At 41.9% G+C, this 131,742-nt stretch overlaps 2 protein-coding genes across 14 annotated transcripts; one reads left to right on the top strand and one right to left on the bottom strand.

The window, feature by feature from the left end:
* Positions 1-11,260: 11,260 nt before the first annotated feature.
* Positions 11,261-106,193, bottom strand: PPIP5K2 (diphosphoinositol pentakisphosphate kinase 2). Of its 10 annotated transcripts, XM_029910885.1 has the most exons (32): positions 106,133-106,193; positions 92,388-92,779; positions 89,326-89,521; positions 88,474-88,564; positions 85,551-85,636; positions 80,014-80,168; positions 78,932-79,033; positions 76,146-76,307; positions 72,094-72,215; positions 66,263-66,364; positions 65,606-65,692; positions 59,308-59,383; positions 59,106-59,215; positions 57,019-57,104; positions 56,178-56,303; positions 55,943-56,064; positions 54,512-54,694; positions 50,534-50,675; positions 48,777-49,000; positions 45,631-45,758; positions 45,287-45,401; positions 33,542-33,649; positions 33,343-33,459; positions 32,324-32,497; positions 29,257-29,430; positions 27,920-27,989; positions 25,382-25,501; positions 24,446-24,508; positions 22,514-22,570; positions 20,467-20,613; positions 16,083-16,211; positions 11,261-13,095 (listed from the first exon to the last, which is right to left on the bottom strand). In XM_029910885.1, the coding sequence occupies exons 2-32, from the start codon at positions 92,529-92,531 to the stop codon at positions 13,028-13,030; spliced, it is 3,786 nt and encodes a 1,261-aa protein (XP_029766745.1). In that variant the 5' UTR covers positions 92,532-92,779; positions 106,133-106,193; the 3' UTR covers positions 11,261-13,027. The 10 variants fall into 10 exon arrangements, with proteins under 10 accessions (XP_029766745.1, XP_024052354.1, XP_024052355.1 ...); XM_024196586.2 differs by lacking the exons at positions 22,514-22,570; positions 25,382-25,501; XM_024196587.1 differs by lacking the exons at positions 22,514-22,570; positions 25,382-25,501; positions 106,133-106,193 and adding an exon at positions 101,794-101,836.
* A 91-nt stretch (positions 106,194-106,284) lies between these two features.
* GIN1 (gypsy retrotransposon integrase 1) lies at positions 106,285-126,540 on the top strand. 4 transcript variants are annotated; one of them, XM_029910929.1, is made up of 9 exons: positions 106,285-106,370; positions 107,173-107,720; positions 113,399-113,544; positions 114,349-114,542; positions 118,551-118,856; positions 119,968-120,156; positions 120,262-120,438; positions 120,658-120,946; positions 125,673-126,540. In XM_029910929.1, exons 3-9 carry the CDS (start codon positions 113,406-113,408, stop codon positions 125,954-125,956), a joined length of 1,578 nt encoding a protein of 525 aa, XP_029766789.1. In that variant the 5' UTR covers positions 106,285-106,370; positions 107,173-107,720; positions 113,399-113,405; the 3' UTR covers positions 125,957-126,540. The 4 variants fall into 4 exon arrangements, with proteins under 4 accessions (XP_029766789.1, XP_024052351.1, XP_029766790.1 ...); XM_029910930.1 differs by lacking the exon at positions 106,285-106,370 and adding an exon at positions 106,744-106,844; XM_024196583.2 differs by lacking the exons at positions 106,285-106,370; positions 107,173-107,720 and adding an exon at positions 106,690-106,827.
* The last annotated feature ends 5,202 nt before the right edge of the window (positions 126,541-131,742 follow it).

Genomic DNA, 131,742 nt, shown 5'->3' with positions numbered 1-131,742 from the left:
CACCCCCCCCAACGCCACGCCACACCACCAAAACAAAAACAACCCCGCCGCGCCACCCCGCCCCGAGCGCCACCATTAGGGATTTTTTTCCCGAGAACCCCCTGTAACATTTCGCGAACCCCCAGGGGTTCACAAACCCCAGTTTGGGAACCACTGGCATAGGGAAATGTCTAGAGAAATACTACATATTGGCTTTCTGCCTCCACCTATCTAGTATTACAATAATCCTCCAGTGCCTGTCATTTTATAAATTATTGTGAAACCAAAATGATAAAGTAATGGGGAAAATTACTTTTCCTAGGAACTACTGATATTTAGTTATCATATACTATTAATGTACAGATTTCTAAAGCTATTTATTTTCTTTTAATTTTGCTAAGCAAATAGTGCATAAATTAAAAAAATAGCACACGTACACCTCTGTACACTTGGGAAGACAGTCTAGCAGTAATGCTTTCTGTGGTTATGTGGTTTGATTTTTGCAACTCTAATAATGGGGTCAGAGGGCACTCATTTCTAGTGCCTGACTTCTCAGGCTTTGAAATGGAGTCCCATCTAGTGGTGACGGTTGAAAGTGAGAAAACAACAATAGTAAGTGATCTCAATAGTGGAAAGAAACCTTTGTGGAAAATTGTAATGCATTTTATTTTAGTCGTTGTTTAAAATATTCAGCTATTAGAAGGACATATTTTGTACATTTTTCTTTTCAGATTTGCTCCCACAACTCAAGTACTTGAATCTAAGTGACAATAATTGTACAACAAATTAATGTGGTGTAAAACTGCATCTGTAATTCGTCAATGCAAAAGAGGAGGCCGCTGCTGAAAACCTGTTCCTTTAAGATTACAATTATATTTGAAAGCAAATGTTTGAAAATCATCTCCTCCTGTGCCTCAGAATCAGGTGTTTGCCTTCTTCTTGCAACAGCTGAGGACATTTCAATAACCCCTATACCAATGTACAGAATTTTACAAAATTTTCCAGTGTTTGCAAAATCATCTAAAGTTTACACTGAGCCATGAACTCAAGCCTAGGAAGTTGAGCATTTTTTTCACTTTGAAAGTTTGGGTAGCAGGTTAGCAGCCCCACTTATCTCCCCAAATTCCAATTATTATTGATAATTAAATATATCCTTTTTAAAACTCTTGCCTCTGCTGACCACTTTTCTCCCAGTACTTTTAATTTAGCTCTCCAGAAGAACAGCTTGGTCTCCTGGCATGTATTCAAGAGGTCCTGTTAAAGGCAGGAAAAGAAGCAGACCTATATACATCAGCAGCTACTGTAGGACTTTTCTTATTGTCATTGTGCTGTACTTAAAAATAATCTGACAATCGACAAAGCAGAGATCAGCCGGAGCACACATTGGTAGACATCTGTAGAAGTTGATTTCACCCCTACTGCAGAATTGAAATAATTTTTATATACATTTATGGTGAGCTACAAAGGGATGTTTTTTCTTCATCTATAAAGAATGCCCGAAAAGTTTTTGTTAAAAGGTTTTCTTTTCCTTTTTTTTTTTTTTAACATTATACATTGCAGTCTTGTCTTCCCAGGAAACTGATATGGTGACTTTATTACATCACAAAAACTGAAAGATTGAAAGATGAGGAAATGACAATTAAGGTCCTTTTTTGTTAGCACGTAGTTAATTCCAATGCCTAACGAGCACTTGGGACAAAGGACATGTTTGTTTAAGATGCAATACTCCAGTCTCTTCAACAGATAACATCTGAACCCCCTGATTTTGCTGGAGATCAGAATGGTCATTCATGATATTTCCAGAGGTAAAACACAAACTTTTTTTAAAATAACACTTTATGTCTTCTTAATACAATCTGAGAAAATGAAAGAGGCATCCCCCTCAACTAACAAAAATGTTATTTGCAGATCAGCTATCAAAATAGATTTCGGCACAATTTAATTTTTATTTATTTTTTAATTCTAAAGCAAATTAAGCAAACAAAATGGGCAATATGTGTACAGGCATGCAGTAGTCAAACTGAATTGCAGATACATGGTCACCTACAGTACAGCTGACAGTACATAGAAATGACAGCAGTGTGGCAGCACTGAGATGCGAATGCTGCAGGTGGCTGAAGAACCAATGCAATTTTTATAACTGAAAACATAAAATAATCGGTGGGACCACTGAACATTGTTTATGTCAGTAAAAAAAATCAACATTAGGGGCATCACTATCTATTTAAATTTGGGGAAATGAGATCAATTTGAGCTAAACAATTAAAAGCTCAGCCATTATTTTCCAACAGGCCTTTATAAAAGGTCTGATAAAAACATGGTGATCATTTGTTTAAAATCTAAGTGCCATGCACCAAGCATGTGATTTACTGTAACTCCATTTTTGTGTGGATTAGAGATAATGACTTTTAAGGAGCTGTTAAAAGTGCTCCTTATTAAATTTATTCTTTGGGCCAAAATTCATCTTAGCATAATTGAGCTGACTACAGTGGGAATTATGCCTACTAATATAGGGATTGAATTTGGTCCTTCATATCCAGTTGGAATACAAAGAATAAAAAAGAAGAGATTATTCCCTCGGTGCAGTAACTGGGGTTCTTCGAGATATGTGTCCTGATGAGTGCGCCACTGCACATGCACCTCTTGAGCCCTGAGTCAGAGATTTTCTATTAGCAATGTCTGTTTGGTCCATGCACGCGGCCTATATATCCTCGTGCTGTGCTTAGGTGCTATATAGGGCTGTGTGGGCACCACCTTCAATTCCTTCTCCTCCCAAACATCCCACAGAGAACAGTCCAAAGCAGAGGGGAAATGGGTGGATAATAGAGCACGCATCAGGACACACATCTCAAAGAACCACAGTTACTGCACCGGGGGAATAACCTCTTCTTCTTCTTTGAGTAGTGTCCCTACAAGTGCTCCACTTCAAGTGACTCCCAACTAGTATTCCCATAAGGAAGAAGAAGCTTCAGAATTGAGTCCAGAACTGAATATAGGACTGCATTAACAAGTGCTGCATCTGAACTGGACGCCTAGATAAAGGCATAGTGCTCAGAAAATATATGTACTGAAACCCATGTAGCAGCCTTACATATCTCAGATACTGGAATGTTTTTGAGTAATGCTATGGACATTGCATGAGATCTGGTAGAATGTGCTATTGACCTTTGCAGGGGCTGAGCACCAGCTGCTTCATACCATGTGACAGTACACCTAGAGATCCACCTCAACAATCTCTGGGCAGAGATAATGGACCCCTTGGATCTGTATGTGACAAAAATGAACAGCTGATGCGGCTTCTGAAATTGCTTGGTCCTATCTAGATAGAAGACCAATGCCCATCTAACATATACATTATGAAAAGGTCTCCTGTTGCAACTTACATGGTTTTGGAAAAACACTGGTATGGATGGACTGGTTAAGATGAATGTTCGATAGTACCTTAGGTAAGAATTTAGAGTGTGGGTGTACACAGATCTTGTCCTTGAAGAACACCCTAAATGGGGATTGGGGGTCTGCCATCAAGGCCCCAGTTTCTCTGACTCTCTGGGCCAATGTGATAGCTACTAAAAAGACCATCTTCTGGATAAGTGAAGCAAAGAACAGGTTGCCATTGTTTCAAATGGAGGTCTTATGAGATATCTAAGTACCAGGTTGAGATTCTAAGTTGGAGTGGGGTCCCCAACTTGGGTATATTGGTTCCCCAAACCCTTAATAAGTCCAGCAGGTAACCCTGGATAGCTGAGAGTCACAAGAATTCAGACACGAATCAGTGGCGTTGACACCAATGGCTGAATCTCTTCCACTTTTGCAGGTAAGTAATTCAAAAGGAGTCACTGACTCCTTTCTGCTGTTCAATAACGTGTACTTCTGCAGAGCAGGTAGAGTCTAAGCCTGCGAACCATCGAGGAACCAGGTCCTGAGGCAGGGGATCCCTAGGTTGCTGTGAAGTAAACAACCTTTGTCTTGGGATAAGAGATGATGAATGATTGGAAGCTTGATTGTTGGATGCACAGATGAAGCAGTTAAGGATACTAAGCTTGTCTCAGTCAGGTTGATACTTTAAGGATAATCCTGGCTTTGTCCTGTCTGATCTTGTTCATCAGTCTATTAGCAGTGTTGGAGGAAATGCGTAGAACAGTCCCTTTGTCCAAGATAGGAGAAAGGCACCTTCCAAAGAGTGATGGCCTACACCACCTCCTGAACAAAACAGAGGACACTTCTTATTCCTGGAATATTGAGGAGGTTTACCTCTGGAAGTCCCCAATTTTGGAGAATATCATGGAGAATTTGAGAGCCCAGTTTGCATTCATAATCATGGGAGAAATGCCTGCTGAGAGTAGTGGCTGTGGTGTCCTGAATGCCAGGGAGATAGAGAGCTGAAATTTGGATCTGATGGGCTACACACCAGTTCTACAATTTAATTGCTTCAGTGCACTGGGAGGTGGATCTTGATCCTCCTTGTCTGTTGATATAGAACATGCAGGCCACATTGTCATGATCCTGATTGATTTGCCCCCGATAAGGGGTAGGAAATGAAAATAGGGCAATCCTGATTGTCCTGAGTTCCAACAGGTTAATGTGGAGACAGGTTTCCCGAGTTGCCAATCTGACCTGAGCCATGAAGCGAGGTACTGAGGTGAGCTCCCCATCCCAACATGGATGTATCTGTTCTCATGCTTATTATTGGAGTTGAGTGAACAAAAGGAATGCTGCACTGATGTTGAGTTGATTTTTCCCCCCACCAGTCTGGGGAGTTCTTTACATGAAGGGGAACTGCAGTTTGCTTGTCCAATCTGTTCAGTGAAAAGATTGTTCTGAGCCAGCCCTGGAAGCAACAGAGACATATCTTCCATGATTGGTCACCAAAGTGCAAGCTGCCGTATGACTCACAAGCTCTAGACAGTTCCTTACTGAGGTTCGAGGACTCCCTTGAATGGTCCTGACTAGATTTGATAAAATCATGAGTCTGTCTGTTGGAAGGTAGGCCATGGCTGCCAATGAATCCAAGTAGGCCCCTATTCTGTATTCTCTGTATAGGCATTAATGTGGATTTTCTTACATTGAGATGAAGACCCACTTCCTAGAAAAGCAGAGGAGTGGATGACGATACTGCTTTATAAACTCAACCCTGGAGCAGCCAGTCATCGAGGTATGGGAAGACTAAAATCGCCTCCTGACGAAGGTAAGCGGACACTACTGCTAGGACCTTTGAGGACACACTTGGAGCTGAGGAGAGGCCAAAGGGAAGTACTCAGTATTGAAAATATTCCTGGCATATAGTAAAGAATAGGTATTTTCTGTAAGATGGGTGTATTGTTATATGGCAATAGGTGTCTTGTAGATCAAGGGCAAAAACTAATCTGCCTCTAGTTAAGGGATTATAGCTGCCAGGGTCACCATTCTGAACTCCTGAGACTTTATGAATATGTTTAGTAGTCTCAGATTCAAAATTAGTCTCCACCCTCTGTCCTACTTTGGCACAGGGAAATAGAATAGAACCCTTTTCCTTTGTGAGGAGTTGGGACTCACTCTGTCACTGCTATCAAAGGAGAGTCTATTTCTTATCTCAGTGCAAACTTGTGAGAGGGGTCCCTGTAGGGGGATGGGAAAAGGGGGAGTGGAAAGGAGGCAGGGCTGCAAAGTGTATTGGGCCCAATGTTATGACCTCTATGACCCACTTGTCCGTAGTAATCCACCTCGAAGCATGCTGGAAAGGGAAAGGTGGTCTCCAAAAGGAGACAAGTGGGCAAAGGGTTGCAGCTGCTGAACTAGAGGTGTGGGAGGATTTGAACCCTTGACTGACCCATCAAAACTGTTGTTTCAATGATGACTAGGTACTCGTGGAAGGAGGATGAGCAGCCCTTTTTCTCTAGAACTTATGTCACTTTGTGGGGGGTTCGATGGATCTCAAACCCACAGAAACGAGGAGGGCGAGATCTCTGGGGGGTTTGAGAGCTACTAAATCTTCTTTTATTCTAGGTGTATATATACTCAGAGATCTTAATGTGGCCCTGAAGTTTTTCGGCATATGACAAGAGTGGTCTGTGGTTTCTGAGAACAACTTTTGACCATCAAAGGGGAGGTCCTCAACAATATTCTGAACTTTTCTTGGTAAATCCGAGACTTAGAGCCATGATGCCTTGTGAATAATTACTACCACGGAGATGGGCCTGGCAGCGGTGTCTGTGGCATCCAAGGACACTTAAAGAGATGTTCTGGCTAATAATTAATCAACTGCAATTGTAGCCTGAAATTGTTCCCTCTGTTCCTGTGGAAGATGATCAATAAAGGTTGTAAATGTATTATAGTTTGTGAAATTATATTTAGCCATGACTGCCTGATAGTTTACAATCCAAAATTGTAGGGTCACGGATGAATTGGACATCTGTTCCAAGAGGGCTAAGCACTTTTGTTCCTTGTCATATAGGGGAGACTTGGAGTAGTGTTGCTTACCCTATTCGTTTACCAGCAGAGAATTGGGTGGGGGATGGGAGAATAAAAGTTTGGAGTCCTTGGAAGAAACATATTTTTTATCCTGCTTTCCCTATGGCAGTTAAGTATCTTTAGGTGGGTCCCTATCATCCACCCCTCTCCCACTTCTCACGAAGTCCCACTGAGCTCTATCATGGGTGTGTGACGTTATGCAGTCTATATGGTTTTATAAAAACATGATAATAAGTGAATATAATGTAACTGGAATATGCTTCATGCAAAAGGTCTCTTGTAAGGTATCATTACAAAGCTTATAATCTACTGAGTGTGATCATCCTATTTGTATAAATGTACCACTCTTGTATCTGAAACTAGAAATTAAAAAATTAATGGAGATATCCTATCCTATCTCCTAGAACTGGAAGGGACCTTGAAAGGTCATTGAGTGCAGCCCCCTGCCTTCACTAGCACGACCAAGTACTGATTTTGCCCTAGATCCCTAAGTGGCCCCCTCAAGGATTGAACTCACAACCCTGGGTTTAGCAGGCCAATGCTCAAACCACTGAGCTATCCCTCCCCCCAATATGAACTATAACTCTGAGGGCCTATTGTAATTATGCAAAGTGTGGGCCATTAATGGTGGTTTGGAATCTTGATGACTCCCATTAACCAGGACCATTGTCTGCAGATGGTTGTGTTTACCTATGAGTCTTCCTGTATATGTGTGTGCTGGCAAGTGGGTAATGAAGTCTTGCAATGACATGTGATCAGAGGTGAAAGTAAGCCGGTACGGCGTACCGCCAAGAGCCAGTAGGCCGTGCTGGACCGCACCAGCTTCCGCGGCGGGGATTTAAAGGGCTCGGAACTCCCGCGGCTGCGGGGAGCCCAGAGCCCTTTAAATCTCCCCCGCAGCTCCGGCGGCCGGGCTGGGGCCGGGATTTAAAGGGCCTGGAGCTCCCTGCCGCTGCGGGGAGCCCAGGGCCCTTTAAATCCCACCCGCAGCTCGGCGCCCGGGCTGGGGCCGGGATTTAAAGGGCCTGGAGCTCCTTGCCGCTGCGGGGAGCCCAGAGCCCTTTAAATCCTGCCCGCAGCTCCGGCGGCCGGGCTGGGGCCCATGCGGCCAGGAGAGGGTGAGAACGTGGCAAGGGCTTGGGACAGTGCTCTGTGGGGAGCCGAGAACTGGGCAAGCGGGACTGGGCTGGGCAGCATGTCCGGGGAAGGGCTGCGTGGTCCCGGTCCATCAGCGCCCCAGGGAGCAGCAGCTAGCAGGGAGCTCAGGGAAAACGCAGTAAGAGAGCGGCTCTGCCCCCGGGCCGGCTCCCCCAGCCAGAGGCTTGTACCCCGAGGGGCTGGCCGAGCGCTAGCAGTCCTTGTGAGCTGGACACGGGACTCCCAGGGGCTCTGCCTTGGATTAGGTGGGGGTCAGGCTCAGTGACTGAATGGTCCCTTTGGGGTGGAACTGGCTCTTGGAACACCCTGCCTCCACCCTGTCCAGGGGCAGCCAGAGCCCCCCGATCAGGGCTGAGCAGCCCCTCTTTGCCCCGGCACATTTCCTCCCCAGATCCCTCCAGCGTGGGGGAGTCTGATTCACCCAAGGGAGGCAGCTGCCGTGGGGCAGCCTGGCTGGTGGCAGGGCCAGAGGCTGGCCCAGGACTGGAGCAATCACTGCTTGAGGTGCGCCAGGGCAGGACCCCAGAGTCCCAGCAGCGGGGCAGCCCCGGGCCCACACAGGAGCAGGGTCCAAAGCCCAAGAGCTTGTCCATTCCTGAGGGGGAACCAGGGGAGCTCTGGGCTGGGCCCTTCTGCTTCCAGCGCGAGGGCTTGGCCCTGCTTGTGCCGGCGTGAGCGGGGCCGGGCCTGGCATGGGGGTCAGGCTGCCTTGCCCAAGGACTGAGCTGCCCAAGCTGTGCCCACCAAGGGCAGCCTGCAGAGTCCCCACATCCCTGCAGGCAGCGTGAGCTGCTGGCCCTGGCCAGAGGCTGCATCGCTGCGGGGTGCCACCATGCTCACCCCTTCCAGGGAGGGGTCCCAGGCCTGCCAGAGGCCCAAATTGGTGCTGAGCAGGGTCCATGCACGGAGCAGCTCCGAGCAGGGATATTTACTGGGGCCCAGACCCAGCGTCCATTGCCCAAGGAGCTTGCCGCCCGGGCTAGGGCCAGGATTTAAGGGGTCGGAGCTCCCACAGCTGCGGGGAGCCCAGAGCCCTTTAAATCCCACCCGCAGCTCTGGCGGCTGGGCTGGGGCCGGGATTTAAAGGGCCCTTTAATTTGCTGCTGGGAGCCCTGGGTTGATTTAAAGGCCCTGGGGCTCCCAGCCACAGCCGGTGCCCCAGGGCCTTTAAATCTTGAGAGGCCCCACCTCTTATGGTTGAGGCCACGCCTCTTCCGGTGAGGCCACGCCCCCTCAGGACTCCGGCAGTACCGGTAAGTCCTGTAAGTTACTTTCACCCTTGCAAGTGATCATGTCACCTGACCTGGAATCCATTTTTAACCTGGTGCTTTTCCAGTGAGGTGGGGTGGAAACCCAGAGGGACAAAGGGTTCCCGCCTTATGCAAAAGATATATAAAGGGGTGGAAGAAAACAAGGAGAGAGAGGAGCCATCATGAAGAATCCCCTAGCTATCACCTGAGCTGAAACAAGAGCTGTACCAGGGGAAAGAATTGTGCCCAGGCCTGGAAGGTGTCCAGTCTAAGAAAAAACTTACTGAAGCATCTCTGAGGGTGAGATTATCTGTATTCAGTTTAATTAGACATAGATTTGCGCATTTTATTTTATTTTGCTTGGTGACTTACTTTGTTCTGTCTGTTACTACTTGGAACCACTTAAATCCTACTTTCTGTATTTAATAAAATCACTTTTTACTTAGTAATTAACTCAGAGTATGTATTAATGAGCAAACAACTGTGCATATCTCTATCAGTGTTATAGAGGACGAACAATTTATGAGTTTACCCTGTAATAAGCTTTATACAGGGTAAAACGGATTTATTTGGGTTTAGACCCCATTGGAAGTTGGGCATCTGGGTGCTAAAGACCAGCATCCTTCTGTGAACTGTTTTCAGGTAAACCTGCAGCTTTGGGGCAAGTAATTCAGACCCTGGGTCTGTGTTGGAGCAGACGGGAGTGTCTGGCTCAGCTAGACAGGGTGCTGGAGTCCTGAGCTGGCAGGGAAAACAGGAGCAGGGGTAGTCTTGGCACATCGGGTGGCAGCTCCCAAGTGGGTTTTTGTGATCCAACCCGTCACAAGGTGTCCTTCTGCTTTACGTCTTCGTGTGAACGTACCTATTCACTCGACTTTAAAACTACCATATCTACATTGGTAATTTATGAATTTGCCTCTTTGCTCCCACTTAACTGGGATTGGACAATGAAGTTTCTCTCTTTAGAGGTGGATTGCATTGTTAAATTCAGAAGGATTTTTGGATTTACCTCTGAGAAATCATTGCTTGGTGAGGATGGTCCATTCTGCTGAGTCCCAAGGGCTGAAAGGACTGACCCACTGTTGCACGCATCTCTGGAGATGTTCCGGGTGGCTGTAGAAGGGATGTGGAGGCCCCAAAAAAGCAGTCCAGCTGCCATTATCCCATTGATTGAATGAGGGTGCTCTCTATGGGCGGGGAGCAATCATGCCAGAGCTCCCCGTCTGTGGATCTTGAGAGTTCTCATCACGGTTGAAACACATCTTTGTGCTTTTGGCTTCCTTGGTCTATTCTATTCCACCAGGATGGGGCAAGAAACAGTGACAAGGAATAGTATTTGTCTTAAATAATAAAATTACAAGCAGCTGCCATCTTACACATGATACTGAGAAGGACTAAATTAGCATCACAATTTGGAAGCACCAGAAGATACTTAAAATTATGAAATCTTGTTTTTAAAAACTGGTAAAGTAATTATATAACTTCCTACAACTCTTAAGTTATTTCCAAAGCTTTTGAATTGTGAAGCTGATTCTTTAGGTCCTAACTCCACATCAAATTGTGTTGCTTCCTTTATGGTAGAGAGGAAAATCCCGAGTCACTGATCAAAGATAGTGACAGGGTGTGACTGGGATACATAAAACTGATTTTGAAAAATTCTTTACTTGTGGAATGACCAGTGCCTCTGCATAGTTAATGATTAAAAGTACTTTGTTATAAACCCGGATTTTAAGCTCATCTCTATCTTTAACAACAAAGCAATCCACCTCAATTTTTCACATAACACATCTCATGCCAGCATAGAATGTTTCTGGAGTATGTACATTTTAGTAAATTTAGCCATCAAATGTACTGTAACCTACTCTAGAATTTACTTTAAACGCAAATTTGAGTGTCGCCTATCCCAGGCAGAAGCTATCTACTCTAAGTAGTTTAAAATTTCAAAAGTAGGCTGTTTGAGTGTTTGGATAGGGTTTTTTTTTTTAATTCTCCTTAAATTGTACTGAATTTATGTTTCTCTGGAAGTTGTTTCCCTACTTTTGATTTGCCCAGATCTTGCTCTAATTATTTTTTCCATTTCATATTTGAGTGCTGATCCTTCAGTTTGTTGCATGAGGTCAGACTGCTGTGCCCATATGGACCCCCCAGAAGTCAATGGAGCTCTGCATGGGTGCAGCAGTGCACGCACATGCAATGAAATGCAGATGGGGGGGGGGGGGGCTAAGTGTTTTCCTATCCCCATTTCAGATGATTGCTTTTAATGATGATATACATGACTGCTTCCAATTCTTATACAAATTCATATTTCTAAACATGTTTTATTTCAGCTTTTTTGCACTGGGATGAGCAAAAAAGCTGGTAAATATACTGAAAGTCAGATACTCTCTATTAATGAAAAAGCAGAATAGACATTAAATTAGCCATTGACCTTGTTTTTATTTAGGAGCGCATCAAAATTTTTAAACCAGAGCTTTGGTTGACTGGAATGATATGCACACTTAATTTTAATAGTGTTTTTAAAAAACAGGAAACATGATGTGTACATTCAAATGTGTGCAAGACAAACATTGTCCATACTACATGGTTACATTATAGAAAATGAAATGTTTGAAATATACAACTGTGAACCCTTTATGTTTTTGGTATTAATTATTTAGTCAGCACTTAGTAGGACTATTTTCTAGAAGCCATTTCACATGTGCCATGTTTAAAGATTTGTACAGACTCTGTGGCAAGTTCATAGTGTAACTGTAGTTACACTGAGAATTGCTGGATAAGGAAAACAAGGCTCTGATGCTTAAATATTTCTTTGATGCTAAATCTCTTGTAATTTAAACTGGAAAAAAGTCTAACCTGCAGTTTATAAAGTCATTATTAATAATCAGCCACTTGAACTTTCAAAAGTGGACAGTGATGTTTTGAATACATTTTATAATTCTAAATGCCACAGATGAAAGCACAAAACTGCTGAACCTGGATGACTGCTCTACAAAATCTGACCACTTAAAAGCATAATCTGAGTTGCTAAAGCTTCTCATAGCTCTAATAAAGTCTTCAACAGTCTTAATGAGAGCTGTTGACAACAGCTGCGTTTAGAATGCCAATGGTATGAACATTACAGAAAATGCTGAAGCCTAAGTATTCAGATAAACTTTGAAACATTAAACATTCTGGTAACACTGCAGTTTCTCTTTCATATGAACGGGTGGTAGGACGCACCACTTACAGATGGGATATTTAGAGTTTCTAGGGTAATTTACTACCAGACCAACTGTAATTGCTTCTTAAAAACCTTGTTTTTTATTGTGGCCTTTTTTTAAGTGACTTTTTAAAAAACAAACCTATGTAGCAAATAAAGGCATCTTTTCAGTAAACAAAAGAATTTCTTAGAATAAGAAAATATATAAACAATTTTTTTCTGTAGGAGGATATACAGACATATTCCTTATATAACCATGTATATTAAACAACAAAATAAAAAGTATATTCAAATGTTAGGGGTCTGATGTAAACACACAAAAAACAAGGAGATTCAAAGTGAAAATACACCATCCTTAATTCACCCCATTGTGCCTAGTTACTGCAGCATATATGGTATTAAAAATTCAAATGCAAGAAGCACTTGTTTAACTCAAAGAGCCAAGTGATTTCTTTGGAAATGTATTCAAATAAAAAAATGCTCCTAGCCAAGATCATGCGCATCAAATTTCAGCCCAGGAAAAAAATTCACAGCCACATTATAAACCCCCTGAAAACAGGAGTTTATAATGACAACTACAGTGGCGCTTTGAGAGCCACTATAATACATACCGTTGGGTTGGGGTGTTTTTCTTTTTGCTTAGTATACATATATAGTAAACAGACACTGAAAAAACTGATGTGCAGCTTTTTCATTAAAGTTGTGCAATTCATTACACTACTGAGTAAACCTCTTTGCCTTAAATATTTTAGAAAATGAGACGAGACCTTTCAGCTGAATATATACAGTGTGCACTAGTTAAGAGTATTTAAATTTATATACAGGTAAGTGCACCAAGACAGACAGACATGAATGGCTTTGGAGAGTTGAGTCAAGATTTAGTCTGCTTTTCTACCATTAAAAATGCATACTGAAGATTGTTTTTGAAGGAAGATGCTTCCAATTTTGTCTGAAGTCCTTCATTTCTTCTCAGTAAGGGTTTCATCACCAAATTTTACATCAAGCTAGATTCTTTAGGAGATGGAGTAACATCAGAGATGCCATTGGAGGGTCCACTGGTAGCTGCAGAGAAGCAAAAAAACCCCACACTGGTAAGATTGTACAGCAAAAGAAAGGTCAATATTAAAACTTACATCAATCTTGCTGTAAACTGAACTCAAGTAACCCATTATAATCACTGAGGGTATGTCTATACTTACGCGGTAGTTCGACGGCTGGCAATCGAACTTCCGGGTTCGATTTATCGCGTCTGGTCTGGACGCGATAAATTGATCCTGGAAGTGCTCGCCGTCGACTGCGGTACTCCAGCTCGGCGAGGAGTACCGCGGAGTCGACGGGGGAGCCTGTCTGCCACGTGTGGACCGCGTCTGAACCGCGGTAAGTTCGAACTAAGGTATGTCGACTTCAGCTACGTTATTCACGTAGCTGAAGTTGCGTACCTTAGTTCGAATTGGGGGGTTAGTGTAGACCAGGCCTAAGTAACTCAAGTTATTTAATGAGGAGTCTGGTGGCGCCTTAAAGACTGACAGATTTATTTGGGCATAAGCTTTCGTGGGTAAAAAACCCACTTCTTCAGATGCATCAAGTTAATTAAGTCACTTTTGAGATGTTTGGACTTAAAGTTAGACCTACTTTGACATTGTTACACTGTGTTGAGCAATTCACTCTTGAAATTCAATAGTCTGCCACAGATGAAAAAATTAACGCACCAATAGCAACTGTTTGTGGAACCCTCTAACATCTGCTCTTATAGAAGTCAGACAGTCAGAAGAGGGAACACATTTTAACAAATTATATTGATCTGAATCGGCTTGAAAGCCACAGAAAAACAAACAATTATTTTTCTCTAATGAAGAGGCAGGAAGTTGGTAGGAAAAAATATTTTCAAGCTTCTCAGCTGTAGTACAAATAAAGGAAAGTTTTTACAAACTGTTCTTGACAGCGTTTTTAAACAGATTTTCGTATACACGTAGTGTTGAAGTCTTTCATATGGTTAGTTATAGTCAAATAAATAAAAATTCTTGGATTCATGTACCTGTGCATAGGCTTTATGGGAAATCTCAGCCAAAGGCTCTAAAACACTGGACCCAATAGGGGAGTTATATGGTATCCCTGCTGTGATAGTTAGACTGGCTCCAGTGCTCCAACAGTCAGTTTCTTTCAAGCAGGAAGCAACAATAGACCCCAAATAGCCAATTAAAAAGGACAGAAGACAAACTTCAATATCCCTTAAATCTCTGGAGAAGATAAATGGTTGACTGGGGGTGCGGGGGGGGGGGGGTGATTACATTGCAACGGGAAACAAAAAATTGAACAAGACATATCCTGAAGAACAAGCATAAGACATCTTGAAGGGATAAGATAGTTACCTCCCGAAAATATATATAACAGCCATCAAAATGATGTAACACCAAAGTATTAAATAGGGAGGGCCGAAAAGTCTGAGGACCCTTCAAATGGAAGATTTTGTAACAGGTAGGTCAAATCTAAAGAACAGCATTTTGTAAATGCACGTAGAGAAGATAATTCTGTTTTTCAAATCTCCTGGACAGACATAGGGTAAGAAGTTGGCAGACTCTCATAGAGTGAGCCTTGCTAGGCAAATCTAGAACTTGAAGGCTATGTTTATAGGACTCAGTATTTAGACATGGTTCTTTTGGAGACAGAACCTGTCAATACTGGATAGAATTAAAAGGTGGATGAACTTTACAAAGATTTCAGTCTGTGCTAGGAAAAAACCTAGGATCATTTTTGTTTCTTAAATAGACACTGGGCCTGTGGAGAATGGCTTCACTGGAATGGATCTATTGGCAAATGATTAAGGTGAAAGTCAGTCACTCTCTTTATGATTCATCTGTTGCACAATATATTTACAGAATTTAGCTGTAAACTGGATCAGTCACTAGAAACTGAACCTTACTGTACAAGGTTAAATTTATTGTTAGAAAAATGGCTTCACTCTGAAGAAACCCAAGAACATAGGAAAGGAGCAGTTGAAAAAGAGCTCTCAGTGTCATTTGGATCATATTAACATTGGATAGGACAAGAAGCAATGGGCTTAAATTGTAAGAAGGGAGGTTTAGGTTGGACATCAGGAAAAACCTCCTAACTGTCAGGGTGGTTAAGCACTGGAATACATTGCCTAGGGAAGTTGTGGAATCTCCATCATTGGAGAGTTTTAAGAGCAGGTTAGACAAACACCTGTCAGGAATGGTTTAGATAATACTTAGTCCTGTAATGAGTGCAAAGGACTGGACTAGATGACTTCTCCAGATCCCTTCCAGTCCTTTGAGTCTATGATCCTATAACAATGTAACAAGTGCCCCATGTATTTGATAAACAGCTGCAAAGAATTAGTCAGAATTCAAAATTTGTTTAATAGGTAGTTTTATTTATTTCTGTTTGTATGTGTCATTCCAAGGCTATTAGCGTATCTAAATTTCAGCTGTTTAAGAACACAGGGAGAAACACTGAATTTGATCAGTATCAACTGATAAAGCCTTCCCAAGTCTAGCTCATCAAAACTAAAATCTAAAGCCTATGGGGTTACGAGGAGCAGTGGGACACTACTCAGACCTTCACCAGCATGGGTGGAATGATCCTTTCCTCTCTGCTGATTTATTTAACACACAGTAGCTCGATTATTATTTTTTTACTGTGTCTAACTGCCTTGAGTCTAAGTCTGGAAGTCTAGTCCTAACTGCAGATTGACTGCCACCAAGTCACCTGAATACAATTTGAAAGTTTTTTTTGTAACCACCAGGGTACACTACATCTGTATTCTATGGAAGCCTCAGTTCAGCCATTACTGCTGAAGTGTTATTTTTAAAGTAGCTGTGCAATGCTATAATGAATCTATTTTGTGACTATCTGAATGATTCCAAATACAAGGATAAGGCAGCTATTTCATAACATTCGTGAAGAAATGATTCAACAGGTAGATGGCAGACTATCTTAATAAGTAATAAATCTTTGCATCTTGAATATCTATTGGGCATATTTAAGCAAAAAGAGTTTGCTGTTCTGCCTCTGTGACAGAAGTTACTTACATAAGGTTGGTTTCTCTATTGCTAGCCTCTCAGGCAAGGCTGCAAGTGGTGTTGGTTGGATTTTTGCAGGGGTGTATGTATTTAAAGAACTTTTTCTTCCAGACAGTGAACTTGAAGATGCTGAAGAAGCTGAAGGGGGGGAAAAAAAAAAAAGGTCTTTTTTTACCATCATGAACAAAATGTTTGTCAAGTATTTGCACATTACCAAAATGACAAAAACGTCAAATTCCAGACTTATGGAATCTGGAATCCGGCCATGGATTTTGGGTTTTTGGTCTTTATCATGGCTTCATAGTGTGGGGAAGGAGAGGAAAATCTGCCTGATCCATCTTAAGAAAGCAACGCAAAAGCTTCACACTGCCAGGAATAATAAGGTTAGTGAATAGTGATTGTTGCTTTGCCAGAAGTGCTCCTGACTTTTGACAGGGCATGGAATGCTGCTAGAACTGGCATTTTGTTTGTTCTACCTAGTCCGAGATGTCTAATTAACAAGCCTGTAACGGAGCAAATAGATATTTGGTAACTGCTAGAAGACATCATAGGAAGAGGACAAAAAAAAAAAAAGAAGAAGAAAAAGTCCACACACAAATGAATTCCCCCCAAAGGGAGATAGGATGGGAAAAAAATACTTCTTTCCACTGCCAAAAGCATTCATGCTCCATCCTGTCAGTAACAAGAGCACTGACCCTTCCTCCCAGGTACCAAAACTTGTTACCAATAAAAGCCAACTCCGCACCAACAGGGGAGCCCTTCCCCATAGCAGCTAACTAAGACTCCCTCCTCCTTCCAACTGCCAAACACTCCCTTAAAAAACAGGGCAACCTGACACACTTCTTTTCCAACAGTTAACCATTTAATTCTTTGAGGTCTCAAACTCTAGGTGGCAAGCCCTGTAGGTTTCCGCTCAACATCGCAAACTATAATTATTTTAGGCTGTCTACATTTCTCGTTTTTCTATTGCATCCTGAAAATTAAGATAGCATTTTAAAGTAACACTATCCACTTAAAAATCTCCTTTCCCCCCCTAAACATAGTATAACTGCTGGTGAGCCTCCCTGTACATTTTTGTCATTTTATAACCATTTTTTTATTTCAAAAAAATGTTTCTCCATCTGTTCATGTATAAAAGACACATAAAACAAGATGCGGAATTGACTACACTGGGTAAAAAATGAAACTGACTATTCATAAAGTGCTGTCAAAGTAAAAACACTAGAAAGAGGAAAGCATCTCTAATCTTGTTTGTTATACTATATCAAAGAATAGCAAGTACAATTTTTCCCACAAGAAGTATAATTTCTTTACATGCCCCTCACAAGTTTGCATTTCCCCTTTCACCCTATGCAAAAAGTACAAAAATCACAGTGAAAACCACACGTGTTGCAAGTCTAGCATTGCAGAAAACTGTTTCAAGAGAAGCAGCAACAGACACTAATTTGGAAGGCAATCATCCCCAGCACATTCACATCAACGAGATGCAAACTTGAAGTTCCATTCAGGACCATTTAAACATTAACATGTAGCATAAGGAATCTTTTATAGAAAGAAAATTAAATGAAAAGATATTGTGCATGTGGAACATTCAGATTCAATAATAAAAAAGAAACAGGAAATACAGATGTTATGGTTCCAGAAGCAACATTAGCTCAGCCAGGTTGAACATATCATATTTTCTATTCCTGTATTTCTGGTTAACTGTGTAGTTTAACATCTGTTTGCCATAATATACACACCACAAAGCATACACGATGCACAACATATTTGAGTTTGGTTTAGTTAACATTGGGATTAACAGATATCCTGTAACAAATTACAACCAACATGGAAATATAGTGTAAACCACAAACTACTGCATATTTGACAGTAGTAAAATTGATTTTCTCCTGCATTCCAGAGTTACAATAATGTGGGTGGGGAAGAGTGATCTCACTAAAATGAGAGAATGATTAATTGGTTCAAGTATGATAATATTTCCAAGTTTGCCATATTCCAGAGAAACCAATGACCACATAGTGAAAAAGTATTTCAAACACATTAAGAGTTGATTAACATTTTTGGTAAATTATAGAATCATAGAAATGTAGGACTGGAAGGGTCCTCAACAGGTCATCTAGTCCAGTCCCCTGCACTGAGGCAGGACTAAGTATTATCTAGCCCATCCCTGACAGCTTTGTCAACCTGTTCTTAAAATGCCCCCAATGATCGAGATTCCACAACACCCACCCCCCAGGTAATTTGTTCCAGTGCTTAACTACCCTTCCAGTTAAGAAGATTTTCTTAATGTCTAACCTAAACCTCCCTTGCTGCAATTTAGACCCATTACTTCTTGTCCTGTCCTCAGTGAATAAGAACAATGTATCACCCTCCTCTTTATAACAACCTTTTACATACTTGAAGACTGTTATGTCCAGAGGTGAAGGTAAGCTGGTCCGGTCCGGCGTACTGGCAAGAGCCAGTATGCTGTGCCGGACTGAACCGGCTTCTGCGGCGGTGATTTAAAGGGCCCAGGGCTCCAGCCGCTGCGGGGAGCCCCGGGCCATTTAAAGCGCTGCTGGAGCTCCGGCAGCCAGGCTCGGGCAGGGATTTAAAGGACACAGTGCTCCGGCTGCTGCGGGGAGCCCCGGGCCCTTTAAATCCCCGCCGGAGCTCCGGCAGCCGGGCTCAGGCGGTGATTTAAAGGGCCCGGAGCTCCGCGCCCTTTAATTCACCCCTGAGCCCTGGGGCTCCCAGCCGCCTCGTCAGCTGGTAGCTCTGGGGTGATTTAAAGGCCCTGCCTCGTCCGGTTGAGGCCACGCCTCTTCTGGTTGAGGCCACACCCCCGCTCAGGACTCCGGCATACCGGTAAGTCCTTTAAGTTACTTTCACCCCTGGTTTTGTCCCCCCTCGGTCTTCTCTTTTCCAGACTAAACAAACCCAGTTTTTTTCAATATTTCCTCTTAAGGTCATGATTTCTAGACCTTTAATCATTTTTGTTGCTCTCCTCTGAACTCTCTCCAATTTGACCACATCTTTCCAGGAGTGTGGTGCCCAGAACTGGACACACTACTCCAGTTAAGACTCCTGCTAATACATCCCAGAATGATGTTCACTTTTTTTACAACAGTATTACATTGTTGACTCATATTTAGTTTGTGATCTTCTATAAACCCCAGATCCTTTTCTACAGAACTCCTTCCTAGGCAGTCATTTCCCATTTGGTATTTGTGCAGTTGATTAGCCCTTCCTAAATGTAGTACTTCGCATTTGTCCTTACAGAATTTCACCCTATTTATTTCAGACCATTTTGTCAAGATCACTTTGAATTGTCCTCCACACTGCTTGCAATGCCTCCCAGGTTGGTATTGTCCACAAACTTTGTAAGTATACTCTCTATGCCATTATCCAAGTCATTTATGAAGATATTGACTAGAACTAGATCCAGGACAGATCTCTAAGCGGGACCCACTTAATATGCCTTTCCAGCTTGACTGTGAACCACTTAACTACTCTAAGTACGGTTTTCCAACCAGTTGTGCACTCTCCCTTACAGTAGTAGGTTTGTCTTGGTCAGGGATAGTCAATAGGTGGACCGCAGGCCAAATCCAGACCACCAGACACTTCTGAATGACCCCAAATCTTTTTATTTATTTATCTTTTTATATTATTATTATTATTATTATTATTATTTTCTCTGGAGTCAGGTTGACTATACCTTGACCAAGAAATTTGGACCTTGACAAAAAAATAATTGGCTACCCCTTGTCTAGGCTATATTTCACTAGTTTGTTTATAAGAAGATCATGGGAGACAGTAACAAAAGCCTTAAAGTCGAGATATAACACATGTACTGCTCTCCCCCATCCACAAGCTTTGTTACCCTGTTGGTTTGACATGATTTGTTCTTGACAAATCCATGTTGACTGTTACTTATCAGCTTATTTTCTTCTAGGTGCTTACAAAGTGATTGTTTGATTATTTGCTCCATTATCTTTCTGGGTACCAAAATTAAGCTGACTGGTTCATAATTCCCTGGGTTGTCCTTATTCCCATTTTTATAGACCAGTACTATGTTTGCCCTTTTCGGGTCCTCTGGGATCTCTCCTGTCCTCCATGAATTCTCAAAGAGAATCGTGTATGGCTCAGAGATCTCTTCAGCCAGTTCCTTAAGTATTCTAGGACATATTTCATCAGGACCTGCTGACTTGAAGACCTATGAACTGGCTAAGTAATTCTTAATTTGTTCTTTCCCTATTTTAGCCTCATATCCTACCCCATTTACACTGATGTTTGCTATGTTAGTCATCCAATCACTGATAATCTTTTTGGTCTGTTCATTTTGATAAATGGCCTATGGATCAACTATGACCAATAGTGTTTATGGTTTACAGTAAAAAAAATTAATTACAACATAAAGCAGTAGACATCTCCGGTAGGTTGTCACTTGAAGTAGCAGCAATGGAGGCAAGAAATTCATCCACCTGCTTTAAAGACAGGGAGTTGTGCAGGGTTTCTAGAGGGCAGATGGAAGGCACCATGGAATATAGTTCAAAACCTACAAAAATAAAGAGAGAGAGAGAGAATTTCCAGACATTAGAAATCAGACCAGAATGGAACTGTTGTACAGACAGGAAACACTGCATAAAAATGAACAAAGTACATGTCTGATATCAAAACATGCAAACATACAATATCCTCGAAGTCATGACATAAGACGCTATGCAATATGGAGTTAGAACAAGGTATGTCAGATTCCATCATATAGTAAGCTCAAGATAGTGTACTACATACTACAAAACCCATGTCCACATAAATCAGTGTACACAGATACAAAATATATCTTTGCTCTAGTCTTTGCTCAGTACATTAAGTTAACTACTGTTCCGGACAAACTTATTCAATCATTATAAAAGGCAGGGAATATCAGTATTTTCCCTACTTGTTCCCATACCAGTCATAATAATATATAGGTAGCTAATTCATTCAAGATGGAGTAGCAGCATGGTCATGCTGTGAACATTTTTAACTGAGTTGCTCTTACAGAGAACAGCTAATAACATTGGCATTCCTGACAGGCAACACCTTGTAGCATACACTCTCTATCCTCTCAGGTATTCTAGGAACAAGACTTGCTTTAGGTTTCCACCTTAAGGTCCACCAAGACCACTACCAGAATTTTTGTACCTTGAGACTATATTTTAATTTTATAACACACATTTATACCTATCTTTACTAAAACAATAATTTACATCACTAGAAATTTCACAACTTAAAACTGTAAACTATACCAAGACAAAACTGAAGTGATATTTAACTTTATTTTCCAATATTACTATAGACATATTGACATTTCATAAACCAGCCATGCACATTTTTATTCCTAATGAAATAAAACAAAGCATTTAAAATACATATCTATGATTAATAGTGCAGTTCTGTGAATTGATGTAAGCTTGATAGCACTCAATGAAACGTGCATCCTACAGCATTTCAAAAGAGGAGACACTTGTCCACATTAGCGTTCTCATATACAGCTGCAACATTAAATTTACAATATTGAACTGAAAAATTATAAATTGGTATATTTCTTCCAAGATGTTTATTTCAATGAAAAGACAATACTTAAAGAATATCTAGAATTTCAGTTCAAGGTACATTTTTTTTGGGTAAAGGTATCAATATCTGAACTCCCTCAAAAAACATTACTAAGCATTTATATAAAAAATAATTCTACAAAATTTCAACTCATGAGCTTTTGTATTCATATTTGGACCCAGCCTTGGATTCAAGTGAGAGCCAATCCTGCTATGCAAGCTGCTCATGGGTACTTAAGTCAGCTTCACTTACACTATAACAGTTATAATGTTGCATGTTTTTAGAAACTTAGTTGTCATATGCAAAACAAATACCACCACACAACTTCATGTATACTTTCTTTAATATGACAGCAACTAAGCTGCAGTATAAGCACTAAAATAAATGTGTTTGGCATAAGTATAAGATATAAAAATACTATGCATGCATGCAAAGCGCAAACCCTTTTTTTGCATTACTGTAAGTTCAACAAGATTTAATTTTAACCTAATGAAAGTGTTACCAGCACGAAAATGTTTTCCAAAATATTTACATTTTATTCTAACGAACAATTTAGTGGGACAGTGTCAGGGTAGGTCAGGACACATGCTTTACTAAAAAAAACAAAAACAACAACCCACCTATGTTTCAATGCCTATTGATGATGATGATGATTATTATTACTACTACTATGGTAACAGCTGTTATAGAAAATCCATAGGAATTTAAAAAGAAAATTTTAGAAAAATTAACTGTTTATGTTTACTTTTTGAAATTTCCTTTACCCAGACTACACAAAATGCAAGACACGAAAGGGTTAACACAGCAATTTAAAAAGCCATCCTGCTCTCCTACATTTAATAGCTAGACACACATATCACTGGAGCTTAGAAATTCCACAGAGGAAATGGACCAGCACCTAAAGAGGTGTGGATGTTCTGCATGAGGCCCAGAAAATAAGGTAAAGCACTGTCAGAAGATGACTTGTTTCAATGTATTCCTTGAACTAAAGATGAAGGGGGGCGGCGGGGGAGAATAAGGGGATGGAGAGTGTCTGTGAAATGGGTTAGAGGTTGTAAGGACATCACAAAGTTATGGAAATAAAAGAGCGAAAGGGAGAATCAAATGACAGTCCAGAAGACAAACAAACAACGATATGTTTAAAAAGTTGGTAGAGAACACTTGGGAACCTGAAACACCTCAGGGAATGCATTTAAGATTCACAGGAGCACATGTGGCATGCATTAACTTGTAAAAGGTATGTGGAAAGCATTTATATTAAATGAATCAGAATACACAATGTGCACAATAAAGTAATTGTGTTTAAATAGAGATTTTTATAAAGCATTATCCAGTTACAATAAGTATGTTGCTGTCTGTTCCCTTTAGCACTAACAAATTTTTTGAAACTGTTACATAACATAGATTCTACTTCGTGAATCTAGTCTCACTTTACAACTTTCAAATGTTTTGCCAACACTGAGTTTTTAAATACAGCATTTGCTCTTTTGTTTAGATTATCTGACTTGATTTTATATAGAGTAAGGCCCACCTTTCTCATTTTCAAGGAGGATGTTTAAGTCAGCCTTTTAAAACTTTTTATTAACTGCAGGTTTGGTGGTGATTCTAACAGTTTTATACTAAACACTTTCTTCGGGAAGCCACTGCAGTACAAATATTGACTAAAAATTCCAAATGGATACAATATTTCAAGTACTACTTCATGACTTAATTATTCAGAAGCAAAACAAAGTGAGAACTATGTGTTTTTTTTTTTAATCTAAACCATCTTCTAAGTAAAAGGTTTGTTGGAAGGCAATAGCACAGATCTTTACGGCTATTTTCACTTCAGTTTCAATGGGAAGACCTTATTACCCTGCCACTGTATTGTGTCAGTAAGTGGTGGTGCACAGTTTTAAAATGGTAATTAAGAAATCTGGAAAAAATCTACACTAAGATGTGATAAATGCTGAAGATTGAAGCCAACTTCTATGAAAAGGGCATGCTATAGGGCCTATGTAGTGAGCTAGAAAGTTATGAGTAACATATTTCATACTTTCAACTTGCATATGTTAAGATAGGTTTCATTAAAATATGGTAGACTGGAGATGAGTTAGCTTTCACCATAGAGTTCAAGAGGTCAACGCAAGACGAAGGCAACTCTAACTGATTATTAGTGAAGTATTTAAGTAACTAGCATACATGATGAACATATTGATAATTACGTATGGCAAGGTTAAGTAGCAGTTTTTCTGTTCAGTCATCAAAATTGCAGATTAACTGAAATGGACCCTAAATTTTACTTTACTTTTTAATCTAGTGAAACTTCAAGAAGATGGTAGCAAACGCCAGTTGTCAGTTACTGTGATTTCATCTAGATTCAGAAGGCTCAGGGAAACAGTGGAGCTCATCAGCAGGAAGAGGAAGAAGTGGAATGTTAAGTTATTGAGAAGTATATGCCATTCAAGATCAGAAAAGTTTGTTTTTATCATATACCATACACAGTCTGATCACCTGAGACATTGGAAAGAATGCAATTTGTCAAGGAATTCATGATTATAAGCAATATTTCCATTTTCACAAGATTTTCTGATGAGTGAATTTTGAAATCATATTTATATAAATGAATAATAAAGGACGTATTTAAGACTATATCAATGTATCTAGTGATTATGAATATGTTTGGAACTATGCTTGGTTGAAGTCAGGAAGGACAGATGATTGGACGAAACTGTACACCCCGTGTTTGAAATAAAATGAAATTAAGGGATGAAGCAAGGGAGTATTTTTTTTTAAATAAAAGCAAAACATACCATTGGTTGGGTGTCGAGCAAATGAGATAGAAAATCTTTTAACAGCAGAACCACGTGTGGTGTCTGAGAAAGAGAAAAACAGGTACCTGAAATTCGTAACAGCTACCAAAAGAGGGACACATTTCAAAAAAGGAAAGAAGAAAAAAGATGAACAAAAGGTTAGAATTAAGTGGCATGCAGAAAGGACCAGAGGAAAGGGCTAGAGGCCAAAAAGAGGTTAAAAGTAGAAAATGTGGCTTTATTGATAACTGCAAGGTGTTTAATGAAGTGTATGAAAGAAAAACAGGATGAACTGGTGATTTTGGCATACAAAGTTATATCTGGTTAGAGCTGAACATTGAGAAGAGTGAATTTGGGGAAAAATTGCATTAATACTGCTCGACCTCAGCGTTAAAAAAGTAAATTAGCACATTTTCTTTAAATGCTGAAACCTGCTGTGAAAGCTGTTCTACCCAAGATTACTGAAGCCTAAAACCTACACTCCTCTATCCACACCCACACACCCACCAAAGAGGAATCCTAAAATTTTCACTCAGTAATATGAAACTGGTCTTTTCCTTTTGGCTCCTTGTAAATACTCCATGCAATGTAATATGTTTCAATTCAATGTCAATACGTAATTATCAAAATCAGAGGCTTAAGCAATGAGCACTTCCAACTACATTTTCAGCTCTTCATTGTTCTTAAACTGTACATGCTGAAAATTTTTCAATGTATATTGTATTCAAGGTACATCAAATAGAGAAGCCAGGAACAAGGATTAACTGTGTCATTAAACTAATATAACCAAGCTATGGGCAGTAAAGAGGCAGTAAAAAGTCATACAATTAATGCTAAGGCAAAGGATTCTAGGATTCCACTGAATCAGTAGCCTAGGGTTCGTCTTTAGAACTTCAACATGGATTTGTGTGTGCATCTGAGAGAGTGTGCACATACCATCTATGCAGCCAGAAGAAGTCAGCTTTTTACGTTGAGTACGAGCATAATCCTGTAGGTTAGGTGCGCTCGAAGAACCCCCGAGTACTGAGGTGCTAAACAGGCCCGCACAGTGAGACCCTGATGGGAGTTAGAGAAAATACATACAACAACCAGGTGCTCTTCCATTCACATTGGGGATGCATGCAGCATGCAAGCACTTGGCTCTTACCACACAAAAGGCAGCCTTTGGCAGTGCCTTGAACAATTCACAATATGCTTGTAATGTCACAGTGGTACTTGTAGATTGTAACTACTATAATTTATTGTGCTTCTACACATATCAGACCACCCTCTGCTACATGTGACTAGAGAGGACTGGACTTTAACAAAGGGACTTAACTTCCTGTTGTCAGGTTCGGTAAAGAAAAATTACCAGTTAGCATCAACATAAATAAAAAGACATGAAAGTTACGTGTTTTAGAACCTGCAGTTCTGAAACAAATATAACCTGGAAAATGTATTGCTTTCATGGAAATTGACCCCCTTGAAATGGCAGTCTGTAACTTCAAGTACTCACACATTTTCCTCAGACTTTACATAGAAAAATGTCACTTTCCATCACTCATGATTTAACGTGAAACATGTTAACCAAATTGTCCATTCTTATATCTGTATTTCAGCTATTGTCACAGCCAACCATAGAAATTTAAAGCAGAAGTTTCACCAGGTTTAGCATCACTTCTTTCCTAAAGAAGACCCTTGTATTAAGTAGTCCTCCATGTAAAAACCTGTATACTTTTGTTGCCCAGTCATGAACAATCTTACCATTAGAAGTGGTTTACCAAGTAATTGATGAAATACCATTAATACACTTAAGTGTGAAGACATTTTCTGTTTACGTAGTCCACCATACTATGAAAATCACATCCAAATTAAGAGAATGGGAAGAAATTACTTTGTCTAGAATTTGTATTTTCCTTTAATCTTCTTTATTATTCTGCAATGTTATTACTTGATGGAGGCCCAGTTCAGATTTCATTGTTTGTATTTCATATACATGGCAGTATATTTAAAATCAGCCATATACCCAGTGATTTATTTCCTTCCAACAGTGGGAAACATTACTAGCACATGTGATGAATCACGGCCAATGTAAATTGGTGCCTGGTCTGTGGCAAAAGCCTTTTCACCAAAGTAATACCTTCAACTATGCACGCAAATGTAACAGCTTCTACGAACTATACTGTGTCACATCGAAGAAGGGTAGTATAATTTTAGCAAAAAGTTAGAAAGATTGGCTTCAGTAGTCAAGACCACCAGATGTATACATTTTACTAGGAAAATGTAACAGGAATAAGAGTATCACAACGATCAAACATACAAATAAGTACAAAGCCTTAAATGGAAAGATAGTGGAATTTTTACTTCTAACTCACAATGCAAGGTATTTATGTGTGTGTTTTGTTTAATGTGTTCCAAGTTAGTTATTTCTGAAAACAGACAATTTTTTGCATTTACAGAAAAAGATACAATTAACTTACAGCAGCACAAAATTTCCTATCTAATGCATAACAACTATACAAATAGATGCCTGTTTCATGGTAACAGCAGAAGAACATTTCCTGAATTAAAGCAAGTTAAGATGTTACAATCCACAGTTAAAATTAATTATTCAGTCCATTGATAGAAATATTTGAGGGCGGGAATGAGAGGGAAGTGCAAAAACCTCAGTCTCTCATTAGAAACTAAAGTTTCTTGGTGAAGGACAGGAGGCTAGGGTTTTTTTTTTTTTTTTTTGCACCCACTAGTACAGGGGTCCCCAACGCGGTGCCCGCGGGCGCCATGACCTACTGGCCGCCAGACAAGCAGCTGCTGAAATGCCGCCGAGAAGCGGCAATGCCAAGAAGCGCTACTGCCGAAATGCCGCTGAATTTCAGCGGCATTGCCTCTCGATGATGCCTCTTGACGTTGCCGCTTCACGAATTTCGGCGGCGACGCCTCTTGACGTTGCCGCTTCATGGCGGCATTTTGGTGGCTGCTTGTCCGGCAGCCACAGTCCTCGGTGGCTAGTCGTCCGGCGCTCGCCCCACGGAAAAGGTTGGGGACCACTGCACTAGCATCTCTTCAGTTGTCTCAATTGACCACAGCAGAAGACACTTATTTTTGCTTGAGGAAAAGTGTTTTTAATAGTTTGCATACTGGGACTTTTGCTTTCAAAGAATTCCACAAAAATATTAACACGTAAGTCATAATTTAAAATTTAAAATAACCCTGAGTACTTTCTTTGGTTAGAGTAAAGAATCAGTGAACAGTCTCAACTGTTTTGCTGTTCCCTAAGATCCAGTTTCCATTAAAATAACTTTTGCTGCTGAAATATTGCTGAACTCGGTGGGTTATACTGCCCCAATGAATTAGTAGATACTATTATATTCAAAATACTATTTGGAACTGTTTACACAAGAGTTTTAAAAATCCAAGATCATATATCTGTGTGCAAAACAAAAGGCATTGGAAAGTCTGCTTACTTGAAACAAAATTTCAATTGCATGTACATACCTAAACCACTCTGCTTTTGTTCCAGTATAGTTCTTGGTGTTCGTAAGTTACTATTGTTGTCTGAGAGGACCTGCATATGGAAAACAGAAAAATAAGAAAAAATAGAATAACAGCATGAAGTATCCGTTAAACTTGATATATTGGCCTGCTCCAGACCGACAAGTGTTAATAAGCTGTATGATAAATGTTAGTAGAAATACATAAAAGAAATATGAAAGATCATGCAATATCCCCTGGTGAAGGGAGTCCATTTCACATATGAAGTCCTTGCAATGAGGTGGTGCAAAGCGAGCATTCAGAATTAAAAAGAACACAGACCAAGACAGAGATGAAAACACAGACAGTTGAGATAGATTTTACTTTATTTTACCAAATGCACACTCCTAAACTGCTCCTGTATTGAAAGGGGAATGGGAGAGGGAAGGAAAGACAGACAGGCTGTTGAAGTCACCATACAGTCACTGATCCATGCACGGGCTCTATCAGCGTAGCCTTCAGACGCCTTTACTGCACTCTTTTACTATATACAAGTTCCTTAAATTTCCAAAAAGATCATGGAAATTACTGAAACTCTTAGAAAAGAAAGGGGCATGGTTAGAACACCATCCATTGTCCTATATACAGACAATATTTTGAAATGAGCAATCTTTAGATCTTCATTGATATTTTGACTATGTCTCATTTGTCCTGCTCTTTCCCAAATATTTAGACAAAAAGGCTTCAAAATATTGTACAATCCAATGGATGAAGTACTGTGTTTGGTTTTTTAATTAGATATCTCCAGATATAGGAGTGAAGGCAAGAATGGTTAGTGCTAGAGTTTGTTTCCTGCTCAATTAATACCAGGCCACTGAAAATATGATCTATACAAAACAAGTTTTGAATAGTAATATCAGACGCCACATCAATTATTTTAAGTAGCATCATCTGTCATTTATTTTTAAAAAAAGTTTCAATTTACCTACCACCAAATTAAGCAATGCTGTTTTTAAAGTCTTAAAGGACAACTAAGCCAAAGCTGAAGTCAGTTTCATTAGACAGGAGTCTCTGCCTTTTCTAGAGTGTTAATGTTTACAATTCCTGTAAAAAAAACCCCAATTCATTGTGGAAATATCTAATACATTCAGTGAAAATTCTGTGAAAAACATGCATTTGCTTTCTCCTCCTTCCTCCCCCAACATTCTTGGAAGTAACTAGTATTTTAAAAAGTACATTTTAACGACAAGTGTAAGAATTTACTTGGAATGTAATCCATAACAAGGGATTAGATGTCCTTAAAGACAGCTGGTTGCTGCTTGGAATGCATAATAATGTTTAATGAAGTAAAGTTTAAAAACCTGTTGCCATGAGCCAAAAATACTGGATGTGAAAGCCAATGATTTAGGGGAGACAGGGGAAGAAGTGATTTGTTCCCCTGATCTGCGTCTTCGACGCCCAGTACCCACACCACTGGTGTAATGCAGCCAGGTACCAATACACTCTGGGCTAGACACACTCAGGGGGCTCTCTTCCTGGAAGTGAGAAAGGGGGCAAAAAAACAGCAAAGCATGCAAAGTTAGATTCCACAGAGCCAGTGATCAGAAAAAAAAAATACAGTTTGTTTGCACTCTTTTATATACAGCTTTAAAACTATTAAACAGTTATTAGGAATGACTAACATTTCAAACTACATCTTTTAATCCACTACTTTCACCAAGTTTCTGGTAGACTAAAATTTTACCAATGGCAAGATAGAAGAACAATGGTAGTCAGTAACTGGTCCACAGCTTTAAAAAACACTGGTAACAGAACACATTTGTTACTCTGAACATACTGTTTAATAGTTTTCCCCCCTTCAAAGTATAGTAAGCTTTTCTATCTATTATTTAATAGATTTTTATTTTGCATTTAAAGTACTACCACTTATTTCAAAGAGCCAGAAGATTTTGGAATGGGACTGGAGATTAAATGACTGACTCCCCAGGGGCGGCAAGAAGGATTTCTTAACCTTAAAGCACTAAGGAACTTCTGGTGCCAAAGCGTAGAAAGAGATTTCAAGGGACAATGTCAGGCTAAAAAAAGCCCTATTCTTCTACCTGTGTTAATACCATCTAGATCAGTGGCTCTCAAACTTTTGTACTGGTGACCCCTTTCACATAGCAAGCCTCTGAGTGTGACCCCCTTTATAAATTAAAAACACTTTTAAATATATTTAACACCATTATAAATGCTGGAGGAAAAGCGGGATTTGGGGTGGAGGTTGACAGCTCGCAACCCCCCATGTAATAACCTCATGACCCCCTGAGGGGTCCCGACCCCCCAGTTTGAGATCCCATGATCTAGATTAAACAGCACTGAACCTTTTTAGAAATGTAAATTTGTTTCTCACAATTTATATTCTTTAGTTTTTCCATTTAATTGTAAGCTCAAGGAAATAAGACTAGTCAACTTCATTTCTGGTCTCCATCACTAGTACAGTGCTGCCAAGTTTGTATTAGACTCTGCTGAAGACTATAATCCAGATAAATTTAAAGTTTGAATTTTATTTTACCAGAGATTATAAAAAAAAAAAAAAAATAAAAAGACTTTTAGGTTGAGCCTAAACTACCTGACAGTGTCCCTTTAAATGAATGGACTGGAGTGGAAAGAGTTATCTTTAAAGAAATAATTCTAAGGCAATTTAAGATGAAGTCAAACTACACTTTCAAGATACCAACTGGTCAAAATTCTTCAAAGACTGTTTTGCAGATTTCAGTGTGGCAGACCCAAATATATTAGCTCTTCCAATTTACCTTTTTTGCACAGTTTCACAGCTATATGAGTAAAATCAAAGACTATTATTCAATAGGAAGTAAAAATTTAGAATTTCCATAAAAGCTGGATGCTGGAACAGATTCTACTTGAATGTTTTACCTGCTGAAAGTCAAAGTTTAGCAATGCATATCAATAATACCTCTTGAAAGCAGCTTCTGAAAATTTACAAAAATGAAAATGGTTAAAATTTTGAAATACTATAAAACTGCACGTGAACTTCTCTCTAGGAAGGGAGCTTGCATGATCAGAGTGAAAGCCACTTTCAAAAACATTGAAATTACTCCTCTCAAACATTGCTTATGGTAAAACAGGAAATGCAACCCTGCAATACATTGACAAGTATCACCTCTTAATTTTTTTATGTTATATACAGATCATAATAAAACAAAAGCATCCGTATTATTCTCCACACATTGACAGTAACCAAGTTACTTGGAATTCTTACTATTGTGGTACCCAGTCTATATAAGCACCTATTCCTGAGACAACATGCAGGGAAAAGAGTACACAGTTCTTTGAGGTTTTAAGCAACTGAGAATAAGGTAGTAAACTGTACATCTTATGTTCTAGTGTCAGGCCAGGTCTACAGTATAAACTTACATCAGTGTAACTATGTCGCTCAAAGGTGTGAAAAATCCACACCCCTGAGCAATGGAATTATACCAATCTACTCCCCGGTGTAAATGGCATTATGTCAACCGGAGAGCTTCTCCCATTGACATAGCTACTGCCTCTTGCAGGGGTGGATTAACTACACCAACAGGAGTAGCTCTCCCCTCAGTGTAGTAGCGTCTTCACTGAAGTGCTACAGCAGTGCAGCTACACCTGTGCAGCTATGCCACTGTGGTATTTTAAGTTTAGACCTACCCTCAGTGTCACTAAGGTACTAGTGTGCACCAACAGTGTCTTTACTGTTCAACCATATTAATGGCATACAGTGAATCATCACGGACTTGCTTCACTATTGTGATGTTAGAGCACCTTTTATGACAGTTTCTCAACTCCTTGGTGTCATGGCCTCTACACTGGGCACCCAAAAAGTCTTAGGGCACTTATCTGAAGACTCTGGAAAACACACATTCCCCGCCCCTCAAAGCATGCTGCCAATTTGCTCTCTTACCTTCAACCACTGTGCCACTGGAATCAGTTGCTCCCTATGAAAGTTAATTGTAGATGGCGAAATTTTCTTACAGCTACCTCTCCTTCCCCCACCCCAATCCCCACAAATGAAAAAATTCAATGTTTTGTTTCCATTAGCAGCAGTCTTGTGAGAATGCATATGCAAGCAATGCATGTTAGTCAGCTTGGAGAAGAAGGAGTTGAGACTAAAAAATGTGTATCTTCATTTTCATAGAATAAGAGTTATATAATAAGATTTAAAATACTAAAGGAAAGAAAAAGAATTTATATGGCCAAACAATATGATGTTTCTGAAATTCCTTTCAGACAACCATTGCCATGGAGAATTTCCCATGGAATAAAAGCAGTACTTTGAGAAGAATGACACCATTCTATTTTTGTGTAATCAAAAACAGAATAGTCTCTACTTTTTTGTTAGAAGTAAATGAAGAATTCATTTCAGTAGACATGCACCGTGACAGAAACACTTACTTCAACAGAACCAATCTTCCGGGATCTTGGAAGGGGCGACTTTCTGTGTATGTGAATTGGGTCTGACACCATTGGCTTGAATACCACTATTGATCGATCCGTTTCATCCCTTTTAGAAGTATGTGACTCCTCATCACTATCATTTTTATGGGAGGTTTTCTTTGAGCCTTCATTCTACAAGTAAAGGTATTACCTATTCAAGTTAGCTACATACTTTGTACTATATGGACATGGAAATCCATTAAGTAGATCAGTTACAAAAAATGCTTAAATTATTCTATACGTAGTAAAGTGTTAATGATATGCATGAAGTTTAGTGACACAAGGTTCTTAAACCATAAAAATACTGTTTTTTATACACCTAGAAAAAGCATTTGCTACTTTAACTCTCTTCTACCACATGTGACAATGTGACCATAATATCATTGCTCACACCACCATGTCTTCTTATAAGTTTCACTGAATATGTAAAGGATAAAATCCTGGTTCCATTTAAGTCAATGGCAAAACTCCCACTGACTTCAATGGGGGCAAAATTTCACCCACAGTGTCTTAACATGTGTAACACCAAATTGTTTAACTATATAGATGTACACATATACAAACTGAAAAATATCATCAATAGTCAATATTCCCTAAAATTCAAATTCATATTTTTTCTTAAATGTCATCTTGTGCATTTGTCAGAATATTGGAGAAACAGGACTATCTCCAACAACAAATTATGCAAAGCCATAAAAGGTTGCAATTACAAAGGCAGTAAAGGAACAAATGAGGCGAGTATACCTTTTATTGAAGAAAGTATCTATTTGAATCAGAGGGCCTGAATTATGACGTATAACTGTTACTCATAGTACACTAGTTTATTTTTATATGCACACAGTACACACACAGTTAATTCAAAACCAAGAGTCATTCTTTCTAACTAATTCTCCAGTGATTAAAACAAAAGTTATTGGAACATATTCATGAACAGAGAATCCTTGAACTTTTGTTCTAAAGTATGCCAGAAGTATTACCTCTCGGGAGGCAGGTCTATATCCAAAACCAGCTGGTAAGTTTTTATCCTCTTCACAGCCTTTAGCTCCCGGACTAAAGTGAAGCTCCACATGAAAACGTTCTTCTGAAGAAAGTTCCTAAAGACAGTGAATATCTGCTCTTTAAAACACGGTTTGAACTAATCATATTTCTAGATATTTATCAATTTTATTTACTTACCTTGTTTGGATCCTCGTAGAGCATGATAACAATCTGGGTCATGTAATTGAGTTCACTGACAATATTGAGATAGTCCATAGCTCGTTTCCACTGTTCATCTTTTGATTCCTTAAAGAAATGGAAACATTTTGTAACACATTTTAAATTAAAAAACATTTGAAAAGAAAATTGAAGTGATTTAAGAGAAAAATGTGATCTTAAATTATGAATATTTAAGACATATTTTAAAAATAAATTTTACATTCAACCCAAATTCCCACAGTTCCTCTAAATTAATGAAAATTAAACAAACATTCTAGAAAAACAAACCAAAGACTAGCCCTTCAAGTTCAGGCCACATTTAGAACCTTGCATTTGCTGAAATTTTAGGGCTGTAGAAATGATTAGAGAATTTGCCATAAGCCACAGAACGAACCCCTCAACAAGAATGCCCTTCATTGTAAAAAATAAAAATACTGAATCAAAGTATGATCAATAAAGCAATTACTATGCTCATAGTAAACTCCTAATAAGTAGGGCTGTCAAGCAATTAAAAAAAATAATCGCAATTAATCGCATGATTAAAAAAATTAATTGTAATTAATTGCGCTGTTAAACAATAATAGAATACTATTTATTTAAATATTTTTGGATGTTTTCTTCATTTTCATATATATTGATTTCAATTACAATACAGAATACAAAGTGGACAGTGCTCACTTTATATTTATTTTCAAAAACAGACTCCAACGAGAAACCGCAGAACTGGAATTAATTTGCAAACTGGACACCATTAAATTAGGCTTGAATAAACACTGGGAGTGGATGGGTCATTACACAAACTAAAAACTATTTCCCCATGCTAATTTCCCCCCTACTGTTACTCACACCTTCTTGTCAACTGTTTGAAATGGGCCATCCTGATTATCACTACAAAAGTTTTTTTTTCTCCTGCTGATAATAGCCCACCTTAATTGATTAGTCTCGTTAGAGTTGGTATTGCAACCCCCATTTTTTCATATTGTCTGTGTGATTATATATATATATAATCTTCCTACTGTATTTTCCACTGCATGCATCTGATGAAGTGGGTTTTAGCCCATGAAAGCTTATGCCCAAGTAAATTTGTTGGTCTCTAAGGTGCCACAAGTACTCCTCATTCTTTTCACTTTGCACAGTAACTGGAGTTCTTTGAGTGTCTCTCTGTGGATGTTACATTTCAAGTGCCCCTGCGCCCTGCATCTTTGATCAGAGGATTTTTACAGCAGTGCCCATTTGGCCCGTGCATGCACCCCACACATTCTCATGCCCCACACCGAGGTTTTATGGAGCTGTGCAGGCAAACCACCCGCAGGTCCTTCTCCACCAGAGAATCCCTTAAGGCAACTCTGAAGCAAAGGGGAAGGAGGGCACGTCGCGGAGCACCCTTTCTTTCTTTGAATAGCGGCTCTGTGGGTGCTCCACTTCAGGTGACTTCTAAGCAGTATCCCCATAAAGAGGTGGAAGGTTTGAAGCACAGTCCAATACAGAAGAGAGAACTGCATTGCCCACAGCTGCATTTGATCTTGCCACAGGTACCAGGGTGTAATGATTAGAAAAGGTATTAACAGAGGACCAAGTTGCTGCTCTACAGATGTCTACAACTGGTACATCCTTAAGGAAGGATGTAGATAATGCTCTTGTAGAATGTGCTATTACTCTTGAAGGGAGTTGGACATGAGCTCTGTCGAAACAAATCTTAATACAACCTGAGATTCACATAGACAACCACTGTTTCAAAATTACCGATCTTGTTTCTCTCCGCAATGGATAGAAATAGTCTAGGAGATTTTCTAAATGGTTTGCTCCTGTCTAGGTAGAAGGCTAATGCCCATCTCACATCTAGAGTATGGAATATGGCTTCTTCACTAGTCCGAAGTGGTTTTGGGAAGAAAGCCAGAAGATGAATGCTTTGATTAATGGGGAATTTCGAGGACACTTGAGATAAGAATCTTAGATAGGCCCATAACAACCCTTCCTCTTTGGAAAAATACTATAAACCAATTCTCCTACCCTTCAGGCAAAAGTGATCGCTACCAGAAAGGTTGTTTTCAAAGATAATCTAATAATGAACACCCAGCTAGTGGTTCAAACAGATGCTTCATAAAGCCACTGAGGACAGGTTCTGGTCCCAGCTAGGAGAAGAGTCTCTGATTTGTGGGGAGATATTTGACAAACCTTGCAGGAATCTTGCTGTAGAGGTGAGTGAAGAGAGAACCCAGCCCCCTCTCCCCCAGATTTGTGAAAGGCTGTTACTGCTGTTAAGTGAACCTTAACAGAATTTATAAAAAGACATCTTCAGCTCCAACAGATAATTCAGTACTATAGGAAAAGAAGAACAAGTTGGCGAAATCTGATGACCGTTACACCAAAGATTATATCGTTTCCATTTCTGGAGGTAAGTATTACTTGTAGATGGTTTTCTACTATTTAATAAAACTTGTAGCTCCGAGGAACAATCTCTCTCTATCCCAGAGAACCATTGAGGAACTATGCTTGGCACCAAAAATCTGTAAATTGGAGTGAAGTGTTTGACCTGCATCTTGAGTCAGCAGGTAAAGGACTGATTGGAAGCTTCCATGTAGGGTGAAAGGCGAGTCTGATGCAATAGGGATATCAGACTTTTCTTGGCCACATTGGTGCAATTAGTATGACATTGGCCCAGTTTTGTTTGATCTTGTTGAGAACCTTCAATAACAGTGTTGGTGGATATTTACAGAAAAAAGTTGAGAAATGGGTCTCCTAGAGATAGAGGTTTGAGACCCCCGTCTGGAGCAATAGGTGATGCATTTTGTGTTGGCAGCTGTGGCAAACAGATCAATCTATGACAGTGGTGGGCAACCTGCGGCCGGCCCCCCAGGGTAATCTGATTGCGGGCCGCTAGAGATTTTGCTGATGTTGACTGTCCCAGTGGGAGCTGTGGGGGGCCGTGCCTGCGGATGGTCTACGTCAGCAAAATGTCTAACGGCCTGCAATCAGATTACGCTGATGGGCCGCCTGCGGGCTGCAGGTTGCCCACCACTGACCTACGAGAATCACCAACCTGAGAATATCATGTGAAGAGGACTCTGCAGTTCAGTTCCCATTCATAATTTAGAAAGAAATGTCTGCTGAGATGGTCTGCCATGGTGTTTTGAATACCTAGGTACTAAGAAGCCGAGATGACTATGTGGTTGGTTATGCACCAATTCCAGAGTTTTATTGCTTCAGTACATAAAGATGGGGAACGTGCTAGTCCCTGACAGTTGATACAGAATCACAGAAGATTAGAGTTGGAAGAGACCTCATGAGGTCATCTAATCCACCCCCCTGTTCAAAGCAGGACCAACCCCAACTAAATCATCCCAGCCAGGGCTTTGTCAAGCCGGGCCTTAAAAACCTCTATGGATGGAGATTCCACCATCTCCCTATGTAACCCATTCAAGTGCTTCACCACCCTCCTAGTGAAATAGTTTTTCCTAATATCCAACCTAGACCTCCCCAACTGCAACTTGAGACCATTGCTCTTTGTTCTGTCATCTGCCACCACTCTGAACAGCCTAATTCCATCCTCTTTAGAACCCCACTTCAGGTAGTTGAAGGCTGCTATCAAATCCTCCTTCACTCGTCTCTTCTGCAGACTAAATAAACCCAGTTCCCTCAGCCTCACCTCATAAGTTATTTGCCCCAGCCCCCTAATCATTTTCATTGCCTTCCACTGGACTCTCTCCAATTTGTCCACATCCTTTCTGTAGTGGGGGGCCCAAAACTGGACATAATACTCCATATGTGGCCTCACCAGAGCCGAATAGAGGGGAATAATCACTTCCCTTGATCTGCTGGCAATGCTCCTACTAATGCAGCCCAGTATGTAGTTAGCCTTCTTGGCAACAAGGGCACACTGTTGCCTCATATCCAGCTTCTCATCCACTGCCAGGTCCTTTTCTGCAGAACTGCCGCTTAGCCAGTCAGTCCCCAGCCTGTAGCAGTGCATGGGATTCTTCCATCCTAAGTGCAGGATTCTGCACTTGGCCTTGTTGAACCTCATCAGATTTCTTTTGGCCCAATTCTTCAATTTGTCTAGGTCACTCTGGACCCTATCCCATCATCCAGGTCACTAATGAAGATGTTGAACAAAACTGGCCCCAGGACCGCCCCCCCCCCCCCCCCCGGGACACTCCACTTGATACCAGCTGCCAACTAGACATCGAGCCGTTGATCACTACCTGTTGAGCCTGACGATCTAGCCAGCTTTCTATCCACCTTATAGTCCATTCATCCAATCCATACTTTTTTAACTTGCTGGCAAGAATACTGTGGGAGACCGTATCAAAAGCTTTGCTGAAGTCAAGATATATCACGTCCATCGCTTTCCCCATAGCCACAGAGCCAGTTATCTCATCATAGAAGGCAATCAGGTTGGTCAGGCATGACTTGCCCTTGATGAATCCATGTTGATTGTTCCTGATCACCTTCATCTCCTCCAAGTGCTTCAAAATGGATTCCTTGAGAACCTTCTCCATGATTTTTCTAGGGACTGAGGTGAGGCTGACCTGTCTGTAGTTCCCTGGATTCTCCTTCTTCCCTTTTTTAAAGATGGATACTATATTTGCCTTTTTCCAATTGTCCGGGACATTCACTGATCGCCACAAGTTTTCAAAGATAATGGCCAATGGCTCTGCAATCACATCAGCCAACTCCCTCAGCACCCTTGGACACATTAGATCCGAAACCATGGACTTGTGCATGTCCAGCTTTTCTAAATAGTCCTTAACCTGTTCTTTCACCACTGAGGGCTGCTCACCTCCTCCCCACACTGTGCTGCCCAGTGCAGCAGTCTGGGAGCTGACCTTGTCTGTGAAGACCAAAGCAAAAAAAGCACTGAGTACTTCAGCTTTTTCCACATCATCTGTCACTAGGTTGCCTCTCCCATTCAGTAAGGGTCCCACACTCTCCTGACCTTCTTGTTGCTAACATACCTGTAGAAACCCTTCTTGTTACCCTTCACATCCCTTGCTAGCTGCAACTCCAATTGTGCTTTGGCCTTCCTGATTACACCCTACATGCTCGAGCAATATTTTTTATATTCCTCCCTAGTCATCTGTCCAAGTTTCCACTTCTTGTAAGCTTCCTTTCTGTGTTTAAGCTCACCGAAGATTTCACTGTTAAGCCAAGCTGGTGGCCTGCCATATTTGCTATTCTTTCTGCACATTGGGATGGTTTGTTCCTGCACCCTCAATAAGGCTTCTTTAAAATACAGCCAGCTCTCCTGGACTCCTTTCCCCCTCATATCAGCCTCCCAGGGGATCCTGCCCATCAGCTCCCTGAGGGAGTCAAAGTCTGCCTTTCTGAAGACCAGGGTCTGTATTCTGCTGCTCTCCTTCCTTCCTTTTGTCAGGATCCTGAACTCGACCATTTCATGGTCACTGTTGCCCAGGTTGCCACCCACTTCTACTTCCCCAACCAATTCTTCCCTGTTTGTGAGCAGCAGGTCAAAAGGAGCACGGCCCCTCGGTTCCTCCAACACTTGCACCACGAAGTTGTCCCCAACACTCTCCAAAAACTTCCTGGATTGTCTGTGCACTGCTGTATTGCTCTACCAGTGATTGAAGTCCCCCATGAGAACCAGGGCCTGTGATCTGGAAACTTCTGTTAGTTGTCTGAAGAAAGCCTCGTCTACCTCATCCTCCTGGATATACAGCAGACGCCCACCATGACATCACCCTTTTTGCTCTCACCTGTAAACTTAACCCAAAGACTCTCAACAGGCTCTCAATATAATACACTCATGTTGTCTGTTATTACCTTTACTGACTTCAATCTGATTTAGAGGTAGAAAGCATAGGCAAGCATTTTTCACTGCTCTCAGGTCTTGTTCAGGTTCTTCCACCAGTTAAGTGAATGTAGAACTTATTGGGGAACAGACAGTAACCTGCCTAGATTGTATTTGCTGGATTTGCACATCCCTGTAAACCTTAGAGACGTAACCTGGCATGCTGCACTACACAGAAATATGTGGATATCCGTCACAGCAGTTGAAGGCAATCTCTTATTGTAACTTGAGGGCTGTCCTGAATTCTTGAGATGAGATTCGCTAGTGCGAGAAATCTGCTAGTTGCTAGGTATGCTCTGCCTGTTAATGCATCCAGGGAAGCCCCTATAAAATCTAGACACTGTAGTGGAGTCAAAATGGACTTTTTGAGATTGATTTGAAGGCCCAGGCTATAAAACAGAGAACATGTGATCTCTGCTAACTCCAGCACTTCCCAATAGGATCTGTTTCTTCAGCCAATCATTTAAATACAGGAAAATGATTATGCCCAAATGACAAAGGTGGGGAACAACTACTGCCAGCATCTTTGAGAACACCCTTCATGCTAAAGATAGTCCAAAAGGAAGCACCTTGTGTTGATACTGTTCATTGTTGATTTGGCAATGAAGAAACCTCCTGTGTAATAGGTAAACAGCATCATGAAAACACGTGTCTGGTTCGCGATTCTTGACCTACAAATCTCCTAATTCTAATGACCAAATTATTGCTGCCAGGGTCACCATCCTGAATTTAGAAGTGAGGTCACTTCTTGTTCTAGTACTTGATCATGAGAAGGATCCCTAAAAGCGGGACAGGAAGGGATAGGAGGGATAGCCTTGAAATGGATAGCGTAACCCGAAGCTATGGATTCCAAAACCCATTTGTCCGATGTTATATGCTCGCATGCATCCTGAAAATGGGAGAGGTGGCATCCGAAAGGAGGGAGGGGGTAAGATGTTTCAGCTGTAAAGTCCCTTTGACTGGGGATGGTTCAGACTCTTGACCAAATCATCAAAATTGTCACTTGGAGGACATGGATGGCTGAGAAAATGTAGTTATAGCTGATGGGATTTGCAGCCAGAAAGTTCGAGCCTCTTATGGTCCTTACTGTATGGGGTGGACTTGAGCTATTTTGCCTACCTCGTTCATTAACGGCATCTAATACTAGGGAGTTCAGAGCTGGGTGAGAGAATAGAAACTCTGATTCTCCATCAGGAACATAATAGTTTTTATCCACTCTGTTGCAGGTAGGCAGTGTTGTAGCTGGGGTTTGCCAAACAGTCTTAGTAGGCTCCCTAAGAGCTTCATGCACTTGAATGGCAATTCTCATCGATGACAAGGTGTGTAAGATATCTAGGAGCTTATGGTGGACTCCTGAAACTCCGCTAAGGCAGGGGTTCTCAATCTTTTTCTTTCTGAGGCCCACCCAATATGCTTAAAAACTCCACAGCCCACATGTGGAACAACTGTTTTTCTAACTATAAAAGCCAGGGCCAGAGTTAGGGGGTAGCAACCAGGGCAACTGCTCATGGCTCCATGCTACAGGGGGCTCCATGAAGCTAAGCTGCTCAGGCTTCAGACCCACCATGGCAGGGCTCCGGCTTTGGCTTTCTGCCCTGGGCCCTAGCAAGTCTAGTGCCAACCCTGATTGGCAGACCCTCTGAAACCTGCTTGGTTGAGAACCACTGCTCTAAGGGAATCTGAAGTATGTCAGCAACTCGTGTCATCAGTTCCTGAAATGGTCTGAAGTCATCTTCCATAGAAGGTGGTGGAGGCATGACAACTTCATCCGGTGATGAAGAGGAAACATTCATAAGAGGTGTCACCTCTTTGTCTGCCCTTGTTCCTCAAACGTCTCTTCCTCTTGCATGGGTGGTAGTAAAGAGGGTTAAGGAGAATGGGTCCTTCTCTGTTCCCTCTGGTGGGGTGAAGACCTCATCAAAAATTTCTGGTGATAGAACATCCACGGATCCCAGAAAGGCCACTGAGGGGGGACAAAAGGCATAGGTGGAGGCATCTGTGTTTCTGCCAAGAGGGTGTCATTAGAGGTCTATGCACTTGTAAAACATCAGGGCAGGAGGGACAGTGATGTGTTCTAGAACAGATAGTGGAACACTGCACAGAGAGCTGAGAATCTGAAGCATCCTTTTCCACATACTCTGGAGTATGGTGGGAAGTTGTTCAGCTTGCAAAGACGACGAGGACGAGCATGGTTCCCTATGTGATAGAGGGGGTGGTGACCGAATGGGTCTTGATGCTGACAAACCCCAGCACTCATTAATAGGGGAGACTCTGGCTCTGAAGAGACTATCATGTCCTGAACTCTTGCGTTACTGACAGTAAACACTGGCCTGTGAGAGAGCCTGTAGTGTATGGTTTCTGTACCAATGTAATTGGCACTGAGAGCCTGGCCTGGGACTGTGTCGGTTTCAATCTCCTTGGTACCATATGAGGCTTGGCAGTCTTTGGTACAGTTGACTTCCTTGATATTGGTACTGAGTTTTGGTCTAGGACAGGCTTAACTCTTTTCACCTATGTCTCTGCCAGTCAGGATCCAGGTACCCAAACTCGATACTAAGTCTGTCTTAGACTGAGTTTTCTTCGTTGCTTTTCGTACCAGCATCACTCTAAACCTGCATGGAATTCCCCTTGGAAGCGGAGGTCTCTGTAGCTCTCCTGTGCTTCGGTGACTGAGATTCTCTTGAAGATTTACTCCCTACCTCCTTCTGTTTAGAGGCAGATGAGGACTTTGGTACTGTAGAAGTATTTGATGCTGCAGTACCACCTACCTTTCTAGTGGTCTTTGTTGACTGAGGTCTTGGCATGGAAGGGGTACTATTGGTACTGGGAGATCTATGTACAGGGGAGTCCTCTACCCTTGGATCTGAAGCTGAATGTAAGGCTTGCTCCACCGTTAGAAGTTGAAACTTGATCTCTCTATTTTTTTCAGGATCTACTTTTGAAGGATGTGCAGCTCTTGCACTTACTAGGCATATGGGTATCACCCAAACAGCAGAGGCACTGGGGATGGCCATCACTGATTAGAATAGACTCATGGCAGGAGACGCCCCTCTTGAATCCCAGGGAACTCAGCATTCCCAAGGAAAAATGACCAAAAAACCCCGATAACCCGCAAGAAGAGAAAGTTCTAAACTAAGAATAAAAAGATTTAAAAATAAAATTTACGGGAGGGGGAGGGAGAGGGAGAGAGAAAAGGAAACACTAAAAGTAAGTAACTATTAACTATCTATCCAAATGCTGAACAGAGAAGAGGCAAAAGTTGCAGAATCTGTCTCAGGCCAAAGGCAGTTGGTTGAGAAGGAATTGAGGGCTGTTTGCCCACACAGCCCCATGTAGTCTCGGTGCAGGGCAAAAGGAATAAATGGGCACCACTACCAAAAATCTCTGATCAAAGGCACAGGCGCACTTGAAGTAAAGAACCCATAGTCCCGCCCACAAGATGAGCACCAATCTTGGTACCCACAGTGCTCCATGAACGGCCCCCAGTGCAGATCAGGCGATGGAAAATGGGAGGAGAATGATCCTGACCTGGAAGTCAAGGAATCCCAGGCTTCAGTGGAGAAAGGTAGAGCCAGCCTGAAAGTGTGAGCAACTGGCCAGACTTGTCCATACACCAGAATGAAGAGGGAACTGGCGCCAACAGTGGAAATGCTATCACTGGCACTGAGTACACCTCTGTTGTTTCCGGTGCTGGAAGTGGTGTTAACCCCGAAGTTGGCAGCAGCGCCAATGTGACTGATGGTGGCAAAGTGGAGGGCGGTGAGTGCAGCCACAGTAACATCAACTGAACCAACGGCAGGGGTGCTGAAGACATTCCCAGTGCTGAGGAGGTCCCTTGTGCTGAGCCTGGCATTGGCCCTGCTTCCACTGACTGTGGAAGAGAAACATCAGGGTGCAGTGCCGACAGACCCACAGATTCAGCAGCTCGCCTAACCAACGAGGCTATAAATGACACAGCGATGGCGAAGTCTTGGACCAAGGGCAAGGTTGGGACAAAAAGGCAGAGGAGATCTGTGGTTGCCTGATACGCTGCTGATGCAGAAACAGCCAGTGCTGGCATTGCCCTCATTGGTACCGGACTCAACAAACACCCCATGTCCGAACTGGGGTCGACAGTATGGGGTGTGTCACTTCCTTGTGCAGTACTAGAAAGTGGTTGACGGGACCTCCTCCATCCCACGCACCAGCATTCACATCATACCAGTCTGCACTCCTTCTGAAAGAGACAGATGAGTTCCCACACAACTTGGAGCGACCTTGATGGTCTTATGCGATCTTTTTCTCAGCGCAGTTGAGGAGGAGTGACTCCTCTGTCTCTTCGGAGAGGTGCCAGCTCCAGAACGCGAAGTAGCAGCACGCTCAGAATCCAAGGGTGACATCCGATCCAATTCAGGCCTTGGTGCTGAAGCAGGCCACGTGACCTGTTCAAGCAAGTGCTGCTTTAGACAAAGATCTCTCGCCACCTCAGTCTGTTTCACGACAATTTGCAAATTGAACACCACTCCTTGACATGGGCTTTGCCTAAGCACAGCAAGCATCGTGTATGGGGATCATTCCTCAACATGACAATGTTTAAACTATGGTGAGGGCATCATCAGTGAAATATTTAAACTAAAGCTAATTAACACTATACTAAGGGAACTAGTTAACTATGTACAACTAGAAAAATTCACTACAAAATAGAGAGGTTATGAGGTTAGGAGCCACACAGAGCTCCAACTCCAGCCTTGGGTGGTAGGAAAGGACTGAGGGGGGGTCAGGGCGGCGCCACCTCATATAGCCAGGGCTATAGCTACGAGGCACGAGCACTGCCCATCTACAGGTACTGTTAGGCAAAATTATACTGCTCCGGTGCACTGGGCGCGCACACACCTATGTAGAATATATGGCTGCATCTTCTCAAAGAAGAATTTGTGTTTCCTCCTAATCTCTTTTCTCTACCTCTATCACCACATGAGCACTATTCTTACCATCACCCAGACTTATATTAGTGCAGGATCCAACTCTTACTCAGCAATCATTCTCTTGGTACCAGATCCTTCTGAGTTAGGTTTTATGCTATTCAGGATTTGTGTCCGCAAGAAAAAATATTTAACTGCTTGTAAAATTCCAAACGCTGCTATGATGCTGCATAAATAAGATGCTGTTGCTAGATATGACAAACACCATGTTACTCTTAAAAAAAAAAAGCGTACATTAGTTTTATGATTTGTGGTGCAGATGTGAGAATTTGACACTAAGTGTGAAAAATTAATTTTCCTGCCTATCTTACCAATAACCTGGGAGGAGAAATTGTTCTTCTTAAGTTCCAGGAACAGAACTTTGGAAAGTGTTCTGCTTGATTTCTGAGTAGGCAGCTACCAAGTGAAGGCTGTTTAAGCTAAGTGAAATATATTCATGTGTTGTATATTAGACACCACCAAGTTAGTGTTAAGGACCAATTGTAAACAATTTTGAAGATGGACAGTACTGCTCAGCTTCCCAAAGAAGAATTTCAACCTACTTACAAGAAAGCAAAAAATTCTTACAAGGTATTTTGCATTACTGCCTGATCTGAATATATGTATGGAAGAGGTCTAGTCTTTTCTGAGCATGAGGAATTTAGAGCTCAAATGTTAGCAAATACACTAATATTTACTAACTTCAATCAAAAAACCAAGGTAACGCTAAATGTTTTCCATCTTGTTTTCTGCTAACAAAAAAATCTATATGGCAAAGACTGGCAATATGACTTGGGTGCATAACACTAAACATATTAGAAATCAATATGTTTAATAAAATAGGTTGCGATTTTAAAGGTAGCCTAAGGGAGTTAGGCACTCAACTTCTATTTAAGGTTAGTGGGATTTGGTCCCATAGTTCTTCAGAAAATACCAGCCACGGCTTTTGCTCTAACAGGAAAATGATCAACTTACATCACATAAGGCACCATAACGAAGAGTTGATAATAAGGAGTGGACATGACTCTCACTTGTGAAATATAACCGAGTACGAACATGACGTTCAGGAGACATAACACCTCTGGAGTATCTAAAATCAAAAGTATAGTGGAAAAAAGACATAGTCAATTATTTAAGACATTAAAATATACCCATATTAGAAAACTGTTACTACAATCTTACTATAAATCATTTGAAGTAAGCATAGCTTTACTGATAGCTTAAGCTTATAAGCACGTGGTTATCTATCACGGTTGCGTGAACATTTAAGTACTGAAGACAATTTGCAGCATACATGTAATAAAAAATTCTGAACTTACAGAGGGTGAAGCTTATTTACAGTGTCATCATCCTGAGTCCTCTGAAGGTCAGAACGAATTTTCCTAACTAGAGGAGTGCAGTAGCCTTTGGCAATCTCTAGTTTCTCAACCTTGGAAATACCATATTCCTGGACAGAAAGAAATTAAGTTTTTGAAACCAAACTATAAAGAACACTGAAGTGAATTTTGAATTCAAGTCTCATAACTGAAAAATAGTAGCTAGCTATCTGCCACTTCTTGTGGCTGAAAAACATGGATTTTAAGTGTTGGAACATGGACAAAGAAATTGCACTGGAAAGGTATGAACTATGAATGGAAAGAATGTTTCCTTTGGTGGCAGCAGAAAAGTACCAAGCTCCTTCATACCAGGATGAATCTGATTTTTGAAAGAAGGTTCTCTTTTGTGGCCTAACTGAAAGGAGGAGGCATTTTATTTTTTCATTTGACCTCCAACAGTTGCAAGAAAGGTACTGCCCTTCTTCTGAAGGAAGTATGGCAGTCAAATATAATCTGAAAACAACAGTAAGAAATCTCCATTAACATCAGAATGATACTCTTGTTGGTCATTTTGGGCACTTAGAATATTCACTTTAAAATTCTCTTTCACGAGTCCCCTGCTCAATGAAACTGACAATCATACACTGCTGGTGATGTCCCCCAACACCATAACAGAACTTCTGGTTACTGTGGAAAGCAAGGTAAGGGCCTTTTTCTTTGTATGTTATGTTGGTTTGTCAACTTTTTTTTTTAAGGGAGTATTCTTATTTTATATGTACTGTTTTCCCATTGCTCCAAATAACCTATTTAAAGAAAACTTTGCAAATCCCTATAATATGGCATTTACCTGATGAGCCTGTCTTTCTTTCGCTCCCTCCCTACACTGACATTAGGACAGGTCCAGTGGTACTCTACTTCCCTTCCTACCCCAACAGTGATATTCTGTAATCAGTAACATGACCAGCATACTGAGTGTAATTGTATTATACCCAGCCTGACTGATTCTGGACTTCGGGTGACCTAAAAGACAAGCAATTTGAAGTCCATACTATGCAGGACTTCCCGCCCACCTTTGCCATGTTGAGTACTCAGCATACTACAAAAGTAAATGGAGTCCTCTCTTCTATTTGTAGATCACCTTTAAGACCACTAAATGCAAAGCCTGAAATGTAGTTTAATTTCCACTTAATTTTCTTGATGTAAAAATATATTGAATAGTAATGGGAATTTGCCTCAGTTCCAGTTGTTACAATCAGTTAAATAAAACCAATCCACTTGCATTCCTCTCAATGCACCATCCTATTTCAGTGAGTGATTCAATTAAAAAAAATTTTTTTTTCATAAAACAGACAAAAATTCTATTGGTAAATACATTCTGAATTTAAGAACATCTTATCTGTGTCAAATATTCCTATACAGACTATAAATAGGCTTAGTAAACCCAAGTATTCATTTTCAGCATTAACACAAAGAACCAACACAAGCAAATCAGGTTGCTGAATAAGCAAAATGACTTCTTTATCCAATATCCAGCTATTTGTACAAAAAAACTGCACATGGACTTCTAGCCTTCAACAGTTCAACATTTCTGTAGTGCAGGACAGCACACTCCACTTTCAAAACAATCTTAATTTGTCCAATGGCACCCAACACCTTAATATGAGAATTCAGCCCATTCTTTCAAGAGCTGACAAACTTGTACAAAAATATTGCCAATAAGTACAGGCTATGAAGGTTACAGATGTGCATAAGGTACAATATTTGTATTCCAGTTATATGTTTATTTGTATCTTCTCAGGCTCTCAATGTTCCATGTCACGATATGAGATCTGATCCCCATGGGCAACTCCCAACAGCCAAGAGTTTTAAAGGTATACAGTGGTATTTCAATTAGAGAGTTAGTTCTCTTCATGAAAAAAAGTTTTTTCTCATCTAGGCAAAGAACTAGTAGACAGAATTGGAAATCAGACCTTGCAGAGCAGACATTTTATCAGAAATGATGCTACATATATTAAGCAAAAAAAATGAAGGCAAATCCATTACTAGAGTGAATGAATTAGCCTGATTCACAGAGAAAGAATTCTAATTATATGCCAATGAGAGACATTAACATTGAAGGTTATATTTAGGGTTTTTTTTCCCTTAGTCTACTCAGCACAATACTGAACGCAGTTTAGATTTGACTGACAACGGTATCTACGTGTCCATCTACATCCAGTGAAATTCCATGTAATGTATATGACTATTTGGTTTTGAAATTGCACTGCAGACAGTAGATTAAAAAAAAAAAAAGGAAATGTGAAGCAGACAGATCAAGAACCATGTGGCGAAGACACTACTAATGTGCATTCGTTTCCATAATTTTGCTCTATGTGTTTTTGCCAGGAACTCTGCTTTTTTAAGTTTTGTTTCCTTTACTGATAGGATAGTGAGATAACTATTTCCTACCTTCCTGGTTCCCTGTTGAATGCCATTCGTTAGTAGATACTATTTTGTTCAGCAATATGGATGACTAAGATATAATTTTATAGATATTAACCAAATTGTATTTTTTTGCCTGATGAGCATCTGTCTTGTTAGAAATAACAGAAGGAAGATGGTATCTGTATTTAACTGCTAGCATAATATTTAAAACCAAAACCAAAATGCATTTTAGCAGTAGAAAGCTCCATTTTGGTTTAAATTCTTTACCAGTTTGCCTATTATCACTTAACTGAAACTAACTGTGCCCCTTACAATCAGCCTGAGAAGGAAGCAAAAGGGCTGACAAAAAATCCAACTTCAGATAGGGACATCTTTGATTACTCCAATTATACTGCCCTCCTTAATCTGCAAAGAATAGTCATTATGGAGCACTTAGTTTTAGCACATTGGGCTAATGGGAACTAAGACCTAGTCACATTTATGCAAGCTACTGGAAAATTCACTCTACATTTAATAGATTTGATGGACTATGAACTACTAATTTATTGTGAGGCCAGTTAATCTTTACTCTATCATTGACATTCAATCTCTTCAGTAAACAGAAGGTCATCTTGGAGCCTTTAGTCACTGCAAAATACAGAAGCCTTCCAAAAACAGGAGACAGCAAGCATTTTTTTACAGATTTTTATTTTAAAGGTGCCATATTAATGTTGTAAAGTGCTTACCTGAGGGATCACAATGTCAGCTAATGCCTTTGATAGCCTGTATAATTCCATTGTGTTTTCTAATTTTAAGGATCCATTATGTTGGACATCATATTTTATACAGTCGTAAATATCAGGGATTTTGCTGATGTCATATCTTCCATTCTTTGTTTTAAAGTCCTTTTCCAGCTTGGCCCACCTGCGCAGCATTAACTCTAGTGTTTCACTATGGTAAAGTTGAATATCTAGACAGAAAAATATTTTACTCTTATTTCACTATTTAGGATTGATCAGCCAACAGAAAAGTTAAACTGATTTAAATGTATTATTGAAATTATAGTCTTAAAATGTGTTTTAAGGGTAAAACAACGTTAGCTCACTCCAGATAACAAATGCATTGAGGCAAAGTGGTCAGAGGGCTGTGACTACTACACCTCTACCCCAATATAATGCGACCCGATATAACACGAATTCGGATACAACACAGTAAAGCAGCACTCCGGGGGGGACGGGAGACAAGACGGGACACTGCATGCTCCGGCGGATCAAGGCAAGTTCGATATAACACGGTAAGATTTTTTGGCTCCCGAGGACAGCGTTGTATCGGGGTAGAGGTGTACTACAAAGATACTTGAAATCATTATCTGAAGGGCTCAAAAAAGGGGGAATAGTTATGTAGTTGGGTAGTTTTGAACTCTCAGTTTTCATTGCTACTAGCATGGAACTATTACATGGTAACTAAGACAGCAGCATGTCTGCTCTAGCCCCAGCTCCCTTTTCCAAGTACATCGCTAGGTCTTCAGGCAGAATTGTAGCATGATAAATCATATACAGTGTGGTTTTAAGAAGTACTCAGGGACTTCTTTAAAATTTTAGATTAAAATATTTTTTTCTGGGGATGTGCCACCTATTTCCCATCCACTCCTTTACACATCCCAAGTGCAGAAGACAGGAATATGGGGATCCAGGAGACTGACAGGAGCCGGGGCAGATGCCCCAAATTGCAGACAAGAGGTTTGGATGGGGAAAAGGATCAATAATGGTAGAACATCAATTCTAGCTATCAGTACAAGTCCTACAGAGATAAAATGCAATTTAAAAAAACGAAGTTGTTTTAATACTACACAATTTATAGAACAACATTTCTATTCATCATGGCCCTTTTTTAGTGTAGAGCAAACAAAAGCTTTAATGAAGATACTAACATTCAAAGGAAATCTTCACTTAAATTACATTTAGAGCAGCCTACCCTCTTTGTAAACTTATGGTTTTGCAGGATATTTGAGTATCAAAGGGGTAGCCGTGTTAGTCTGGATCTGTAAAAGCAGCAAAGAGTCCTGTGGCACCTTATAGACTAACAGACGTATTGGAGCATGAGCTTTCGTGGGTGAATATCCACTTCTTCGGCTGCATGTAGTGGAAATTTCCAGAGGCAGGTATAAATATGCAAGCAAGAGTGAGTCAGGCTAGAGATAACGATCTTAGTTCAATCAGGGAGGATGAGGCCCTCTTCTAGCAGTTGAGGTGTGAATACCAAGGGAGGAGAAACTGCTTTTGTAGTTGGCTAGCCATTCACAGTCTTTGTTTAATCCTGAGCTGATGGTGTCAAATTTGCAGATGAACTGAAGCTCAGCAGTATGAATGTATCATTACCAAAAATCTGTGAGACAGTGAAGCTAACGAGGAAAGGGTGCCTGCCTTCTGCATATCCATTAAAGTTAGTGGTCTCAAATGGACAGAAGTCAAATTAAACACACATTTTAAAATATTTCAGTTACCCGCGGACTTGGGATCTTCCATTCGCTGCCTGATTTGAGAAGTCAAACTCTGGATCAAGGAATAAACCTTGTCACATGTTCTCACAGGATTTCTGATCACCTTCATTGATTTCATCAGAGAGATGCTTCCAGATGGAGTAAGCTGCAGTATGAGATAAAACAGAAATATTGGTTATATCTAAATACACCTGTACCCCGATATAACGCTGTCCTCGGGAGCCAAAAAATCTTACTGCGTTATAGGTGAAACAGCGTTACATTGAACTTGCTTTGATCCGCCGGAGTGAGCAGCCCCGCCCCCCCGGAGCGCCACTTTATGGCGTTATATCTGAATTCATGTTACATTGGGGTAGAGGTGTATCTAGGAAATCCTAATGGGATGCATTAACAAAACCAACCCCCCCACATCTCTCAACTCTCAGATTTCCAGACTCAACATATGCATAGAAGTACAAAGTCCACAACTTCCTTAAAGTCAGAATTAACACACTTTGATATAAATCAAGAGCAGAAAGCTTAATCCAAGTGTCAAAAGCTAAGGCTGTATGAGATACTTAGAGGGTAAACTATTCTGTATGGAATACCACAGCGATGTCAGGAATAGAATTAAACTTCCCCACTTATGTTAATTATTTTATTCTGAAAAGTGAGGAAGTTCACAACTTTGTGCACATTTAATAATTTATTGTATTTTGTTTTTAATAACAAAGATTTTTTAAAAAGCTTTGTCAAGAGAAATCAGAATGGTACACTGTGGCTAAATGCTCCTAATACATCATAAAAGGAAACTTTACAGAACAAAACTTAATTGGAGGGAGCAGGTACATTTGGATTCTAACAATAACTGTGATTTTTAAAAAAAATCAATACATGGCTGCTCCTGCACAGACATTTTATTTCTTTCAGGATAGAACATAAAAAAGTTACTAGCAGGAACCAACAGTCAATCCTCCAGAACTGAACCAATCGTTTAACTTCAGGAGCCAAGCATGATCACCATTAAGTAAGCCAGTAATGCTATATAAGACACTGGAGAGTGGCTGAATGGCTGTTGATTTACCTTCACTTTTTAGAAAGGTGAAGTGCAGGGTAAGAGAGTGGTCAATCATAATATTTAAACATGTAATTTCACATTTTAGGAGACCTGCAGAACCTTTTCCCTTTTTTCAGACAGAAATCCGGCTCCCTGTTCAGATCTTTCCCCCACATAAGCAGAGAGCAGGCCTAGAAGTAGCAACAGCATCTGGGGGAAGCACATACTGCCTTACAATAGCCTGTTAGGTACTACAAACAGCAGTAATCTAATTGCAATGAGGATAAGAAGGTAGGGGAAGCGGATCCCCTCTGCTCTCACCCTCCAAACTTTTGGAGCAAATGTGGGAAGCCAGGAGGTGAAACAGTCTCCTCCAATTAACAAGAGAACATGGGCATGTGGTGGCAAGGCAGGAGTACCTGTGCTCTCAAAGAATCTGAGACAGCCTGGAGGTCAGAGGGATAAGTAACCCCTCCCCAAAAAAGGTAGGAACAGATGGCTGCAGGACAGAAAAGTACTCAGTGGAACACCTACTCAGTACTGAACTACCCGGTGGAGGGTTGGATATAAGGATATATAATATGATGGTGTTTGCCCTGAATCTCCCATTCAGAATGGGTCAGGCTCAATCTCCTCCTCACCTGGCAGTTCACTATTCTTCTCTCTTTATGCTATCTGAATACCCTCTCTTTCTGGCCCTCTGTCACTCTATTTGTCACCATGAAAGAAAGGACAAAGTGATGCCTCTGTGGTGCCCCACCAAGAATGTTTAGCACTCATGCTCGAGATAAAATAATCCCTGGACTCCATGAGAAATTTTAAGGATGGAGGAGAAAAATCCCACTGAGGTCATTGGCAGTACTACTCAAGCATGTGCACGTGATAACACAGTGAGCAAAAAAGTTTCCTTACCAGAATGCTCGATTCTTGGGTTAATGAACCTATATGTGCTTCCAGCTTACCCTTTCCTCCCCATAACCTATGAGAGCGCTATTGCTGTTACAGAAAACATCTACCTCTACCTACTCTGTTGACATTAGGCACTCTGTGCCCCCTCTTTATGACATAGTAATTCAGCAAGGGCAGGTCTTTGGAGAAAAAAAAATTGGAGGGACAAGACATGTGGTGTTCCGAAAATAGCTAAAATTAAAACAGACACCATCAACTTAAAATCCAAAAAAGAACAGTCAGTCGTATACCATGATTCTTATCTAAAACAGCAAAGTTCAGTAGTTGCTGCTGCTCTTCAAACTAGACTGAATTAACATTACATCAAAACACTCAAATGCCATCTAATTACTCAATTTTCAAATAGAACTGTTGAACTCAATGCTAATGTGACACTGTATGGATTATGTGAGGCACTTAATATTATTACCAATATTATAAAATTGCAAGGAATCTTACCAGATATGTTGTGTAAGTTATCAGTGAAAATGTTATGTTTTCACAAGTACGATAATCTTGTTTATATGTTTGTATCATCTTTGTATCATGAATTACAAATATGTGTTGATATATCTGTATTTCAAACTTGTGCTGTGCTTCTGGGTGATACCCCCAGACAGACTGGCATCAGCACTAACCAGCCTGCTTGTTGGCCTATCCAAGGCAATCAGCTATACAATTAACCCTTTGAAAGGCAACAGCTACACCTTATGAAAGTCAGCAAGACATGTAGGGGCATGCCTGTGGACAGAGAACTCTAAGATTTTTCCATGGCATGTGCTGTAAAGCTTGTGTTTGGGACAAAGGAAGTACAGGCCACAAGCGAAGGATATAAAAAGGCAGAGGCATCATCTCCATTTTGTCTTCAATCCTACTTCTTACCTCTGCAGCAACTTCTCTACAAACTGAAGCTTTGAACAAAGGACTGAATGAACCATCCAAGCTTTGGATGTGTTCCAGAGGGACTTTCAAGCCAGCAAACTCACCAATATTGCTACAAGCCTAATATATGGACTCTGAAGTCTTATATATGTATTTGATTGCTTGACCATTCAACAACCCTCTTCTTGTTCTTTTCTTCTTTTATAATAAACCTTTAGTTTTAGATACTAAAGGACTGGCTGGCAGCTAGGGTTGCCAACTCTGTCTGAAGCTATTCCAGGAGATTTTTCCCCCCAACATGGCAATATCATTTTCTTAAAATATCCTATTAAAATCTCCCAGATTGCTTTCAATAGTCACCGGGAGACCGATGCCAATTCTGGGAGACTCCAGGCCAATCCTGGAGGGTTGGCAACCCTACTGGCAGCATAATATTTTTGGGTAAGAGCCAAACTAATATTGATCTGGCAATGTAGCTGGTCCCTTGGGGTCAGAAGAACATTTTGTAGTGACCGTTGAAACCACAGTGTTATTTTATTTCAGATTTGGGTTGAGGTAACCATGTTTTCTTTAGTCTGATTAACTGGGCACCAGGTGCAATAAATAATTGGTTATATATGGTTTGTTTACAAAGAAATACTTAGTCCTGAAGTTGGGAAGAAATATGGCAAAAGAAGGAAAGAAGATAACTAGGAAAAGGGAGTCCAACCATTAAGTTTGTCTTCACCATGCAAAAGCGTAGGGTACAGACCTAAAATGGCCTTCTCTGGCTTTAGCTAAGGTCTTATAACCAGCAATAACATCACTTGTTTATTATAGTGTATAAAAAGGCAAGGATTTTAGGAATTTCTTTGTCAGAGCTTTTCCTAACCCTTCTGGAGTCATGCCATGATGGGAAAGTATCTCCCAAGCAAGATCCTGTTGTGAATATTTGGCCAATGCGTGTAACTGTATGGTTGCTAGGATATAAAATGTGTATATGCTTGTATTGGTATTTTGGATATAACCAACAGCAAGTGGACTTTGGACTAATAAAGGAATGCTTGTGTGAAAACTGAGTCGTGGTAAACTTTAATAAACTTATGTTGGAAATAATTTCTCTAATATCTTCTAACCTTTTCATAGTCTTCAGGCATAAATTCTCTATCCCTCTGGAGTATTTCATGGAGCCTTGCTTTAACACGATGCTGGCAGCTGCTTAAAGAGTCACTGTCACTGTCCAACAGACCATTCATATTAGCACTTTTCACCATCTGGACAAGAATAGGAGTGAGCTCTCCCTCTAAAGCCAGTAATCCCTGGAAATAACAATACGGTTATTCAGAAATGAACAAAGATAAAAATGTAGTAATGCATCTATTTCTAAACCAAGATGTTAATGTAAACTCTACATTATATTGTTCAAATAACTTGCCAGTGTCTCAAATGTTGTGATTACCAAAATTCACTCACTCAATGAAATCTTTATGTAACAGCTTACTGTATGTGCGCTCTCACATAAGTTTAGGATACCTGATATATCCCTCTTCTTGGAGATGGGAATAAGCAATCGAACTTCTGCTACAAGGGGAATGAGTGGAAAACTTAAGCAGGTACAGAGCTTCTGGGCTGTGATCAGAGGGCTGGGAAGTTTGTCTGATATGAAGACAGGTAAAGTATTGTGAAAGTTTGGTCAAAAAAGTTTATAATTCTACATGGAAGTTCTGAAGATTGCATTTTTCACAGATTGTGTCTAAAAGTTCACATTGTTCAGGGCTATGGAACAGTTTTTTTAAAATTTTACATCACCCTAGAATTTTTACAGCACAACAAAATTACTATATGCATAATTGAACAGCATAATGATTCAGAGCACTTATTTTGTCAGTTCGCCACCATCTCATCAGTTAGTAATTATTTTGAGATCAACTAAATGTTAAGATGTTTCTGCTCTAACAATCTTACAAAAGGATATTACTGTAGTAAAAATGTTTATACCATCTTGTGATATCTTATATTAAAAAGAAAATGAAATTATGTTATATTGATTTTACATCTCTGGTGGTATCAAAGCACAAAAGCAATCCAGTCCTCTATGTGTAATTTGCTGTCAGCTCCATGTCACCTATGTAAAGTGAACTTGAGACCTCAGTTCAGTTCCTAAAAGATGTCTATTTCACCCATCATGCCCACAATTTGTCATAGTTTGTTGGAACTTTTAGATAAATAATTAAATGGGCATGGAGACTAAAATATCCTTTTCACCCTCAAAAGTGGTCTGTTGGAAAGGATTGATGCACACTGCTGCGGCTACATAAATAAAAACTCGTACTGCAGCTTCCCATGCTGTATGTCTTCTGATGGTTGGAAGGCTTCAAATGCAAGAGATGTCAATTTGGATCTCCTTTCATGAGCACTAAATGCACTTGAATAAAAAGAAAAGTTGAAATTTTTTTACATAGGCTGCAATAAAACTCTGCATTTCCCCTAACTTGCTAGAGAACACAGACAAGATTCTTGTTGAGAGTTTCAGGTTTCTTTGTTGAAAATACAATTTCACACAGTACCTTTGCAAAAGCTGCTGCAGTCATCTGAACTCGTCCCTCGTCAGAAGCATAGATTTTCAGATCATGTCGATAAGTACTATGTAATCTAAGCAAACCACATCCAGGAAATCCAGCATAATCTCCTACCAAACAAACAGATATTCTTCTTCAGAGACTCTTTGTATATGTGTGCATGTATTTTATTTTTATGTATATTTAAAAGACTAATTTATACAATATAGCACAAGAAGATTACCTTGTCCACCTGGGTACATGCATCTGAAAGCTCTCCCTAGCTCCTCTGCCTGGACCCTGCCTGCAGGGGTCAGTTCTCCTCCCCATTTCAGAACCAGAAGTAGGGATGGTTCATCTCTTCTGTTATCTAATTATATGCAGACAGATCACTTAAAATAGTGTACCAACAATTGCAAATGTTTATTTAATGACTATTAAAGAATTATCATTAAATTAATATTAAAGTAATACTGGAAGTGATACATTGAGGTTTGTGTGCTTCAGGAAAGTGACTTCAGCGTTTGAGTCTCTTGTTATTCTAATAGAGAAATACCCGTCTAGTTCAGTGAAAGCTAATACTTAACTCTGAAGATACCCATAGTTTAGGTACTTTTAAAACAACTGAAACTCGTATTACAGTGAAAACAAAGTAAGCGAAAGTAAGCACAAAACTAATCAGCAGTCAGGAAATTCACAGGTATTGGATTTTAAATACCTAGGCATTATTGTATGTTTTAGCCTTTTTTGTATGAAAGGAATAAGAGTACTAGGAGATGTACGGAAAACCTAATTTTTTCTAGAGGACATCATCTTTGGTGAACAGTTTATAAAATTTATTCCCTCCATATTTTTGTTACCTAGGAAACAATATTAAAATGCAAAGTATATCTTAACCTTACTAATAGAAACTCAGCAGCTTAGAAATTGCTAATCACAGTATATCATCACAAAACAAAATGTTGCTGAATACTTGGCTAGAATACAAGTCCTTGTTTTATTTAACACCACATTAAACAATTAACCCCCTAGTTATGTTAAGTTCTACATACTATGTAAGAGAGTATGTATTGGTTATACTATACCTTCTTCTTCACTAGAAGTTTTCTGACAGCCATGAGGGAGATAGGTTAACTGGACTTTGCGATTTATGCCAGAAAAATGCCCATACCTAAAGTGACGGGAAAAATAAACTGACAGATTTTCCAATATATATATTCAATACTATCATATCCCTCTATCAATTAGGGACATCATAATTCTTTGAATCTTACTAACCTGCCCATTTTTGCTGATTTGTCAAATTAAATAAAATATTGAATGAATACTTAAATGGTCATCACCATGTAGCAGTTACTATATTAAGTACTGTCCATTGCTTCTTTTCAACACATTGCCCAAGAAACTTCATGTCTCTCTCACCAGAAATAAACACTCCCATCCATCCACACTCTCCAGCTGCATGATTAATTTATTCCACTTTGGCACCATACTTCCTTATGGCTATCAGTATCCAGATCTGATCTGTCACATACTGATAGCCACTATTTGTTATCCAATGAAGCCCCAAAATAGGATTCATAACACTTCCAAGTGTAACAAGCTTTTATCACAATAGATTATAGGGCAAGTTAACTGTCTAGAAACAAGTATTACTATCTAGTTAATATTTAATATCAATTTCAGCACTAACCGGTAGTTAGACACTGCCATACCTTAAATACATAATGAGATACTAAAAATTATTTAAAGTTTAAAATGAGTTTTCGTACTATGTGTGGGTTACTGAGAACAAGATCTTTCATTCAATTGCAACAACTCTTTTTTTGAACTCTCTGTAATACAGGGAGTATACACACCACAAATTACCATTTGTATTACAGTAGTGCCTAACTGAGGTTAGGACTCTATTGTGTAAGACACTGTACAAACACATAACAAGAGTCAGACACTGCCCCCAAAAGATTATATTGTATATACTCGTTCATAAGCCGAATTTTTTTAGTAAAAAAGGGAAGCTCCAGAGACGGGGGGCGGGGAGGGGAGGGTCGGCTTATGAACGGGTATAGAGAGGGAGATGTGGGACACAGCCCCTCCCCCCAACAGAGGGAGCAAGGAGACGCAGCACAGCCAGCAGAGACAGAAGGGAAGAGGCGGGGCCAGAGTCTCTCCACTTCTGTCCACATTGCTCTCCCCCCCAGCCTCCAAAGCAGCTGCAGCTCTGGGGCTGGCAGGCTGCAGCCGTGCCACTCGGCCCCGCCCCCCAGAGCAGGCTGTGGCCGCGCCGCCCGGGCGCCGGAGCACGCTGCGGCCACGCCACCCGGCCCAGCCCGCTGGAACATGCTGCGGCTGCGCCGCCTGGTCTGGCTCGCCAGAGCAGGCTGCGGCCGTGCTACCCAGCCTGCCGGAGCAGCTCCAGCCAGGTCAGAGACATCCTCCACTGGCCCTCCCCAGATAAGGTGGGAAGGGATGGGATGGGGAGAGTGTGGGGGTCCCAGGCTAGGGGTGGGGTCATGTGGGGGGTGGTCACAGGGGTTACTCCCCTGACTCCCAGCCTCTCCCCCCCAAAAAATTTCCCCACCAGTTGCTGTCCCGGCCCATCTGGGTAAGCAGCTGGCGTGCCGGGACACTTTGTTTACTTAGGTTTAACTCCATGCCTGCGGACGCTCGAGGTAAACAAACCATCTCGGACCACCAGCGGCTTATCCTGATGGCCCGGGAGCCAAAGTTCACTGACCCCTGAATTATAGGGTCGGCTTATGAACGGGTTATAAAAAATTTCCATTTTTACTTATCCATCTTGGGGGGGGGGGGTCGGCTTATAAACGAACCGGCTTATGATCAAGTATATACGGTAATTTATATAGACAACATGGATAACAGGATAAGGCAAAGGAAGTATTTTCCCCATCATACAGATGAGGAACAGGTTAGATTAAGTGATTTGTACAAGGTCACACAAGAAGTAAAACCAGACCTCCTCACTACCAGTGCAATGTCTTAATCACAAAACCATCCTTCCTCTTAATATATTCAAAAATTCAGATTAGTATTGTTATACATTATATTGTCAGTTGATAAATTAACATAAGGGAATTAGTTTTGAAAGCTAATGAGATCAAAATAACAGTTATGCCAGTTCCGATGTGAGGATTAAAAATTAGATCCTTACATCTCCAAAACAGTCTTCAGCTGCTCAAGTTTTGCTTTGCTTTCTTCAATTTCAGAGTCATTGTTTTGCCCAAGTTCTAGTAAGAGCTGTCTTGCTATATCAAGCACCTCCTAAAAAAACAAAAACAAAACCACTATATATAACAAGGAATTCTATTATTCATCAATTATTACCAAGAAAAAGAAAATCAAGATAGACTTGCCTGTAACTGTTTTGGTTTCTTCAGTTTTAGTTTTCCTGACTTATATCCATCACATTTTTCGAAGAGATCAAAAAATCTTTAGGAGAAAACATACAGATTAAAAGGATATCTAATAAATAGGATTTCTAATACACTTTAAGGCAACAGGAAGATTTTCAATTAAAGCAAAATGAAGAGCTGGAACTAACCTCCCTCATCAATCCCCAATTTGAACACCGCAGAATAATGAGAAAGTTTGTTCTGATATGAACCTCTCTGTTCAATGAGGTCTCATCTCACTAGCACATGCCTTAAACACAACTGCAAAATAAGAGAGCTTTTTCTGTTAGCTTACTAAGGGTATGTCTACACTATGAGAGTAGTTCGATTTTACTTAAATCGAATTAGTGGAACCGATATTACAAAGTCGAACGTGTGTATCCACACTAAGAACAGTAATTCGACTTTGTGAGTCCACACTAACGGGGCAAGCGTCGACAATGGAAGCGGTGCACTGTGGGCAGCTATCCCACAGTTCCCGCAGTCCCTGCTGCCCATTGGAATTCTGGGTCGAGCCACCAATGCCTGCTGGGGAAAAAAATGTGTCGAGGGTGGTTTTGGGTAACTGTCGTCATTCAACCGTCACTCCCGCCCTCCCTCCCTGAAAGCGCCGGCGGGCAATCAGTTCACGCACTTTTCTGGTGAGTGACAGCGCGGACGCCACAGCACTGCGAGCATGGAGCCCGCTGCAACCATCGCTGCAGTTATGGCCGTTGTCAACACTTCGCACCTTATCATCCACCTTTTTCAGAGGCAGATGCTGAGAAATCGGGCGAGGAGGCTACGGCAGCGCGGTGAGGACATTAAGTCTGAGAGTGGCACAGACCTCTCGCAAAGCACGGGACCCCACGCCGTGGACATCATGGTGGCAATGGGTCATGTTGATGCTGTGGAACGGCGATTCTGGGCCCGGGAAACAAGCACGGACTGCTGGGACCGCATAGTGCTCCAGGTCTGGGATGAATCACAGTGGCTGCGAAATTTTCGCATGCGTAAGGGAACTTTCCTTGAACTTTGTGAGTTGCTGTCCCCTGCCCTGAAGCGCAAGGACACCTGGATGCGAGCAGCCCTGACTGTCCAGAAGCGAGTAGCCATAGCCCTCTGGAAGCTTGCAACGCCAGACAGCTACCGGTCAGTCGCGAACCACTTTGGCGTGGGCAAATCTACTGTGGGGGTTGCTGTGATGCTAGTAGCCAACGTAATCGTTGAGCTACTGCTCTCAAAGTTAGTGACCCTGGGAAACGTGCAGGTCATCATAGATGGCTTCGCAGCGATGGGATTCCCAAACTGCGGTGGGGCTATAGATGGAACTCTCATCCCTATCCTGGGACCGGAGCACCAGGCCAGCCAGTGCATTAACAGAAAGGGCTACTTTTCAATGGTGCTGCAAGCACTGGTGGACCATAGGGGACATTTTACCAACATCAACGTCGGATGGCCGGGCAAGGTTCATGACGCTCGGGTTTTCAGGAACTCTGGTCTGTTTAGATGGCTGCAGGAAGGTATTTACTTCCCGGACCACAAAATAACTGTTGGGGATGTGGACATGCCTACAGTGATCCTCGGGGACCCAGCCTACCCGCTAATGCCCTGGCTCATGAAGCCCTATACAGGCGCCCTGGACAGTGAAAAAGAACTCTTCAACTACCGGCTGAGCAAGTGCAGAATGGTGGTGGAGTGTGCTTTTGGATGTCTCAAGGGGAGATGGAGAAGCTTACTGACTCGCTCTGATCTCAGCGAAACCAATATCCCCATTGTTATTGCAGCTTGCTGTGTGCTCCACAATCTCTGTGAGAGCAAGGGGGAGACATTTATGGCGGGGTGGGAGGTTGCGGCACATCGCCTGGCTGCTGATTACACCCAGCCAGACAGCCGGGCGACTAGAAGAGCCCAGGGGGACGCGCTGTGCATCTGGGAGGCTTTGAAAGCTAGGTTCCACAGTGAGCAGGGTAACCTGTGACTATTAAGTTTGTTTAAAGAGAAGCTGAACCTGCCCCCGTTTCTTTACCCACTTAATGTTGACTATCCTCTCCAGTTACATACCCCCTTCACCCCGTTGCCCCCCTTCCAACACACCTTTAAATATAAAATAAACGGAACTTTGTTCATTAACACCGTTTTCTTTATTAATGGTTTCGTGGTAAAGGGTTGAAACTGGGACGCAGACTGTGGTGGGGAGCGGGTGTAGTGATGGAAAGGACGCTTCTAAACTCGAGGAATGACAGGCTCCAGCTCCTAGAGCGGTCCTCAGTGGTGGACTGGTTGTTTCAACGGAGCCTGCCACCCCTCCTTTTTGGGACTCTGTGTGTGGGGGCTATGTGACTTTGTGGCGGGGGAGGACGGTTACAGATCCCCTGCTGCGTGGCTCTGTCATCCAGGCTAAGGACCGGTGCATAAGATCTGTAACCGCCCTCCCCCGCCACAAACTCACATAGCCCCCCCACACGAAAACCACCTCCCAGACTGACCAGGGTGCCTAGTGACTGCAATGTGAGTGTGACCTGCTGCTGAAGCTGCCCCCGTGTCTGTACCCTGGTAAAGGTGACTGTCCTCTCCAATTACCAACCTCCTTTCCCCCCTTCAGACACACTCTCCTCTAAAAGAACATGACGGAAACAGTAATTAATAGAAACGTATTTTTTATTAACAACTACACAGTTAGGGGATGACACTGGGACGGGGGGTTGGGTGAGGTGCTTTTGGAGTGAAGGAAAGGACTTATCAAAACTTTGGGAGTGAGAGCCGTCTGGTACTTGAGCAGCCTGCAGGGGTGGAGTGACTGTTTTCACGGCCCCTGCCGCCCCTCCTTCTTGGGACTTTGGGTGAGGGGGGGATGGGACTTTGTGGCAGGGGAGGGCGGTTAGAGATAGACTGCAGCGGAGCTCTGTCCTCCTGCCTCCGGTCCTGCAGAACATCTACAAGGCGCCGGAGCATGTCCGTTTGCTCCCTCATTAGTCCAAGCAGCGTTTGAGTCGCCTGCTGGTCTTCCTGCCGCCACCTGTCCTCCCGTTCGCTGTGTGATCGCTGGTATTGCGACATGTTCTCCCTCCACTGGGTCTGCTGTGCCGCCTCGGCTCAGGAGCAGCCCATAAGTTCGGAGAACATCTCGTCCCATGTCCTTCTCTTTCGGTGCCTAATCTGCGCCAGTCTCTGGGAGGGGGATGCTGGGGTAGGTCGGGAGACACTCGCAGCTGTGGGATGGGAAAAAGGGAGTGAATTCCTCACAAAGATACATTCTTGTGAACAATGAACATAGTCTTTCTCTGTGAACAAGACCATGCACAGCACCTATCACATGCGCACTCAGGACAAGGTCGAATTTTCGGCCTTCCCATTCAGTGCTTGGGGTCTTGGAGTACAGATCACACAAGCGGGGCAGGACAGCGGAATTCGGGTAGCAGGCGGACATGGTAAGCCGTAGACTTTTGGCTGCTGAAAGCTTAATTTATAGCAGTGCCCTCCTTTCATGTTCAAAGCAATGCCCCTAGCATTGGCCAGTTCCTGCTGCCGGCAATCCGGCCAGCATGAACTCTGCCCCGTCCCACCCCGCTCGCGGCTGTCCCCGGGAAAGATCCCGGTATGCTGCCCCTGTCCTGCCTCCACCACGTGGCTGTAAACCGCTGGTCACACTTATGTAAAGGAACAGACAATCAGTCCCAATACTAACATTCTCCTAATTTAAAGCAGGTCACCATGAGTGATATCACTCTGATGAGGATCTCGGACACAGAGAAAGACCGCATGCTGCGTGAATGCCAGCGAAAACCAGGGCCGTATGCGGCCATGCTGTGCGAGGCATTGATCCCGGAGTACTTGCTGCTAGCCTGGCGCGGAAAAGTTTCCTACCATGGAGGACGCAATAAGGCCGCTCTCCCCAGGAACCTAATGCAAAGGCTTTCAAATTACCTCCAGGAGAGCTTCGTGGAGATGTCCCAGGAGGATTTCTGCTCTATCCCCGGACATATTGACACAATTTTCCAGTAGCTGCACTGACAAGGACTAAAAAGTAGAGCGCCTAGGGCAAAGTAATCATGAAAAACCCATTGTTAATATTCCATTCCTGTTCTGATCAAAATAAATGTTTACATGTTTAAAACACTTACCGACTGATCCTTCCCCTGATTCAGGGTCAGGGTTAACGCCTTGGGAGGGTTGGTAAGGGATCTCCGTGAGGGTGATGAAGAGATCCTGGCTGTAGGGGAAATCAGCGTTGTATGCGCTGTCGACTGCCTCGTCCTCCTCATCTCCTTCCTCATCTTCTCCGTCCACGAACGTCTCCCAGGAAGCGGCCGTCGACAATACCCCATCGTCAGAGTCCACGGTCAGTGGCGGGGTAGTGGTGGCGGCCGCACCTAGAATGGAATGCAGTGCCTCGTAGAAACGGCATGTCTGGGGCTGGGATCCGGAGCGTCCGTTTGCCGCTTTGGTCTTCTGGTAGCCTTGTCACAGGTCCTTGATTTTCACGCGGCACTGCGTTGCATCCCGGCTGTATCCTCTCTCCGTCATGGCTTTGGAGATCTTCTCGTAGATCTTCGCATTCCGTTTTTTCGATCGCAGCTCCGAAAGCACGGACTCATCGCCCCACACAGCGATCAGATCCAAGACTTCCCGATCAGTCCATGCTGGGGCCCTCTTTCTATTCTGTGATTGCATGGTCACCTCTGCTGGAGAGCTCTGCATCGTTGCCAGTGCTGCTGAGCTCGCCACCATGTCCAAACAGGAAATGAGATTCAAACTGGCCAGACAGGAAAAGGAATTCAAATTTTCCCGGGGCTTTTCCTGTGTGGCTGGTCAGAGCATCCGAGCTCGGACTGCTGTCCAGAGCGTCAACAGAGTGGTGCACTGTGGGATAGCTCCCGGAGCTATTAGCGTCGAATTCCACCCACACCTACCCTAATTCGACATGGCCATGTCGAATTTAGCGCTACTCCCCTCGTCGGGGGAGTACAGAAATTGATTTAAAGAGACCTCTATGTCGAACTAAATAGCTTCGTTGTGTGGACGGGTGCAGGGTTAATTCGATTTAATGCTGCTAAATTCGACATAACCTCCTAGTGTAGACCAGGCCTAAGACTGAAAAAATACAGGTACAACACAAAAGATATGAAGAATCCTGAGTAAACAGACATATCTGTTCAAAATTTAACAAAAAAACCAACACAACATTATTAGTTATAAAATACTAAACATATGGCTCTGCAGACTTACAGCAAATCTTTCACTTAAAATCTGAGCACAGAATCTAGCCCTCAAATGATATTTTTACTACTGTAGCACCTAATCATAGATTAAGGTCCCACTGTGTTAGGTACTGTACAAATGCATAACAAAGAGGGTCCCTTAGCCTCCCAAAATGCTTACACTTCAAGTATAAGGCAAGAGACAAAAGGTATCGAGAAACAACTGGGTAAGCAATAGTTTATGAAGGCCTTAAAAGCAGAGACTAGTAGTTTGCAATTGATGCAGTGGAAAAGGGAGAGCCAGAAAAAGAGCAGAAATTAAGGGGAGACGCAGTCAAAGCAATGAGCCAGGAAAATGATCTTTGCAGCAGCATTAGACAAACTGCATTGTCAAGGCTGGAGAGAAGGAGGTTACAGTTGCTGGAGATGTGAGATGATTGAGGCCTGGGCAAGTGAATTAGCTATGTAGATAGAGATGAAGGGATGCACCTTAGAGATGTTATGCAGGAAGAAGTATTAAGATTTAAATGTAGTTTGCGCATATGCATGTGCAATTCCCACTGAATTGAACCCGCGTATCCAAGGCAAGAATTTTGCCTTAAATACCAAACTTAATTTATGTCTACACTTACGGCAGTGCGTAACAAACAAACACTGCATGCCCAGCTAGTATAGGGATAAATAGCAGTGCAAATGGTGAGGCACTGCTTAGGCTAGTAGAATGCCCGACATACCTGAGCCCTAGGGTATATATCCTACTTGGCTCTCTACTCGCCCATGCTGTGCATCCCACATCTACAATACTATTTCTAGCAGTGCAGTGTGTCCCACTGCTGGAGCTTTTCACCACTGCAATGAAAGACTCCAGAAATAGGGAAAGGTTTTGGCAGGGTGGAGGCAGCAGGAAGAAAGGCTCCAGTAATGAGCCTTTCCCCATTGAAGCCTTTCACTGCTAGGTGTAGCTACACACTGCACTGAATGTGGATGCAACCTGCCTCTCACTGCAGTAGGTAGCTCATGTACCCTACACACTACTGCACATGTAAATAAGGTTTGCCTTTACCCAAATTCAGACTTACTTCTGATGTTTAACTTCCATTTTCATTTTTTGTTTTGGTGTACGGTCCCCATGACGTATTACAGCTATAACACATCTCAACTCCATCCTGAAATTTTAAAAAAGTCAAGTTACATTTCCCAGTTCTATACACCACTCATGGTTTTTATATTATTAAATGTGTGAGTCAGACAGACAATTATTTAGTAGACAAAAACATACTTGACTAAGTATTGAAATGATTGTAGGATATGCAAGAACATAAAGTTATCTGAAAATGATGTAAGAATGTAATTTACTATAAATACTGGTTTTAAAACTTAGCTAACTACAGAATATCTATTTTAAATAGTTTTTGAAACAAATCCATTTTGAGGTTTATTTAGTAAAAGAGCATGTTTATGAAAAAAGTGTGTTAAATTGACACTAGAATATTGATTAGCAATAAAGCAAGCTATTTTTAGAACAGACTGCACTTGAAAATCTGCTGTTCTATACTCAGCTTGACTAAGGATAAAAAACTTCGATTGCTGGAACATCAATTGCAATTCACTTCTTGTTTTCATCACGCAAAACAAGTGTTCTTAGCTGAAGCTGATATACCTTGGGAGAAGAGAAAATTCACAGAAAGGTTATGTAAGGACTTTGCACAATTCAGCTAAAGATACTTTTCTCTTACATTGTTCCAGATGTGGTTGGCACAATAGGGATATCTTCAGCTTCCAAAGGTATTGACCATGGGATTTGAAATTGTGGAGCAAGTTCTCGCATTATGATATTTCTAAATGGGGAAAAACAAAAATTTATGACTAAATTAAAATGCTGAAATACTGTATATATTAATTTATTTAAATGAAATATTCTGTTTTAGTCAACAACAGTTTATTAGACAAACACTGAGCACTGGATGGGCACTTACAGATGTATTTTTATTTTTCAAATATTTAAATACTATTATGTTGAACTACTGAAGTCTGGTCACAATAGCTACAAAGAAGACAATCTAACATTATCTGTAAAATGTAGGTATAATAAGTTCTTCTAAGAGCTTCCTGTGATCTACTCTAGTAAGTGTCATGTTAAAATACACCAATTTGAATATATCACTGTTCATACAGGTTTTAATCTGGAGAACTTTAAAGGATGGTGTAATGTATCTTAGGGTATGTCTACACTACGGGATTAATCCAAATTTACAGAGTTCGAATTTTGGAAACAGATTGTATAAAGTCGAATGTATGCGGCCACACTAAGCACATTAATTCGGCGGTGTGCATCCATGTACCAGGGCTAGCATCGATTTCCGGAGCATTGCACTGTGGGTAGTTATCCCATAGATATCCCATAGTTCCCGCAGTCTCCCCCGCCCATTGGAATTCTGGGTTGAGATCCCAGTGCCTGATGGTGCAAAAAACATTGTCGCAGGTGGCTCTGGGTACAGCCTCACCCCTCCCTCCATGAAAGCAACGGCAGACAACCGTTTCGTGCCTTTTTTTCTGGGTGAACACTGCAGACGCCATACCACGGCAAGCATAGCGCCAGCTCAGCTCAAGACAGCAGTCATGAACATTGTAAACACCTCGCGCATTATCGTGCAGTTTATGCTGAACCAGGACCAGAAAAACGAGGCAAGGAGGAGGCGGCGACGAGAGTGATGAGGACATGGACATAGACACAGAATTCTCTCAAACTGCGGGCCCCGGCGCTTTGGAGATCATGTTGTTGATGGGGCAGGTTCTATCCGTGGAACGCCGATTCTGGGCCCGGGAAACAAGCACAGACTGGTGGGACCGCATAGTGTTGCAGGTATGGGATGATTCCCAGTGGCTGCGAAACTTTCGCATGCGTAAGGGCACTTTCATGGAACTTTGTGACTTGCTTTCCCCTGCCCTGAAGCGCCAGAATACCAAGATGAGAGCAGCCCTTACAGTTGAGAAGCGAGTGGCGATAGCCCTGTGGAAGCTTGCAACGCCAGACAGCTACCGGTCAGTCGGGAATCAATTTGGAGTGGGCAAATCTACTGTGGGGGCTGCTGTCATGCAAGTAGCCAAAGCAATCACTGAGCTGCTGCTACGAAAGGTAGTGACTCTGGGAAATGTGCAGGTCATAGTGGATGGCTTTGCTGCAATGGGATTCCCTAACTGTGGTGGGGCGATAGATGGAACCCATATCCCTATCTTGGCACCGGAGCACCAGGGTACCCAGTACATAAACTGCAAGGGGTACTTTTCAATGGTGCTGCAAGCACTGGTGGATCACAAGGGACGTTTCACCAACATCAAGGTGGGCTGGCCAGGAAGGGTTCATGACGCTCGCGTCTTCAGGAACACTACTCTGTTTAAACGACTGCAGCAAGGGACTTACTTCCCGGACCAGAAAATAACCATTGGGGATGTTGAAATGCCTATAGTTATCCTTGGGGACCCAGCCTACCCCTTAATGCCATGGCTCATGAAGCCATACATAGGCAGCCTGGACAGTAGTCAGGAGCTGTTCAACTACAGGCTGAGCAAGTGCAGAATGGTGGTAGAATGTGCATTTGGACGTTTAAAAGGTCGCTGGCGCACGTTACTGACTCGCTCAGACCTCAGCCAAACCAATATCCCCATTGTTATTGCTGCTTGCTGTGTGCTCCACAATCTCTGTGAAAGTAAGGGGGAGACCTTTATGGCGGGGTGGGAGGCTGAGGCAAATCGCCTGGCTGCTGATTACGCACAGCCAGACACCAGGGCGATTAGAAGAGCACACCAGGAAGCGCGGCGCATCAGAGAAGCTTTGAAAATCAGTTTCATGACTGGCCAGGCTACCGTGTGAAAGTTCTGTTTGTTTCTCCTTGATGAAAACCCGCCCCCTTTATTGACTCATTCTCTGTAAGCAACCCACCCTCCCCCTTTGATCACAGCTTGCTTTCAAAGGAAATAAAGACACTATCGTTTAAAAATCATGTATTCTTTATTAATTGATTATAAAAAGAGGGAGAGAACTGACAAGGTAGCCCGGGTTTGGGAGGAGGATAGGAGGGAAGGAAAAGGCCGCTAAAAAAAGGTTAAAATAATGACAGCCTTTTGCTTGGGCTGTCCACTGGGGTGGAATGGGAGGGTGCACGGAGTCTCCCCCAGGCGTTCTTACACGTCTGGGTGAGGAGGCTATGGAACATGGTGAGGGGGGAGGGTGGTTATACAGGGGCTGCAGCGGCACTCTGCGATCCTGCTGCCGTTCCTGAAGCTCCACCAGACGCCGGAGCATGTCTGTTTGCTCACGCAGCAGCCCCAGCATTACATTCTGCCTCTTCTCATCTCCCTGCCGCCACCTCTCATCTCGAGCGTCTCTCCTCTCCTCACTTTGGTCCCTTCTGTCCTCACGTTGGTCCCTCATGTCCTCACGTTGGTCCCTCCTGTCCTCACGTTCACTAGTATCTTTCCTGTACTTTGATACCATGTCCTTCCACTCATTCAGATGAGCTCTTTCATTGCGGGTGGATTCCATGATTTCTGCGAATATCTCGTCTCGCGTCCTCTTTTTCCGACGCCTTATCTGAGATAGCCTTCGGGACGGAGGAGGGAGGCTTGAAAAATTTGCAGCTGCTGGAGGGAGGGAGGGAAAAAAAGGAGAGAAGTATTTAAAAAGATGCATTTTACAGAACAATGCTTATACTCTTTCACGGTGAACAACACTATTCACATTACATAGCACACGTGATTTCTGTGCAAGGTCACATTTTGCATCTTAATATTGAGTGCCTGTGGCTTTGCTGTTAGAGATCACAGGCGCAGGTCCGGGCAACAGAATTCGGCTTGCACGCGGCCATGGTAAGCCATTGACTTTCGGCTTCTGCGCCCTCCTTTCACACATACCAAGCAAAGCCCGTTGAGTGCTGCGGTTTTCCTGTTAATCTGCAGCAGCAGAAAACAACCACCCCCCCCCCCCCCCCAATCCAATTCTCTGGGATGATCGCTTTATCCCTCCCCCCACCGCGTGGCTGGTATCAGGGAAGATCCCTGCTAGCCACATGTGAAAAGCTCAGCGCCAATCTCCCCCTCCCTCCCCCCTCCCCGGCGCTTGGCTTACTACAGGGAAGGATTTCTTTTCAGCCACAGGCAAACAGCCCAGTAGGAAGGGCCACCTCTGTCCCCTTAATTAAATTCCCGTATTTCAACCAGGTTACCATGAGCGATATCACTCTCCTGAGGATTACACGGCGATATAAAGAATGGATGTTGCTTGAATGCCAGCAAACACCGGGACCATACGCTGCCAGGCTTTGTCATGCAATGATACCAGATTACTTGCTACTAGCATGGCGTGGTCAAGTGTCCTACCATGGAGGACGGAATAAGGCTGCACTGCCCAGAAACCTTGTGGAAAGGCTTTTGGAGTACCTCCAGGAGAGCTTCATGGAGATGTCCCTGGAGGATTTCCGCTCCATCCCCAGACACGTTAACAGACTTTTCCAGTAGCTGTACTGGCCACGAATGCATCCCAAGTCCTCAGGGCAAATTAATCATTAAAAAACGCTTGTTTTTAAACCATGTTTTATATTTTAAAAGGAAAACTCACCTGAGGTCCCTTCCAGGGGGTCATGGTCTTGGATACTGCCTTGGGAGGCTTGGGAGGGTACTTCACCCAGGCTGAGAAAAAGATCCTGGCTGTTGGGGAGAACGGAGTGCTGTGTGCTCTCCGTAAGCTCGTCGTCCTCCTCCTCCTCCTCCTTTTCCCCATCCGCAGAATCCTCAGGTGTGGCTGAGATTACCCCCCGCCTCGGAATCCACGGTCAGAGGTGGGGTAGTGGTGGCTGCCCGCACTAGAATTACATGCAGCTCAGTGTAGAAGCGGCATGTCTGTGGCTCTGACCCGGAGCGACCGTTTGCCTCCTTTGTTTTTTGATAGGCTTGTCTGAGCTCCTTAACTTTCACGCAGCACTGATCTGAGTCCCTATTGTGGCCTCTCTCCATCATGCCCTTGGAGATTTTTTCAAAAGTTTTGGCATTTCGTCTTGTCGAACGTAGTTCGGCTAGCACTGAATCCTCTCCCCATATAGCGATCAGATCCAGTACTTCCTGTACGGTCCATGCTGGTGCTCTTTTTTGATTATCGGACTACATGGTTACCTGTGCTCTCCACGCTGGGCAAACAGGAAATAAAATTCAAAAGTTCGCAGGGCTTTTCCTGTCTACCTGGCCAGTGCATCCAAGTTCAGATTGCTGTCCAGAGCGGTCACAATGGTGCACTGTGGGATAGCTCCCGGAGGTCAATACTGTCGAATTGCGGCCACACTAACCCTAATTTGAAATGGCAATATCGATTTCGGCGCTACTCCCCTAGTCGGGGAGGAGTACAGAAATCGATTTTAAGAGCTCTTTATTTCGAAATAAATGGCTTCGTTCTGTGGACAGGTGCAGGGCTAATTTGATTTAATGCTGATAAATTCAAATTAAACTCATAGTGTAGACCAGCCCTTAGATACTTAACTCAATCTATGAACAATGATTCCTAGACTTCCCAAACTTAGTGCAAGTCTGCTGTTGATTTAGCTCTGCTATAACAATGCTATTTTTAATATAAGGAAAAAATGTAGATGAAAGCTCTTTGCACCATGGCAGGAATCTAGACTAAGTTGACTGTGTAAAACTGGAGAAGTGCACTTGAATCTTCAGACTTCCTGCCACTAAATCTAAGCAACAAGACTGTAGTTGATGTTATTATCTAACAGGAATTATTTCCCTCCTTTCAGCTCAGGTGATTCAGTGTAATATGGTCTTTTTGCACTACACCACTAGTATAATCTTGTTGTAAAGACAGTTTAACTGGCCAACACAGAATCACCCTAGTTTATGGGTGACAAATCAGTGGCATGGTAGCAGAGAAAAGGGGGCATGGTTGAAGGAAGGGAAGGCACAGTCAGGATCCTTCTATATCACACCAATCCTGGTCTAAATTTTCAGCCCTTTGGGCTGTTGTAGCCAATATGAATTACAGTAGTCTGATAACTGCCTCAACACAATGTGGGCAGCAACAGCCGGGCCCAAAGCCGCACCCGGACAAGGGCAGTGCAAAGCTGTGCTTTCAACCAACCTCTGTACAGCACACCTTAACTTGCACTTTTTATCTGGGTTAGTTAATCCGTTAAGCAAATTTAACAAGTTAGCATATTTCTTTATTTTTCTAACTAAGATGTTCTCAGATTGATTTTGAATTCTGCAATTGTCACTTTTCTAAGGCATAAGGGAATGCACATGAAAATAAAAAAAATAAACAAACTTTTATAAATTTATTTTTGATTTCTAGTTATTCTAGATGATGCTCGCTTTAAAAGCAAAGGCTTTTCCTGCTTTAAAGAAAAAACTATCCAGAAGATTCCTTGAACTTGTTTCAATCCTGGAGTAAAAGGAGCCCTCAAAAAAAATGTTTAAGACAGAAATACTTTGGAAACTGGATGAAAACTTCCATAGCAAAGAAATGATTGCATGAACATATAAACCAATCATATAATATCAATTAATGAATTCTTACCCAAGTATCTTCGCACAATCATCATAGTATTTCATGGAGTTCTTCACAAAACTGAAGCCATTGACGTCACAGACATAGGATTGTCCATTAGCACGCAACAAGTCAAAGCCACAAACTGTTTGCTGTTAAGAATAAATAGTGAAAAGCACAGTTTCCATTTCAGTCAAGGGTCTCGTGTTTCCAGACCTGCATGTTAAGTATGGTTCAGATCTGAAAAGGCAACACAAAAATGGCATTGTGGGTTCTATATTTATTGTTCTTCAGTGACTCCATATTAAATTTGTTCAGTTTATACACAATGTTTTCCTAATTACTTGCCTTACATCCCAACCTGAGTTCTTAACTTCTCACACATCACTAGCAACATGAATTCTGCATGCCAAATTCTGCTTTCCGTTACACTTGTGCATCCACATTATCTTCAGAACTCCCACTGTCCATAGAATTTGGACTGCAGAATCCTCTTTTCTGGTAGTGGTAAGAGTTAAAGAGAGAGATAAACACATACACACACCACCTTCTTAGCTCTCAGAATTACCAAAAAATATGCTATTTATAAACTTGATGCACTAATGCCATTTTTAACAGTCACTTTTCAGATTATTATTATTTGTTATTTGTATTACTATAGGAGCCCTAGTCATGGACCAGGAACCACTGTGCTAGGTTCTTTACAAACACAGAACAAAAGACAGTTCCTAACCCAAAGATAGTGTGAGAGTAGAACCACATGCCTGAAATTGGTGGGAATGTACTGAACATGGCTCAGCTGTGCCTCCGCTGTCACCACTAGTGCTATCACAGCTACACTATTATTATACTTGTGCTAGCTTACTGAGAGCTAGCCTGAGTATGCATACATGAGGAGGGGAAATCACACCCTAGCTCATAGTGTAGATGTAAGCCTTAAATAGTTATTAGTAAAGACATTTTGCTCCTTTCCCAGATTATTTCAAATTAGTTTTCAAATACAAAAACTATACATTATATTTGGGACTCTTGGTTCTGACATCACTGAAGACTTTACAGCTTAATATATTCTAGCACTGGGACCAGTGCTGGCACCAGTTAGGAGTCACACCTATGTGATTAACTGCAACTGCATCACTAAAGGCCCATTGTTCCCAACAAAACATATATTTAAGATTATGCAAGCTGAATGCAAATAGATTTGTTTTATACAAAAAAATCAGCCTTTACAAATTAAACTGAGTGAATGTAAGCTAGCATGCACACATGCAAAACAGGAGAGAAAAATATGCATGTTTCTGAATTCAGATCTCTCTATTTGTCCACAATGGCAGTAGTAGGCATCTTTCAGTCTCGAGAGACCATGGGAATCTACCCCTGAGAGGTAAAAAATGTACTCAGTTGGTTTTATGGCAGCCGCGGCTGTGGCTGAAGAGACCCATTCGAGAGAGTATCTCTGCTGCATCTGTCACATTTAAAGGTGATGTTTCGACCCTTTGGGCTCTGCCTTCTGCAAGCTCTTTTCTCCTCTGATAAGCTGGACTGCTTCCCCTCATAACTCAGGAGACCTTTGTTTAGCTCTTGTTTCCAAAGGCTGCGGTCTTGAGTGTGATCTTTCCAGTTGTCCACATCCATGTCCATTTCTTTGAGGTCTCACTTGCACACATACTTGAAACACAATTTTGGGTGTCCTTTGGGTCTTTTTCCAGATGCCAATTCGCTGTAGACTATGTCCTTTGGGATGCGCCCATCATTCATTCGGCACACATGCCCAAGCCAGCAGAGGCATCTCTGGTTGAGCAGTGTTTGCATGCTGGGTATGCTGGCCCGCTTGAGCACCTCAGTGTTGGTGACTCTGTCCTTCCAGGAGATGCCAAAGGTTTGATGAAGGCAACACATATGAAAGTTGTTGAGCCTCTTTTCCTGATGAGAGTATAAGGTCAACATCTCGCTCCCATAAAAAAGTGTGCTGATAACACATGCACAATACATACAGATCTTTGTGTGTTCTGTCAGTTTGTTGTTTTGCCATACCCTCTTTCTTTAGTCTAGACATTGTGGCGGCTTTTCCAATGTGGATGTTGAGTTCCATTTCAAGTGAAAGGTTGACTGCAATAGTGGACCCCAGGTATGTGAACTTATTTACCACTTCAAGTTCATAGTTGTTGATCTTGATGGAGGGTGCTTTCTCAACTCCTTGGCACATTATGTTCATCCTTTTTAGGCTTATGGTAAGCCCAAAGTCTTGGCAGGCTTTGGAAAAAACATACGTAAGGTTTTGGAGATGGACTTCTGTGTGGGCTGTCATTGCTGCGTCATCAGCAAAGAGGAAGTGTTGGATAAGGGCCTCTCAAGTCTTGGTTTTAGATCTGAGTCTTGCAAGATTGAACAGCTTCCCATCAGATCTTGAGTGCAAGTAGATTCCCTTAGTTGAAGAACCAAAAGCTTGTTTCAGTAGCAAGGAGAAGACCACCCCAAACAGAGTTGGGGCAAGTACACAACCTTACTTAACTCTGTTACGCATCTGGAAAGCCTCAGAAACGGAGTTGTTGTACTGAACTGTGCCATACGTGTTTTCATGGAAGGATCAAATCATGCTTGAGAGCTTGGGGGGGGGACATCCAATCTTTTCTAGAAGCGTAAATAGTCTACTTCTACTGACAAGGTCAAAAGCCTTTGTGAGATAGACAAAGGCTGTTGTGACAAAGTTCCTCCTCTTCCTTGGTGGGTTCTGCACTTTCTGGCAGATTTGCTCGCCTCAGAGGTTTTCTGCAGTCCTCAGTTTGGCTCCTTTTGTTAGTGGCACAAACCTGCCGTTCACTCGGCTAACCTCATCACTGGCCAGCATGGAGAAAAAGAGAACAATACCCCGCAGTCTCTGCTGGCCCACCTAATGGGTCGGGGGACAGGCCAGAGACCTTCCCCTCTGGTGGGATCCACAGTCTAGACCAACTTCTCTTATATCAAATAGGGAATTGAGAGGATGCGGGAAACCTGGGCCCGCCCTCTACTCCGGGTTCCAGCCCAGGGCCCTGTGGATTGCAGCTATCTTTAGTGTCTCCTGTAACAGCTGCGTGACAGCTACAACTCCCTGGGGCTACTTCCCCATGGCCTCTTCCCAACACCTTCTTTGTCCTCACCACTGGACCTTCCTCCTGATGTCTGATAACGCTTGTACTTCTCAGTCCTCCAGCAGTACACCTACTCACTCTCAGCTTCTTGCGCGCCTCTTGCTCCCAGCTCCTTGCACGCCCCTCACTGACTGCAGTGAGGTCCTTTTTAAACCAGGTGCCCTGATTAGCCTGCCTGTCTTAATGGATTCTAGCAGCTTCTTAATTGGCTCCAAGTGTCCTAATTAGCCTGCCTGCCTTAATTGGTTCCAGCAAGTTTCTGATTGTTCTGGAACCGCCCGTTACCTTACCCAGGGAAAAGGGACCTGCTTAATCTGAGGCTAATATATCTGCCTTCTATCACTTTCTTGTAGCCATCTGGCCTGATCCCGTCACAATATGTAAATGGGCATTTTTTGTTCTCTTTTTTGTTTGTTTGTTTTGTTTGTAGTTGTCTCAGCGATAGTAGACCTTTCAGCTGTGAAGCCACACTGTGATTCAGGACAGATTTTGTCTGCAACGGTCTGCAAGTCTATTCAGGACAACTTGGGCAAAGGCTTTTCCCATAATGCTAAGAAGGGAAATGCCACGATAGTTGTTACAGTCACTCCTGTCACCCTTGTTTTTATAGAGAGTGATGATGTTGGCGTCTCATTTCTTGTGGTATTTTTCCCTCTTTCCAGCACAGGCAGAGCAACTCATGAAGACATTGCAGTAGACTAGGTTTTCCGCATTTTATCACCTCTGACAGTATGCAATAAGAATATTAAAAAACTAATTATTTAAAAACAGGAGAAGTCCACCAGAATTAAAAAAAAAAAAAAAAGAAAGAAAATGTGAGTGCAATTTTTTTTTCCATCCCAGGAGCTCTCTAACAATAATACCTCTGTTTATGAGCACTGACTAACAGAATTTTCACATAGTAAACAATTAGTACTACACATTTTATCAGCTAGTAAGTGGTCTGTTTACCTTAAATGCAAGGCACACTTTCCAAGCAATCAACTTCTCTCTTGCATTCAGGATGACTGGATATCTCACTTCTTTTCCTTCACTGTCTCGTTCTACCTTGCCATCCAAAGCTGGGGACTTCCTAGCTTCAGCATGTGCATAGTCTGGACCTACTGTGTACACCTTTATTTAAAAATTAGAAGTTATTAACTTAGCTACACTGAGTTTATGTCAAGTTCAGATCATATAGCAGCATACACATGTTCAGAAACATTACGGGGGCTTGTCTACACAGAAAATTACTGTGTGGCCACCCACAGGCCAACCTTCAATCTAGAGGACACCAGCAGGTGTAAGTGTTCCCTTATACCTTAATCACACCCTTAACCACAGTTCCCTGTGTGTTCTAAGGGTGCAGGTTTCTGCAGAACCCAGTTTGAAGCTATTAATAGCATCCTGTCATATAGACTCACTGCAAATTAGATGGTAATGCTCTTAACCAATGATGAGGTAGCTTCTAGGCTCCCTCTTTGCTTTGTTCTCACAGAACATCCAGCCTGATGCATTATCAGTGACAAATAAAGCAGGAAGGAAGATGGCTAGAGCACTAGTAGTGGAGGTCTTGTGCCAAGGCTAAAAAAAAATATTTATGCTACAATTGATCAAACTCATATGCTGTGGCAGTAAGGAAGCAAAGAATAAGTTCTCTTCCTCCACCATAGGACCTGCAAAGTCTCAGACAGCAGATTTTTTTTTTTTTTTTGTGGTAAAATGTCTGGTTTTACCGAACTATTTCAGTTTGGGAGCTAGTCCAAGTACCTCCTGTTGTGAGGAAATTGCTTGATTTTTTTTGCAGACAAAATTGATCAAATTAGGGATGCTTCTGTGGTGGCAGAGTTTGGTCTTGAGAGAACAAGGGCCTCGTCTTCTCTTCTAGAATTTCAGCCACTAATACTTGCTGAGGTACTGAGAGAACTTCATACCTGAACCTGTATTTTGAATATATGTCCTTCCTGGGCGATAAGGCCAATGGAAAAGTACTGGGTCTTACTTCTGGAGTCTGTTAATGCCTCAGAACTGGCAGGCTGCCTATTACTTTAAAGGAAGCTGTAGTGTGGCATTTACTGAAGAAGTTATCGCTTGACACTAACAATCTAACTAATTATTGACCAGTATCACATCTTTCCCAGGAGAAGGTTGTGGTGAGACAACTCTCACTGTATCTAGAGGTCTTTGACCTCCTAGGCCCTTGTCACACTACGTACAGGCGTGGCTTTGGCACAGACTGCAGTGGTCAATAATCTCCTCCTGGATGAAGATCCTTTGTCTATACAGGTACTACTACTATCAGCTGCCTGTGATACCACTGATCATAGGGAGGTGTTACTTGTCAGGACTACTCTGTCTTCAATAGCTTCGTTCTTTTCTCTCCAAGATGTCAATAGGTAGTTGTGGGCAATTGCTCCTCTTCCCAAAGAATTCTCAGGTATGGCTCCTGCAGGATGCCATTCTGTCACCTGTCCTGTTCACTGTGTATATGAGGTTGTTAGAAAGCATGAGGCGTGGTGTTTGCAACTTGCTGATGACACCTAAACTGTATGTCTCCATCACATCTGATGTGATTCAGTAGCTCAGCCAGTGTCTAACTGAGATTAAGAAATGGATGAGGGTGAGCAGAGTTGGGGAAGCAATTGGATGGAGGTAACATCAGTCCCTCTGATTGCTGGAATACATCCATTAGTTATGAGAGTTTGCAGCTTAGGGTTAATTTTAGACCCCCAGCTTCTGTTTGGTTGTATTACAACACAGGCCGCCTTTTACCATCTGTGTTTGGCTAGGAGGCTCTGACTCAGGCTTTCATAACCTCAAGATTAGCTACTGCAATGTGTTCTATATGAGGCTACACCTTAAAAACATTTGAAGAGTGACAATGGTGAACAATGCAGTAGCTTGCTTACCAAGCAAGGCATCTAACTGGGAGTATACAACATCAGTACTCTGGAATCTGCACTGCACCATCTTCCTACTGGTCTCCAGGTGGAGTTTAAGATGTTGGTTATGACCCATAAAGTTCTACCTAGCCTGGGAGTAGGCCTACCCGAAAGATTGCCTCTCCACATGCCATACCGTCACAGTTATGGGCAGCCAAAGTATCCAAGCAGGATCTCCCCCTCATTATAAGAGGGGGTTCTTGGTAGGGCGTTCGCAGCAAGGGCTCAGAGACTCTGGCACTTGATCCCTCCCATGGTCCAAAATAACATGAATTTGGTGACTTTCCAGGATCTACTCCCCACACAATTAAGGGAAGGAAATTCTGTAGGTGACTGGCTGAGTTCCTGCTGAAATAATTACTTTAACACTGCTGGGATTTTATTTTATTAATAATAATGTGAGGATGCCTAATCTTTTATAATTATTTTAAATCTAAATTAATAAAAACTAAATATATAAAGCAAGTGAACTAAAAAAAAGTATAGATAATGTATTAACAATGTACTTTTAGTGTATTTTCTACAAAGCAGTGTACATTTATAATTAGTCATAGTTTATTAGTAAATATACTAATACTTCTCAAATGTCTACTAATAATAACTAATAATTTCTAATACTAATTATTTTCAAACTTCATTGCACCGTGACCCCCTTCTGACAACAAAAATTATTACACGACCCCCACAAGGGGGGACCAAAGTCTGAGCCTGCCTGAGCCCTGCCACCCCACAAGACACATTTTCATCTCAAAAATTGCCAAAGCTCTTGGAGTATTTGACTGTTCTAAATATAAATCAGAATGTGCAGTTTCATACCTTTACATCAGTGCCATCTGTAGGCATGAACTCCTCATAAATGTAGGAGCCCGTTTTTCTCACATTGCTTTCAGGGGAATAAACACTGCTCCTGCTGCCAATCTGAAACAAATATTTTCTATTAAAGCCTCTCTTTAAGATAGACCCTTTCAACTCCTTAAATATGCACACTCTCAGAGCTGATTTCTGTCTCTTCTTCCACAATTCCCTCCCCCTCCTGCTTTTGGATAACTAACTAAACATATTCCACAAAGGATGGCTTTATAGATACAAATACATTAAACTATTTAGAGACTTGACTATGAAGTCATATCTATTTAATAGAGGTTGAAAATATTAAATAAAAGTTTCCCAATGACTGACTACTTCTATACCATAAAATGGTACAATGCTACCTCTGTGCTAATATCCTGCAGCACTACCAGACTAAGGGCACAGACTCTGAAATTACACAGTACTACATTTAGGCTATACACAAAGTTACATTACATCCAGCCTCAGTATGTATCCTCACTGCTAATTGCAATGACTTTTTAATTAATCAAAAGTTAGTAGGAATGCATTGTCACTAGAAAGAACCTTGTTTTAGTTTTAGTCAACAGATTCAGGTCAACAGATCTCTATAACAGCTTCTGTTCCAACCTGTTTGAGTATTTGAGGTGAAAATTCAACAACCTCCTCAAGAGTAGTTCGTGTATGTTCTCTCATCAGTTTAGTTTAAACCACCAGTATATTAGGCAACTTGTATTCTTGAAAATGAATCCATTCATATGCACAACAAGATGGTGGGCAGAGAAGCAGACCCTGGTTGCAGTGTAGATATCCTAGCAGACCTCCTCTATGTTAAGGAAATTGTCTGCAGGTAGATTATAGACCCTTTTTGCACAACTTCTGTGGTACACAGGCCATACCTCTGCTAGAGAATTTGGTCTTTTGATTCTGGCTTGTGTAGATTTGCATCTGATTCTCCAAAGATATTTCAGGGTTTGGTTGTTTTTTTTAAGTCACTATAATAGAACCAAGATTACAGTCATTCAGTACAATAATTTTTTTAAATAATTTAAATGTGGCAATTTCCTCACCTTTCGAAAAAGCCTCTGGCTTCCACCACCAGCAGATGTTGGATAATAAATGTATACATTATGGTCCTCGGCACTTACTGGCTTCTCTACAAATGGCTTTTGGAAAACTTCCCCATTCACTTCCACCTGGTCTTCTCCTTCAATCAAATTGCATTCTGGAGAAATGAGCACAAAGTAAAGACATATTATGCGGTAAAGGTATATACAATAAAAGTCACAATTACTCACTTTCCAAAAATTAACAATTTATTAGTTAAGACAAAAAAAATATTGAACTATTGAAATTGAATCACCAATTTAAGTTCTTATAAATCATGTTTGGAGCAGTTATTCAAGGAAGGAAGCACTAAGAACGGACCCAGATTTGGCACCAGAACACCTCCCTGGTACAAACTGGGGATGGACCTCTACTCCATCTTTTCCATCAGTGCTGGGCTGAGCCCTAAAACACTTAACAACCCAGTGAACTATGGTGCACTGGTGCCTGCTCATCACCCTCCTCTCCATAACTTAGCATCTCTCTGCCATCCCTATAGGTGCAGGAAGGGAACTCGCCTTGTCTCGGGAGTATCTGTGTTTCTTCCCTGTAGGTCACTGGGAAGTACTTTCTCAGGGCAACAGTGATTTACAAGCATTATCTAGGCACAGAGAAAGAACACACCAGCATCTCTACCACCCCTGCTTACTGGATGGATTGATTTAAATCAAAGCAATTTAATTATGAGTTAAATGAGCATACATGAAATTGATCTAAATCACCAATTTTAATCACATTTTGCATTTGTACTTTATTCTCCTAAAGAAAGGCAGATTTTCAATGGTTGGTATAATTTGGTACTTCTTTTTGCTACCCAGAAGGATACACTTTATCTATACATATTTATTTAAGCAATTATATAATTTAACATATATTTATTCAGGTGCTTAATTGATCCATTTATTATGGAAGAAAATGGTGAGTGATACATTTCTTATGTACTAGATTGATTTTCTATTCATGGTTTGTCATTTGTGGATGGAAACTTGAATTCAATTAAAAATGTATAAAACTAGCATTTTAAAATTATTTGTTAAATAAAACTACCTTAAATGTGCATGATACAGAAGAAGAATGAGTTTTTCAAAACATGTTTTACATTTAAAACTGACTGATCTGTTTAAAAAAAAGGATGTATTACCAATAGTTAGTGAACTGAACTGATTGTTTCTGGTCACTATGTCCTTCAAGATTTTAGAACTAATAGATCTCATCCTCTAAACCTCATTTTTATTCATACAGTGGAAGAGAAAAATAAGCTTTCCTACTTTTGTAGCTCCCAATCGGTTTCTTAACTTTTGATTAACTAGTCGCTGAACTCAACTAATTGAATAAACTGAACAAAGAAAATATTCTCTGCGCCTGCAGAAGAGGCTACTGCTATCAAAGACTGGTCTAGCGCGTCAACAAACACTGGTTCCACATGCTTAACCAGCGACTTCCACCAGTTCACTGGTCTGTCTTTTAAAACTTTGGCGGCAAACATGCATTGCCTGATTTTTTTTATTTAATTTAAATTATTTTTGAATAGATTATAGTAAGTTTAGCTCTTAATGTGAGTTATGATTTCAAATTTAATTGAAAATAGTTTTAAAAGAAAAATATTGTATTTTAATAAAAAATGCTATTTAAAAAAAGATTTATTTTTAAATCACTGATCTTTTTTTAATCCAATCTGATTGCCTCAGTCCCTCAATTTCAGGGAGAGAGAGAGAGAGACAGCCTCTATGCTGCAACACCTGCTCATAACAATCCCCTTGACATTACAGAACAGGGAAATGAGCCATCATTGTCACATTCTTCCACACTGGGCAGAGCCAGCCTTGGTATATCAATGTTTTCTTCACCTTAGCATCTCTCCCCCCACTCTCTTATTTCAAGAAGATGCATATACTTGTACATAACCTCAAGAAATCATTTTGTTCCATTTCAAATATTGTACTATTTTTATGAATGATCTGTCCCAAAGTGTCTGTTTAATCATCTCAAACCAATCATGTTCACTGCCATATATTAGATTAGAAACCAACCCTTAGATAGAAATTCAGATTTTTGAGATAACTTATATAACATGCTACAATTCTACCACCAATGAAATTAAAAATACAAAAATCTTAAAATCTCTGAAACTAAGTATTTATTAACAGAATAAACTGTAAGACTGCATCATAATGGATACAGAAACACTTGGCAAACTTTCAGTACCTTGTATTACAATTTCCAACTGAATCGAGTTCACTTTTTTCAAGTTGCCTATTGCACAAAGTCCAGCCAGCTACAGCATTTGCTTAAGCAGGCCGTGTGCAATTTCCTGGCTGTAGTTTGTAGATTAAAAAGTTTATGATACAAGAGCTAGAATCTGATCAAAGTGAGTGCCTTTTTCTGAGGAGGAAAAAGGTAATGAAGAAATTCTGGTCTATCCAATTGTTTAAAACGTTTAAGGAAAGTTCAAAAGGAACTTTGAAACTTGATCTACCATCCAACCTTATTTCATTGCTCATATGCCTGATGTTACCACTGTAGTTAAATTACTGGACTCAAATGCAATACATAACAAAAAGGGGGAACACAAAGAGACTTCAATAGTTAAATGGATGATGTAAGTAAATGACTTTATTAATTATTTTTGAAGTAAGATTGTCTCTTTTATGGCTATCACAGCTACACTTGCATCTTCATTCCCCCTTCCCTCTCCCCTCCTCCGACAACATCAGGTGTGAGAGAATATTTGTCCATGTATATTAGAAGGATCCAGGTTCAATGTCTCTACTATAAATGTGATTAAGACCTAGTAGACAAGGGACATCCATTTCTCAAAAAATGGGTCTCTAATGGCCTTCCTGCCAAACCATCTTAGTGATACCAGTCTTGATATCCCATTAGTCCACTTCAAATATCCCATTTTCTTTCAAGCTGCCTTTATATGTGGAATGCCTTTCCTGAGGCAAGATACCAGGCCACTAGCCTCTCCTCATTCAAATCCCTTTATGACTTTCTATTGCAGTGACATGAAATACTGAGTCTATATACACACACAACATTAAAAAAAAATCATTATACTTTCCACTAGCTTTTGCCAGGTTATCTTATTGCTCTAACTCCTGTCCATCTAGCTGTGTTATATTTTGTTATATCAAGTCTGAAGTTAGATTGGCCCATTGTATTATTTTAACAGTTTCTAATCTGGTGTACTCGGCACTTTCTGAAATTCAGGTTTCTAACAGGAATCAAGTTAAGCTTCCAAATTTTGAGGTACCAATGGGTACAATTTTCCAAAAATGCCTCATTAACTTATGAGCCCAAGCCCTATTTTCAAAAGGGACATATACTTCACTCAAAATCAACTGAAAGTGATTGAGGCACTTTGAATGTTTTACTCAAAATGTATCGATCATTTTGGAAAATTCTGACCTATGCTCTCAGCTTGCCTTCTAAACGTCATAGTTTTTCCAGTTTTTATGACAGACGATTCAACTTCCCTTCAAAGAGGAAATTAGTTATATTCACGGAATACAATTGTGGTATTTCCCTCAATCCCAATGTTCCCTAAACCATTTTTTCTGGATTCTTTCTCAGTTTTAGACATAGCGTCTTACAAGACTTATATAAAAACTAAGATTTGTTACATTTTTTAAAAATGTATTAGGGAATCATCAGTAGGCCGATATGCAGTTAAGGATGCACTGAGAGTTGCACTTCTAGTGAGGAAGAAACTTCTGTTTTTTTGAAAAACAATGAATGAATCCAATTCCAAGGCAACAATCTTAAGCAGAGTGAATTTTCAGGACAGATGGATTGCCTCTCAAGGACTCACACTTTAAGGACAGAAAGGACCATCGTAATCATCTAGTCTGACCTCCTGCAGACTGGAGGCATAGAACTTCACCCATCCTCTCCTGTAATAGACCCCTAACCTCTAGCTGAGTTATGGAAGTCCTCAAATCATGATTTAAAGACTTAAAGTTACAGAAAATCCATTTATTCTACTTTAAACCTGCAAGTGACCCATGCTGCAGAGGAAGGCAAAAATAAACCAAAAAAACAAACAAAAAAACCCACCCAAAGTATCTGTCACTTTAACCCAGGGAGAAAATTCCCTCCCAACCCGAAATATGGCGATCAGTTGGACCCAGAGCATGTCGGCAAGAACAGTTACACTTTCTGATCTCCAAGAGGTAGACTTTCTTGCTAATTCATCCCATCTTCCATTCCTTGTAGGCCTTCTGCTTTCTCTTAATCAACTGTTTGAGATGCTTGCTTATCCAGTTTGCTCTGCAACCACTCCCTATGAATTTTTTTTCCTTGCTTGGGATGCAGGCTTCCAATAGCTTCTGCAACCTTGACTTAAAGTAATTCCAAGCCTCCTCCACATTCAGATCCTTGAGTTCTCCAGTCCAGTCCACTTCCCTAATTCTCTTAATTTTTAAAAGTTTTCCCATTTGAAATCAAGGACCCTAGTTGCAGACCTATTGTTGTTTCTCCTTCCATTTGGTTTAAACTGATTTAGCTCATGATCCCTCAAACCAAGGTTGTCTCCAACCATCAGTTCTTCTATGAGGTCCTCAACTACCCATCAATACAAAATCTAAAATGGCATCACCTCTTGTTGGTTTGGTGACTATTTGGTGTAGAAATCTGTCAGCTATCACATTAAGGAAAATCTAGGCCCTATTATTAGTAGTAGCATTTGTCATCCGATCTATATCTGGAAAATTAAAGTCTCTCATAATCTCACAATTCCCAGTAGTATTTATTTAATTAAATACAGTCTCTATATTTTAGAGATGGGAATAGAAATACAAATAGTAGCACTTCCTTGCCTGACAGATATGTTGTGAGTATAAATACATTAGACTGTGAAGCATTCAGATACTTTAGAGATGAGGGTCATATAAATACCTTAGTTAGATCAACAGAAGCTTGGACAGCCTAGTTTCATTATGAAGTTATTTGCATATTTGCCATAACTGTTGATGTTGACCCTTTTAGCCCAGAAGCAACATCTTTGTTGTAAGTCTGTTGACGTGTTAACACATTGACTGTGCAGGCTCCTTGGTACCAATTCATCCCTAGCACTCCCAGCACAACAGCCCTCAGCCAGCTCAAAATGTTAGCCAACTGTCTCCCAATATCTGTGCCCTGTGTGGTCTCATTATGTTGGGGAGAGGGAGACCAGCCAGTCAGATTTGGTAAAGTTATTCAGGATGGGACTGCTTCTGAGGGACCATGGCAAGTCCAAAATCTGTCAGAAGCACCTCCATAGCAGAGTTAAAAACTACATTTTGTAGGGAACTTTTGCTGTAAGCATCTGCTCCTTCCCATCTCCTTCCCCCTTGCAATGAGCAGGAAGTCACTGATTGAATTAAAGGAAAGGGGCACAGAAGTGGGTGCAGGCAAGCAGAGGGTTCAGAACGTTAAAGGTTACCATTCAAAATGTTTAACAAAATACTCCAAGTTGTAAAAATAGAACCCTAATAAGAAAGTTAGGAAAATCTGTTACCTTTGGGGTTGTTTGGATCACGGTTCAGAATTGCATAACGAGGAAGTAAAATGCCTTCAGCTTTGAGGATGCTATACACTTCTCTCCTAAAAGAAGATCACAAAGGTTATCCAACCAAAGTGATACAGTCTGAACAATATTTACATTTTATAGTCCATGAAACCCAAAGCTTACTTTATATAATCATAACTATCATGGTACTCTGTTCACGTAGGCAGTGCTTTAAGGGATGTCTACTTAGACAGTTGCACTTCACACCAATGTCACTGAACCAGTGCGAATTGCAATGCCAACACTTTTAGCTTGTCACAAGACAGGAACAGCAGAGTATGGAGAGACTTACTCCACGCAAGTGCAATTCCAAATTTGCTGAAATGCTTGTGCACTGTTGCAACAACTGTTGGTCATCAACTGGTAGGTGTCTGAAAGTATCTGAATTGTACTTTTTTTACTGTACAAAAGGCTCCAGTGTTTCTATACTTTATTAACTATTCATTTATTAATATCTGCTCTGCATGATGGAGACAGAAAAGGTGGGTCAGATAATATCTTTAATTGGACCAATTTCTGTTGGTGAAAGAGACAAGCTTTTGAGCTACCCAGAGCTCTTCTCCAGGTCATGATGCAGACAGAGAAGATACTTTGGATGACAATGGGGACTCAGAACACTAACATCTGAACAGGCTTTTGCTTTGCATAAATTTTGTGGATAAAAACTTAGCAAATAAACTACATGAACTCTATAGTCAAATAATGTTGTACGTAAGTATAACAAATAGTATATGAACTGTAACATCTGACTTTTTGGGACATAACTAACTTCTCTGTGCATTTCAGTGAGACTCATCTGTTTAATACAGGGGTGGGCAAACTTTTTGGCCCGAGGGCCACATCAGGGAATAGAAATTGTATGGTGGGCCATGAATGCTCACAAAATTGGGGTTGGGGTGCAGGAAGAGGTGTGGGCTCTGGGGTGGGGCTGGGGATAAGGAGTTTGGGGTGTAGGAGGGTGCTCTGGGCTGGGACCGAAGAGTTCGGAAGGTGGGAGGGAGATCAGGGCTGGGGCAGAGGTGCGGGAAGGGGTGCAGGTTCCGGCTGGGGGTGCAGGCTCTGGGGTGGAGCTGGGAATGAGAGGTTGGGGTGCAGGAGGGTGCTCCGGGCTGGGATTGAGGGGTTTGGAGAACAGGAGGGGGATCAGGGCTGGGACAGGGGGTTGGGGCGTGGGGAGAGGCAGGCTCCGAGCAGCGCTTACCTCAAGTGGCGCCCGGAAGCAGTTGCATGTCCCTTCTCTGGCTCCTATGCGCATCCTGGCAGCTCTGCACGCTGCCACATCCACAGGCACCGCCCCCTGCAGCTCCCATTGGAGTGCGTAGGAGCCGGAGCGGGGCCATGCTGCGGCTTCCAAGAGCCACGTGGTATGGCCCCGACCCTGCGCGCAGGTCAGAGCGCTGGAGCGGGGGCCAAGCCGCGTCATGCAGCCCCGACCCTGCACCCCAGGTGGAGTAGGGCCGAGTCACATGGTGCGGCCCCCGACCCAGAGCCCAGCCAGAGTGGGGCCGAGCCGCATGGTGCGTCTCGCCGTAGTTTGCCCACCTCTGATTTAATATAATTTCAACTAAACCTCTCTTTGTTTCACAACCACTGTCGTGTTTCACAATTACTATCTCGGCCTCTACCATTGCCAATATCTTTCAATGTTTGTCACTAAGTGTCTTGTGCAACGACAAAGTGAAATGCTCATGAAATAATACTTTGAGACTGACAGTAATTACAAATGTTTCCACAGAACAAAGTTGAAAGTAAAAAAAATTAAACTCTTAATTAATTTTAAAAACTCAACATCAGGATCTCACTGCTTGAGCTTCAACTGGTGTGGGTAAGGGAAGGACATTAGGGACATACCTAAGCAAGATAACTTGTGATTACTATTTTGACTGCAGTAGTACCCACTATCTGCTAAATCTTTCCAAACTGAGGCTAGGTCTACACTACAGCGGGGGGCCGACCTAAGATACGCAACTTCAGCTACGTGAATAGCGTAGCTGAAGTGGCGTATTTTAGGTCGACTTACCTGGCTGTGAGGACGGCGGCAAGTCGACCGCTGCCGCGCCGCCGCCGACTCTGCTACCGCCTTCTGGAGTCGACGGTAGAGCCATCAGGGATCGATTTTATCGCGTCTTCACTAGACGCGGTAAGTCGATCCCCGATAGACCGATTGCTACCTGCCGGATCGGCGGGTAGTGAAGACGTGCCCTCAGAAAGGCACCGCCCTTACTCCATTCTAGATTTACTTTCAGACTGTAAACAATTTGAGGCAAAAATTGTCATTTACTATATGTTTGTACAGAACCTAGCACTATGAGGTCCTGACCTAGACCAGGCCTCTAAGAGATACCACAATATAAAGCAATAAATAATTCTAAAGGATTGATCAAAGGCAGTACAGTCCAATACCAGATTAAGGTCAACAAGATACACCTATTTATTATTTACTAGTCATTTGTTTTGTAATTTACTGTCTTCTACATGTATGTAAGAACATAAGAACATATATATATATATATATACACACACACACACACACACTCTTATATATATAGCTTTCTCAGTTTGGAAAGATAGTGGGTACTACTGCAGTCAAAATAGTAATCACAAGTTATCTCGCTTAGGTATGTCCCTAATGTCCTTCCTATATATATATATATATACATACACACACACACACTATTTTTGAGATACTGTCAGCCAGTATATTTACTAGACTACTGTAGAATGATGCATATATTGGTGTTGTCATTGTGATGACAATCCCAAGATATTACATATCACTAGTATTTCACAGTCTTAAATACCTTTTTTAATTGCTGATTTTCAGTAAAATAGAACTGAAGTGGTTTATATCTGATTTGTGGTTATTACTTACCTGTCTTGTATATGATACTGCATGTTCAAGTCATTGATTACAAATGGATTCCTGAGTTTTGCATAGGCAACTGCTTTGTCCAGTGGAAATCCTAAACAAGGTTTATTAAGGAATATATATTAACTTACTAGTGTCGTGTTTAAGTATTTGGGTAAAAAAACCCTTCAATTTCAATATTATACATATGACCTGAATGAGTAGAGGTTTTTTTTATTTTTGTTTTAATCAGTGTGATCTATAGCTGAATTGACCTATGCACAAAAGTCAGAGTAGCCTAGTAACCCATTATAATCAAGTTAGACTACTAGAAAACACTTTTCCTCTGGCTCCTTGCCCTTTTATTCCAACCATTAGAAAACTGTGTTCTACATCTCTAGACACTGAATACTTTAGTATTTTGCCAGTGTACAGAGGAGAGAGGTAGAGGGGATGTGACTATCCAGAATGAACGTTGTTTCTTATAGAGCAAGATTCCTCAAGAGATGTACAAAAGTGTTTCTTTAAGTGAGAACGGTCCTGTGCTTACTGGGATGAGGTGAACAAGTATATTTGATAGCTTCATAAGTAAATGTTATTTGCCTGGTCAGCAATTAGATTTCAAATGCCACAGCAGATGAGATGATCCCAAATATTTAATACCATAATATTTTAACACTGTAATAGCTGAAATACTAAAAGCTGGGTTTCAAATATTATAATTGTGATGTTAATTTTTTTCAAATACCCAAAACAAAAAGCCCCTAGAAACTGCTATCTTGTAATTCGGCTAAATATTCAATTAAAAGAATAAAAAAAAAAGGCAAAATGAAGTTTAAAAGTGAGAGGTTCATGCTACTACTTGAAAAGCTTTACCTTTAGAATGAAAAGAAATGAGACAGTCACATAAAGGCCAGTTTTCTACAGGTTCATTCAAAATGACATCCTCTTCAAATATTACCACTGTGATGTACTTAAACATGGACAGGCGTTCCAGAATTTCGTTCATTGGTTTGGACTTGGATTTCTTTGCCATGGAACATATCCCAACCACAATCAGCCTTTCTGGTGGCTAACACAAAAAATAAAGAGTTAGTGGTGTTGGGTTTTGTTTGTTTGTGGTGGTAAGGAGAGTGATTAAGTATTCCCAGCATACAATAAGTGCTTTACTAGCCAATGAACAGGAACATTATATTCCAATCCAACATTTGTAGATATTACTTTTAAATTATCATCTAGCAATTTGCAATATTAGATGTTCACAAAAAACAGTGTTTGACAATTTGCCTTACTATTGCCACATGAAGAATGACCTGACAAATTGTCAGCAGTACTAGCATTGCAATAATTCTTTACCAGTTCTGATGCACTAATGCACACTTATGAATATTGTTATGGGTGCTTTTCTCAGGCACAAATTTGAGAGAATCAAAAACTGAGCTGTGAATGTCAAAACCGAATGAGATTATGCAGAAGATTCCCTTGGAAATTAATGTAAATAATTTAGACATACCTAGAAGCCCCAAACCTCCTTTTATTTTATTACACACTATTGTTACAAGTAAAGTAGGATTATTGTAACAGATTAGAGAAAAATCTCTCTCTAGTTTTTCTGTTTACTTTGTGCATTTCACAACACTTCCTGTATAGCCAGTTTCACATTCTCTTTATATTGGTTTCTCCTTTTTTGAGTGGATCTTTCACACAGCAAATTTTTGGTGTTGGAGGAAAGCAAATTTTTTAGAGATAAGAAAATGTGACGATTTTAAGTGGATTTATTTAAATGTGTAGTGCACAACTTTTTCTTAATGTATACCACAAATATATCAAAAGCCAATACAGTCCAAGTTATCAAATGCTATTGGATGCTTAGTTTGCATTTCCTAACTGATTTTAACTGTGCAGCCTTATGATGCATTAAGAGTTTATTGCGCTTAGCTTATAAGCAAACATGCTCACAATCAATGAAAATGTAGTCTAGTGACCACTTCCTGGAGAAGTCAGAAGTTATGCATCTTCTAGTATTATTTTGAAGCAAAGGCTGAGCTAAGAACTGTAGTTTTAAAAAGAGTTATAGCATAATGATTTAGATAGACTGCAAAGCAAGAGCTGCAATATCAGTCAAGCTAAGATGATAGCAAATATACCAACTGTAACTCCAAGCTCAGAACCTTCTGAAAGACCATCTATGGTATACTTTAAATAAATTAATTAATTAAAAAACCAAACAAACCCTACTTCCTTGTGTATTTCTAGAGACCAGTGTAAGAAATAACAAGAGAGTGGAAAGGTGGCAGTCAATTACTGGAAAATGAGGAGTAATTAAGGGAATGAAAAAAATCATACTTATTTTCCATCCACTACCCTACCATGATAATCATGAGTGACCATGCAATCACCCAAATATCAATTTTAGATCACTGCTTCAGAAGTAAGTACAGTATAATGTAAATTAAATTGCAAAATTTCAGAGGCTAAGTACTTGCTTACTGACTGAAACTTGTAGCACCGGAAAATTGCACATATGTGAACTCTGAAGCAACACAAGGAAAAAAAATGTTCAGAATTTTTTTAGAAGTTATTAGTATGTGACTTTCTTCACATAACATGATTTCATATTAAAGCTGAAACGAGAACCTTAATCAGTGATTTTCTAAATTGAAGAATTTTTATAAATATATTTTTTTCTCTGGGTTCATATCTTGACTCACCAACAACAGTCATTAAGACCCCATTTTTTTAAAGTAATCTGAATAGGTACTTGTATACTACACTGATGAAGGCCAAAGAAGAGTCCTGTAGCACCAAGAGAAAGTAGCTACAAATATGCTAGTAGATATACTTATTCTAAGACCATAAAGCAGGAGTCTGGCCCCTCAGGGCTTTGGATCCAGCCCGTGGGATTGCCCCCCTGTGGTGCTGTGGGCCCCATGCCACTCTCAGAAGTGGCCGGCACCACGTCCCTGCGGCCCCAGGGCAGGGGGCTCCGTGCATTGCCCTTGCCTCCAGGCACCGCCCCCCACAGCTCCCATTGGCCAGGAATGGGGAACCGCTGCCATCCCAAAGCCGCTTTAGGTAAGCAGCGCTGGGCTGGAACCTGAACCCCTCCTGCTTCCCACCCCCCAACTCCCTGCTCTAAGCCCCCTGCCTGTACCTCGCACCACTCCTGCACCCCAACTCCCTGCCCTGAGCCCCCTCGTACACCCTGCACCCCCAAACCCCTACCCTGAGCTCCCTGCTGCACCCTGCATCCCTGTGCACCCCAACCCCCTGCCCTGAGCCACCTGCCACACCCCGCACCCCTCCTGCATCCCAACCCCCTGCCCTGCCCCCTCCGGCAGTCCACACCCCTGCCCTGAGCTCCCTCCTGCACCCCAAGCCCCGCCCTGAGCCCCCTCCTGCACCCCAAGCCCGTTCCCTGAGCCCCCTCATACACCCCGCACCACTCCTCTGCCCCAATCCCTTGCCCTGAGCCCCTTCCTGCACACCGCACCCCCTCCCACACCCCGCACTCCCTCCCACACCCCAACCCCCTGCCCTGCATACAATTTCTTCACCCAGATGTGGCCCTCAGCCCAAAAAGTGTGCCCACCCCTGCCATAAAGTTATTTTTATTGATGCCTTTATTTCTACATGTTGCACAAAGGACTCAGTCCTGCAAGATTCTGAGCTGCCTGGCTCCAATCGACCAAAGAACTAAAGCACATGCTTAACTTTGAATTTAGTAGACTACTCATTATTTAAGTTAAGCATGTGCTCAAATATTTTGCTGGGTTGAGTCTAATGCGCTCAGCAACTAACAGAATCAAACTCCTAATGCATATTATGATCACAGTACCTGTAAATTCTGAGAATAATATTTCTCAGCCTTTAGTATTTTAAAGTAAGTTATGACATTAAATATACCTTTAAAAAAGATACTTTCCTACAGTACTTACAGAATCATACTCTTCATCCTCCTCCTCTGCATGGTCATAGAAATGATCGAAGTCGGCAGATCTGGATGAATCCAATAATTCATCTCCATCTTCACCACCCACAAAGAATCTAGGAGGGTCACACTCTGTTGCGCTAACCGACATCTTTACAAGCAGTAAACTGATCTATGTTGAAACTGCAGCCACTCCAATATCTGAGATACTGTGCATATTCTCAGTAGCCAGGGAACATACAAATCCTTTGCAGTTTGTCACTTCTTGCAGTCACTTGTTACTGTGACAAAGTCAGCTGCCAAATGCACTTTAACTGCTATCATCAGTTCATTGAGTTGTTGCTCCAAAAGAAACAAAACCCCACAGGTTAAGTTTCTCTGAGAGGGCAATCTTTTATCCTAAAGAAAAGAAAGAACAATTCCTGAAAAACATTACATTTCATCTAACCATTTCTTTATATCACAATTTTCAAATTTATTATCATCTGGCACAAAAAATACATAACTGGTCAAGAAAAAGTGCCAAAATAATTAAAAATTCCAAGACAAACTAAAAGTAGCCTTAAATAAATATGTATATGTTAAGGGGAAAAGGTTATTTCTGAGACTGATTTACAGTTTAATCACCACTGGACATCAATCATGAAACAAAGGAAAATAATAGTCAAAAGCAGATTTTTTTTTTCCCATCAGGAAGGGTGGTTGAAAAAGATGAAGAAGAGCAGAAAATATTTTTCCCTCTGCCTTTGTTAGAGAAGTGAATAAAATCCTCTTTAAGAGTTCAGAAATTTAACTCCCATTCTTGACTTCAGCTACTTTTACTATACAGTTTTCTGATCACATTATGAAACTAACAAAGGCAAAAAGAAAGGTGTTGGACAATAATATTAGCCAAAAATTAAAGAAGGGAATCACCATGATTAGAGATTTTAAAGCCAGTTAAGTACTGCAAATAGACCTACCTTCAAATAAAATTCTGCAGTAGCAGAGAAACAACTATATTTCTACTTTACAGCATGATTTTTTCCAGGCCATTTAAAAAAAAAAGACTGCAAAATGAATGCTACTTCTACACTAAAGAGATAATACAAAGCTAAACATTTACAATGACTTTCATTTCAGTATCAAAGTGGTTTATAAATATAAAGACTCAATGATTTTATGACGAAGGCATATATTATGCCCATTTAAGCAGAAATCTGAAGCACAGCAAAGTAACTTGGTCAAAACAGTTGTCTATAGAACCAAAGAGCCCTGAGGATCAATCCCCTGTTGTAATCTGTAGCTTTTGGGATCCACACAGACAAAACAAAGAATCGCAATTACTGTAAGGTAAGCAACTGTTCTTTCTCTGAGTCTTGTGTGGATCCCTCTTATGGAGACTAGCTAGCAGTTCCAAATTAATAGGAGGTGAGTACTAGGCGGTCTTAACTACAGCTAACTAAGAACCGCTCACATCATCAAATCCAGGGTATAATTTTTGATAAAGATGTGGGCTGAGTGCCAAAAGGCTGCTCTGCATATCTCAGATACACAAATATTTTAGGCATGTTAAAGAGGTAGTCTCGGCTATAGTTGAATGGGCCTGAGTTCCTGATGGAAAGGGCGTATCTGCCAGTTGGTAACAGATTGTAATGCACTGAATTGAACAATCTCTGGGATGAGTTGGCCTGACCTTGCACACCCTTCCCCAATGCCAAAAACAGGGTGATTTCTTGAATGGCTTTGTCCTGTCTAAGTAATAAAGAAACAAACTCTGAAAACATATAAAGTACTTCCTCACAAGTTTCAGGGTGCTTTGGAGAAGAAAACAGGAGGTTGATGGTTTAAATGGGGGGCGGAAGGGGGGGAGAAAAGCAAACACCCAGACACCATCTTATCCCGAGGAAAGTGTCTATAAGGGCCTGAATCTTACTAATGCTCCTGGCTGAGGTGACAGCCACCAGGAAGACTTAAGAGTGAGATGGTGAAGAGATCACTTGGATAAGAGTTCAAAGGGGAGGTGGCAATAGTCTATCAAGCACTACTGCTGATAGGAGGAAACTTTCTGAACTGTCCCTGTTATCTTAGAGGTCTTCTCCTGGGAGCAGGTGTATAGACATCCAGGGATCCCAGTGTAGGCCAAAAGCCTAATGGGAAGAAATTGTCTCAAGTAAAATTGTACTCCATTTTGATTATTTTGCTAGCTTTGAATTAGTAAGAAGAAATTGTAGCCTTGAATTAGTAAGAAGAAATTGTTCTGAGTTTATTCTTTGCTGATTGTGTTAACATTTGCTCTCAGAAGGATAGAAGTTTTATGGCTATAATTGCCTTACTTGCTGTTTGGTGTGAGTGAAGAATGTATGGTGATTAACTGAGAAAGGATAACTGGGCCGGATGATCAAGAAGGGAGTGGAGGAGTCAAGAGACACCAACTTTATTATCAATCACCCGGATCGCAGATTGACCGCCCTAAAGCAAAGGCATACACCCCAAGGACGAGATAAGGAGTTGAGCCAAAGAGACAAATAAGAAACAGCTGTGGATCCTCCCGGTAACAACTAAATAATGCTAAACCAGGGATCGGCACCTTTAGCACGTGGCCACCAGGGTAAGCACTCTGGCGGGCCGGGCCGGTTTGTTTACCAGCTGCGTCCACAGGTTCGGCCGATCGCGGCTCCCACTGGCCGCGGATCACTGCTACAGGCCAGTGGGGTCTGCGGGAAGCGGCGCAGGCCGAGGGATGTGCTGGCCGCGTTTGACAGAGCCCAGCTCCCCCTCCCTCCCGGCCACTGGACCTGACCGAGCAACACCTAGGACTGGTAACTATAAGATCCAGCTGCAGAACCTTTGAGTGGTGTGTATGTGTGTGTGTGTATATGCTAATTTCAATGCTTAAATTGTATTCTCATAAACGTGGTCTATTGCCTTATCCCCTTTAAAAAGATTAAATATAAATATTTTATAGAGAGGGAGAGACCTATCTCATAGAACTGGAAGGGACCCTGAAAGGTCATTGAGTCCAGCCCCCTGCCTTCACTAGCAGGACCAAGTACTGATTTTTGCCCCAGAATCCTAAGTGGCCCCCGCAAGGATTGAACTCACAACCCTGGGTTTAGCAGGCCAATGCTCAAACTACTGAGCTATCCCTCCCCCTTCCGTGTGCTTCTTATAAGCATAACATCAGAGCAGCTCTAGAGTCATTAACAATATGCAAGAACTCATCCATGCAGGAGCTCAATAGATCCAGACTTTCGAAGTGGAGATCTTCTTTAGTCATTTGGACTTCTGAGAATCCTTGAGGAGTGTAATAAGGATGCCCTTCTCATGGTGATATCTATGGCCATGGAACAGGCCACTTGGAGTCAAGTTCTGGCTACTAATTGTTCCTTTTAAACAATGGCTATCAGGTCAGCCCTAGCTTCCTAGGGGAGCTCAATGAACAGTGATACTCTATCCCATGCTAAATAGTCATATTTAGAAAATAGGGTTTGACAGTTGGCCGTCTGTAGTTGAAGAGATGCCCGAGTGCAGGTCCTTCTACCTAAGAGGTCAAATCTCTAGGGATCTTTGTCCTCAGGAGCGTGGTTTTAGGTGGTCCTGTCTGCTTGGATTTCGCCTGTGCTGCAGATACCAGTAGGGAGCTAGGAGTCGAATGCAAGTAGAACTACTCAAATATCTTTTGCGCAACTTGGTATCTTTTCTTCTGCTCATTTCACATTGGAAGTAGAGAGGCTGAAGTCTGCCATAGATCTTTTGCAGGCTTCTACGACTCCATTTATTTGCATTGCCAATCTGTCTGGCAGATTGGAATGGAGAGTGTCAACTTATCTGCTCTCCCTATCCTTCCCAGTAACTGCTGAAAGAACTCAACGTCATCGGGAGGTGATACTGGAGCAGCTGTCACCTCCTCATCCAGAGAGGAACAAGATAGATCTTTAGGGTAAGAGGTATCTCCTGTGGATCTTCAAGAATCTTCAACAACTCCCTCTGTTCCTCAATATAGTATGCTTTCAAGGTGCACCAAGTTAGACTGTATGTACCCCTTATACCTTGACTGACAAATAGGTATTCTGTTTTACAGTTTAATCTGTAAATAGCTGTACTAGTTAAAAATTGTGGTTTTTCAGGAGATACCCAGCAATGGTAAAATTCCTTTAAAGGGAATGTCAACAAAATGCACATCATGTTCATACTTCCTGCATTAAGTTACAAGCCTTAGCACTTCCTGTTTATGCTCTCCATAGTTCATTTCTCGACCATGCATAGCAGTAGCATACCAAACTATTTAACTTTTTTGCACCTAAACATGTACCAGCAAACTAATAAATCAAAAACAGGTATAAAATACATATATGTAAACTTAATCCTACCCAAACGAAGGATGTGTGTTCCAGCAATATAGACCTTCAAACATTCAGCAATAAAACAGCCAAATCAGACCTTTGTGAATTTTTTACTTCAGTGAAGCGCCATAGGAGTTTTGGAATACAATGCCACCTCCCCCTTCTCCAAATGTAGTCTAAAATAGGAATTATAATCCAAAGAGCATTCTTTGCCAATGTAAAACCTAATCTTCCCTGATTCAAATCTACTTCCCCTTCAGCAGTTTTCCCTGTTCCCAGAAACCTCCACAGGAATTCAACTTGGGATTTACCATATTCACCTACATAAAACTTAGTATTTCAGCAACTGCCAGAAACAAAGCAGCTGCACCGATAGTAGTAAAGGTGCATGTGCTAGTGTGGAAAGGGCTCTGGGTTTTACTGCTTTTATGAAATCCTGATTAAACCTAACACATAAGGTCCTATATGAAAAGATAAGTACGATTGCATCCGTGCCATTACTGTTGGTTGCTGAAATAGGGGTACTAATTTTGCTAGGGTGGACACACAGGAAAGTAACATAACATTACCTCTACTGCATTCTAGGGGGTTTAAACCATCACTTTTAAAAAAAATTAAAATTACAGTATATATGTCCTTTTGTTCTCTCTCATGGAGGGCTGTATCATATTCCTAATAATTACCAACAATGCTTAGTCAAAGTATGTTACCTACACAAATGCTTCCTAAATCAAAAATTATACCATTATTGTCAGAACATAATTTCACTTACATTTTGGAATTAAAACTTCTTTTACAAAACTCATATACCCTTAATAATTAGGGGAATTTGATTTAGTTTGCTTTTAAAAGCATTACCCATCATCTGGTTTTAGTTCTTATCATAGGAAAGATGGTCAGACTTCTAAGAGTTTCCTTCAGTTCTCTCCCATTCAAATTCCTTGAAAAAAAGAGACACAACTTGAGTGGTCAGGAACTAATGCAGAGTGTGCAACACTATGTAGCAATTAAGGTATCTAGCCAACTTCTGAAGACTGTGAAATTCATCCGTTGCTATTTTCAGGTCATTCCAGCCTAAATTATCCATGCAGGTGAGAAAAACAACAGAACAGTATTGATGGCAAGTATGTTATTTAGATACCCTCAGTAAGCTGTCAAAAACTGCATTCAAGATGCATACTATTCACTGGGACACCTATGCCATTATCAAGAACCAAGTGTTAGAAATATTTGGCACTTACTGTCAAATATGTTCTGTGGTCTGAAAAAAGCCAGCTTCACATAAAGCACGTGTACAGAGCACATCAGATTCATAGTGCAGTAACTTATTGATAGCACAATTAAAACAAGGATACACACACTGACCAAACCCAGCTATTGATTACTCAAGAGCCATTTGTCAGCATTTAAAGGCAGTCAGTATTATACAACTAGAAGTTTTTTACCTTTGGAACTTTATTTACTCCTCTATTCAGAAAGAGACTGACAATTATTGTTTGCTTCAGCTCATTTGTTTCCAAAAGCTTCTTAAAAGCCTGAAAATAAAATGTTTCTCCTTACCACTTCACTTTCCTTGTCTGCCACATGCAATGATTTCTTTCCCACTGCTATGAATGGAGTTTTATTTGACTAAAAATTCTAGTTTTGCAACATCGCTGATGATGTAACAAAAGACTAAAGATAAGGTTTGTTAGGTTGCTGCTGATGTGGAGCCAAATGAGGGAGCCAAGCAGCAAAATATGTAGAGCTTGGACAAAGTCATGACTTCGTTCTCAGGAGGACTATACTCCACAGGGAAGCTTCAACTAGAACGACTCAGGATAAGGCTCTCAGGTTTAAGGGACTATTTTAAGTGCCAGAATTGCAGATGTGGAACCTCTTACTACAGGGGATCAAACCAAAGTCAGACTATAACTATGTTCAGGTTGAAATGCAAGAATTACATCTTTAATAAGGCCTAACCCCAGTAAAAACATCTTCTCAAGTCCAACACTATCAGGAAAATTTGCAAGGGGAAGAAGGAAGGCAGGCAAGACGGAAAGAGGCACAAAACAGAATGAACAAAAATGGTTATGAAAATATTACCTTCCAGAGCACATTCAGTGTGTTACTTGTTGTACAGTGCCATATATCTTACATGGTAATAAGACACATTAGAAACAAGGAAGATGGTGTATATTCCCCACTAGTTTACCACAATTTTAAGAATAGATCTGAGGTTTTAAGATCTCTGATCCATTTAAAGTAATTAAATACTTATTGTGCCACTTTGATATTAATCTTCCCATAACAACATTACAAAAATGTTTAACACACTAAAATAGTGCCTGAGATGTGGCCAATATCTGCCAGACATTAATTACATGGATAGGATCTTTTAAAAGAACTAAAAAATGTCTATCCTACTATTAACCCCCCAAAGCCATACAGGCCTATTTTAGGAATTTCTGATATGCAGTTTTGATGGGGGGGGAGGAAGGAATTTTCAATACAGAATTAGTTAACTTAGTAAAATTTACTACAGCATACAAAGAAGAATTAAATGAGTTTAATACAGTAGATGAGGTCCAATAACTATTATAAAAAAGTGATAGAAAATTCACACGCAAATCTACGAATAGCCAAGAAATTATGGGTCAAGAACCACCAAATCAAGAATCTTCAACTTTCATTGGTAGATACATACTTTTCAGAGGCAAATTACAACATTCATTCCCATCTTCCATAGATAGTAAAGTAGCAGCTCTTTGCTTAATGCTACAGAAATAATCACAACCAATAAAACATTGTGTGAGCACAACAGGTTTAAAGTTGACAAACTTCTCTAAAATGTTTCTTTTTGCATCACACACACTAGTTGAGTAATTAAATTAATATACAACTGAAGTCAACAAGTTGGCTTAACAGAGCTTGTTTCCAAAAGCCTATGGGCCACAACCGAACTAACAAAATATCTAGTTAAGCCTGTGCTGTTTCTTAGAAACCTGATGTCAAAGAAGACTTCTTGTTGCATCAAACTGTGTAACAATCCACACTGAGCTGGTGATTATTTCACAACATTCAGAGACACGCCATTATTAGAGGGAAACTGTATATTAGGAAAAACTCTATTCAGAAGTTAACCCTTTCATTCCCTAAAGCCATTTTTTTCCAGTCATTTGGAAACAAGGGTCTACACTGGACACTGATTGTAGATATCCTGATTTTTTCCAAACCCACTCTGTTTATTATTACTTTTTGTATGGTGCTTTAAAAAAAAAAATGTAAAGTGCTATGAAAGAGCAGGGATGGGGGGAAATCACAGTTGCACCATATTGAAACAGACAAGCCTCGTCAGTTTAATTCTAAATTCCTGTTGGGCCCTGGGGAAATATTCTGAATAAAAAGTGAAGTCAATTGCCCTTTCCCCACTTGTATCTGATTGAAGCAGAGAGGACACAAACTGGAGAGAATGAAAAGAGGGAGAATTCAAGCCAAAAAAATTTCTACAACAATTTTATAAGGAATAGGAATGTGAAAAAGCAAAATGTGGGAATTAAAGACTTTCAGCTACTAAACTAGATATATCCAACTTAAAATAAATATAAATTTGCTTGTATTAGTGCTTTATTTCATCAGCAGATTGGTGATTGTAATGTAATCTCTCAGCTCCCTCACAATGAATGCTACATTCTAATTTCTCAGTCAGAAAGGAGAGGTACAGATTGATATTCATGACCAACATTATAGACAGAAATGCTACAAATGAGCAACAACTCATCTGGACAATGTGCAGAATCTAAATATATTCCAATAAAAAGGTTAAATCGAATTTTGCTGTTTAAGTTACATTCCCATCTCAGGTGTTAATTTTACACAAAACCTGTAGCTCCACTTGAGTACCAGCAGGCTGTTTCTGGACTGAAGTATCATACTGCTTTCTTAAATCTTCTCAGCAAAATTGTACAAACAATTTAAACATGTAATATGGCTTTCTTCTATCAAATTTCATTGTGACAGTGCACCCCATATTCTTCACAGTGACATTATGATATAATTATGGCATAATTATGATTAATTTTATACAAGACGGGTCACGTGAAGTGTCATTGGAAAAATTATGATTTGCTGAATATGATTATCCTATTTCTATGCATGTATCATTTTTGTATCTAAAGTTAGGCATATTAGGGGGGAGGGATAGCTCAGTGGTTTGAGCATTAGCCTGCTAAACCCAGGGTTGTGAGTTTAATCCTTGAAGGAGTCAGTTAGGGATCTGGGGTAAAAATCTTTCTGGGGATTGGTCCTGCTTTGAACAGGGGGTTGGACTAGATAACCTCCTGAGGTCCCTTCCAACCCTGATATTCTATGATCTGTATTTCAATCATGCTTACTCTGGGTAACACCCACAATTAGCCTTTCTGGTACAACAGTGAAGAAGCCAGACAGTGCTGATGGCCCATCAGCAAAGACAATGGACCATGGAAGAACTTAAACTTCCTGTGAACGTTTTGGCCAGCCTGTAAGCAATGGCTGCTATAACACTGCAATAGGGTGACCAGACAGCAAGTGTGAAAAATCGGGACAGGGGGTGGCGGGTAATTCATAGATTCATAGATTCTAGGACTGCAAGGGACCTCGAGAGGTCATCGAGTCCAGTCCCCTGCCCGCAGGGGCCTATATAAGAAAAAGACCCAAAAATTGGGACATCTGGTCACCCAACACTGCAAAGGCATATGACCAGATGACATGTCTCTGGACTCCATCTTGGGATGTCAGTATTTTTCCACAAACCGGTCTGGGAACCAAGTTTTGTAATTAATAAACTTGTTTTTGCTTTATCTAAACCAGTGAGTTGGAGTGAAGTGCATGGGAAATCATAGCTCAAGGGTCAAAGGATGTTGCATTTCCTCTCCACACTGAGGGGGGGAGCCAACTGGATAATAAATTCGTACTGGTTGGAGTTTGTACCAGGACAAAACGGTACTGCTCTGGGGTCCTAAGCTGGGAAGCTGGTGGTTATTTTGGCTGTAGCCTCTCTATTATTGGTCCCCATGCAGTGGCTGGTCAGAGAGCCTGCATGTAACTTGCAGCTGGGTGTGTCCTTACCTATGTGTATGCTGGTGGAAGTGTAAGACCACAGGACCATGTCTGCAGCTTGTCACAGCACCACAGTGAGAGAGGGAGCCCAGGCTGGTGGGTCAGAGGGCTCAGTGGTGCCACCTGTAACATTCATATAACAAATATTTGTCTTTCCAGGGCATGACAGGCATAACTGAACTGTATGGAAACAAGAGATACCAATATACCAAATCTGCCAAGCCCTACTAGTTTGTGGAGCTGCTTTCCCTCCTTAATCAAGAAGTACAGTGCAATATTCATCAGATCCCCTTTTAAGATAGGGGGAAACATTAAGCCAAACAGAGATGTTTCTGTTATCCCAAGATCTCTTTCACATATCCACACTCACCCATGACACACCTTGGTGAAGTAGATTTAAGAAAAATACATATACATTTTTAAAGCATCAAAACATTGTAAAAAGACATCCTCATATTTGAAGCCAAGAAACTATGGAAATAAATTTTACTGTCCCCTAACATTCCCATTCCCTAAATTAAATATAAAGACCAGACCATTCTATGCCTCACATGTTTCAGCAATCATCATCAACATGGAAAAAAAGTATAACATCATCCAGCCCCATCTTCCTGCTAATATATTTTAGGGCTGCCGATTAATTGCAATTAACTCACGTGATTAACTCAAAAAAATTAATCGCGATTAAATTGCAGTTTTAATCGCACTGTTAAACAATAGAATACCAATTGAAATTTAACAACTATTTTTGGATGTTTTTCTACATTTTCAAATATATTGATCTCAATTACAACACAGAATACAAAGTGTATAGTGCTCACTTTATTTGATTATTTTTATTACAAATATTTGCACTGTAAAAAAACAAAAGAAATAGTATTTTTCAATTCACCTCTTAAAAGTATCATAATGCAATCTCTTTATCGTGAAAATGCAACTTACAGATGTAGATTTTTTTTGTTACATAACTGCACTCAAAAACAAAACAATGTAAAACTTTACAGCCTACAAGTCCACTCAGTCCTACTTCTTGTTCAGCCAACTACTAAGACAAACAAATTTGTTTACATTTACAGGAAATACTGATGACTGCTTCTTATTTATAATGTCACCTGAAAGTGAGAACATGCATTCGCATGGCACTTTTCTGGCTGGCACTGCAAGGTATTTATGTGCCAGATATGCTAAACATTTGTATGCCCCTTCATTCTTTGGCTACCATTCCATGCTGATGACACTCCTTAAAAAAATTATGCGTTAATTACATTTTAACTGAACTCCTTGAGGGAGAATAGTATGTCTTCTGCTCTGTTTTACCCACACTCTGCCATGTATTTCATATTATAGCAGTCTTGGATGATGACCCAGCACGTTATTCATTTTAAGAACACTTTCACTGCCGATTTCACAAAATGCAAAGAAGGTACCAATGTGAGGTTTCTAAAGATAGCTACATCCCTCGACCGAAGGTTTAAGAATCTGAAGTGCCTTCCAAAATCTGAGAGGGACGAGGTGTGGAGCATGCTTTCAGAAGTCTTAAAAGAGCAATACTCCAATGTGGAAACTACAGAACCTGAACCATCAAAAAAGAAAATCAACCTTTTGCTGGTGGCATCTGACTCAGATGATGAAAGTGAACATGCGTCAGTCTGCACTGCTTTGGATCATTATTGAGCAGAACCCGTCACCAGCATGGACTCATGTCCTCTGGAATGGTGGATGAAGATGAAGGGACATATGAATCTTTAGCACATCTGGCATGTAAATAACTTGCAACGCCGGCTACAACAGTGCCATGTGAATGTCTGTTCTAACTCTCAGGTGACATTGTAAACAAGAAGAGGGCAGCATTATCTCATTCAAGTGTAAACAAACTTGTTTGTCTAAGTGACTGGCTGAACAAGAAGTAGGACTGAGTGGACTTGTAGGCTCTAAAGTTTTAGATTGTTTTGTTTTTGAATGCAGTTATTTTTTTTACATAATTCTACATTTGTAAGTTCAACTTTCATGATAAAGAGATTGCATTACAGTACTTGTATGAGGTGAACTGAAAAATACTATTTCTTTTGTTTTTTACAGTGCAAATATTTGTAATAAAAATAAATATAAAGTGAGCACTGTACACTTTGTATTTGTGTTGTAACTGAAATCAATATATTTGAAAATGTAGAAAACATCCAAAAATATTTAAATAAATAGTATTCTATTATTGTTTAACAGTACGATTAATCGTGTGATTAATTTTTTTAACCACGCAATTAATCAAGATTATTTTTTTAAATTGCTTGACAGCCTAGTTTACAGGGCTTTCATTACTTCCCTTAGTAAACAATTCCACAGTTTGAGAAAGGTCAAAGGTTTTCCTAACATTTATCCTAGATTTCCCCTTAATTTTGTCCCCACACAGAAATATACCCCATCTGGTATTACTATAAATAGTTCTTCTCCATCTTTTGTTTTTACATCCTTCAAAACCTTAATACTCAATGACTCCTAAGCTATTATCCAAGCCATGCTTAGCTCATTTATTCTTTCCTCAAATCAATCTCTATAACCCCAATATCTTTCATTGATTTTCTCTAAATCTGTTCCTCTTTGTGAGCATCTTTTTAGTAATATGGTGCCCCAAAGTCAAAGTACTAGGAGGTATGATTACACCCAAGACTATCATTTCCTCTTTACTCCATGTTTCTCTGTACACATCCAAAAGGTGCATTGGCCTGTTTGTTGCCATATCACATTGCAAACTGATGTCAGTACAGTGCCATATAAATTCATTTATACAATACTGTTCTGAAACGGGGTTCAGCTGGTTGCTGCAAAACCTGGACAGAGATCTTTGAGCACCTCTCCAATGCAGCAAAGATGAAAGTTCCATGGATATTTCTCTCTGAGGTCTGGTCTACACCTAAAACTTAAGTTAACCAAGCTACATCACTCAGGGCTGGGAAAACAGTCTCACAGGGCAAAAATTTAGGACAACCTAACCCCCACCTTGGATGCAGCCAGGTCGACAGAAGACTTCTTCTGTTGACCTAGCTACTGTCTGTTGGAGAGGTGGATTATCTACATCAATGGAAAAACCCCTTCTGGCAACGTAGGAGTGTCTACACTACAGTGGTACAACTGCGGTGCCATGGCTGTGACTCTGTAGCATAGACATAGCTGGAATCAGCTGACCACAAAGCAGGTGAGAGCTGGATATCAAACCTAACGATTATGCCTACCATGTGTTAAAGGAAATATGTTTAATTTGCTAGATGATGGACAGCATGTGTTTGGGAAATGCTGAAGTGTTCTGAAAAACAAATGGAAATCCAGCTTCTTTGCAATAACACATTAGGATTGCATCCAACTTATCTGATTGCATAGTTGGAGAAAATCACCTGGTGGCCCAAGAATCTTTATTAGTCTAATTTTATTTCTTATAAGTTCAACTAAGATTTTGTAAGCACATTCATGCAATAGCCTTTAAAGTTGTTTTTTTCCTATGGAAAAAAGAGGGTTTCAGTTTGTAAATCTGTGCATCACCCTAGTGTATTATCATTCCCCTGCCCTCAGGCTGACTCTACAATTAAGGAATAAGGAGTGTGACATTTTGTGACTGCTCATGTTTATGGAACAAAGCCCAGCGTCACCCACCTCAAACACGCGGTTACAGTTTCAGGGGAGTTTGGTGACAGGAAAAAGTTAGTTTTGTCCTCCAGAAGTAACCTCTAGTTCCCTGGTTAAGATCAGCGTTTGGTCCCTAGGAAGCAGCCCCAGCTCTGCCTTTCACCACGGTGACTGTTCACGCTATACACGCGAAGGGTGGCCGCACATGGGGAGGGAGGACGAGCAGCCCAGTGACTCTGGGAACCCCCACAGCCTTCGGGAGGAAGGGCACAGCTGGCACGGGGGACGCGGCCATCTAAAGCGGGGTCCAGGTCCCTGCCGTAGGCCTGCGGGGATCTCTGCTCAGGCGCTCCCCAGGTGTGCTACAGTGCAAACAAGCCGGAAGCGCGTAGGGTGGCGCGGCCACACGCGGATGTAAACGGCCCCCAAGCCCGGGGCGGCCCCGGGACTCAACAACCCCCGCCGGAGCCCGAGGACTGACACTCCGACGCCGCGGAGATGGGCACGGACGCGGGGAGCGCCCCCGCCAGGTCTCTGCGCGGGGACCGGCCTGGCCGCGCAGCGTGGGGCAGCCCCTTCCCCGGCGGGCTCCAGCTCCCCGCGGGCCCAGGAGTGCGGAGCTGTAGCGACCTTCGCGCCATTGGGCTACACCCCGCTGGAGAAAGCGGGACCTTGCCGCGGCCCCCAGGCCAGGACCCGCCCCAGCATCGCGGGACGGGGTCGCCTCACCTACCCATGCCGGCGTGGGTGCCAGGGCAGCGCGCCGCCCGAGCCCATTGAGGAACGAACAGGAGCCCCGCCCCACCCCACCCTCGAGCTGGTGGGGCCCGCCCCCCGCGGGCCAAGCCCCCCTGGGAGACGTCACTTCCGGGGGCGCCACATAAGTCTCTCGCGCGGAATTACTACTTTGTCTCGCCAGGCCAGAGAAACACGGTCTTGGCCTCCTCGGAGCAGGATATCGCGATAGCCAGGTGCGTGTTTATGAATCCAATGTGTGATTGGTTATCGCTGTACGTGCTCGACTCGTTGCGTCCTGGCAACAAGGGGGGAAATATCGCGCAGGGTTTGTTTCGCGCATGTGCAAATCCTCGCAGGCAAACGGAGCTTAGAAATGGCCGGTCGGGACTAAAGACCCCAGCTTGCATTGCAGTCTCGCGAGGACAACCATTCTCGGCACATAAGGCTCCATTTTCATCTCCATGGAGACTAAAGTGTTCCAGGCTGCGCCGCCTGGCTGGGGGATAATCGGAGCGGTGCATGCTGGGCATCGTAGTCCACGTGGCTCGGAGTACTCCAACTGCTGCGGCGGAGAGCGGGGCTCGGCGTGGGCTTCCCCAGGGCTGAGGGAGGGACGCAGCCACGCTCAGTCTGCAGCCTAGCATCTCCTGCTCCGAGGCGCCCGCCCGGCCGGCCGCAGCACTGGACACAGTGAGTCCGTGAGTGAGGTGGGTAGGGTTGGGCGGGGGCCTTCTTCGCCGCCCTGCCCCTGCCCCTGCCCTTGCCTCAGGGTGTGACCGCCGGGCTGCCTGGCCCTTTAGCTCCGCTCAGGGCCCTTAGCTGGGATTTGGGATGACTGGGGTTGGGGAAACTCCGCTGCCCACTCAGGCGTAGGTCCCGTCTCCTGGCGCGTATGGCAGTGGGGCTCGCCCATCAGTACTCCCACAGCGTAAACGTCCACGCAGAAAACCAACCCTAGCATTTGCGGTTGCGAAGATAATCTTCTAAATGCGTAACAGTCTACACTAGTGGGGCTCAACCTTTTTTCATTTACAGACCCCTTTGGAAATCTTAGACATAGTTTGCAGTCTTGCAGACCTCCCCGGGGGCCATGGCCTGTCTGCCCAAGCCCACAGACAGATGGCTCCAGTGCCAGCTGCTGCCGATGGATAGCTCTGCCCACCAGCAAGGTGATATTAACAAGACTTTTTTCAGTTTCATGTTGCCTTGCAGCATCTTCTGGGCAGCAGTGAAAAACATCTGTTTTGCATCCCCCACTCCCCCCATAAGTGTTAAAAGAACATCAATGTTGCAAAATCAAGCGCTCAGAAGTTAAGAAATGCCAGAATGACAGTTGCCCATGCAACCTTCATTCACTTCCTTGTGTGTACCCATTATGATCATCTTTAATTACACAGTCAAACTTTTTTCCCTATAGGACCCCTGCCTCATTCATTACACGGGATGCACTGTGCTCTGGGGAGCTGAGTCCGGGTTGTATAGTGAAGGGGCTTTTGTCTCTAGGATTCATGCTCTATTTGTTTCAGAAGTTGGAAGGTACACAAGGAAAGAAACTGGAGACTACAGGACAAGAAAATACGGTAGTATGTGGTCATGTAATTAAAGACTATCAGAATGCATATGCACAACAGGGGATAAATTTAAGATTGTACAGACAACTTTAATTTGACATTTCCCAGTAATTTCCTAAACTTTTCAGTGCTTGACTTCTCCTTAACACTGTTTTAATGTAGCATTTTGGGATGTAAATTCTTAATTGTTTAAAAACCACTGAATAAACAGAAATTCCATCTTGGAGAACCATATTAACCCTTCAACTTCACTTCATGCATTGGGCCAGATCCTAGCCTCCCCGTTCTCGGGGCTGTGTTGCTTTATACCAGCTGCCTGTGGCCCCTAAATTCTATTCTGGCAGCTGGATCTGAGCCTGGCCTGGCCTGGTGCTGTGAGAGGGAGGGGAGAGAAGATGCTGCTGATGAACCATGCCACTTGTCAGTCCTCCTTAGATAGCTGGTTAAGGGCTGCTTTGCACCACTGGAATAGCAGAAAGTAGCGGGAATAGATTCAAAAATCTGGCCCAATATAAGCAGTAATATCTGATGAGTTGCAAGACACTTCCCATTCCCTTTCCTTCTATTGTTTGTCATGTTCACTTGTTGAGACGTTAATGAAATTGTAAACTGTCTGGGTGAATCCAGACTAGGAAAAGCTGTCATGATGGAGGCGGGCGTTTCCCCACAACCTGCTCACTTGTTAGGACTATAATTGCCTCATCCACACTATGATTTTGACATTGCTAGCTAACAAGCGATTTAAAAAAGCCTGCCTCTTCTAGTTACTCCAGAGAGAATTATGTGAGAAAAAAATTAAAATTCTGTGTCTCCTCCTCCCCCCCCCCGAAAAAAATATTCTGCACACAATATTTTAAAATTCTGCAAGTGTTACTTGTCAACAAATAAATGTGGAGGCTCCACATGGTAGCCCCCCAGCACAGACTTGGCAGTGAGACTGCACCCAAACCTGGCACAGTGCAGGGGCCAGGCCTGCCCCAGAGGTCTGTGTCCTGGGGGCAGAGGGGAGAGGGAGGGCTGCTGGGTGATTTCTGACCTCCATACAGCCAGTGACCTGTGCTCCCCACTGCCATGCTGGAGCCTCCGCATTTAATTATTGACAATTTGCAGAATTTTAAAATTGTGCTCAGAATTTTTATTTTTTTGGCACAGAATTTTTTGGTGCAGAATTCCCTCAAGAGTAGGAGGTGAAGCAACTCACTAGCGTTAGCAGCCCCATGTCAGGCGCACCAAGTGTGAGCAGGGAGTCTCAGCCCAGGAGGATCCAAGTGTGGAGGGGCTTAGTGTGGGGGGATCCAGATGTGGGATGAGAGGGTTCTGCGTGGGGCAATCTGGGTGTGCATGGCTCAGTGGGGGGGGGGGCAATGGGGCACTGCAGGGGGTCCAGGTGAAGGTTATTGGGGCTCAGCAGAGGGGGCTGGGTGTGGGGTGATGGGGCTCAGCAGGGGGTCCGGGTACTGGGGAAGAGGGGCTTGGTGGGGTGTGGGTCCAGGTGAAGCTGGTTGGGGTTCAGTGGGGTGGGGTTTGGATGTGGGGGGCTCATAGCGTGGTCCTGGTACATAGGGGGTGGGGCTCATCAGGGTGGGGGTTTGAGGTTGGGGGACTCAGCAGGGTGTGGCTTGGGTACATGGGTGGGGGGTCTGGATGCAGGAAGGGTGGGGTTGGTGGCGGGAGGGGCTTGATGGGGGTCCAGATACAGGGGGGGTTGAGTCTTGGTGGGGGAGTCTGGGGGGATCCAGTTGCAAGAGGGTTGGGCAGATGGGGGAGCAGCTCCCTATAAAGTGATTCCCTCCCTCTGCAGCTGAGAAGTGATAGGGGCAGGAAACAGGGGAGGTACAGAACCAGGGGAAGTTTCTGGAGGCAGGTCAGACCCAGCCACTCAGTGCAGGGGAATTGCACTCTTCCCCCAGCCCAGCCAGGACTAGCAGATGAGCCTGGTGCAGGGTACAAGCCACTGGCTGGGAAGGGCTGGGTGCAGGGGGTGAGACTTAGTGGGTGGAGATTTGGGGGGCTTTTGGGGAGGGTTCTGGTTATGGGGGGGGAGGCTCAGAGGGGTCTGGGTATGGGGGGGATATGCAGGGGGTTGGGTGGACAGGGCATGGGTCTGATCTGCCACAGGCCAGGGTGTCCCCAGCCCTGCCCCCCCCGCAGTGATTTACCTCTCCACGAGATGCTCCAGGTGCCCGAAACGATACGCCCATGCTGCTGGGGAGGGGCACGTGACCACTCTTGCAGCTTCCTTTTGCTTCCCTGTCAGAAAGACATCTAATTTGGTGTGAAGAAAAGCACACAGTAAGAAAGAAAATACTAAAACTGAAACAATCCATAGGGATATAGGAAATTCTTAGTGTCCAGGAAGGAAGCTTATTTAGTTTTTTCCAGCAAAGCACTTAAGTACATGTTTAAGCGTTTGTTGAGTTAGCCATCATACTTGTAGTCTACAATATAATCTACTTATCAACCCCCTTTTGCAAACTAATATAGTTGCTACCATTGCTGTAGATGAGTAAAGACTTCTCACTTAACCAAAACAAAAGCAGTTTTCCTGCACAGGAAGACATAGGAGCAATTCTAAATAGTGTTGTGTGATTTCATGCTATTCTAACAAATACTGTATGTTATGTGAAAGACATTCACTGTTTCCAGGGACTTGGTGTATGTTGTACTTAGAAAACTTATTACATTTAATGCAGCTTAGCTTTTTAATGCTGTTGTTCAAGCATGTCTGATCTTATAGCAATAGTATAACTCAAAATTGGAAATATTAATGTTGATTACTTATTCTGTTATTTTACATAAGTTAAAACAATCTCATTGCTGTGTAGCTGATCCCTCCTCTCCCCATCTGCTTCCTGCTGTTTGTTATGCCATATATATCACTTCCACCAGTTACGTCAGACCAGCCTCTGGGTTGCTCCAATTTATGCTGGCAGTTTACACTTATCCTGGCTCCCAAAGAACCACTCTGCCAGCCAGGATCACCAGAGCACATTGTGTTCAGGCCCCACTCCTGATATAGCCCATCCCCATCCACAAATGTCCTCTGTGCTGGAGGATCAGCTGGTATAAATTTAGCTACTCCAGACCTATAGCACCTGAGGAGTCTCTCCTGCCTTACAGCTGTAGTAAGCCCCCTTTGTGTTTCTGCAGTATTACAAATGGAACTTATATGTATATGAAAGTCTGGCCCATGATGTCCAAAATTAGACATTCTATGGGGTAAAAGACCTTGTCTTTCTGTTGACCTGTGAAGCACAATTTTAGGTTCCTTAAAAATAACAAAACAACACTTAGACCTGCTAATTGTTATTGATATTTATGAAATCTCATTAATGGCAAACACATGACATTTCATTTTTTTGGAGGGGGAATATACTGCATATTCATGCATACATAATAATTGTAGAGCTTTTCCCCTCCCAAGAGTTTAACGAGGAAGGTATAAACAGTAAACTGAAAACCAATACCCACTGATTTACATTTTTAGTGTTCAAATAGAAACATTAATGAGACCATACAAGACACAATGGATCACTTCCAAAGTGACTAGATAGTGTCAGTTCCTCTTAATCATTTGTCTCTTGTCAGACATAGTATAGAAACTAACATTCTGATTATGTGCTCTGTCACACTGTCCATCTTGTGATGCAGTGCAAGGATGAGTGGGGAAATTGCTTACACACCAAGAATAATTTCCTAATTACATTAAGGAATGATATATATCACGTCAGTCTGCTATAGCCTGATCTTGCTCCCATTGAAGTCAATGTAGCAGGATCAAACTGTATAAATTTAAACTCTTGCTTATAAATGCTGGATCAGATTTTTTAAAAATGGACTACTGGAAAAAATCCATGTAACTTGCATGGATTTTTCTGTCTTTCACATGTCATTTATTGGGAATTATTCTGAAGCTACTAATGTTAGACCTAAGCTTTTCCTGTGCTAATGACATATTCTATTAGTGGCATTTCAGTTTATTAACATGAACCGAGGAAAGTCAACACATGAGTGGGGAAGTAATTGTTACCTGTCGTGCAAAGTCTGATTTCAAAATCTAATTTGCCTGACAGATTAATGAGCAAGATACGCTTTTGTGGTAAGCTCTATTCTGGGAGTTATTTTTGTCTATTTTTTTCCATCAAGATGCCTGTCTGTCTGGGTAGATACTTATATGATCCCCAACCATAGTATTTGAGAGCCTTATAAATATTTAAAAATTGAAATAGCAATCTCCCTCTGTGGTTTCATTGTCTTTGTAAGGGATGTGATGGAAGCCCCATCACTTGGATTTTTTACAATATAATTGTAAACAACATCATGTATAGGCAGAGGGATTGACTACGTGATGTGATAGGTGTTGTGTATGTTTTACATCTGAGTAAAGGACGAGATAAATGATGTAGCATGATGGCCATAAAAATGGAGTAAGGGAACAGAGTGTTTAGCACAACAATTAATATGGCCAGATATTTACACAGGAGAAAATTACTAAGACAAAAATTATATTGAAGTGTTTAGACTATGTAAAGTTTGTTTGAGCAATATATTTACAGAAAACTTTCTATGTTGTGATTTCAGGAATTTGTCAATGTACAATTTATGAATTCCACTTCGATTTTATAACCTATCTGTGGCTGTCTTTTACTCTATTCTTACCACAGACTCCTTGCACTACAGGGCAGGAGGGTGGCACTGGGATCTGTCTATGAAGAGGTCAATCGTTAAAGATCATCAGCATCTGAGTAGAAATTGCCTGGGTGGACAAAAAGAGTAACTGCATCCTAGATAAAACCAGTTTTCTCCAACTTCTCTGCACAGTACTAGGATTTGAAGGAATTGCCTCTTCTCAGGAGAGGGAACAAAGTGATGCGGCATTGGTATAGCCCTTTAAAAACACAGCAACTGGATGGGTTAGTTAGAGAGACAAAGGATGCGGCAGGAGAAGAACAAAGGGACAGTTTTTTGGAAGGAGAAGGGATTTAGACTGTAGAACCAGCCGAGGCTGAAAGAAATTGACTGCGGGAGATAGTCTATAATTCAGAGGAGAAGCCATGAGCTGCAGCCGGGGGAGTCTAGATACCCATGAGGACTCTGACCAAACCCCAAAGAATGCTTGAGTTGTGAGGAAACTGAAGCAGAGAAGGGCATATAGGTGTTTTATTGTTTTTTACCTACATCTCCATATCGCTTGTGCTGCCTAAAGTAGAAAGTCACTGTTTTTAGAAATCCCTTTTGCATAGCCGCTGTCTGTTTGTTTCAACTTTCACATGTCTCTGAAGAGAGAAACTATAAACCAAAGGGCCCACGAGGTTGGAGCTCTAGGAGAGGGTGTGCTTAAGCAACTGGGGAGTCTGGGAGAGCTAGCACTAGTCTCAAAGTCTATGCAGATGGACTGCAGTGTCTTAGATCTCAGGAGGGGGTGCTACAAAGAGAATCTGCACCCTGAGAGTCGTCCTACAAACCCAGAGCCATAGGCCATACCTGTACCATCTTCAGATTCAGGAAAGCATAAAAGCACATGGGTCCAGCATGTGGAACCCAAAAACAAGAACGTGGTGAGGAAGGGGGACAGTCAGACGTGTAGAATTGATATTCAAGTATAAGGGAATGAAGGGGCTACAAGGATCTAGTAACAGTTGGAGCAACTGTCACAGCCAAACCCCGTGTAAAATATTTGTGCATTTTAGGCAAACAATGGTTCGTAGCGGAAAGAATGGTGGGCTCCATCTGAAACAAATCTCCTATTACAAACGAACAGGAGAATATCATCCAACTACGTTAGCAAGTGAGAGAAGTGGAATAAGAAGAGCAGCCAAAAAATTTGTTTTCAAAGGTTAGAAATATTCTCTCTTTTGGGAAATGCATTACTTCCTGGTTTCCTTCAGGTGAAGACTTGCTCATAGCACAATTTGAACAGTGTCTGATTTTTTTTTTTGTACTTTCTTTATAAAATAAAACTCATCTGTCTATCCCAGGTTAGCATATACATGAACATTCTCAAAAATAGAAAATCTGTCCCCTTTGGCCTCTTTATCAGCATGTTTAATTGTATTTAAAGGATATGGAGATCCATCTAATAATTAAAGCCCATTTTAGCTACTAGTGAAGTCTGTAGCTATTGGGGGACCGAGACTCAAGGAAACTCAAAATGTAAGCCCTTAACTTTAACTCCTGACAAGGAGCATTTGGTTTACCACAATAGTTAGGGCTGGAGGGAGTGGCACAGAGCAGATGGGAGTTTGGCTCACAAGGTGCTCGTGTGGGAAATGGAGGGATGTGCAAAAAGCTTTTGGCATGTTCAATTAGCTCTACCAACAGAAACTGTGAAGCATGTGACCCTCTTAGTCTTAATAGATTATACTTCAGAGAGACTTTATGGGGGAATGCAATCTCTCTTGTGCTCTTATGGGGATAAGTAAGGGTGCATTGCCCTGTATTCAGAGTTAATGGAGTACTGCAGTAAACAAAGATTCCCTGCAAAAGATAGATTTGATATGTAATTGTACACAGCTGAAAATGGTGAATAATAGGAGTTTAATAAAATACATAACCAAGTATATCCAATAGTTTAATAGACTTCTGTGATCATTCTGTCTTGGTGATGACACATAATCTGTAATATTTTTTTTCCTTCCAGAAAATAAGTTGTTCTATGTGGGAAAAGACAGGAAACAGATGCGTTTGGTAATTGTTTCAGATGAGGAGAAGAAGAGAGTGCTACACAAATGCCATGAAAGTGCTGCAGGTGTTCATCATGGCATATCGAGGACTCTGACTCTGGTGGAGTCTAGTTACTACTGGACTTCCATAACAAATGACGTCAAACAGTGGGTATGAGTCATAACTACAGAATATCTTTATCTGATCTTTGTAATAAGCTTAATTGAGATAGTGCTGATTATTTTGTATAATTCTTTTACAAGACTCGTATCTTTTGCTTCACTTTGTTAACTCAAATAGCTGAACAGATATTTTGCTCATACTTAAAAATAGTGTGTGTGTGTTGAGTGTGTGAGCATGTTTGTGCTAAAAGTAAACCCTAAGTTACTTAAGAACATGTTTTTCATTAAAAGCCAATGGGACTTATGATCTGTAGGTACTTTTGAAAAAAACACCTTTGTCCCCTTGGCTTCTATGAGATTTGTGTTTTTAAGTCACTTGGGGGCTTTTGAAAATTCCTCCTCAAATCGCTATTGGGCTGATACCTAGCTTCAGTTCAGAGAGAGAGACTATTTTCAGTATTACGAGTGAGTGAAAATGTGGTGTTAGAAAAACTAAGTTTGTGGGCTAGATCGTTGGGACTAAACTTCCAATGCTCTCTGTAGCTTGGGGCCCTGAGTAGCTCTAAGACTCTGATTCAGCAAAGCACATGAACTTATTAAAATTTTTAAATTATTTTTAAAGTTACAGTGTTAGTCAGACAAAGTCAGAACTACAAGTTTAAGATCCCAATAGGATCAGTGTTTACATATGTGCAAGGTGGCTAAGTAATATTTTCTGTTTCTCCTTTTCTTGTTAACAGTGTAGCTTAATGTATAGCACAATTGCACATTGTAGGAACAGCCTGTACTAAGTGATGGTGAGGGGTTGTGCTGCCTCAGTGAGAACGCCAGGAAGCATTCAGACTCAGGGAGACAGAATAAGTGTAGGTGCTCATAGATACATAGAGGCTGCAAGACCGCTGTTAACCCTCTTTATGGGATACAGCTTACTATCCCGCAAGACCCACACTCCTCCAGAATGGCTGGTCAGAGCATGAGAAGGACAGAAATTGTGGCTCTGCCAAGCTTTATCTCCTTTTAGGCATTGGGGTACACGGGGGAAGTTTCTTATGTGGGACACCCAATTGGAAATCTTCTTGCACCCCTTATCACACACATACATACAGATTGTGCACCCACAGAATCTGGTCCTGAGACATAAAATGTATATACAGTTACATATACATGTTGTTCAGTGTTGCCAAATTATTGTTGCTCTTGCAGTCAGCTACATTTCCTTATACTTCTGATCATCTATCTAACTTTCATGTTAAATGAAAACAGTTCTTTGCATTTAGTTTAGATAGATATAAGATGAGATCCTGCTAAGCAGATAAATCTGGTCTGTGCAGTGCTACGCCAGATTCTGCGTATATAACCTGTGCAGCTAGCCAAAGGAAAATCACCTTAGTGCAAGGGACCTTCTGGTGGCATAAAGCCAGCATAACTTGTCCTATGCACGTCACCTCCCTTCTACCAAAGGGGGAAGCTTGACTGGAGCAAAGGGGACATGACCGGGGCTTCCCTACCTGATGCTGACACAAGGAAGAAAGGAGAGCAGCAGAATACGGACCCTGGACTTCAGAAAAGCAGACTTTGACTCCCTCAGGGAACTGATGGCCAGGATTCCTTGGGAGAATAACATGAAGGGGGAAAGGAGTCCAGGAGAGCTGGCTGTATTTTAAAGAATCCTTATTGAGGTTGCAGGAAAAAACCATCCCGATGTGTAGAAAGAATAGTAAATATGGCAGGCGACCAGCTTGGCTAAACAGTGAAATCCTTGCTGATCTTAAATGCAAAAAAGAAGCTTACAAGAAGTGGAAGATTGGACAAATGACCAGGGAGGAGTATAAAAATATTGCTCAGGCATTCAGGAGTGAAATCAGGAAGGCCAAATCACACTTGGAGTTGCAGCTAGCAAGAGATACTCTCGTTAAGAGTAACAAGAAGGGTTTCTTCAGGTTTGTTAGCAACAAGAAGAAAGTCAAGGAAAGTGTGGGCCCCTTACTGAATGAGGGAAGCAAGCTAGTGACAGAGGATGTGGGAAAAAGCTAATGTACTCAATGATTTTTTTTGCCTCTGTCTTCACAAACAAGATCAGCTCCCAGACTGCTGCGCTGGGCAGCACAGTATGGGGAGAAGGTGACCAGCCCTCTGTGGAGAAAGAAGTGGTTCAGGACTATTTAGAAAAACTGGGCGAGCACAAGTCCATGGGGCCAGATGCGCTGCATCCGAGGGTGCTAAAGGAGTTGGCAGATGTTGTTGAAGAGCTGTTGGCCATTATCTTTGAAAACTCATGGCGATCGGAGGAGGTCCCGGATGACTGGAAAAAGGCTAATGTAGTGCCCATCTTTAAAAAGGGGAAGGAGGAGGATCCGGGGAACTATAGGCCAGTCAGCCTCATCTCAGTCCCTGGAAAAATCATGGAGCAGGTCCTCAAGGAATCAATTCTGAAGCACTTAGAGGAGAGGAAAGTGATCAGGAACAGTCAGCATGGATTCACCAAGGGCAAGTCATGCCTGACTAACCTAATTGCCTTCTATGAGGAGATAACTGGGTCTGTGGATGAGGGGAAAGCAATGGATGTGTTATTCCTTGACTTTAGCAAAGCTTTTGATACGGTCTCCCACAGTATTCTTGTCGGCAAGTTAAAGAAGTATGGGCTGGATGAATGGACTATAAGGTGGATAGAAAGCTGGCTAGATTGTCGGGCTCAACGGGTAGTGATCAACGGCTCCATGTCTAGTTGGCAGCCGGTTTCAAGCGGAGTGCCCCAAGGGTCGGTCCTGGGGCCGGTTTTGTTCAATATCTTCATTAATGATCTGGAGGATGGCGTGGACTGCACTCTCAGCAAGTTTGCAGATGACACTAAACTGGGAGGAGTGGTAGATACGCTGGAGGATAGGGATAGGATACAGAGGGACCTAGACAAATTAGAGGATTGGGCCAAAAGAAACCGGATGAGGTTCAACAAGGACAAGTGCAGAGTCCTGCACTTAGGACGGAAGTATCCCATTCACTGTTACAGACTAGGGACCGAGTGGCTAGGCAGCAGTTCTGCAGAAAAGGACCTAGGGGTTACAGTGGATGAGAAGCTGGATGTGCCCTTGTTGCCAAGAAGGCTAATGGCATTTTGGGCTGTATAAGTAGGGGCATTGCCAGCAGATCGAGGGATGTGATCATTCCCCTCTATTCGACATTGGTGAGGCCTTATCTGGAGTACTGTGTCCAGTTTTGGGCCCCACACTACAAGAAGGATGTGGAAAAATTGGAAAGAGTCCAGCGGAGGGCAACAAAAAGTATTAGGGGACTGGAGTACATGAGTTATGAGGAGAGGCTGAGGGAACTGGGATTGTTTGGTCTGCAGAAGAGAAGAATGAGGGGGGATTTGATAGCTGGAACCCCCTTTCAGGTAGTTGAAAGCAAAGAGGATGGATCTAGACTGTTCTCAGTGGTACCAGATGACAGAACAAGGAGTAATGGTCTCAAGTTGCAGTGGGGGAGGTTTAGATTGGATATTAGGAAAAACTTTTTCACTAGGAGGGTGGTGAAGCACTGGAATGGGTTACCTAGGGAGGTGGTGGAATCTCCTTCCTTAGAGGTTTTTAAGGTCAGGCTTGACAGAGCCCTGGTTGGGATGATTTAGTTGGGATTAGGTCCTGCTTTGAGCAGGGGGTTGGACTAGATGACCTCCTGAGGTCCCTTCCAACCCTGATATTCTATGCTGATGCCCAGCTGCTGTATTAATCAAAGATAGTGAAGGCTGCTTTAATTTATACTGTGGGTCTAGAACAGCACGCTAAGTCCCAGGATCAGTGATATTCAAAGTTAAGCTTTAAATTACTTTCATACAACCACCTCCCAACCTGTGCTGTGATGGTGGTTTTGTTTTTGTTATAGCTGAATGTCTATCTCAAATGTTTAATAGTATAAAGAAATGTAAAATGGTGTAAAATGACTGAGTGCTCTAATTTCCAGCTCTCGTTGGAATGATAATATTTAAATGTTTATTCTAGTGACATTATACCTTTGGCAGACACTTGTTAATAATGTCCCTCTTTTCTTGTTTCTGATCCAGGTGTATGCTTGCCAGCATTGCCAGGTGGCAAAGAATACAGCCATCATAGTACCCAAATTACACCCTATCAAAGCAGAGGATCCATGGACTGCAGTCACAATAGACCTAATGGGACCTTTTAATACCACCCACAGAAACCATATGTATGTCATAATGATGACAGATTTGTTCACAAAATGGGTGGTGGTTCTGCCACTACAAGACACTTCAGCGGTAGAAATTGCTAAGGCAATTGTCAGTGTGTTTTTCTTGTATGGACCGCTTAAAAAAATGGTTATTGATCAAGCAGAAGAGTTTGTTCATCAGGTAAGAGAAGTCTACCCTAAAAAGACTTTATTTTAGGCAAGATGGTATGTTTGTCTAGAATACATGGGTATTGTAATCAATCTGAGAGGCTTAGGTACCAAATTTACAGTGACTTGTTTATGAAAATTTGTGTGTTGCCATTTACCTTTGCGGAGTTGAGGCCATTGACTTTGCTCTCATGATTCAGGGCCTGGTCCAAGCCATCTGAGGATGGGCACTAAGTTATAATGCCTTAGATGCCTTAGTCCAGGGATCGGCAACCTTTGGCCCGCGGCCCGCCAGGGTAAGCACCCTGGCGGGCCGGGCCGGTTTGTTTACCTGCTGTGTCCACAGGTTTGGCCGATCGCGGCTCCCACTGGCCACGGTTTGCCGCTCCAGGCCAACGGGGGCAGCGGGAAGCGGCAGCCAGCATATCCCTCGGCCCGTGCCACTTCCCGCACTCCAGCCACTTCCACTTCCTGCCTCTAAGGTGCCCCTTTGCTCCAAAGCAGCTCCTGTTGAACTTGACACATTAAGCAATAAAATAACTATTTTTCATTGTAATGTATTTGCTCCAGTCTCTATTGACTCATCCAGCATAAGGATGTCAAGTGACTTTCCTGAGGTCACAATCTAAGTCAGTGACTCAACCTGAATTAGAACCTTTTGTTGGCCTCCAGCCCTCTGCTGTATGTTGCCTTTCCTTGTGATCTGGTAGAACAGATTTGCCCCAGGTGGAAAATACTGTACTACTTAGTGATGCTGAAGAACTTTACATTTTCAAAGCACTCTACAAACACTAATTAACACCTCAGAGTTAGATTGATAGTAATAACCATTCTACAGATGGGGAAAATGACATAGATTTTGATATTCTTGAGGCCATAGTGAGTCAGTAGCAAAACCAGGTTTAGAACTCAGCAATTCCTGGATCCCACACCCATTCCTTCAGACCACACTGTACTGCTTAAATTGGAACTTGCATGTAGACGAGTGTATACAAGGCAATCTTTTCTGTCACTCCATATATGGTGGTAGGAAAGAGTAGAAACTGTACTGAGTACATAATATTTACTGCAGTGTTATACAAGCACTGATTATTCCTGTGCATTGTGTGTTTTTGTCTTTAAAGATCAACAGAGAACTATTTGAGCTCTTTGGAATGAAACAAATAGTATTGTCCTATCCTCAGACAGATGACACAAATGAAAGAACATGCAAGACAATCAAGACTTTCCTGAACAAGTACTGTGCAGACCACCCCAATGACTGGGATGATAATTTATCTGCCATTGCATATGCTTTTAACTTGACTCCCATGGTATGTGTACATTATGTCACTCTTGTTGGGAGTTGACTGAAGTTGTTATGCAAGTACCCACTAAGACAAGTACTAAGTTTGCCTGTGTTCTCCCCCTATAAATAGGCGCCAGTCCAAAATACACCATATTTCCAAATGTTTAATCGTAACCCTTATGTGTCTGAGACTTCAAATGTACTGCAGGAAGCACAAGAGGATAATAAATGTATGTTTGCCAAAATCCTTGAAGCAATTAAACAGGCTGATCGAGTATTGGAGGAAAGGAAAGCTACAAAATGCCAGGTAAATACCTAATACTTAAGTGTTATCAAAGAAGATTGACAAGAGTTAAGGTGAACATGTTTGAAATATTCAAACAAATTCATGATTTGTGCATGACTAAAGATCTTTGTATAACACTTCTGTATGCTTCATGGTAAACTCTGTATTCAATCAATGTTATGAAAACATGCAGCTCCTCTCAGGAAAACAAGCTATAATTCATGTTATTTCTCTATGTAGATTGTGAAAAATAGTATTGATGAACAGCAAACTGGAAACAAGGTCAATATTAAAAGGAAGCCAAAGCAAGTAAATCCATTTCATCTTAAAGTTGGACATGAAGTGCTTAGACAAAGGAAAAACTGGTGGAAAGATGGCCGTTTCCAATCCGAGTGGGTTGGTCCCTGTATTATAGACTACATCACAGATAATGGATGTGCAATACTAAGAGATACCACAGGATCCAGACTAAAAAGACCCATCAAAATGTCTCACCTTAAGCCATACATAAGAAGATCCAATGGACAAGGTAAATCTGTTTTCTCTAATTCCACTTGCTTTAGTGTCAGACAAGGGTATATTATTGAGCAAGAGGAAATCTTAGCAAATTTATCCGTGTTAATTACAAAGACCTTGTACAGTAGTCCGTGCAGTCAGTGCATTTTCAACAAAGGAGGTTCTGGGGTGGGAACAGCATTAAGGAATCATGTTTAAACTCTTCTCCTGTTAGAAGCCAGTTCAACATGATTTGGCCCTAATAACACTAGCTGGTAAACACATTAAAAGCAGATCTAGGTTGAACTATGTTTAAAGATTATTTCTTAACTTTGTTCCTGTTCCAGTGAAGACAGGAGCAAAACTGCTGTGATTTTTGCATTTATTTGTTCATGGCAAAAAGGGGTAAACTATTTATTTCACACATCTGGAATTTTGGATCATTCTTGGTGATCAAGAGAGAGCAAACAGCTGAATTTACAAATTCTGTAAAAAGCACCTATAATATAAAAAGTCCATGTATAAAGGTGTGGGCAGTTCCTGTGTGTCCCCTTGTGACCCCCCCCACTGTGGTGGTGCTGCTGCAGATGTGGCCTCCCCTTAACTTCCCCTAATTGGGGTGGCCATAGCCATGGGTTGGGAGGAGAAGCCAACACACACTAATGAATAAATAACATTTCTTTTTAATAAGACTCCAGCACAGGACCAAGTACCATACCAGCTGATAAAATTCTCACCTCAGGGCCTGGGGTTATGTTTGGGAGCTCTGAACCTAAGACTAAATCAGGCTTGGCTGGACTCCTGGAGCCAGAAAGAAACCACTGCCCGCTGCAGCACATATGGCTTCTACTTCCCCCTTCTCTCTCAATTTACTCTTTCCTTCCTATTTATATATAGCCCAGCCACAGGGCAGGGACTCCTTGACTACCCTGTTAGTCTGTCCTTAAAGAGTAGTTACCATCTCAGTGGACTGTTTCTGGTAGGGTATCTTTCAACCTGTAGTGTATAGGGGAGAATGCTTTTAGTTATATTGCTAATTATTAAGGGTGTGAGCCACAAGGTACCTAGATGCCAAATTCCTATTTTAGGCACCACTGCAATCCACAAAACTCCTGCTTGGCTGCCATCTAACCTTGTAGATGCCTAAAGTCACTCATCACCTAAGTTTCTCCTGTCTGAGGATGTGCACTACTGCCTCACTATAGGGGTCGGGATGTCTATCTCCCATCTAAGCCCCAGAGTGATTCACAAAGCAGGAAAGTCATCTGGCCCAACTAAAGTTGCATGCAGGCCCAATCTGGTAGGTAGCCTCTGAGCACACCTACTGGCTAGCGAGCCTCAGGTGAATTCACACAAAATAGCCCTTATAACCTCCCTTTATAACCTTTAGTCTAACTAGGGGTAGAGTACACACACAGGATGTGGGAGACCTCCAGTTGAAGTCCAGCCTCCCCACTAGGCTAGGGAATATTCTGAGATGGATCTCCCTCATCTCCCATATTGCAATTGTTCCACCTTTAATTACATAATTGAAGAGTAAAATATTAATTGGGCCAGGAAAGTGAGAATTACTGGCTCTAAAGCCTAGCAGTGTGGGCACTCTGATGCTTCTTCCCCTCAGAAGGAAGGGGGAATTGAGGCAGGGGTCTTGCATATCCTGCGTGAGTGCTCTATCCACTAGGCTAAAGGTTATAAGGGAGTTTCTTTCAGGCCCCACATGCAATTTAAAGTAAGATCAGCGTGCCTGGTTCATGGATTGGTTGTTAAGCAGATAAGCATCTAACTCTGGACTGTACAGATCCACCTATTTCCAAAAGAAGGGCAGGGCTTAGCGCGCACACATCTTGTGAGCATCTTCCATTGGTAGTTTAAGGTAGCTGCCCACCTAGTGTGCTGGCTTTTGTGGATCCCATTCTTAGGTACCTATTTCTCTTCACTTACTGTATGGGGAGACAAGGCACCTCACCTCAGGCTTCGCAGATTGCAGTGTTCCTGTGACTTTTCTAGGCACCTTACCACTCAGTGTTACAACCCCTAAGTCCTTTCATGGATCTGGGCCTAAAGTGTTATACTTAGGGAGAGAGTTACTGGAAGTGCCCCTACTCATCGGGCGCTTACCTGGGCGGCTCCCCGGAAGTAGCGACATCCCCCTTGCTCAGCTGCTAGGCAGAAGTATGGCCAGGCAGCTCTGCATGCTGCCTCCGCAAGAGCGCTGGCTTTGCAGCTCCCATTGGCCAGGAATCCCAGCCAATGGGAGCTGCGGGGGCGGTGCCTGCAGGCGGAGGCAGCATGCAGAGCTGGCTGGCCACACCTCTGCCTAGCAGCTGAGCAAGGGGCATGTCACCACTTCTGGGTATTTCTCCAGGTAAGCACTGCCCAGAACCCACCTCACCCCATCCTGTGGCCCAACCCCCTGCCCTCTCACACACCCAAACTCTGCTGCTGGGGTGGGAAGGCCCCGCCAACCCCCCCCCCCCCCCCCCCGTGGGGGCTCCCCCCCCCCCCCCCCCGCCCCCCCCCCCCCCTCCCCCCCCCCCCCCCAACAGCCAGGCCGTCCTCTTCCACCAACCAGCGGGGCCCCCAGGCAGCCCCCCCGGCAAGTTTTATTCACTGGTATTTTTAGTAAAAGTCACGGACAGGTCACCGTCCATGAATTTTTGTTTACTGCCTGTGACCGGTCTGTGACTTTTACTAAAAATACCTGTGACTAAAATGTAGCCTTACCCATGGCCTCTAATAACCCACCTTTACCCAAAAAAGATTCCAACTGCAATCCCCCAGGAGTTTGCAGTCTGCTATGGGAAGAGCTGGGTGAATAACGGGTTTTTCAGTTTACTGGCAATTCTGAAAAATTTGTTTTGACCTAAAATGAAACATTTCCTTTCACTTTTGAGTATGTAATGGTTTTCTTAATAATTTTTGTTTAGAAATTTCCTTTAATTTTTAAGAGTTTTCTTGAATTGAAAATTTGAAATGCTTGATGGGTTGGGTTTTTAGGGGTTTTTTTGTTTGTTTTGTTTTATTCTTTGTTTTTTGTTGTTTTTACGAAAGCAATGTGGCTAAATCACACTGAACTCACTAAATGTTTTGGTGTAGCCAAGTCTCTATCTTCGGCTGAAAAACGTTTTGGATGAAAAATTTCACCCATCTCTAGCAGAGGTGGGTTGCTTAGGCTCAGCCTGCCTTTAACAGTTGAAATTCCTGACTAAATTGTGCATGTTTCAGTCCTCCATCCCAGCTGTTCTCTATGGTGACACTAGGACCAGACAAAACCTCCAGGGATCCTGCTGGAGTTAACCACACAGACACTGGAATGTGTTTTTTTGTTTTTGTTTGTTTGTTTTTTTAAAAAAGGAAAAGTTGCTGAATGATCTAATTCAAAAGATCCTAATGCAAATTAGCAGTTAGCTAAGTATTTCACTCTTTGGATTCCCCTGGTCAGCAGCCATGTGAGACAGGACTGTAAATCTGGAGATTTAGAGAACTCAGTAATTCTCTTCCTTTCTAAAAGGTAAGGAGTGTCAACCTGCATTGATTTTGAAACACTGAACAGCCTCAACTCAGATGAAAATCTTCAGTGCTTACCAGTCAAATTACAACCCAGCACTTGGGCACAAATATCAGAAAAGGAGGCCTAATATCAGTGGTGCAAGTAGATTTTTAACTCTCACCGGTAGGGTACCACCCCCCCCTTCTCCCCCCCCGGACACTGTTCCCCCTCACAAAAAATGTTCCGTGACCTAGAGCCCTGCGCGAATACAAATTTATACCTGCGCATGTGGATATCCGTGGATAGAAATTGGTATCTGCTGAATCCCAGGGCTCTCCTGGGAACTGCAGCGGCGAAAGGAGCAGAACGTGGGCTTGCCGCTCCCAGAAGCTAGTGCCCTCCGCTGGCAGCTCCTCTGGTGCAGCTATACCACCTCTTCCACGCAGCTGCGTCTCCTGTCTTGGGTCTGAACAGCCCAGCCAGAGGACAGGGCTGGAGGAGCGGCGGCCCCAAATTCTGCTCCTTTCGCTGCTGCAGTTCCTGAGGCTCAGCAGATACCGATTTCTATCTGCGGATATCCACATCCGCAGGTATAAATTTGTATCCGTGCAGGGTTCTACAATTCATTCTTCAAAATGTATCTTTCCGTTACGGCGTACCAGCAATAAATTTCTTAAGGGTACGGTGTACCTGACTGTACCGGCTTACTTGCACCACTGCTTAATATACAGTAGCATTCAATCTTTCCTTTTTAAATGCTTTCAGTCTGCAGTGTATGTATATACAGTGTGTGTGTGTTCTATATGTCAGAAAACATTGTGATGTAGTTTAAAGGGTTTAAGGTTTTCTAGCATGCATTTGGGATGGCCACATTTAATCATAAGTATATAAAGAAAGAAGAATCCAAGATCAATTGCTATGAAGCACTGATTTCAGCAGGAGCTGTGCTGGTGCTCCGTTTGGCCCACAGAGAGACAGCAAAATGAAGCATTAAAAATAAAGGAATGTACACTACTACGATGGCATTACAAGCCTTATCTTAGAGGAGAGGAGACTGAAAATTTGGTGCACATAGAAATTAAGGGCCAGAAATTCTGTCCATATTGTAAGATTGACTTCACAAAAATATTCTAGCCATGCTATTGAAACTGCTTTGAAAATGGGTTAGCACCCAGCATCATCCTTTTTTTAGTCTTTCTGTAATTATATAGAATGACTTTAAATGAAGTAGAAAGGGCCACTCTAACCAAAATGTTCTTTGTTGTTGCAGACAACCATTATCTCTTACAAGGTGCAATAGTGGTTGACCATGACTACGTTGGCTTATCGGAAAGTTTGTATGGGCCATGCCCACAAGATGCCATTGCCGAAGGGGAAGTAAATACCCTTGCAGCAAACAATCTGCTGCCTCCACCCTGCAAAGACAGTGAACCATCAGAATGTAAAAGTCAGTCTGAGTTTACTGAAGATCATAGCATTCTGCCAGCTAACTCAAATACAGAACAATGGTCTTCAGCCTGTTGGACTCTTCAAACCAAGCTAGAGGATACTTAATAAAACCCCACAATGTTTCACTAGAAGAAATGGTCCTAATCTTCTCTGGTGGAATGGAAAGGGCTTTAGTAGCTTTAAATTCCTTAGCCAAGTTTTAAATATTGAAATGTTAGATACTATTATTCCCAAACATATACAGTTGTAAATACAAGTATGTGTCTGGTAATTAGTTTGTATATATGTACTGACGTGCTTATTTTACAAGGAATATGGGAATAGTTTAGTAAAAGCACATTTCACCACTATACAATAGGCAGTGTGGTCCTATCCACAGCACATCAGTCCTTAACCACAAAAGTACAGCATAGCATTCAATTTTATGGCCTCTTCACTAGTCCTGTGGGTGGTTCAAGAGCTCTGAGAACTCCAGCACTGTAAGCTGAACAACCTGACCAAAGTCTGCCTCCAGCTCCAGGAAAGTGAAGTGGTTCACACCCTCCTACTATTCTACAACTTTGTTTCCAGCTCTTTGGGGAAGTTGTGAGCTCTGCCTTTTATACCTTCTATTCTTCATCGCTGGCGCAAGACTCTATAACCACATGAAATAGCAGAGCTGCCAAAGCGCAGTGCAAGAACTGTTCTGCTTGAGAGCCCTACAGTGACATGGGCAGAATTTCACCAGTTTTACTCCTAGCCCATCAAAACGCTTTAAGGAAAGGAGGTTTTTAGAGTCTTTTAGTCATGTTGAGGCTGCCTAAAGCACGAACAGGGACTGTCTCTGCTCATCTCCATATCTTCAAAGCAAATCTCAGAGATATAGCCTCCTTGTAGAGTGAGCACCACACCAATGGGTTTGTGTAGGTGCTTAGGACTGCCTGGCTGGATGCTTAGTCTGTCCCTGTCATTGGTGATTTTTATCATGCCATCCTGTGATTGACCGTGTAGTGACAGTCCTTGGTAAATGTGTTGTGTGGTTCACTGATCTTCCAACTCTGAATCTGTCTGCAGTCTCCCTTACCATTCTTTCTTTTCATAAAAAAAACTTGCTCTAAACCTAGGAAGAGCCATGCTCTTCCTGACATCCACACATCTTACCTTCTCTCTCTCTGAAAATTTACCAAGGTGAGCTGGAGGGGAGAAAAATTACCATGTGTGCATGCATAGGAGCTTTTGTACTTGTGTGCTTGGTGCTGTGGTGCACCTTTCAGAGTCCCAGAACCACAAAACAACACAATGGGGCTAGATCCAGGAACCATGGAAGTAGATAATTACCACCCATTGGCTTAAGGGAAGGAGCCCAGGGCTGGGAGCTTTAGTCTAACCTCTTTCACTAACCGGTGTTACTTGTTTTCTGCACTTCATGACCGCTATTGTTGACCAAGGCTTCATACTTCCAGTGGTATTCCCCGTAGTTCATAGTTTTGATAACAGTACTAGAAGATGCAGAAGGAGAGCTGGTTGGAAAATAGTTCTTCTGCCTGAGGGAAAATTTTGATGAAAAGTTAGTTTCACATTTTTTTCATAGAGAATTTTGATTTTTTTGGTAAAAATAGAAAACCAAAAAATTTCAGCTGAAAACCAAAATCTTCATTTTGGAAATATCCCCACAGGGCAGATAGGGAGTATAAATTTAGGTACCTTATGCCCCCGTTCTTCCCTTTGGGATGGGCTCCCTGGCCAGCCTCTATCTCCCCACTTGCCTAGCTGCTGTGGTACATCACTGGAAACTTGGTCTAACTGGTGAGCCTGGCCCATAGAGGAAAATGGGGGCATGAGGCACCATGCTAGTGTTTCCTAATCTGATTTTTTGGGGTTTGGCCCAAACCTTTTCAAATGATAAATTTTTGGACAAAAAGTAGAAATAGCTGCAGCAAGCAGACATTACTCGGGGAAAAAATTATTTTTGTCATAAACCCAATTTGCCACTGATAAACAGTTTTCATTGAAAATTTTCAGTCAGCTCTCATGCTTATTGAAGGCTCAGCTAGGAAGGGAACCCAGGACCAAGATTTTCAAAAGCTGCTATTGAATCTAGGTGGCCAGTATGAGATGCCTGTACAAGAGACTTAACTGTAAAAACTGCTGAGTGTCCTCTGGAAAATCAGGTCCTGAACATGGAGGAACTCAGTTTTGCCCACTAAGTGACACTGCCTGTTGGAAAGAATATGCAAAACCTAGGTGCTTGGCTATGCTATCTGTAAAATAAGTCTGCTTTCCACATACCCACTTTACCAAGCACTTTTGAGACCCACAGATGACTGAGGGTTATATCATTCAGAGACAAATACATAGTAGCCAGGAAACCTATATCTCAGACCCCTGCTTTAACCACCAGTTTGCACTCGCTACCAAGAATAGAGTCCAGTAATCCTGATCTCCAGCATCCTAGTGCTATCTAGAAAACAGTGGTGCATAATGCACTTTCTTTGGCTCTGTCTTAAAACTTTTTAAAAATAAAATCTTAGGAAATTCCATTTACAAAACCATCATTGTTAAGATTAAAAAGCCAAGCACTCAAATAGGAAATAACTGTAACCTTAATTCTGCCCGTGTGCTTTATCATATAATCTGGAGTTATATGATCACATACTATTTTTTTATAGGACTCCTGTTTTGAAGTAGAGGGCCAGCTGTTCTGAACCGTTGCCTGCTCCCTGTATTCCTATATTTTCCCAATTGGAATTTCACCCATCAGGGGTCAGCCTGGCAGAGCCAGCTCCTCTAACCTCATGTCCATAGCATAAGATGCACTCTAGCAATCCCCAGCTAGGGGACAGTCTCTTGGTTTCAGGAATAAGATCAGACAGAGAACTAGGGAGCTGCCTCCTTTATTTCTCTCACCCCCCTGTGGGGTTCAGCAGAGCATCTGGCCTGGATGTTTTTCACCAGATACTAACTGGTCTTCTCTGTGTTTGTGTAATACCTAGCCTAGTGGGGCCCTGATCCAGATTGAGGTCTCCAGGCATCAGTATAATACAAATAATTAATGAGTGCTTTCATAGTTACAGTGCCCAAAATAGAGAGCACCAAAGTGACTATGTGTTGGACAGGAAAGTGAAGGGTTGAATGCACTAAAAGGAATGAATAGAATACATGATACTAATATTTCATATTTCCTGGTAATTGCACAGTGGCAGCTACACATGAGCTCCTCAGCTCAGCTGACTAGATCCCTCTCTGGGTGTATATATAGTCAGGAAGATATTTAAGAGTTTTAGGCAAATTAGCAAAAGGAATTGGGAATTTCTGGAGACTTGTTCAAATTTGCCGTAACAGCCAGGAGCAAAATTGGAAGAAAGGCAGGAGAAAGCCTGAACCATTTCTGCAGGTAGGGTTGACAACCAGCCATGCTCAGAGAAGTATCATAGAAATACTTCATACACTTATTATAGAAAACTATTCTACTGACCCTGTTTGTGACATTCATTGAGTTCTGTCTTCCAGGAGAAAACTCAGACCCACTATTTCATCAAGACTGACTGCCCGCTCTATCCACTGCACATGCATTTAATTTACAAGGGGACATGCCTCAACTTGCCTAGTCAATTCTTTAAAGGGTGGTTTGTGACACATTGTGGTGTTTATAACTAGAAGGGGGAAAAAATGAGCAAATATGTTCAGGGAATTCAGAGAGAGAGAGAGAGAGAGGTGAAGTTGGTGAATTCCCCAGTATAGAAACATGAAAATGTTTCTATACTATCTGGTTAGTGTACTAAAATTATTTACATATGCAGTTAGTTGAAATAAATGATGGAAATTCACTATGCTATAGTAAGAGGGTTTTGTTCAACAGTAGATGTGTGTTTAAACAAGGGAGCCCGGAGTATAACAATGACTTCTTGACCTTGCCATTTCTCCTGCTGAGGGTGGTTATAAACATACTATCTTAAAATGTTTACTTTTTAAGTACAGACAGTGTATGGACAGTTCTTAGCTTTTTGCAATAGGCTTAATTTTCCACAGTGGAGAAGGCTGTTATGAGTCATCATGTGCTTTTCACAACAGGCAGCTCTTGGAAATGTCATGCTTCAGGACTAGATTAATTTCTTATTCATGTGTACAGCCAAGATCCATGACCTTTTGTGACACATGTCGTTATTTTAATGATCTAGCACAATAAACTGTTATCACAGAAGCCCCTCCTGATATTTTCAAAAGTAGGCAACGGCATATGGCATATTTTTCTTTTGGGAATGGAGCTGATGCAGACAATTAATGGACTAGCCAAAAATAAGATGGGTGAACGCTAGAAGCTCAGCCGGCACTGGAAACAGAGGAAAGCACATCAGCAGCCATCATAATCTGCTGGCCTAAGTTGAGTGTACTTCTCTGTCTTGCTCTAAATTCAGTCTAAGGCAATGCTATTACAAGACAGTGATGGTAGGAAGTGTTTTAAATTAAAAGAACAAAAAATGATGAGGGAGAAAAGAGAATTTAACAGTGTCTACCGAGAAATAGAGATAATGTTGCTCTGTAGCACATTAAAAGAATTTCTGGGCCAAGGTAGAATTTTTTTAAAGACATTATCTTTTAGACATTTCTAACCAGAATAATAAACAATGTCAGAAGGAAGTTTCCATCAAGTGGGAAGAGTTTTTTAGGAGGAAATCTGATATAAAAACACCTCATTCTGGAGGTGTGAATGATTACCTTTGTCTATTATTCTTGACAGAAATATTCCCCTTTCAGTTCTTGCTTCTTCCTATGTGACTTTTTATATATTATTACACACCAAAACGTACATTATTAAGGTTGCAAAGCCAAACATTCACAAGTTAGGAAATGCTAGAATTAAGGCTGCCAGTGCAACCTTAATTCAGCCCCCCCCCTTGGGTATCATACTCCATACACAGTGTTTAATTATATAATCACATACCACTTTCTCCACAGGACTCCCTGCCTCATTCAGTGCACAGGCCTACTTGGTCCGTATGTTCACAGCAGATCCCTATCTATCAAACCAAAAGGACCTCCCACTCTTCAGAGGGGAACGGGTGTAAAAGACCATAGGAATCCCCTGAGTCTAGGAGATGACAAATGAGAAAACAAAGTGAATGTTCCAGAGGGGCACATCAAGCAGAGAACCACTAACAGCACCCATTGCTCTTCAAAAAGAGTCCAGGGAATGAGTGGATGCCCCCAGAGAAACTCTGCCCCGAGATGTGATCAAACAAGTGATCATAAGTGGGACCCACAGTTGCAGTCACAAAGGGCATCACTACAATCCAACCGCCTCCTTCTTGACTGATAGATGGCCATCCCAGGGCTAGGCAAAGGCTAACAAGAAGGTCCAGAGACTTTGTGGGGCCATAGATAGGCTGTGACTAAATAAAAAACTGCAAGGGAAAAGAGCAGTCATCACCCTCACCAGACCCTACTCAGTGAGGGCCATTCCTACCTGCATTGGGCGGCTGCAGCTCCCAGTCCCGGCTCCACAGGTGAGACCATCCTGATGCGGGGGTGGGGGGGAGGGAGGTGAGGAGGAGAAGAGCAGCAAGTGACGGGGAGGGAGGAAGAGGAGTGAACAGACAAGGTCTTGGGGGGAAGAGGCAGGGTGAGGCAGAGCCTCAGGGAGATGCTGGGCATGAGCAGTGCCTTGGGGAAAGAGGCAGGGCAGGGGAGGTTCTGGCACTCCTGCTGGAGTGTCCGGGTTTTAAATGTTACAAAGTTGGCAACCCTAGGTCCACACAGAACTTTACCTCCCTGGAGCACAGGGTGGGGCAACCCCAGAGCCAGCTGGCCTGTCCGACTGACTGTAGTCCAGGAAGTCTCTGACTTTGGTGACACCACCCAGGACCAGCCTCCAACATACTGGGGGGGGGGGGGGGGGTGTCTGCCACCTATGC

Source organism: Terrapene carolina, unplaced genomic scaffold, assembly GCF_002925995.2.
Source record: "Terrapene carolina triunguis isolate 2854851 unplaced genomic scaffold, T_m_triunguis-2.0 Scaffold69, whole genome shotgun sequence".
NCBI lineage: Eukaryota > Metazoa > Chordata > Testudines > Emydidae > Terrapene > Terrapene triunguis.
Note: the sequence above shows the minus strand (reverse complement) of the source record. Positions and strands in the feature narration are given on the sequence as shown.

Coding starts and splice junctions, on each gene's coding strand:
- GIN1 (XM_029910929.1), top strand. CDS start 113,406: ATGGTTCGTAGCGGAAAGAATGGTGGGCTCCATCTGAAACAAATCTCC. Junction 118,857..119,967: donor CAGAAGAGTTTGTTCATCAG/GTAAGAGAAGTC, acceptor TTGTCTTTAAAG/ATCAACAGAGAACTATTTGA. Junction 120,439..120,657: donor GGAAAGCTACAAAATGCCAG/GTAAATACCTAA, acceptor TTCTCTATGTAG/ATTGTGAAAAATAGTATTGA.
- PPIP5K2 (XM_029910885.1), bottom strand. CDS start 92,531: ATGTCGGTTAGCGCAACAGAGTGTGACCCTCCTAGATTCTTTGTGGGT. Junction 45,402..45,630: donor GTAAATAAGCTTCACCCTCT/GTAAGTTCAGAA, acceptor TTTTGATTTTAG/ATACTCCAGAGGTGTTATGT. Junction 33,460..33,541: donor TCTACGAGGATCCAAACAAG/GTAAGTAAATAA, acceptor CACTGTCTTTAG/GAACTTTCTTCAGAAGAACG.